Source organism: Cimex lectularius, unplaced genomic scaffold, assembly GCF_000648675.2.
Source record: "Cimex lectularius strain Harlan isolate CLEC.00 unplaced genomic scaffold, Clec_2.1 scaffold120, whole genome shotgun sequence".
NCBI lineage: Eukaryota > Metazoa > Arthropoda > Insecta > Hemiptera > Cimicidae > Cimex > Cimex lectularius.
Genome location: NW_019392719.1, coordinates 596,255 through 718,150, shown reverse-complemented (window position 1 = coordinate 718,150; position 121,896 = coordinate 596,255). Strand labels below are relative to the sequence as shown.

The 121,896-nt window shown below is 35.3% G+C and overlaps 8 protein-coding genes across 14 annotated transcripts; 5 read left to right on the top strand and 3 right to left on the bottom strand.

Moving 5' to 3' along the window:
- The first annotated feature begins 1,805 nt into the window (after window positions 1-1,805).
- LOC106672713 (GDP-fucose protein O-fucosyltransferase 1) lies at window positions 1,806-5,937 on the top strand. The gene is made up of 6 exons (XM_014404351.2): window positions 1,806-1,976; window positions 4,565-4,680; window positions 4,742-4,865; window positions 4,924-5,121; window positions 5,198-5,370; window positions 5,425-5,937. The coding sequence occupies exons 1-6, from the start codon at window positions 1,874-1,876 to the stop codon at window positions 5,860-5,862; spliced, it is 1,152 nt and encodes a 383-aa protein (XP_014259837.1). The 5' UTR covers window positions 1,806-1,873; the 3' UTR covers window positions 5,863-5,937.
- A 1,616-nt stretch (window positions 5,938-7,553) lies between these two features.
- On the bottom strand, window positions 7,554-17,231 carry LOC106672715 (endophilin-B2). 4 transcript variants are annotated; one of them, XM_014404354.2, is made up of 9 exons: window positions 16,982-17,230; window positions 16,754-16,895; window positions 12,297-12,425; window positions 12,076-12,238; window positions 11,855-11,918; window positions 11,690-11,731; window positions 11,204-11,394; window positions 8,293-8,368; window positions 7,554-8,234 (listed from the first exon to the last, which is right to left on the bottom strand). In XM_014404354.2, the coding sequence occupies exons 1-9, from the start codon at window positions 17,048-17,050 to the stop codon at window positions 8,112-8,114; spliced, it is 999 nt and encodes a 332-aa protein (XP_014259840.1). In that variant the 5' UTR covers window positions 17,051-17,230; the 3' UTR covers window positions 7,554-8,111. The 4 variants fall into 4 exon arrangements, with proteins under 4 accessions (XP_014259840.1, XP_014259841.1, XP_014259842.1 ...); XM_014404355.2 differs by lacking the exon at window positions 11,690-11,731 and having other exon boundaries at window positions 7,844-8,234; window positions 16,982-17,229; XM_014404356.2 differs by lacking the exons at window positions 7,554-8,234; window positions 8,293-8,368 and adding an exon at window positions 10,144-11,099 and having other exon boundaries at window positions 16,982-17,231.
- Window positions 17,232-19,605: 2,374 nt separating this feature from the next.
- On the bottom strand, window positions 19,606-21,020 carry LOC106672714. Its single transcript, XM_014404352.2, has 5 exons — window positions 20,835-21,020; window positions 20,443-20,652; window positions 20,217-20,376; window positions 19,919-20,152; window positions 19,606-19,857 (listed from the first exon to the last, which is right to left on the bottom strand). The coding sequence occupies exons 2-5, from the start codon at window positions 20,598-20,600 to the stop codon at window positions 19,672-19,674; spliced, it is 738 nt and encodes a 245-aa protein (XP_014259838.1). The 5' UTR covers window positions 20,601-20,652; window positions 20,835-21,020; the 3' UTR covers window positions 19,606-19,671.
- A 2,706-nt stretch (window positions 21,021-23,726) lies between these two features.
- LOC106672719 (39S ribosomal protein L37, mitochondrial) lies at window positions 23,727-27,636 on the top strand. Of its 2 annotated transcripts, XM_014404366.2 has the most exons (6): window positions 23,727-24,132; window positions 26,336-26,542; window positions 26,618-26,737; window positions 26,806-27,113; window positions 27,170-27,360; window positions 27,418-27,636. In XM_014404366.2, exons 1-6 carry the CDS (start codon window positions 23,960-23,962, stop codon window positions 27,583-27,585), a joined length of 1,167 nt encoding a protein of 388 aa, XP_014259852.1. In that variant the 5' UTR covers window positions 23,727-23,959; the 3' UTR covers window positions 27,586-27,636. The 2 variants fall into 2 exon arrangements, with proteins under 2 accessions (XP_014259852.1, XP_014259851.1); XM_014404365.2 differs by having other exon boundaries at window positions 23,728-24,132; window positions 27,170-27,636.
- Window positions 27,637-28,745: 1,109 nt separating this feature from the next.
- LOC106672716 lies at window positions 28,746-85,132 on the bottom strand. The gene is made up of 7 exons (XM_014404358.2): window positions 84,928-85,132; window positions 60,342-60,414; window positions 30,447-30,589; window positions 29,988-30,177; window positions 29,624-29,933; window positions 29,426-29,556; window positions 28,746-29,308 (listed from the first exon to the last, which is right to left on the bottom strand). The coding sequence occupies exons 2-7, from the start codon at window positions 60,409-60,411 to the stop codon at window positions 29,013-29,015; spliced, it is 1,140 nt and encodes a 379-aa protein (XP_014259844.1). The 5' UTR covers window positions 60,412-60,414; window positions 84,928-85,132; the 3' UTR covers window positions 28,746-29,012.
- On the top strand, window positions 31,897-34,952 carry LOC106672717 (vacuolar-sorting protein SNF8). Its single transcript, XM_014404360.2, has 3 exons — window positions 31,897-32,332; window positions 34,402-34,686; window positions 34,751-34,952. Exons 1-3 carry the CDS (start codon window positions 31,981-31,983, stop codon window positions 34,846-34,848), a joined length of 735 nt encoding a protein of 244 aa, XP_014259846.1. The 5' UTR covers window positions 31,897-31,980; the 3' UTR covers window positions 34,849-34,952.
- A 6,684-nt stretch (window positions 85,133-91,816) lies between the features above and the next one.
- On the top strand, window positions 91,817-97,336 carry LOC106672718 (seipin). Of its 3 annotated transcripts, none has more exons than XM_014404362.2 (6): window positions 91,817-92,181; window positions 92,239-92,399; window positions 95,132-95,334; window positions 95,391-95,610; window positions 96,073-96,120; window positions 96,564-97,336. In XM_014404362.2, the coding sequence occupies exons 1-6, from the start codon at window positions 91,967-91,969 to the stop codon at window positions 96,683-96,685; spliced, it is 969 nt and encodes a 322-aa protein (XP_014259848.1). In that variant the 5' UTR covers window positions 91,817-91,966; the 3' UTR covers window positions 96,686-97,336. The 3 variants fall into 3 exon arrangements, with proteins under 3 accessions (XP_014259848.1, XP_014259847.1, XP_014259850.1); XM_014404361.2 differs by having other exon boundaries at window positions 91,818-92,181; window positions 96,073-96,150; XM_014404364.2 differs by lacking the exon at window positions 96,073-96,120 and having other exon boundaries at window positions 91,818-92,181.
- A 19,604-nt stretch (window positions 97,337-116,940) lies between these two features.
- Window positions 116,941-119,844, top strand: LOC106672712. The gene is made up of 2 exons (XM_014404350.1): window positions 116,941-118,314; window positions 119,719-119,844. The coding sequence occupies exons 1-2, from the start codon at window positions 116,941-116,943 to the stop codon at window positions 119,842-119,844; spliced, it is 1,500 nt and encodes a 499-aa protein (XP_014259836.1).
- Window positions 119,845-121,896: the final 2,052 nt, after the last annotated feature.

The window sequence follows — 121,896 nt, the reverse complement described above, 5'->3', positions numbered from 1 at the left end:
AGTGTTAAAAAGTACCAAATATCAATGTTAAAGTATTGATGTAGATTGTTAAGACTGTATCAAATTTTAGTGTTAAAATGAATCAAATTTTAGTGTTAAGTTGGATCAAATTTCAGTTTTAAAATTAATGAATCTGGAGATTAAAAATTATCAAATTGCAGCGTTAAAATGTGTGACTTTGTAGTGTTAAAAGTATCAAATAACAGCATTGAAGTGTGTGAATTTATAGCTTTTAAAAAAATTTAAATTTTTGTTAAAATGTGTGAATTTGTAGTGTTAAAATGTATCAAATTTCGTGTGTTAAAATCTACCAAATATCATTGTTAAAGTAGTGAATTTGTAGTTTTTTACACTATATCAAATTTTAGTGTTAAAATGTGTCACTTCGTAGTGTTCAATTATGTGACTGTAGTGTTAAAATGTGTACCTTTTTCGTGTTTTGCATTTCAAGTGTGTACTGTAAAAGCACAATTTAAATTTATAAACTTGCAGAGCCAAAATGTATAAATTTACAGTGTTAAAACGAATCAAATTTGTGTGTTAATATGTATTGAATTTCAGTGTTAAATTGTATACATTTTCTGTCTAAAATGTATAGTGTTAAATAAGGAAATCTGTGTGGTTAAAATGTATCAATTTTCACTGTTAACATGTAAATTTACATTGTTAAGTAAGTGAATTCTTTTGGAAAAATTGTAAGAAATTTCAGTGTTAAAATGTACCAAATTTCATGTCAAAATGTATAATTTTGCATTGTTAAATAAGTGAACTTGTCGTAAATCTATCAAATTTCGGTGTTAAAATGTGTGATTTTTTAGTGATAAAATGTCAGAAATTTCAGTGTCAAAATGAATAGTTTTTCATTGTTAAATAAGGAAATTTGTTGTCGTAAATGTCTCAAATTTCGGTGTTAAAAAAGTGTACCTTTGTAGTTTTAACTGAGTGTATTTGTAGTGTTAAATGTATCAAATTTCCGTGTCAAAATGTATAAATTTGCATTACTAAATGAGTTCATTTGTCGTGATGAAATGTATTTTGATATTTCCGTGTCATGTATTATCAAATTTCCGTGCCAAATTTATAATTTTGCATTGCTGAATAAGTGAATTTGTCGTGGTAAAATGTATCCAATTTCAGCACCAAATGAAACTGCAGTGTTAAATAAGTGAGTATGTTGTGGTCAAATGTTTCAAATTTCAGTGTATACATTTTCAGCCTTAAAATGTGTAACTTTGTAGTTTTATTATGTATCAATTACAGATTATTAATATATCAATTTTGACTGATACAGACAAATTTTATTTTCAAATTCGTATTAATATTAAAATGTTCGAAATTTCAAATAGTTTTAATAATAATTTCAGTTCAAAAGAACAAAATTCTTTTTGGTCAATGGGGTAGGTCAGTTGAACCATGGCATTTTGTCGTCTTCGAGACCATTTATGTAAATTGAAAGTAGTGTAAAGGCGTTGTGTAAAATCCCAAATCCAATCCCTTTGTTCTTTTATCTATATAACAGCGGGTAAAAATTTAAATTTTTCCAACATTCATCAACGAATTATTTCCATAATGGTTCAACATCATTCCCAGTAATATGAAAATTAAGCCTGCCATAATATCAATTAAACTATTGTGATTAAATATTCCTTTCACTCAAAATTCTATAAAAATCGAATGGACAATTAAAAACAAAAGAGACGTAGCAGTTTGTTATGATGAAGTAATTGATCAAGTGTGAAAAGGTCGATGAATCGCGTTGGGTGGTCATCATCATTCATCAGCGCCTTATTGCCATAGTAACCGATAGGAGCCATGGATAACCTCCGGTAAACAACCCGACTCCCATCAAAATTCCCTTGCACCAGTTTTATAAATGATTGCCCATTATTTTCCGTTTCTCTCGATTGTTTTCAGCCTTTTCGATTCGTATCATTTTTTCGATCCAAATGGATACATTGCCTACTGCCCTTGCATGGGTAAGACATTAAATGTACAAATAATTTTCATTCTCTGCATGCTTTTTTGTTTTCCTTGTTCTCAAACGTTGCCATGAAACATCTCATGGACAAATTCTAAAATTAACACAAACTAATTTGCACATTTATAAAGTGTGAAAACTTAGTTATAGCAGGTAAACTTATTGCTCGCAAAGAATCTAGTAACCAAGTTGAAACTGGGTGTTGGTCTGCGAGTCGGTGAACTTATGCTGAACCGGCATTATGTCAGTTACTGACTCGCGGATGACGTTGGCCCAATGCCGGTTCAACATGAATCTAGAATATAGTGGATATGGATAAAAGAGGCGGCCACAAAGCCTACTGCACCTCGACCTGATTAGATCAATTGTATTCCCCTGTTTTTTTATAACTCACTGGCTAGCTTCAGGTTGTTAATCAGCCTCCATAGCTTTGACAGCGGCTCCTTAGTGTAGAAACTGCACCTACATAGACCTTCACAAAAACATAGAATGTGTTCTGCTATCTCCTCTTCCTGGCAGTATCTGCACAGTGTTTCTTCTGTCTGGACTACTATCCGGTACATGTGCTTTCTTAAGTTGCGATATCTTGTCAGGAGTTCAACCAGAATCTTGGTTCGGTTGTGGTTGCCTTCCAGTAATTCTTTTGTAAGATTTGCGGATTGTCCTTTTATGAATCTCTTCGCGTGGCTCATACTGTGGTATTGTTCCACTAGATTTTGCGCTCATTAAGGATCCATTTTAAGATGTATCCTCTTTTGTGGCAGGATGCTACGCCGCAGTAGGGTTCAGGACCCAGAGTCCATGTTGGCCCCCAACAACCTTTCCGTTGCCTCTATGCCCCCAAGCGCCCAGGGTCAGGTAATTAGAGTAACTGACTTCTTCCAGGGCCCCCATGCAGTTCCAAAACACTCTTTGCCTTCGCCTCGCATGAAACTAAGGCCCGTAGTGCTGCCTGATGGTCAGAGAAAATCACCTGAACATTTTCGACACCTCACCAGTGTTTTTTTGCCTGCAATTGCTGGTTTTTAAAGTGTGAAGTCGTTAACAAATATATGCATTTTAATTGATCGTTCAAATCCAATGCCAGTTTATCCCAACTGATATTTTTGGTTTTAGCTTGAATTATTTTCTGCATTTATTGCTAAATTTTATAAAACTACTTTGCATTTAAAAGAATTCTGCACATTGTGAAAACACAACTTTTCAGGATTGTAATTTTCAAGTTTTGACCCTTGGTTCAAGTAGAATAATCAAAATGTATTGAGGTGTCTAAACAAAAGCACATTGTGCTTGAAAGGAAGTGGTTTCAACTTCAATAATTGTAGACTCTGTCAGGCCTAAAGACTTAATGGAATATGCACATATCATTTGGCCAAAATTTAAATTATCTATTTTTGCCCAGAAGGTACACAAGAGTTTGTGCGATTTTTCATTTATTACTGTTTTAATAGCATCAATCAAAATTTCTGTTCGTATAGGATGTAAGATCATTAAGAAAAAGTGTCTTGAATTGTTAATTGTAAATTATAAAAAACAAATTGTATATTTTTTCTTTATCACGGCTTCAAAACCTATAATTTGTACGATTGTAAGAATTTTACCTCGGTTGTAGGGCAGCAGAGGTAGCTCATAAAATTTACACTGTGTTTGGTGATGAAACAATAAGTGAGTGCACTGCCTCAAAACTGGTTCAAAAGTTTGCTTCTGGGGATGAAAGAATGAGGGTGAACCACAGTCTTGAATGAAGATAAATTGAGGGAAGCCATAAAACTTGATTTGACTCAAACATGTTAGGAACTTGTCAAAGTTTTCAATGTAAGTTAAGAAACCATTCGCTCTAGCTTATATCGACTTGGAAGACATGGAAGCTGAGCAAAAGATAGTAAGCTTCAGCATCTAAACTGTCTTTCATTGCTTTCATGGCACAAAGTACAGAAGTTTTTTAACCGGATTGTCACATGCGACGGCCATACAGGAGGCCATACCATTGGCTGTCACCGAGTCACACTGTTTCATTGATGTGAAAACAAAATATTCACTAACAAAAGGATATGCTTTGTGTTTGATGGAATACGACATGCATTGTCCACTACAAACTCCCAGCCATCACCGCAGAAATATACACAAGCCAACTGCAACGATCTTGTAAACAACCTGCTCTCATGAACAGCAAAGGTGTACTTTTTTACCAGGACAACTCGAGACCTTTATGAACTGACGATGTGTCCTCTTGGTATTGCGTGATGTAAATTTAATTACCATAACTGTTGATTAACGGTATTAAAACAATAACAAATAAAAAACCGCAAAAACTTGTCTAGTTATTTGGTAGAAGAATTTTATATATCTTATTAAGGCATTTACTTTGGTCTACTACTCTATGAAATTACTCTGTACCAGAATTTAAAAAAAAATTAAATGGGGGCGTTGGTGGCACCCAAGAGTTCATATAACCTCATAGTTCAAATACCCTCTAAAAAATTTTAATTATTCAAATTGTTTTCCTTCACAACTCTTCTTCTTTAAAGAGTGTGATTTGAAGTTTTTCCTTTGAGAAGTTATTGATTTTTTGTTTAACATTCATAGGAAGGTTTGGAAACCAAGCGGATCACTTTCTCGGAGCTTTGGGATTTGCGAAAGGGCTGAACAGGACACTCATTCTACCTCCTTGGGTCGAATATCGATTTGGAGAGCCAAAATCTGTAAAATTTTCAATCAGTCTTGTTATTTCTTCCTTTATATTTATCATGTTCCTTTTTTAAGGTCCAAGTGCCGTTCAATACTTATTTCAGAGTTGAGCCGCTAGAGAAATTCCATAAGGTGATTTTGATGGAAGAATTTATGAAAAATGTCGCCCCTGTAATCTGGCCGGAGGAGAAAAGATACGGTCAGTCCGTTGTCTTTAATCTTTATTCTTTTTTACTGATTTTTTTATTCCCTTTTAGCTTTCTGTTACATGTCAAGGGGTACGTCAAATTCTTGCAATCCCAAGGAAGGAAACCCTTTCGGCCCTTTTTGGGACACTTTCAACATTGATTTTGTCGATTCCATTTTTTATGGACCTCTTCATTATGACGTCCATCATTCTCACTCGGAAATGGCTTTAAAATGGAGGCAAACATACCCTAGTGATAAATACCCTGGTATTTTTACTCACTCAATAAAAAATAATTTTATAAAATTTCACGATTTTTTTATTTAAATAAAAATGGAGTTCAGTTTTAGCATTTGTGGGTGCACCGGCTAGTTTTCCAGTACAAGAAGAGAATAAAGTTTTACAAAAATACCTCGTTTGGAATGACAAAGTTGCAAATGAAGCCTCCAATTTTATAGCGGCAAACCTTCCCAAAGGGTCTTTCATAGCGATTCATTTAAGAAACGGATTAGATTGGGTATGTAAATGCAATATTCATTCATTCGTTTAACCCATTAAAAAAAAATTTCAGGTACGGGCTTGTGAGCATATTAAAACATCACCGAGCCTTTTTGCAGCGCCTCAGTGCTTAGGCTACCGAGGCGAAGGAGGAAAGGCTACTCGTGAAATGTGCTTCCCGGACATCAAACTGATAACCAAGCAAGTCAAGAGGATCGCAAGAGGCATGGAACATCTAGTCGGTCTCATCGTGGCGTCCGACACAAACCACATGGTACCTGAATTGAGCAAAGTACTCACGAAGATGGGTGTTAAAGTTGTAAAAGCTGAAGGGAGCACACCGCACGTCGAACTTGCCATCATGGCGAAGGCCAACCAATTTATCGCGAATTGTATCTCATCCTTCTCGGCATTTGCAGTCCGGGAGAGAACATCGAAAGGGCTTCCTTCACATTTTTGGGGCTACCCTCCTTCAATAAAATCCATACAGTCTAATCACGATGAACTCTAACTTAGATATTTAACTACTTTGTACAATTTATTTTGTCTATAAACAATTTTTTTTTACATTAAACGATAAAACAATTTTATGTTCGCTGTTATCCCCAGATTCTTTCTTTTTTATATTGCTGATTCAAATAATCTCAATTCAGGGGGACCGCGGTAGCCGAGTGGTTAGCATGAGACCATAAATTACCGACAAGTCAAAAGAATTCACCCACCTGGGGTTTTAACAGTTCAAGGTCAGTCTCGGTCTTGTCTGTCACCTGCCACCAGGTCAGTTTCCAAGGGTTGTCAACATCTAGGTCATTTCAGCCACTTACACATTTATTTTAAATCTAAGCATTCTCACTCATTCTTAAATACATTCTTTCCTATTTACACACCATTCATTCAGGGTAGTGGAGTACTTCATATTCATCCATCATACTCTACACAACATAACTAATCTAATTGAGGGTCTATGATTAACAATTGATGATGATGATTGGGATCAGGAATGCAAAGAGAAGTAATCGTACATTTTTTTTACCAAGCTTTCAGCTTTTGTTAAGCCTTCCTCAGGGCTCTGCCGAGAGATAAACGTAATTATTTCAATGGCATAGGCTCAAAATAAAACAAGAACCAACAAGTATTTTTTGTTTTGTTTTACCACCATCTTCAGTGGCTGGTCAGCTTTCCAAGAGTCTATCAAGTTGAATTTAATGAATTAAAATGAAGTATACTTCACTAAAGCTCTCCGTGGCCATTTCATTTGTCGCCAAGAATCAAATAGTTTACACGACATTTGAAAAATGGCAAAAAGTTGGGAAAATTCAAAAAGGTGCAGTTGAGATGGGAAGTTAGTGCCCGAGGGGATCGAAGTCACGATAGCTCAAGTGGTAGAGTAGCGGCGTATCAAGCCGAAGGTCGTGGGTTCGAATCCCGCTCGTGACACTGACATTTTTATCTCAACTAAAAACCTTGATCAATTGAATGTTATTAATTGGTCAAGCAGACCACGAAAAATAGTGAATTTAATGAATTAAAATGAAGTATACTTCACTAAAGCTCTCTGTTCAGGCGTCTTTTTTTTTTTTAGATAATGCTGCCATCTTGCTTATCAGTAGGGAAACTGTAGCAAGAGAAGAAAATTATTACCCTAAAATAAAATGTAATGTAAAAAGACGCAAAGTGTGATTTCTCTTTTCAACCCTAAATATTTATTGTTTATAAATACTTCTAAAATAACATAAGCGTACACTCTCCGTTGCCATTTAATTTGTCGCCGAGAATCAAATAGATAACACATTTGAAAAATGGCAAAAAAGGAGGGAAAATTCAAAAAGGTGGGGTTGAGATGGAAAGTTAGTGCCTGAGTGGATTGAAGTCACGATAGCTCAAGTGGTATCAAGCCGAAGGTCGTGAGTTCGAATCCCGCTCGTGACACTGACTTTTTTATCTCAACTAAAAACCTTAATTAATTGAATATTGTTAATGCAATAAGACATCTTAAAATAACACATTTAAACAAAATAAAAATTATAATGAATGTACAATTAATTATAAATCAATAAATTATAATTCAACTTTCACAACATATAAATAAATTTGGTAATGATTGAAAAGAGCAAAACATCGTTTAAACATATATATTTTTCTTATAATCTAAACACTAACAGTATAACAATTTTTTTTCTTTAAGTATATGTATAAATATACATTTACGTGTTTGACTAATTGAACATTTTATTGCTGTCTTTATGCTTTATATTATTTTATTTTTATTTTATTTTTTTTAATCGTGCCATATTATAAGACATCGCAGACAAATGGAATGCATGAGTAACATAGAGCGTTGAGAAAAATGTGAGACAATGTTGAAAAAAACATATTTTTGCTTTATTAACAATGATGGCACATTTTACGTATATAAGATTCTAATGTTTACAACTACAAAGCTTATTTTTTGTTGTGATGAGAGAAAATTGACGTATACAAGCTTAATTGTAAATACATTTAGAAAGACAAGCGAATTTTCAACTTGAAATGATTTACACTTTTTTTTCATAATAATTGTCTCAAATGTTACAACAAAGTTGATTTTTTTTTTATAATCACTATGTTATTAAATAATACTTTATAGATTTTTAAATAATTTAAAAAGAAAAAGTACTTAAGCCTAGTAGGATAAATAAAATGTAAACGTAACTAAAATTCGAGATTCCTTAGATATTTAAATATAAACAAAAAGAAGTTAATGATGGATCAAAGACCAGATTAAGTTTGCGAGTCAGTTTGTATTATCTCAAGGTACGCAAGTGGGACTTTGCCCTTTTTATTTCCTTTTTTCCCTATCACGTACTGTTTTTCCGATTCTGATATCGTTTCAACCATTATAACCTGGAAAATTTAAAAAAAAATTATTTTTACTCATAAATTTTGTTAAATATTCACCAACCTCATCGACGCTCAAAGAGAGTTCTTCTTCATTCCTCGCGTCATATCCAACAATGACCTTTGCCATCATAATTTTCCTGATTTGGGACAAATAAAAAAATAAATAACTAAAAAAAAAGTTTGGGGATTTCTAAAACTATTTCTTCGGCAAGGAAAACAAAAAAAAAGGTGGAGAAGTGGCTGAATATGGAAGTGTATGATTTTTAACCTAGGTTATAACACATATTGAACATGAAGCAAACGACTCACACAAAATATTTTAACAATTATTTGAAAGAGACATTTCTATACTTACTACATAAATAGATTTATCAATAAATAAATCACGTGCCATACATTTAAAACAAAAAATAAATAACTTCCTTCTGAAATGAAAATATAACAGGAAAAATTAATAGGAATTTTGTTTAAAATAAAAATGTAACATTATTTTTAAAATTAAGAGATTTAATAGAAATGTTAAAAAAAAAATTAAAAAAACCGGTTCCTTAAGGACCTAACCTAAACATCTATGTACACAAGAGTTTGTACTTCATCACAAATGAAATTCAGAAATGCTTTGGATTTACGCTACTCCGTAATTCTGGGAATTACTAAAATTCTAATACAGCCATAAACAGGAAATAATACAATTCCTCACACAATCAAGACATGATTGTTTCAATTCGCCGCAAAAAGAGAAAACCCTAAACTGACGACATAAAAATAATATAATAGTCTAGATGATTCTTGAAAATTTATATTAATACAATAAAATTCTAAGGGCAAAAACTTATTATTGCTAATTAATCTCTGATTTTCAAACTGTTCCGTTAAAAATAAATAATTACAAAAAAATCGCATATTATAATTTATTACAGCCACTGAGAAAATCAAGATGAACACAAAAACTGTAATAAATATTTAGAGCATTTTGCTAACATTCGCACCACTGTTGTGAGTCTTTCAAGATCCAGAGAATTTTTTTTCAATCTCTTTTTTTTAATCTACCTTCTAATATACTCTATTAGGTCTTTCCTGAACTTTCTTTGAAAATTTTGAATAAAAATTTAATTGTTGCTCATTTTGTAGAAAAAATGTTTATTCCTGTACAAAATTTTTGGGTTGCTTTCAAGTACAATTGTTAATATAAGTCAGTTTAATCAGTCAGGTAGGTAAAAGGGCTAGCCCTTCTAATTGCGCCCCAATCTCTTATCCTTAGTCTACTGTCCTGAGTTTTTCCGTTTGCTCTAGAGCTTTCAATTTTCTCTTTGTAATCAATCTCTCGTGAAAATGAGCAAAATAGCTAACTTTGTTTTTACTCGCAGGGATGATATTTTGAATGAATTTCGAAGATAGGAACAACAAAATGTTTTTCTTGTTGGCCGATATTGTCTTTGCTCTGACAACGACAATAAATATTTTACCACAAGTGATAAATGCAAGCAATTCGTATGTTGCAAATATTCATCGGTAACCAAAAAATGGGAATGTACAAGTTGTGTAGGAAATTCATAGCACAATAGCTAGGTAATAAATAAATTTAAAAAAAGTTAATTTTTCTGTGTGGTTTTGTTATATATATTTTGTTTTATATTTAGATGCTGATGATAGGTGTAAACTCCTTAATGTCCTCAAAATTTAATGTAAAAATAAAACAAAAAATTATTTTAAAAAAACCCATGGAAACATCTTTAAAAAAAATCATTACATAATATAAAAAAGAAAAAATAATATTAATTACTACACATTAATTTTTTTATAAAATGTAAAAAGAAAGTTTAGCATACACAGAAAAAAATTATTTTTAAGTTTCTTATGTACACACTACATAAATAAACATTATTCAACAAAAAAGTATTATTGTAGTTTTTAAGTTAAAAAAAAATATTGGGTCTAAAAAGATTCGCCACAGCTATCCATGTTAATTTATTGCAGACGGTGGTGCAAGTTCTAATAATAAAAGTAAAAAAGATACAACTAAAGATTTTTTTTTTCAAGTAGAAAAGCAGTACCATAATGGAACTTTTGCTTGGTTCTTTGAATAAATCATGTTTTTTTTTTTTAATATATTTTCAGAATATTTGGAAAATGCTTAGAGCAGATTTTAAAGACAAGTGAAAATTCTTTCCATTGGTAATTGTGAGAAAAAGTCTACCGGTTTCTATTTTAGAGCTAATAATGGGGAAAGATATGTTTTTTGTTGGTGTTAACATGATTTCTAAAGAGACATTTAAATCAAAAACAGCAAAAAATTATAGCATTTTATAATTTACACTTTTCAACCAGATCTTTAATATTTGTTTTCCTTTAATTTTGTTGAAAATTCATGCATACTCAATAATCCACAATAATAGCCACATCGAAGCCCCGATAAGCCGGATTAGCAAGATTCTACCGTAGTGGCAAATACTTTGGATTGTGGAAGCCCGATAAAAACTACCCTTCCATATGACATCAAATCTACGACGCGCTACAAAAACACCTTCGCCCTAAAATGACTATAGAACATCCGTCAAATTTAAAAATATTGTCACCACTTAAAAAAAAAAGACAAAATGTATTTATAAAATAAAATTTAAAAAATCGACCATTTCAAATTGTCTGATATGCTTTTTTACTTCCCTTTCTTCTGGTTTAAAAAAAATCTAATATGTCTACTAAGTGCAGTGTATATTGGGTTAGATCAAAATAAAATGTTTAGTGAGACTAAATCGGGATGTAGGGAGCTACATAAATGACATAGATTCAGAAGTGACTTGTAATGAAGCCGGGCCAGACAAGTTGATATCCTCGCTGTTTAACCTCACTACGGGACTTCTTCTGTCGCTGCAAACATTTATCTTACCTCAGTGTACAACCTTACTTAAAAGCTATTTTAACATTTTTTCCAACTTTATATATTTTAAATAATTCGGACTTTTCGGACTCACTTGGACATTTCATTTTTGAGGTCTTGTACAGCAGAGGCACACTGCTGGAAGTAGAGCAACTGCGCGTCGACAAAATCGTTAAGGCACCTCAGGTGTGAGGAATGAGAACTGCTAACACTCTCGAGTAATAGTTTTGTTATTTCGACCTGTCGGTCGAACTCTGACTGGGCCACTCTCAAGTCCCTCTCAGCCTAAAAATAAAACAAAAAATTCGATACAAGATGCAAACTTTAATTAAAATGTTATTAAAATATAAATAGGCTGTTGATTTATCGCCAAGCTTATACAACACAATGTAGTGTTTTAGAAAATTGTACATAACCAGAAGAAAAGAAGAAAGAAAATTAAGACATATAAAAAAAATACAGCATTTTTGCAATCTAAAGCCCAAGAAAAACATTTGTACAGATTTATTACGCATTATTATTAGATTAAATGGATAATGACGACAATAAAAATAGGAACAGTGTCATTTCTAAATTTTACCTGCTGTAGAAGTAATTCAGGGCTTAGGCCTTCCTGTGCCGCATGCACAAAGAAAAAAAAAATCAATGATAACATTGTTTGTTTTTTAAAATTGCTTTTTTTTGTATTAAACACAAATGTTCAAATAACGAAAGAACTGATAGATTAAAATTAAAAAATACTTACTGTCGGCTGGCCGATCATGCTCCTCGCTTTCCGCACTCTGTTCTTACAGGCGTCCAAATCCAATCTGCAGAAAAATTTGAAACCCTTATAATGAATATATATCTTCTTTTTTTTTTCAACTTTATATTGCAGGTTTCAACTACATAATTTAAACTTTCAAAAGGGGTAGCTGACAAAGGTTGGTGAGAGAAAATATTAGAAAGAAAAGGCGATTGACATACCGCCTGCTCTCCAAAACACCCCTTTCGGTCACAATCGTCTTCATTTCGCCTTCGAGGTACTTTCTCAATGGGGTGAGGAAGCAAGTGTTTGTGTTCGAGATGAATTCGCGCTCTATCCTGCCGAGTTTCTGTTCACATTGGCCGACTTTTAGAAGCGCCCCACCTTAAATAGGAAACTTACGTTTAAGATTAAATCCAATAGGGAAACGACTTTGGCTTACCATAAGGCGTTCCTGGGCCGAATTCATTCCCGGCTTCGACCATATCTAGCCCAAGGTACTCAAGATTGCTAAGCCTATTGTTTCTCTTCTTATCAATTTTGTCGAACAGAAAATCTTCTACTCTATATCCTAGAAAACGCAATGATAAAAGAATTAAATAAAGACACGGATTTCTTTAATTTTATTTTTTTGTGACTTTGTAATGAGACAATAAAACAGAGAAGAATTTTTTTTTCCACGACAGGTATAAAAGGAGATTCCTTAAAACATAAGAGCACACAGAAAGTTGGGCGAGGACGGTGAAGGTCAAAAACAATCATGGTGTAAGATGCAGAGGACAGGACAGCGAGATGAGTGACTCAAGCCTCATTGAGGTGATAGAGAGAAGGACGGGCTGGCGTGGAGAAGCAAGGAACAGCAGGACAGGCCCCCCTGACTAATTTCCTGTACTTTGGCAAATTTCTCCTGGTTATAAAGAATGAGGGAGTGTACCCCGCAGGAGGGGTAAAGAGGAAGATGCTGAGGGACTCAAAGAACACATAGAGGAAACTCGTCAGAACAACCAGGCATGATTATTTTTTTCTTTTTATTTTAGTTCCTTAAGAACAGCATTTTGCATTCTCTGAACCACCGTCAAAGCTTCACTTGAGGTTATTAAGGGTAAAATATCCTGGTTCAAAACCTGGAATTCTCTTGCAGAGAGGTATAATGTGGCTCAGTTCTATTTGGATAATTCTGAAGCGTGATCTGAAATGTTTTCTTATCTTCTTCATATTGTGGGGGTTTGACATCGGGAGAGTTGTATTTCTCATGCCGTGGATTGAAATAGATTTCAACTCTACAAGGAGTTGAATCATTCCCTAACTCCTTGCAATGTTTTTTCTGCTCCAGCAAATGATGCTCCGTTCTCTTTTTTTTGCTGGTGGTTTCGAGGGGAGTTGTTCCTGAATTTCAGGCCTTGGGTTGGGTACTCCTGCCACTGCAGTGTGCTCTCTATGCAACTCAGGTGATCGTGAGGAGGCATTTCATTTTCTCGCTAGATGCTCGGTCCTTAACGAATTGAGGTATCTATATGTGGGTAAGGGTTTTCTGAAGAGGGAAGAGCTTACAGCCCTTCTGAATGGCTTGGATTGCCAGCGTCTTGTTGATTTTGCTCGTAAAACCTGGTTTTACAGATATGAATATATTGGAATGTAGGGAATTAATTTTCTGTTCGTCTTATTTTGTTTCCGTTTTTGCTCTCGCAGGTAATACATATAATTTCTACTTTGTGGGCTTCTAAATGCAAATTTAGATTGCCAGCGGGGGACCTTTTGTGAGTTGGAATCCTTGCTTTGGTTCTTTGAAGTGTCATTTTTATTATTTTAAAAGTTTATCGCATTTCAATCTTGTAATTTGAAAATCCTGTAAATAATTGTAACCTCTGAAGTTGATATTGTTAATTCTCCTTTTCTTATAATTACATAATTATGTATATTCTTGGTATAATAATGCACTCCGAACTCTGGCTGACGGTCTTAATACTATGACATAATAATACTGTTTTTTATTTTTAACTCTAAATTCTTTCATTTTGTAAATAAAGTATGTATATCTATCTATCTATCTATTGTCAAAGTTCCTTTATATTTATCGATAATAATCTTACCCTTCAAAACATAACGTTAAAGGAAATTTCAGAAATAATTATCCTGTCGGAAATATTTCATCCCACACCATTCCAAGTAACCATCTCTGATGACTGAATCGTCACTGGCTTCATGATCACCTAAATGACAGTGAGAGTGATTAACACCAATTCAGTGCCTACCACTGAGGAGTTCCTCTTTTTTATTTACGTGTACATAGAAACTATATCAAAATTAGTGCACATGTAATTTAAAAAAGTAAACGAACTTTTGTTCAATCAATCGAAGTGTTTAACAAAGAGCAGCAAAAAAAAAAAACTTTAAATTTTGACAAATGCAGGTCAAGAAGAAATATGAATAGGTTTTATTATTAAGAATAGAGCAAAACATAAATATAACTTTAAAAAGCTCCAAAATTAGAGAAATTTGGGGTTTTAGAAGATGCATTGGCCTTTGTTATGAAGTACTAAAAAAAAATTTTTTTTGACATAAAAGAGACAATCAAAGTCAACAAGGATGGGAAATCGGACAAGGCCACCATGAAATACAGCCTGGACATCACTGGAAAATAAAAATAAAAATTTTGATCCATTTATTAACAGTCAATTTACATAATTGTATTTAATATTTTGTACTGTTTGTACTATCGTGTTTATGAATTCATTCCCATTTGTTCTATTGACATGGATATTAAATTACACAACAGCCGACCAAATCCGGGTTTTCGTTTCATAATCAGAACCAATACATTTGCTTATTCAAACAAATAAAAATGGGCGTACGATAACAGCGAAGCTTGGATTTGGTTTGTAACAAATCAGCATATAGTTTATGAAAATACAATTACTTATTAAAAGGACACTGACTGACGAGGAGTTTTGAAAAATATGAGAATAGACTATCCAATCAACAGCCAGAATTAAAATTACTACTACTACTAATAATAATAATAAATTTTATTAATATTCATAATACAAAACATCTTTTTGTTACAAAGCATTAAAACCAAACTACATGGACCATGTCGGTCTGTAGGAGTGTTGACTCAATCGTGTTTATAAAACAAAATTTAAAAATAAAAATAGAAAAATAAAGTTCTTAACTAAAAGTTGAATTCTTCAATTAAAATTTTTCTAAAACTATATGATTGCAGCTAACTAACTTTTTTCTTTTTTTAATAAATTGCACAACATCATCCAATTCTCGTACAAAGATTGTGTTGTGTTTCTAACAATAATAAATTGAAAACACATTTGCACCCTCATCGGTGAGAGATTCTTGTTACAATTGGTCCTTTAGAGGGTGGTTTGGGGGAGAATTGTACAACTAGCACAATGTCCAGATCAAAATCCAACTTAAGTGTAGTGTATTATAGCAGAACCAGAGTTGACTACTACCTTGGAGAATTGAAAATTGAAGGGAAAATAGGATTAAACTTTTTTCCAATCCTGCCAATCCTAGCCTAGCTGGTATGGTCAGTCAAACATGTTTTTGCATATCACCATCGATGCCGACAATGATAACCCCAAACACCCAACCTACGGGATCATCACCCAGCAGACCTTAAAAATAAATTGCACGACATAATTCAATGTTCGAAGAAACATCGCTGTCGTGTGTTTCTACTATCAGGGATACTACCAAGGGATAATAAATTGAAAACACATTTGTGCCCTACATCGGTGAGAGATTCTTGCCCCAATTAGTCCTTGTGTGTTATAGCAGAACCAGAGTTGACTACCTCTGAGATTAAAAATGAGAAAGAAAAATAGGATTAAACTTTTTTTCAATCCTCCTGCCAATCCTAGCCTAGCTGGTTTCATCAGACAAACATGTTTTTGCATATCCCCATCGATGCTGACAATGATAACCCCAAACACCCAACCTATGAATCATCACCCAGCAGACTTTAAAAATAAATTGCACGACGTCATTCAATGCTCGAAGAATGATCGTTGTCGTGTGTTTCTACTATCAGAGTTACTAACAGGAGATAATAAATTGAAAACACATTTGTGCCCTACATCGGTGAGAGATTCTTGCCCCAAATAGTCCTTGTGTATTATAGCAGAACCAGAGTTGACTACTTCTGATAATTAAAAATGAGAAAAAAGTAGGATTAAACTTTTTTTTCAATACTCCTGACAATCCTAGCCTAGCTGGTTTCGTCAGTCAAAAATGTTTTTGCATATCCCCATCGATGCCGACAATGATAACACCAAACACCCAACCTACGGGATCATCACCCAGCAAACCTTAAAAATAAATTGCACGACATAATTCAATGTTTGAAGAAACATCGTTGTCGTGTGTTTCTACTATCAGGGATACTACTAGGGATAATAAATTGAATTTTTTTCAATCCTCCTGCCAATCCTACTTCGGTGAGAGATTCTTGCTACAACTGGTCCTTTAGAGAGCGGTTTGGGGTAGAATTGTGCAAATGGCAAAATGTTCGGATCAAATTCGAATTGTGCAACTGGCACAACGTCCAAATCAAAATCCAACTTAAATTATGTGCACGATGAGAGAATCCATGGTCCACCACCGTCATATCTTTTTCAAATGTATTATTTACTTCGACCGTAATTATTTTAAAAATGTCTGAAAAACGTAAATTACACTAATAAGACTTGTAAAAAAATGTTAAGGGTGAAAACGGAGTAAGAATTTAATTCATTTACTTAGTAATTGAAATTATTGATCACAAATGTCAATAAGTTGTGTGGTTTTTGAAAGTGATTCACGTCGATACGTCACTCTCACGGCTTCCGCTCCACGACCGCCACTCCTCACAAACTGTAAAAAAAATAAACAAAACTTTCTCACCTGGATTTGGCGTCAAGACGGATTCCGTGTCTTTGAGGATTTTTTCTGTCCACGTCTTGGTCGTGTCGGACCTCTCGGCCAAGTTTTCGAAGTGGGCGTCCAGCTCCGTTTTCTCCGAGGTGCCCAACTTCTCGCCCGTCAACTGGAAGCACAATCAAATATCATCAGGTGCCCGTGATTTCTGTGCCTCTTTTGATCCCAGAGAAGGGCGGACGTCGTCAAACCCACCTGAACCATCCTGTTCATGACGTTCCCGGCGTCCCGGACCATTTTCTTCAGGTCGACGTTGAAGTTCATCGTTGTCCGTGGGCGAATCCTGTGCAGAACTCTTCCCGATTCGATCAGCCTTCTTTGGAGAGTTATCGAGCCAGGTTTATCCAACGCAGACGGACCATCAGCTGAAGTTCGAACAGGCCAGGCTCGAACTCGAACTCGAAGCGACTCGCAACTCACTGACTCGAATCTCGATCTCTCGATTTTTATCAATGCGCAGTATTGACACAAATCCCTTATCATTTAAAGTGGGGACCATTTCGCGTATTTTGAAATTAAAACTATCCAATTCTTTTCCAACGCATTTAAAATTAAAAAAATATTTAGCCTTTATTTTTTATTCAAAACCGATTTCATTTATTATCTCGTCCCTAGAGAGTTGATGATGATTGCCGACTCCATGTTCCCACCAATTTTCACCATGAAATTTTCCTTCATCACTTCTTTAATTATTTATTTATTTTAATTTTACAAATAGGGCTTTAAGCCCCCTTCCATGTATTTATATTATTAATAAATTAAGTTTTATAAACATAATAAAATAATAACAGCACTAATAATAAAACATATAATAAAATACACAAAAATATAATGACAATAATATATTGTAAAAATATTAATTATTTATAATTGAATGATAAAACCTCATTTTGAAAGAAAAGCAGAAAGAGAAACAAAGGAAAAGGAAGAGGGAAGAAAGGAAGATGATTCAAGTCGTTTTTAAAAACTCAGCTCCCATGGACTTGAGACAAACCCTGCGTGGAAGCCAGAATGTACTTTCCAAGGTTCAGGGAAGCAAATTCTTGAAAGTCTTGACCCTGCAATTCTGAAGGATAAGTCTAAAAGTTTAGAAGAGTGTTGAAGGCTCAGGATATGATTGGTGCGTTTGGATAAGGAATGAGGGAAATTAGTTGATACTGAGGACATTTATTTGATTTAGTTTTAAATATATATATTAAAACTCCAAGTTTATAAGTGTTCAGAATCTTAAGGTTGATGAAGGCATTAATATAGGATGAAATATGATCCCTTGGTTTAAGATCATAACAGTATCTAAGGAAGGATAAGCATTTTGAAGGCGATCAGCAGATTGAGTCTAATAAAAGTGAAAAAAAAAATAGCACTACAGTAAGGGAATGAAGAATTATTAGGGATTTAATAAGAAGAATTCTCGTTTTCTGTGAAATGAAAAAGCTGAGGCATCAAAGAGAATACAGGCTTGAATAGATCATTTTAGTAATAGAACTCTCACGGTCATGCCATGTAAGCTTGGAATTAAAACTAACACCAAAATTTTTAACTTTAAGACAAATTATTCAGAAATCGTGAGATGCAGTCTGGTGTGATGTAGGTTTCAGAAAAACATTTTCTTTATCGTGCCAACGTTTCGATCTTTATTGAGATCATCTTCAGGGCCTGGAATTTACAAACATTGTTTACATTTAACAAATACATTTAGGATGTGGAAAAGTGAATTTATACAATGCAAAATATATTTTTTATATTCAATCAAACTATTTCTACTCACTCAAAGTGTTTGTCTTCTGTGTAATTGTGCCATTCTTGCATGTCGTGTTGAGAGTGCCAGTGAGATTTTGCTGTTTTATGTTTATATACGTTGGATTTTGAAGGGGTGGGGGAGGAAGTTGGTATAGAATGTATATAAACACAAAATAGCAAAATCTCACTGGCACTCTCAACACGACACACAAGAATGGCACAATTACACAGAAGACAAACACTTTGAGTGAGTAGAAATAGTTTGATTGGATATAAAAAATATATTTTGCATTGTATAAATTCACTTTTCCACATCCTAAATGTATTTGTTAAATGTAAACAATGTTTGTAAATCCAGGCCCTGAAGATGATCTCAATAAAGATCGAAACGTTGGCACAATAAAGAAAATGTTTTTCTGAAACCTACATCACACCACACCACATCTCACGATTTCTGAATAATTATCGATTAACGGTCACTAATCACCACACATTTAAGACAAAAATTAATAGGGGAGCTGTTGATATGACGAGGGGATAGGCAATCTGTACAGATGGGTTTATTGGAAATTAATAAGGACTGGGATTTGTTAGGGCTTAAAAGAATGCCGTTATTAGTTGACCATTGGTTGAGAGAATGAAGACCACAGTTGAGCAGAGAGTTAGCTTCAGAGATGTTGCTTGTGGGACATTGAATGTAAAGCTGAGTGCCATCGGCATAAAGTTGAAATTGGGAGAAATTAAGAACTAATTGATGATCATCTAGAAACATGGAAAAGAGTAAAGGCCCAAGAATAGAGCCTTGGGGAGTACACCAGCTGACATTGAGAGAGAAGAGGGGATAGCTTTAACTCTCTTAACAGAGTTCTGTCAGACAGATTGGAGGAAATGAGGTTAGTAGCAGTAGAAGAAAAAAACAAAAAGATGCATCAATTTCCAAATAAACAAATTATGATTTACATTGGAATTGGAAAAATCTAGTAGATTATATTATATTATACAGGCAGATGCCCAAATGGCAATGTACATTTTGCAATAAACATCGCTATAATAACTATAGCTAAAGGTGAATATAATTCTTTGAGACAGCAACAAAATTTTAATAAATAAATCCAAAGGTTCTATACATTTGAGTAATATTTGCTTTATTCCACAACACTGACGTCTTCTGATTTTATAAGGCAAGTTCGTAAATAAAGCGCCCTTTGTGTTTCTTGAAGGAGTTCCGGTTCCAGGTGAGAAACAAGCCTTGTTTTCATCCAGTGGTTTAGGGCGTTTACTGTATTCGACAAGTGGATGGACGGTATTTCAACAATCAGATATAAATGAACCTAGTTGATGAATTTGTTTAGTTAATAACCCTAAGATTTTTGTTTAAATGTATGAAAATACCTCTTTTTCAGGAAAGAAAAGCTCTTTTGACATAAAAATAAGAAGAGCAGCTGAATGAGGGTGAATCATTTCAAACTCAGTTATAATCAGATGACTGTTGGTGGCAATCTTCTCCTTGATCACTTCGTAAAATCTCCAAGGTGAAGTTATGTTTGCAAAAGCCGAACCCTTCATAAGGAGTCTGTCTGTGGCCGACCATGGCAATGACATTTTGTTTTTTGAAGTCAGCGTGATCTTTAAAAAACCTCTAATGCTTAAAAAAAAAAAGATCAAAATTATTCAGCAGAGCAAAACTAACCTGAACAAGCCTTTTTGCCAGTGTTATAGCGGTTGATTTTGCCTCTGAGGGTGCCAGAAAGACGAGAAGAAGAGGTTCAGGTGGTTTTTTACACAATGATTTTATTGTTTGCTCTTTTATTTTTGTTAACGTAGCTAAACTCTGATTTGTGAAGACTTCACTGAAAAATTGTGATTTTTTTAAATTGAAAATTCATAACATTGTGGATTTTTCCTCAGATGCTTACGATATATGGTTTTCAAAGAGTGTCTCAAACAATTTAGTCGGTTTGAGTGAAGCCCTCTTTGATTTTGCTCTGTACCACCATTTTGATATAAAACATGTTATAGCATAGGCGGAGTAAAAAGCAGGCAGTAAAAGTACATAAAGCGAGAGGGATTTCATGTTGAATTCAAATAAATACACTCTTCAATTATAAACTTGTTTTTTTATTCATCTAAACAAAAGTTATATTAACGACAGTCGTAATGCAGTCTGAAATAAAGCTTTTTTATATAACTTTAATACAAGGTTTATAAAAACCTGCTATATTTGTACAAAATATAAACATCATTTTTGGCATTATTTGTCAAACACAAAAAAACAAAAACAACTGATTTTGTTGTTTAAAAATCTTACCTGGTCTCTTCTTGAAATTCTTCGTTAAATAGCTTACATGTATCAGCGGGAAAGTTTATTCGGTAAACTTAAATTTGGATGTGCAACATTACATGTTGTGTGATATTATAAAATACAAAAAATAGTCATAATCAAAATTCATTTAAAAAAAACTACAGATGTAAAGTTTCATATTTGTATGTTTTTTGTTTTCTGAATTTCCTTTTTATAGTGAACGCTCGTACAATTTTTTTTTCTTTTTTTTATAAAAGAAACTCCAAACAATATAAACTTTTGTAAATGTACAAATGAAAATTTATAAAAAATTGAGCTTGAGGCGAACTAGCATTGTTCGTTATCAGTACATTTCAATTTGATTATAAAAAATGTAGAATGTAGCAATGGCAGAAAATAAATAAGAAATGCTTTAAACATAACAGAGTAGTCCAATCTTTGTTAGCAATTTGAGCATTTTATTAAGCATATAGAACTCAAAAAGTTACAATGCTAAATCCAACTAGTTGATTCACCAAAACAAGATATTTGCTACTGTCAGCTAGTCACAAAGGTTTACCAGTTGTTATATTCTAGGTAGTATTTTAATGGGCAAACACCTGTGACTTTTTATTTGTGATATTTAACCATTATAATTTTTGAACTACTGAACCAATAAATAATAATAATAATAATATAATCTCATCCATTTCAACCTAGAATGATTGGATAGCTTTAAAATTGTGAGATACTCTCAAGAGCTTAGGCCATTTCTGATCATTATCGTTGATGTTCGTTATCTAGTTCTGTCACACTTGCCTTTACTCTATAATATTCTTTTGGATTAGGGTCGTGGCCATTGACTGATTAGTTATTTATTTACAGATCGAAATCCACTATAAAAAAGACATTTTACAATAACAAAAAATATAAATAATATATGTAAAAATACAAATAATATATATAAAAAGAATAAGGTTTTTAGATAATTAGGTTACCACACCCTTAATCCATAGGACGATGATATTCATATAACTTTCCACAGATGTATAAAAGACACACTGACAGAATAACAAAGACCCACCACTGATGATAGTCAGAAACCTCTCAATAATATTACAAAATCACTAAATTTTATAGTGCATGGCCGCGCGTAGGAATGCCACTCAATTTAAAAATTGTCCTTGAGCATGACAATCAGTATCTGGGTTCCCTGTTCCAATTTTTGGGGGAATCGGGGTTGTTTCATTGTATATATAGTACTGACATATGTATTGAATTCCTAGAGTGTGTTGAGAATGAATGTATTTATTGGCGTAAATGTGTAGTGTGACTAGGCTGGTGGAATATTGAATACCCCATCAACCCTCAATTATGTTAGTTATATATTATACTATGGTATATAACTATGGGGATAAACAGGAAAAGATAAGCTAAATTGTTGAAAAATTATCCCCTTCTATATAATCCTGAAAGGATAATCTGGCCGAACCATAACCAACGTTTTTCCCTTCGTCGGCTCTTTTCACCTCAAAAAAGCCGACCTTATACAAAAATGTCTTTCTATATCAACTTCCTTCCCCATCCATTCAAAATCCAACGTATATAAACATAAAACAGCAATATCTCACTGGCACTCTCAACACGACACGCAAGAATGGCACAATTACACAGAAAACAAACAATTTGAGTGAGTTCAATTACTTTGAATGAATCTAAAATTTCTAGCATTGTATAAATTCATTTTTTCTTTTTGTTTTCCACATCCTACATGTATTTTTTAAATGTAAACAATGTTTGTAAATCCCAGGCCCTGAAGATGATCTCAATCGTGAGATGCGGTCTGGTGTGATGTAGGTTTCAGAAAAACATTCTCTTTATCGTGTCAACGTTTCGATCTTTATTGAGATCATCTTCAGGGCCTGGGATTTACACACATTGTTTAAATTTAACAAATTCATGTAGGATGTGGAAAAAAGCGAATTTATACAATGCAAAAATATTTTTTATATTATCAAAGTATTTCTACTCACTCAAAGTGTTTGTTTTCTGTGTAATTGTGCCATTCTTGCGTGTCGTGTTGAGAATGCCAGTGAGATATTGCTGTTTTATGTTTATATACGTTGGATTTTGAAGGAGTGAGGAAGGAAGTCTGTATAGAAAGACATTTTTGTGTAAGGATTCGGCTTCTTTGAAGAGCCGACGAAGGGAAAAAAACATTAGTAATGGTTCGGCCAGATTATCCTTTCAGGATTATATAGAAGGGGTTAAATAGGAAAAGGAAAGCTAAATTGTTGAAAAATTAGACTATGTGAAAAATGTTTGATGTGTGGAATGTGATGAATGTTTTATATGTTATAATATGTGTTTTGTGTGATGTAATGATATATGTATGTTATCGATAACACACAATTACACAGAAATCAAACACTTTGAGTATGATGTATGTTATCTATATTGAATTTGATTAATGATATTGGAGTAGCTGCGACTGAGTTTACATGTTTCTGTTCTGTAATTGATGCTGTGTTTATCTCTGTTGATGTAAACCATTTCTAAGAAATTACGTTTATGTTTGTTTTGTTCTGTATGTAATATTTTTGGATTTTTGAAGTCTAAACATTTCTAAGAAATTACGTTTATGTTTGTTTTGTTCTGTATGTAATATTTTTGGATTTTTGAAGTCAAAATTGTATTGGTGTTCAAAATGGTGGGTAACGAGTGCTGTAGGATTTTGCTTGGGTTTTTTGCAATCGTAGATATGTTGCTTTACTCCCTTGTCCAGATATTGGGATGTAAGATCTATGTAAGTTGCCGGCAGTTTAAACAGTTGATCTCGTAGATTACGTCAGATTTATTTGTTATTAGTGTGGGATCTTTAATTTTGGAAAAAAATGCTTGAATTGTTAAAAATTGTAGTTTGAATAATGAGAATAATAAAAAGTGTTTAAATCTTTAATCTAACACAGCTCTTTCATCACAAAACAGCACAGATATCGGTTAACTTCAAAAAGATCATTGTTGATCAGGCTGAATCGATCCAACGGCCGATACATCGCACGCATGTGTATCTTTTGAGAGAGGTTTCTTCAGCTTTTTTTTTTTAAACATCTTATTTACCTCGTCTTTGAAATTTTGAAGAACGCGATAAAATGCGGCGCGGTACCGTTCTTCTCCAGCAGCACGCAGGGTGGATGTTCCGGGAACACTGGAGAGTCCAGAAGAAACGAACGGTCGCGCCGACCGGAGCTCTCAAAGTTCTGCGAGAGAAGGGCATCGAGTACGAAGACCCTCTCGACGTCGTCAGTGAACCAAAGGAAAACAAGTAGGTATATTCTTTGTGTCAAAGGCATTGCAACACTTCGACATCAAGTAATAAAATTTCCAACAGTATTCCACAGTCAACACCTTGAATTCAGCACTGTAACCATATGACAACTATTTCTGCATCCTCAGTTCAAATTGGATTGATGGCATTATGACTGTCAGGTTTTGACTGTTAAATATTCCTGCACCTTTTTGTATCATCTCCGCTGTACCAACGGAAGATCCTTGACGGAAGGCCCATTCCTTTTAGATCAAACTTGTTGTGTATTCAACCTAAGCATTAATCATTCTTCTATAACATTATATGTTCATAAACTACTGACATTTGTGTGGTGGTTAGTGATCGTTTGTCAATGATTATTCAGAAATCGTGAGATGCGATCTGGTGTGATCTTTATTGAGATCATCTTCAAGGCCTGGGAACATTGTTTAAATTTAACAAAAACAAGTAGGATGTGGAAAAAGGTGAATTTATAGAATGCAAATAATATTTCTTTATATTCAATCAAAGTACTACTGACATTATTAATTTTTAAATAGCAACATTGCTGACAGGATCTGAATCCTTTTGCAAGATTCACATTACCATATGACAGGAAATTTAGATCAAAATGTTTTTTTTTCTATACATTCAAAGATGAAAAACCAAAAACTTGTATTTATTTGTTTATTTTCCATAATATATGTTAGAAGTATTAATCGGGGGTATTATACTGTGCCTTTTAAAAGCTGTTGTAAAAGACGAAAGATTTATTCGTTATGAAGGTAGACCAGAATAAAGAAGAGGCTCTAGCCACTTAGATGGTTCCAAATCCGACAACGGTGTGGACGCAGCTTTTCATATCCCAGCTAGTTCCTTCTCTTCAAACTTCATTGTCTCCATTTTCACCGCTGAAGCTCTAGCAATCTTAGAATCCCTAAAATATGCCCAATCAATTAATCCTCATAATCTAATTATCTTTTCTGACAGTCAAAGTGTCCTATCCGCCATTTCAACCACCCCTTAATATCCCATTTATTACGCCACCAATAGAGGCACCGTAGTGCACATAATTTGGGCTAAAGGTCACAGTAACAACAAATTTAATGATGAAACAGACAGGCTGGCCACGGCTGCGGCCTCCACTGGCATTCCCTGTCTCTTATCTCCCATAGATATTTAGAGCTCACATAAACAGTTACTGCAGGCTCCGTTGGCAAAATGAATACTTCGCCAGCACAAAAGAGAAATTTTATAAATTCATCCAACCTTTCCTACCTTCTCTTGGTTCCGATCTTACAATAGTCCTCGCCATTCCCTCACCTCTATAATTCGGCTTCGCCTAAACCACAATTGTCTTCCCTCCCACCTATATAAAATAAATATCCTAGACACACCACACTTTTCCTGCGACCCCTCATGCATAGCTGATTCCAACCATATTCTACTAGCCTGTCCCAATACCTCCATCAACCGAGAGACCCTCTACAACTCTCTAATTTCAAACAATATTCCTACCTCCATATCCGTTATACTCTCTTTTACCCGCAATCCCAAAATAATTTCCTCTCTCTCTCTAAGCTTCTATCCCAAAATAATATAGTAATATAATACAACAAAAGTAAACATTTCAAACTTGAAGTTTAGAGATTTGGCCAATATGCTAGACCATAAGGCAAAAAAAAAAAAAAGCTGTTGTATCCCTCGTTCTGTGCTTATAGCATACCGGTGAGACCTAGTCAAGGAACTTGATTAGTAGGCCCGATTTCAGTGGTTGAATTTCTTTTACGGATACATTGTATATCCTAAAACACTTCCTCCTGCGGGCAAGTGTAGTACCACGGTTTGTTAGAAGGTGTGTTGGTTTCCTCTGCTTCTTTGCAGAATCTGCATTTGCTGTTTCGGGTTATACCATTCTTCTTCAGATGTCTATTTAGTTTTCTATATTATGGTTAAGCCCATTGTCACCGGCCCAGGAGCTAATTGAGTTTTAAGTTCTCCTGAATTCTCACAATTGCTGTTTCTAAGTCAGTAAGGAAAGGTAAATTTGGGAGTCGTCTGCACAAAGATTATGGGAGTAATATTTTATGCAAGACATTGATGTAATTTACTAATCATTTGGAATTTTTGGTGGTATTGAGAAGGTCATCGTGGAGCAGATGATCGAAGTCTCAAGAAGTAACCCATTGATTGGACCCTTTTTTTTTTTTTTTTTTTTTAGATTTGTTCTACCAAAAGGATACAGGATAGAGTTTCCTTCAGACGAGATAGAGCCTTACTTGTCATATAGCGACAAAAATCTACTCATCGGGGGATTGCAGCAAGCTCAAGTATTCTGCAATGCAGTCAAGCTGCCCCATGAATCACTGTCCGTATTCAAGACGCAGCCGACTGATCTCCTTCTAACACAAGACAAACTTGTTAAAAGGTAAATTAAAATCTATTTTATAATAATTTTTTATTAGTTTAAAATTATTATTCTAAATTGACTTGATTATTTTAGGTGTATAAGATCATCATTGCTGTTTGATGCTTATCAAGAAAAGCTACCAAAAAGGAAAGACCCTGAGAGGCCAGCTTGGAATTTTCCGAGAGATTATGGAATCACTGATTGCAGAAAAAAGTGAGTATTTATTTATTTATTTATTTTTTTAATTTCAAGGTAATTTATTTTTTTATTTTTTTTTTAAGCCTTCTCTTGGGAAATAGGCTTTTACAGCTGTGTGTTTCATTAAGCCCTCAGCTTTTGGACCACAGAAGGATTTTAAGCACATCAGAGTTTTCAGTGCCGTTTACCCGTGAGGGCGACAAAGTCGTGCTTAATCTCAGAGCAGATGCTTTGATCCTCAGCAAAACACCTTTGGAGCCGCCATCAGGTTCAGTTGATAGAGATGTTTTAGATGAAGCTTTAAAAGCAGGACTTCCTGATATTTATCCTTGTGTACAAACTGTATCATTAGTGAAGAGTAAACAATTATCAGCGTCAGAAAGTTTCTTTCGTAAGTATTACAAATAATTTTACTTGCCTTGTTTAATTTGTTTGTTTTGCATTTAGCCCTTAATGCAGGACAGGAGTTGAACATTCATACGGCTTTAGTTCATTACAATCCGACTGAAGTTAGCAATGTTTATGACATTGATCCCACCGAAGATCAGATAAATTCGAGGGTGCTTATGAAAGCGTATGCCTTCGCTGTAGCACAAGCTAGATACAAATATGGAGATGTTGAGGACCTTCCAGAGCCTGTGACAGTCCAGTGCATACAGACGGATTCGAAAGATTTTAATTTTCTTGTCTTTCAGCTCAACACGATTTCTTGCTATTCAAAGACAGAGAAGAGGAATTTTTTCTGGATCCATCCCAAAATGTCTTTATTTGAAACGTGCGATGTCATAAATGGAATTTATGTCCTCCAAGAGTACAACCCTTCAGTTTTTAAAATGTTATTTGCTTTTTATTATAATTCGTAAATAATGTTTCTTCATTATTAGTTGTTTTTTTTGTAAATAAAACTGTAACTTGTATATTTTAGTGCAATTACATTTGATTTGTTCTTCCCTATTATTATTTTTTTTAAAAAATCAACATCAGCAGTGTATATTTGTATGTGAAATTGTAACTTTGTGGGGGGGGGGTGACAAGGGATGAGCGGTTTTGGCAGCTGACTCATATTTGGCACACTAGCATTTGCAGAAGGGTGAATGATTTGTAAAAGGATAAAATTAATTTTCAAAACTGAATTAATTTGCAAAAAGGTGAATTAATTTTCAAAAGGTTGAAATCGATTTGCAAAGGTGTGAATTATTTTCCAAAGGTTGAAATCGATTTGCAAAGGTGTGAATTAATTTGCAAAAAGGTGAATTATTTTTCCAAAGATTAAAACCAAATTGCAAAAGTGTGAATTAATTTGCATGAAAAATTAATTAATTTGCAAAAAGGTGTATTAATTTGCAAAAGTGTGAATAAGTTTGTAAAAAGATTAATCAATTTTCCAAAGGTTGACATCGAATTGCAAAAGTGGGAATTAATTTGCACAAAAGATTAATTAATTTTCAAAACGGTGTATTAATTTGCAAAAGTGTGAATAAATTTGCATAAAGGTGAATTAATTTTCCAAAGGTTGACATCGAATTACGAAAGTGTGAATTAATTTTCACAAAAGATTAATTAATTTTCAAAAAGGTGTATTAATTTGCAAAAGTGTGAATAAATTTGTAAAAAGATTAATTAATTTTCAAAAGGTTGAAATCGATTTGCAAAAGTGTGAATAAATTTGCAAAAATGTGAATTAATTTTTCAAAGCTTGACATCGAATTGCAAAAGTGTAAATTAATATGCAAAAAGGTGGATTAATTAGCTAAAGGTGAAGAAATTTGCAAACAGATTAATTAATTTTCAAAAGGTTAAAACTGATTTGAAAATGTGAATTTAATTTTTAAAAAGCTGAAATTGAGTTGCAAAACCATGAATTTAATTTCCAAAAGGGGTAAATTTATTTGCGAAAAGGTGAATTTAATTTCCAAAAAGATGAATTTGAATGAATTAAATGAAATTTGAACACTTTATGTACATTCATATATAATAAATAAAAGTCAATTAAAAACAAATGTATTAATAAATTATTTACAAGATATAAATAGTAAATGGAAAATTAAAAACTAATACCAGGAGTAAAAATTGAGAGATCAGTCTTCTCTCCTGTGAAATTGTTTCCATAGGCATAAAATAAAGTACTATAAAGGATATCACATTTCCCAATATTGATAATAAAAGAAAAACGATGCCCTGACAAATTCTTTGAAGGAAGACGCCAAATTTTTGAGAGTAATTGTTTCTAATCACAGTAGATGAGTAAGTGGAGTCAGTCGAATTTTGGCTAGGGCGACAGTTGTCTCGCTTATGCCTCTGAAGCCGCTTGGCTGTCGAGCGTAATGCACATTTCACCTGAGGCCAATCTATCCCTCATGACGGTGTTGTACGCACCTCCCATCGCTCTTTCAGATTCGGTAATTTCACCATCCCTCACAGTATTTTCAAAGTTGTCGAGGTCTGAAGGGCTGCATTCTCTACTCAGTATGGACTCACTGTCAGAATTTCTTTGCAGAGGGACAAACCACCATATGACAAGGCCTGATCCGACGAGTCCTGCTATTATGGCAACCGTTGTTATCACCACTTGCGCTTCATCTTCTTCTGTAACAAATAACAACAGATTAATTCTATTTTGTTTGAACTAAAACTTTAGTATTTAAACTTGGTTCAAAATTCATGAATTTTGTTAAATAAAAATAAAACATAATAAACTAAGACCTTTGAATTCTCTTGATTCGACTTGTTGAAGAGGAGAAGCGATGACTTCATTACTAGATACTTCAGAAATGTGGTTTTCTCCTTCTGTCTGCGGTTCGACAGATCCATGACTGGTATGAGGCAAGTTCAACCTGTAGATTTTATAAATAAAAAGACCATTAAATTAATTCAATAAATAAGGAGAAAACAAGACCTTACCCGGCTCTGACTGTTAGTGTTTCTGGATGAAATGTGCAAACAACGAGGAATCTCCTTGTACTGTGCGTCAGTATCGGAAGATTCTCCTGTACGAGGATGAATGTAGCGACAGCAGTTGAGTTTGTCTCTGACCCACATTCTGAATGGCTGATCCTCATGAGGTAAGATTCTTTAGGTGAAGACGGAATCCCTTCTAGACTGCACTCTTCTCCAAGTGCGCCTTCAACTGCGATCCGACCTGAAAAATGCGGCCCTGTCGACACCTCGACTTCACTTCTGTCTGGAAGGCACAAGACCGCACGTGCTGAAACTAATAGTACACGTTAGTTTTTAAAAAATCACAAAATTTTATAAAACCACTTACAGCCTTTTGTAGCGAGGAATATCGTTGAGTGAGAAAATTTATCAACAAGATATCTTGTCTTTCTTGTCTCAAGAGGTCGAACGCTAAACGAGTAATTTGTAGCCATGCGCAGTCCGTGAATGACCACTGCATACGACTTGAAACTGGTCGGTACACCCATTTCTTCTATAACGCCTGAGCTCTCGACAAGCTAAGGAAATATAGAATTTTTTAAAATTATTATTAGAGTCTCTAAAGCAAATCAAGGTACACAATAACTGAAATTTGACCTGGTTGTTACTAATCATTTTGGTCTGCATATCCTCACTGGGTTCACATTCAACAGACACACTGTAGATGGCCAAAAAATGTCTGACAGACCAATCCAGCAAGGATAGACTGACCAAAATGGTTGACAACTGCCATATTTTAGTCCAAAGAGAACAACACGGAGAAACATCCAAAGTTAACATTAACTACCTTTGTCTTGCAGCGGTTCGGTCCCCATGCTTGCAGTTCGCAGTAATGGACCTGGAAACCATAAACAGGAATTCCGTACCTTGGATACTCCCATCTGAGAGAGACATGTTTGTAGTCAGGAGAGCCACGCAAGCCAACAACTTCTGGAAAAAAAATCATGAGTGAATTCACAAAATTTCAAATCAAAATATTTTATGCTAATTTATTTGTAAGGATGTACAGATCGACCAGCAGTTCTCAAGTTTAGATCTACACCCAAACTAGTTCATTTGAGTAAATAGACAAAAATATAATTAAATTTCAAAGAGTGAATACATTGATTGACAAAATGCAGGCATAAAAAAGCTGTTAATGTCAATCTTAAATCATTTAAAAAATGTATTGGAAAGTAACTTATCAAACAACAATACTACAGATTTTTTAATTGCACAAATTTTTGGTAAGCTTAATTTAATAATTTTTTATAGTAAACTGCATTTTAAGCTGAATTTGAGCAAGACCGAGTAATGAAACCGAAACCAAATGACCAAGTTCTAAATATTTCACTTTTGTGCAATCATAAAGTTAGTTTAAAAAATAGCCATTAACCAATTTTACAATTTTTGGTGACAAATTGTACTTATTCACGAGGCTTGTGTTTTTCAGCTCAGAAATACATTCATTTACTGATGTGTTCATTTTGATGTTATTCTTTTACACACTAATGCTTAAATAGCTGCTTGGCTATCCGATCTAATGATAATTTTTTTGCCGCTTTAACCTATTTTAAGATTTTCTAGGCCAAAAGCATTGATGGCATGTATTGCTGCGTGAAAGACGGAAAGTGTGCTTTCCTAATGAATTTGATTGCTCATGTTTTGAGCTTGTACAAAAATTGTCTGATCCGGTTTTTTCGTTTGTTTTGGAGCTGTCTGTATACCATTGTTTCTGATGCTGATCTGAGTTCTTCCTCTCCTTTATAATCTGTTGAGACTTTATAGGATGTTGTAAAGAATGTTTTTGAGATATTTATAAGAATGGGGTCTGATTTTATTAATTATGGTTGTGTGCCTGAATTGTTTAGTTCCCATTTTTTTCCAGCTTTTCTTAGCTTCTCCTTGTTTAAATGTTTTCAATGGTTATCAGTTTTTAGTGCACTTGTGCAGTGAAGAGTAATCCAAGTATGGTCTGTTAAATAAAAATATCATGCTTCAGTATATGATCAACAACCTACAATTCAAATTTTTATTTACTTTATTTCATGTTTTTGAAATTTTTATAGGACCTTTTATGTGTAAAATGGTTAATTTTGGACGTCGTTTTTCTAGAAAATTGAGTAATTAATTTTTTATTGTATTTGTTTATTATGTTTAACTTTTTAAGTATGAAAATTCAATTTTGATTACTAGTAGTTTGATAGTAATTCAAACGGCACATTTTGGGGGAAAGGGGAAAAATTGTTTGTAATTCTGGGATTTTATAACAGTCGACGAGGTTCGGCCGTCGTTGACGTTTCCAGTCGGTGGCCGTCGAGTGTCGACCCGTAATCATCAGGATGAGGCGACGGGCCGGCGTCGGTGCCATCCACAAGCAGAAACTCGAACAGGAACGTTACAAGGACAAAGGGACGGAGCTGCAGGAACGCGAGCTCGACCAGATGACGAAACAGCTCGAAGTGTTCCGCGTCAACCTCGAAGAGTTCGCAGCAAATCACAAGAACGAAATCAAGAAGAACGCCACGTTCAGGCGTCAGTTCCAGGAGATGTGCGCCGCCATCGGTGTCGACCCGCTCGCCTCCAACAAAGGCTTCTGGTCAGTACTCAACATCGGTGACTTCTACTATGAGCTCAGCGTGCAGATCGTTGAAGTCTGCCTGGCCACATCGTCCAAGAATGGAGGACTCATTGGTAACCATTTATTCTGAAGGTTTAATTATCCTAGTGTTTCATGTATGCCTTGGTTTAGTGGTTCTACTGTGTCATGCCTCTAAAGGTGGGTTTCCACTCCTTGAAATCACTCGCGAAACTTTTCTCACCAATTCTGGGCTGGTCTGTCAGACAGGATTCAGCATTTTCAGTGCCTTAATTCTCGAAGACGCCTCCACATACTTTCTACCAGTCTGGAAATGTCTCTTTGTTGGAGGTTAGCCCATTCTTCACGAAGAGTCCTTTTGAGAGCGTGGAGTGTATCAGAAAGTTATGGACATGCTCTTATTCGTTTTTTGAGGTTATCCCATAAATGTTCGATGTGGTTCGAGTCTCGAGAACGGACTGGCCAGGCTAAGACTCTGATGTTAAGCTGTGGAAGGTATGTTTGTGCCATGGGAGCGACATGTGGATGGGCATTATTGTGCATTAGAATAGGATTATCACTGATTTCATTGAGGATAGGCAACGCATGATGTTCCAAAATTTCACCCACATGACGAGTGGCCGTCAAATACTCTCCATGAACAGCAATCAAATCTGTGCGACTTTTTATTGAAATTCCTGCCCACACCATCACTGAGCATTGTCGAAAAGGTCGGCTCTGGGAAAAATTACAGACGTCGTACCTTTCATTTCGCCTTCCCTACACTCTTTCTCGCCCATCTGGAGATTGTAGAGCAAATCTACATTCTACACTCAACTGTAAAAAGTATAGCAGACCAATAGTCCAAAGACCAATGAACAAATCGTGTTCTTGAACAAATGCGAGATGTGCAACTCTGTGTGTTCTGGACAATTCTCATCCTCTTTCGGGGTGAAAAGCCATCAATCCATACTGCTTTAATCTTCTTTGAGCAGTGTGTTCAGAAATTTGGACACCTTGAACTTCAAGCTGATCAATCGCTTGAAAAACAGTAAAGTGCCAGTTTCGCAAAATTCTCAAAAAACGTCAAAATCCTGTGGTTGTTACCATAGGGCATCCAGAACCGGGCCTTCTATGGTAGGACCCAGTTTTTCAAAAACGTCTAACGGCGCCTTATAGTGCTTCATAGGGAACTCCGATGGCAATAGCCGCATACCTGATGGAATCCAACATCAATAAGTGCCACACCACGCACAACATCCTCAGCACTAAGTGGCACTTTTAAGTTTAAAAATTAAATTAATAAAACAAAGATGAAAACTAAACAGTTTATTGCTTCAGAATTCAAATGAGACTAAATAAACATTTTCAATTCCATAAAAATTAAACATTGAAAAATCCTTTATCCTTGTTTTGGATTAAGGATTAAGTGTATTTACGTTTAATTGATATTCCCAATTAAAAATATAGAATAAACAAATATTTATTGATAAAAACTATGAGATAAATTAAGGGCAGAATTTTCTTTTATCGAGAAAATGAAAAAAAAAAATCAGTTGGGTGGAAGTTTTTGTCTGCCAGGGTATGACAATTTTTATAAACAGGAATAATATTATAGCATGAATTTGGCAAAAATATATGTCTAAATGTTACTAAAAAATAGTACTTTTTGACCAAAAACCTACTCACTACCAAATCACATTTATATTAATGGTCATGTCCAAAATATATTTATGTGGAATGAGTATATGAATATGTGTGAGTGTGTTTATGTGTGGTGTGGTAATAAAATTTTCAAAACAATAAAATTTGAAACCGTGCTCTGCATGTTCTCTTAATAATCCCACTTTAATATCCAATTTTATATTTTTCTTTGGTTAACATAAAACAAATGGTAAAATTTACGGTTGAGTTCAGAGGTGATGGACCTGTATTTTGATAACTTATTTTATGACACACTGAAGATGGTGGAATGCCAAAATAAGCCTGACAGACAACAATCCACTGACGGATAAGCGTATATATCAAATTTTAGATTCATCACCCCACAGACATCAGGTGGAAAATGCAATCAATATTGATCTGTTCAACAAATTGTATGAATTCCAAATGATTAGGACACGCCATTGCGGACCTCATGAAGAAGAAATGTCTTAAACTTTGTCAGTGTTTGAAATTTTTACAGGGTTGGATGAACTGCGCGAGAAGCTTCTCATTTCACGTGGAAGGGCGCAAGAAGTGACGAATGAGGACATCCTTTGCGCTGCCAAGAAGCTTAACATGTTTGGCAATGGTTTCAAGATCCTGCCCGTTGGTGGGGGGCGGTACGTCGTACAGTCTGTTCCCGGGGAGATGAGCATGGACCAGACGAGTGTTCTGTCCTCAGTGTCGAACAACGCAAACGTTTCGCTGTCATACCTTATCTCACAGCTCAACTGGACCAAGCCTAGAGCGGAAAAAGCTCTACAAGGTACAAATGCATAATTAACATTGATAAATTTTTATTGTTTACTTATTTTATTTTATAATTTTAGGCTTAGTGACAGAAGGCTTAGCATGGGTGGACACCCAAGACTCAAAAGAAACACTTTACTGGTTCCCAAGTTTCTTCACGGGATGCATCAACTCTTAAATTTTCTTAATAATTACACAACTAATTGTACATAGTTTATAATACCTATTTTTGTATATATTGTATATTTAAAAAGCGAAAAAAGTAAAATAGTTGCTTGAGTATTTTGAACCTATTTAGTCTACCATCTCTGCCCTACCACCACCCTTTTTCATGAATGATGTTGACATGACTCAAAATCGTCAATGATCCATTTGCGCTTGTAAAAGTATCCTAATGGAAACGACAATATATTGTGGTGCTATTGGAAAAATTAATGGAAATAAATACAATTTTTTGGGTACTATTTTATATTCCAAGTGATGGACATATATTAGTTTGATCACCTCATCCTGGTAAGCTTATTTTTATTGATTTTTTCTGTCAGATGCTAAAAACCTTCACTTTTAAAAATGTATAAAAGGAACATAACTGACAAAATAACACATGGACAAATCACTGGAAGTCTGACATACAAAACTAGCTAGACCAGAGTACTGCACCAGAGAAAATAGGCTAGAACACATTCCAGGAAGATAACCATTTTCTCTGAAGTCAGGTGGCACAGAAGACCTTGGCAAGCTTATGGAATTGTGTGGAAGCCCTGGCAAAAGTCAGTGACGTCATGACCTGACCCTGGCATGGGTCTCTGGGCATTTGGGACATAGATGCAATGAGAAAGTGAAGATGGCCAAAAAAGGAGCCAATATGAATTCTCTAGGCTAAGAACCATATATGGCCTAGCATCTTGCCACAAAAAGATTAATCCAAAAATGGATCATTAATCCTGGTGGAACAATAGACCAGGCATGAGCCATGCAAAGAGATTCATAGAAGGGCCATCTGCAAGACTTACAAAGGGAGGTTAGGTTTAGGGTTTTAGGTTAGGGGATGGTTTTCAAAATTATGAATTTTTTATTTTGACGGTATGGAATTTAAATAGATAAACGTGTCTCAGCATAGAAATACAATAAATTTATGGTAGAATGTAATACGAGGACGGGATAGTCAAAATTAAGATAAAGAAACATACTTTCTCTTTTTAGTAATAAGCAACCCAGAAAAGAACGAATACATGACAGAAAGGACAAAAAACACAGAAGAATGGAATAAAGAGCATTCGTGCAAATGAAAGAAGAAGAAAGGAAAGTCAGAAGCCTCGTTCTGTTTTTTTCCCCGCGTCATCTTTGAAAAACGTAGGAGTCGCTGAGCTTATTAGACGGACTCGGTTTAAATGTCGTCGGCGTGATAAACATACTGGAAAGTGTGAAAAAAAGGTGAAATCTGTTCTCAATAGTTGAACCACACTCTGTTCATGAGTGTAATTGGAAATGCGATGACCGTGAACTCTTCCTTCGCTCTACTTTTTCACGGTTTACACACAACTTCGTCCATTAACGTTGGACATACGACGCAGTTGCAACTTTTTTATTCATTTGTTAAAAAATGGATAAATAAGTAAAAAATTTAATTACTTGATAAAAAAGTTTGTGTAAGTACATATTTCTATGTGTCTCTGGAGCATGTAACTTAAAGTACTGTTCAAATTGCCTAATGTCAATATTAGTACTTTTTCCTAATAAAATATTTATTACCTTCTGTATAAAATAATGCATTTTGTAATTTTATGGATTTTATCGTACATATTTACAATACACTGCGTCTTGTGAGGAGTTAGCTAGTCACTGTTGTCTTCCCATCGGACGGGATTATAGAGATGATTATTAGACAAGGATTGGGGTGAGTGTAGAGTTTATCGTGAAACTTAGACAATTTGATGGGTATTAATTTACTTACAAAGAGTATTTCGAGGTCATTTTGTAGGGTGGTATTGGAGATTCTGAGGACTTTGGATTGTAAGGAGTAATGCTTGGATATTGGTAGGTTAAACGGTGCCTCATAGTTCAAAATGTTCAAATCGGTTTGACTAATATTTTGCAGACCGTTAGTTTGATGTTCGTCGTCATGTTTGATTTTCGTCCAATCGTTTATAAAGAAGTCCGAAGCGTTTGTTCAGTTTCTTTCTTATTTGTGTGTGTCGGTTCAGGTTTAGCGTAGGTTAACAGAGAGGCCAAGGTAGCGTACGGAGTCGGTTTTATGGATAGGAATGTTGTTGAGTACCCACCGTGTGAGGGGTTTTGGTACGGAGGGTAAATATAACATGGGAGCATTTGTTTTCTCCATTGGGTTATTCTATGGCCTGTGCCTGGAGCTTCTACAAGGCAATTGCTGGATCAGGATCGGAGGTAAGCACGGCTGTGTCGGCTGCAAAGGATGGAAAGAGAATAGAGGGTTGGGATGTCTGTGGTGAAGAGGAGGTTCAAATTGGTCCGAGCACACTACCCTATGAAACAGACCTATACGCGAAAGAAGCGGTAGCAGATAAATCCCTACCTATGGAATTCCGGGACGTACCTAGGTCCTTAATCATATCGGAAGCGAAAAAGAAGAGCCATGAATTATGGGATCAGCATGAACAGGAAGCAATACTAAAATTTTTTTTGGGAACATCAAAGCTCGCCAGGATTTAGTCTTCACCTACTCCTACAAACTTACCCCTGGTCTTAAGTGGGCAAGGGGAATGACACCTGTTGACACCACAATGCTGCGATGCTTGACTGCGATCTACAGGAGCAAATGAAGGCAAAGCTAATACGAAAGTTATTCAGAAATCGTGAGATGCGGTCTGGTGTGATGTAGGTTTCAGAAAAACATTTTCTTTATTGTGCCAACGTTTCGATCTTTATTGAGATCATCTTTACGGCCTGGGATTTACAAACATTGTTTACATTTAACAAATACATTTAGGATGTGGAAAAGTGAATTTATACAATACAAAACATATTTTTTATATTCAATCAAAGTAATTCTACTCACTCAAAGTGTTTGTCTTCTGTGTAATTGTGCCATTCTTGCGTGTCGTGTTGAGAGTGCTAGTGAGATTTTGCTGTTTTATGTTTATATAGGTTGACTTTGAAGGGGTGGGGAAGGAAGTCGGTATCCGATTTTATACCCAAGGATTCTAAGAAATTTAAATTGTACAGATTGAAGTTTGTGAATAGCAGAGGAAGGATTACAAATAGAACAGTACTCAACCACTGACCTTTATAGTGGTGTAAAGAGAGGTCAAGACGTAAGGGTTGAAATCAGGAATGATATAAGATGCTGAGCATGTATACGTTGGAGGGTTTAATATGGTCCATGTGACCTATAAATTTCAATTTGCGATTGAAAATAACGCCAAAATCATAATTAACGCATTTAGAGTAATACTGCTCTCATAAGAGGTACATAGGTAATTAATAGAGCAAGTGAAACTATGATCAATCCTAGTCCGATGAAAGCTCACGGAATAACATTTGTTTATAGATATAGAATGTTGTCTAGGAACCAGTGGTAGAGATCATCCAAATCGGACTGAAGTAAACAGTTGTCTATACAGGGTTGCTGTTCTCACCATAATTTTTGTATTGTGGCATTTTTGGGAAAAACCTCTATCCTCTCATCCGGAGTCAAAACTCTCTCTAAAAAATAGTTACGAACATTGCTTTTGGGAAAAACAGAATCTTAGAAATGGTGAATGGTGGAGTGAGTGCGGTGTTCAATCCTTTTTTAAAAAATATAGTTCCTACTCACAGTAAGTTGTTTTCCAGCGATCCGGATTTCGAGCCCTTAGCTCATTGTCAGGTTGTAGAAATCCTTCAATCCTTACTGTGAGGAGGAACTATCTTTTTAAAAAAAGGATTAAACAGAATCTTGTCCTATTTCTTCAACCAATGTATTTATTTATCATTGTTGTGCTGTTTACGCTTGATGTTGTTTCTCGATAGCAGTAAAAATGGGCACGAATTATCGGGCTTAATAATCGTACTGAAATTGCCAAAGTAAAACAAGCTCAAAAAAGAGAAGAATGGGGAATAGCAAAAAGTAGCTGCATTCGTTTGAATTCTCTTTTTAAAATCGTGCCATTTTTTTTCGATGTTCGTTTGTTCTCTTCGAGAAATTCGAAAACATCAAAGGATTGGACTGACATTTTTAACGCAACTACCTGCCAGTACTAACGAGCTAGTATCAAGTATCAACGTGTTTTGGTAACTTTGCAATCACGAAATTGCGATAGTGATGTTTATACGCGATAGGAACTAGAGAGTAGCGGCACTATCACGATAGCTACTCTCAGCTATCGTACTATCAGGCCGAGTTAAATAATGTGAGCGTCCTCTCATGACCGTACGATAGTAACTAACTCAAGATGGTTGGTTATACGGTGATAGTGCTAGCAATAGTCACACTTACGACAACAACTATCGTCTTGTAAACGGGGCTTAATTCATACAAAATTGATTGAAAAGAGAAGAGGGGTTGAATAATTTACAATAGAAGGACGGTCGTTGACAAAAATAAGGGTAGAGAAAGAAGAGCACATTGTGGCACGCCAGAGGAAACTTTTATAACTTGAGATTGATAACTGCCTAATATAAAATCACCTTTGCAATTTTCTGTTCGAAAAATTACCTCTATCTTAAATCAAATTGAATCAAGATTCTCTTAAAAACCAGGAAAAACGCTAAGTTCAAAAAATGAAATAAAAAAGGCGATGATCTTTGGGTCTGAAGGCTGATGATCTCTGTAGTTTTTTCGTTTAACTCTAAATCTTACTCCAGATAAAAACACCGTGAAAAGGTTTTAAAACTTTCACAAGCATAATCGAAACAAAGAAGATATATCATAAATATTAAGAGAAATATTAAACTAAGGGTAATTAGACATTGAGTATTTCAACGCTATTTTTATGACTCCTCGCTTCTTGAGCGCATAAAATAAAATTTATCTCACAAGTTTAATTTATTTCCTTCAAGGCTCATAAGCTTTTAATTAACACTTCATGCATTATAAACTTGTACGATTTAGCGTGTAGATTTTCTCTTTTTTTATAGCGATCGTGTCTACCCTCACTGGTTTTGCATAAAACTCTCTTTTCTTAATAATAATTCGGTGAACAATAAACATTGTTTATACAATGGAAATTCTGAAATATTTTTTACATTTCGACTGAGATATTCCAAAAATGCAATTCTTCCTTTTTTTAATTGACTTTAAGGTTGTAAAGTTTAAATTATTTTCATTTGGACGCAGCAACCACGAAAATTAGGTGGTATTGGCAATGGCAGTAGTACATGGTAGTAGGTGATAGAAGGCAGAATAAATTCCGGAATTTGTACGCCATTAATCGTCTCTAGACAAAAGAAAGACAGAGATTCAACACCGAAACATGAAACCGTGCTTTGTCATAGTGTTCAACGATGTTTGAGATCGGTAATTAACAATGCAGAACGTTTCTCTTCCACAAACGAATTCAGTTTGTCAGTATTTACAATCGGACACTAACTTCCCATCTCAACACCACCTTTTGAATTGTGGGTTGAGATGGGAAGTTAGTGTCCGAGTGGATCGAAGTGACGATAGCTCAAGTGGTAGAGTAGCGGCGAATCTAGCCTAAGGTCGTGGGTTCGAATCCCGCTCGTGACACTGACTTTTTTATCTCAACTAAAAACCTTAATTAATTGAAAGATATTAATTGGTCAAGCGGACCACGAAAACTAGTGAATTTAAAATAAGCATTTACAATTTTTCTTCAAATTGACCGTTTCGTTCCCATGGTCAAGGTTCTACCCTGCATCATCAAATGCACGTTATTGTCTTCATTGAATCATCTTTCTTAGACAGTTAATAGAGGGCAATTTGGCTTTCATGGTTTGCACTAAATTCCTACCGGACTGGATAATACAGCACTCACTTTCCACCTTGCGTGAAATCATCAAAGAAATGGACGTTTTATCTTCAGCGTTTTGAAATCCCTTCTTGTCCACAAAGGGTCGGATTAAACAAATTTTTTGTTAAAGGAAAACCATACTTGTTTCGACAATGGGAATGTTTTTAATGTAAACAAAGAAGTTCGTAAAATTCGTCATCCGTACCCTATGTATTTAACAGCGTTCTCTCAAAAATAAGAAACTACGAAATTAGAATGGAAAAAAGGGAATGAAGATAGTTGGAAGACGCTTAAATAACCTGCGATTCACTGAGGAAATTGATATTTTAGCCTCTTCAGAAAAAAAAAATGCTACAAAGTATGATAATAGAATTTTGGGAAAAAGCTTTGAAAATAGAACTAATAAGGAGATAAAAAGGAGAATGAATAAAGTATGGAAGTACGCTAAAAATAATAATTAAAAAAAATAATAAGTGCAAAAAATAATAGAAAAGTACTTGAAAGATGCGTGGTTTTATTATAGATGAACTTGGACCACAATAAAGTACTTCTGAAAAGAGATCACAAGCGCAGAGGTTGGGGCCACAAAGTCTGCTAAGTATCACGAGAAAATTTAAAAGTTCTACAACCCTCAGACTGGAAACTGGTGTAATGGATGTTACCGAGATAGCAAGAAAGATGAAATGGACCAGTGCATGATGATGATGAAAAAGGACTGGGATGTGAGGGTTTATGGCCCCAAAGTGCTTCAATCCTCTGGCTTATTCTACTTTCTATGTGCCTAAGTCCAGCCTCGTTGCTATAATTCCTACCTCCTGGTTTTCTTTGTATCCGGGCTATGTCTACCTTGAGCGGCTGCTGCTCATTGCATTGTCTACAAAGGGGATCCTCATTAAATATAATCTGTTGTGTAGATGGTTAGGGAGGGTTGAGGGAACACAAAACAATAATTAGAAATGAAAATAATGCGGGCAGTTACACGCTGGGGGAGTGATGTCCATCAGTTAAACATAGCGTTACTCCGGAGAAGACTGTAATGATGTTAGGAATGCTTAACATGCGGTCCCTCCCCGGTGATACGAATGAGTGGAGAAACCATCAAAGCCCCACGAGAGGCAAAGTACTTGGGGGTCTTCCTTATTAAATTTTAGCCCAAATGTGAGGAGTGAACCTTCAAGAAGCGGCAATAAAAACGATCAGCGGCGCCACGTAGGGGGTGTCATATAGATCACGAGTGATCTGCTATAAGGCATTGTGCGAGACTCTCCTACTGTACGCGGCTCCACCATGGGTGAGGAGTTTGAAGATGTCGGACTAGAGACATCTGGAGCGCGCTCAACGTGTTGCTCTCCTTGCTGTCACGAGGGCAAATAAAACCACTTTATGTCGCAACTGATTACGGACCATGGTTTTGGATTAAAAGACTCGCCTCTTTGTGAGTGCGGCAGCCATGAGGGCGTTGAACACGTGTTCTTAGGCTTTGGCAATTATGAGGATGTGCGAGTGACCTGGCTGTACGAAATTGAAGCACCAACTGCCAACTGGAGATTTATGAGAGGGTTGGGTGGAGTTTAGCCTTCTAACTGTAGAAGTGAATTTGTCAGTCTTGTGAGGGTTGTTTTCGCATTAGTTTACTGTGTCTAGCGTCCATAATCGTCCATAGAGATTACCCGTATCTCCTTTAGTTAAATATTATTCTTAAGTTAAATATTAAATTAATTGCAAACTTTTTTATGTTTTTTTTTGTATTTTCAAATGAATTAATAAAGGCTTTTCGTAGATTTGTATATTGAATGCTTCTCTAACACTCAATTTTAAACCGTGGTTTAGTTGGATTTCCTGAATAGTTCAAGGATATTACAAACACTTACTGCCACTGTCAAACCCCACGTAACTGCGGCTATCTATGCCGGAAATCCATCACCTATGATTTAGATACTTCTATAAAGTCACTTCAGAACATCTACCAAGAAAGTCCTAAAAAGAAAAACTCAAATCAAGTTAAGATCCACAGACCAGAAAGGTGTATTGTTGAATGGCCAACTTGTACATTCAAATTTTCCCCAGATAGCTTAGTTTTTAGTGTAACCAAACACGGTTATGTGTGGCAATTAATCAATTTAGGAAAAATCCTAAATTTTGAATTTTTAGTTCAGAATGAAATTGCCAAGGCATCGGTTACGCCCCGTTTTCTGTCCCGTTATTACTTCTGCCTCGAAATAATTCCCGATGATTGGAAAACACTGATTACCCAATTACCATTTCTTTTTGATTTCGGATGAGACGGAATTTTTTCGGCCTGCCTAGCCGGTAATGCAGGACCGATGTGGATTTCACACCGTCGCCTAGCCTACATCTCATAACTGTCTTAACCATGACAGCAACGGTCTTCCTCCGAATGAGAAACTGCGTTCAATCCCTCACGTACGATACGTCATTCATCGGACGCCCGTTTCCAGCACGTCGTTTCGTTATTTCCGAGTCAATTTCCCACTTGATTTGTCTCCTTGCTGTTCAGCAACCGTCACAACTTGACGTTAGACACGGTTAAGTTGTTGTTTCTTTCTTTTTTTGATTGTATCACTTTTTTATATTTATGTTAAGGATTGATCCATGAGCACAGACAACCGATAACAGAATGACGATAGTTCACGTGATGCCAGGGGTTTTTGTACTTTACAGCTAAGCCGTAACGGATGGCCCTTTCTTATCCATTACTCTTGGTATAGTCTTAACGATCATCGCTTTTTTTCCTATATTCATTAATCATAAATAATATTTTCACAATATTATATAAAAAATTGAAAGTTTGAACGTATTGTAACAGATCTCTAACCATTAATTTTATAATTGATGGAAAGTTTATCAAAAAAATTCAGACGAATTTTATTTATGAGGTAAACATTTAATTAATTTGGTCCTTTTGAAAAAGTTAACCAGCTCTTTCAGCCACATTTTTCTGATTTACGTTCATCGGTTTCAAGTAATAAAGGGGTTATAATTTTCTAAGGCAGTACAATTAAGGCGACAACTTTTTAAAATTATTTATTTATTATCATTTTTACAACTGCGATTTTGAGCCGCAACACGCAAATGAGGTAACAGACAGTGACAATCTAGCATGTTACATTTGGCAGGAGAAGACACCCAGCAGTGACATGCCCTCGCAATGAGTCAATCAATCTCTCAAGAGATCTCACGGCCACAACGTGAGGAGTTTTCAGGAATTTTGGGACAACAAAGCTGTTGGAAAAATTGATTTGGGTGAAGGTTCAGATTTTGGTAGATCTATTTGCATCGGGATTTAATAATGTCAATTTGGAGGTCATTGTGGATTGTTACCTTATTAACCATCAGGAGGATTAACCATTATTGTGATTGTTTGAATCGAAGAAGGTAAAGTTTAATGTTTTTTGTTGTATCGATTGGATTTTGTAAAAAAAATGAATTTTTTCTTTGATACTAAAACGTCAATTCCGTATGTGCATATGAGTTTGTTAGTAAGGAGTAATTGGTAAAGTTGGTTATTTCTGTCTTTTCAGTCGTGTATGTTGATTGCAGCATTAGTCTTGTCAATTTGTAGTCCTACGTAGCGCACAGTATCTGAGGTTGGAATGAGTTTTCCATTGTAACGGACAGTAGTACAAGTGGATTTTCGAAGTGTAAACGTGATGTGGATTTAATTTCGTTAATTTTTATTTTCTATTTGCGATATCATGACTGGATACAGTTTAAATGGAGTTGTAGTCATGACTAGCTACGGAAAGATCAGGATTAGATGACAGAATGACTGTATCGTCAGCAATAAAGCATATAGTATTGTTAGGAAAAACAGGAATGTCGGATGTGCATTGTGAATAGGAAGGGCCCTAGGATGTTGCCCTGGGGGGGCACCTGATTAATTGGGAATACAAGAAGAAAAGGCAACGCCGTGAGCGATGCGGCAGTACCGTTATTTCAGATAGGATTTTAATATGAAGTAAAAAAAGCAAAAGGTACGTATTTAGGCTACACTTAGCAGACCGACGTGAAACCCAAATCTCAAGCGATCAGAACTAATTTGGTCTGGACAACTACGAAGACTTTGAGGACCGAAAGCAGACAAAGCGGTAAAGAACAAACTAACTCTGTATAAAACATTACTTAGCCCAATTTGAACATAGGGAGCTGAACTGTGGGGTACATAGTTACAAGATTCTCATCTTAATCAAATTGCCAAGAACGAAAGAAAAGCTTCAAAATTTAAAAAAAAAGTTTTCTCTAACAAGTTTTTATGTAAAAATAATTATGATAAAATAGCAGCATTGTGTTGATTATATGCAGAATCTCCCATAGTCTTGTTTGCCAGGACAAGAAATGAATTACTTTTAGCTTTGAATCAATGAGTTTTTACGCATAATTTGACTAACGGAAATCTAACTTTTTTTAAACGAAGAATTCCACAAGTGCCATAATAAAGTATGCATTTTTTTCGAATAATTATGTTACAGAAAACATATCAAATTATGTATATTCATCTCTTCTGCGATGGTTGCCTTCGGTAGAACCGTAATAATACAGTGATTCGAATTTTATTTGTCCTCACAATGACTGGTAGATTTGAAACATTTTTTTAATTAATTTATTTTTTGCTACTGAGAGGAAAATAAATTGAAGTTTATAGGACTTCGTCGTAGGGATTAGCAACCTGCTTAAATACTGAAAAGTTCAATGTAAAAAAAAGGACACATCAGGATGTTGCTAATCGGTGCTAATTTAAAAAGGAACTTATGGAAAAGCGGTTTTCAAGGTGCGAAAAGCTTATTTTGTTGAAAATAACTTCTAGGAGTCTGTGTTCATCAGTAAGGATCTGGGGTGGTGCAAGCCTAACTTTTTCTTTGAAGAATTTTCTAATATCTGGAGATAAGTCATTATTCACCAATTATCGTAAGTGTTTAAAAATATATTTAAAAAAATCCAATTACATAAACGAATTGATTTTTTAAATACTCAATTAATTATACAAAATTTTTTCGAAATGAAAATTTGTGACAAAGACGGGATTGGAACCCACGACTTTCGGCTACCACTTGGCTAGCTCTACCACTTGAACTACCGTGCGCTTCGATCGCCCATGCCACAAACTTTTCATTTCGACTACGGTTGATAAAATAATTAAAAAGTTAGTATTAACCTAGAGTCACACCTGTGAATGTAGTCCAATCGTTAATAAAAAGTGTTTCTACATGAAGCCGCGATTTGCTTACAATTGGAATAAAACGGTGGTAGAGCAGCGGCGTATTTAGCCGAAAGCCATGGGTTCAAATCCCGTCTATGACAAAGATTTTTCATTTCGAAAAAATTGTGTATAATTAATTGAGTATTTATATTATTAAGCATAAGCTGATAAAATAAATAAAAAGTTAGAATTGATTTTTGTTTTAAGTTGTCCGACAAAAATTGCTACTGTAATATTATTCATAATGAACAGTTGTAATACAAATATTATTAATTATTATTACAAAATTTTCATTACTACTTTTACTCTCCTTGTTTTCTGATGCTTATTTGCTGATTTATCCTGCTGGTTTTCAAGAACACGCATAATCAGTCCATTTTGTACAAAAAAAAAAAAAACAAAAAAAAAACAACAACAACAGTACAACTTAACAGTGAAGTACACAGAAATAACTACGGTTATGACAGGCACAATAAATTTTGTACACAATAAAGTTTGCTTCATAAACCACATTACCCCCTTCATATAATCGATTAAATTAAGAAAGTAACTCGCAATCTGTATGAACCTTTAAAAAAAATGATATTACAAAGTTTATGAACAAATTGTATAAATATTATTTATTTGTTGCTTAAACACACAAATGTTGACGTTTTTTATTTTCAGTGAAGTCAAAAACTTTCGTAAGTCTGTTGTTTGGTCGATATCGATCATTTTGGTCTACCCTTGCTGCTCTGACTTTTTTTCAGAACAGGCAGATGAAATGATCGGAAACGATCAACTACAGGTTCCTCACCCCACAGACCCTAGAGTTCAATCCCACAGTTTATCTTTTTGAAACCTTGTTGTAATTTTATTTGTAGTGAAAAAAATTAAACCATTTTAATAGAAGAGATTTATAAAGGTTTGTAAATAATCGAATGTAATGTTACAAAAACTTTCCAAAGAATGATCAACCAGGTTTCTCCTTCATACGGTTCATGAGAAACCGCCATGAGAAAAAAAAGGAGGTGCACTCACATTTCTTCTGCTCTAATAACTGTAAGAGAGCTCCTTTTTAAAATTGAAACGTGCACCGATTGAAATGGAATAAACTTTGTATTTGAGGCTGAGCGTTCCGCATTTAATGCTCATCTGCAACAGTTTAAAATTTTTCCGTTAAAAACATATTGGGTTGGTGCAAGATTAGTGCAGGTTTTGAAAATTTGTTTTATTTTTGCAGGTGCTTGTCATGTAAACAAAGCTAAGTCCTAAAATTTAATTTATGGATTATAATAAATACTTTTAACTGTTACTTTTTATACATAAAATTTTAATTTATATTGAATTTGAAGAGTGAGGACCTGCGAAATTAAATATGTCCAAACTAGATTTTCAAGTTTATTTGTACGAATTTAAACTTGGGCGAAGTGCGGCCCAGATCGCGCGTAACCTCAATAAAGTTTGGAGGGAGGGAAGCATGCAAGCGAATGCACGGTGCAGCGATGGTTGCAGATATTTCGTCTTGGAGATTTCGATCTCGAAGACAGGGTAGGTCGCGGTAGGCCTTCCGTTGGGGACGACAACCAACTCAAAACGTCGATTGAGGAAAGTTTAGGTAAGACAACACGGGAAATTGCGGAAGAGCTTAGTGTTGACCATTCGACCGTTGTTCGCCATCTGGAGCAAATTGTTAAAGTAAAGAGCTCGACAAGTAGATACCGTACGAACTAACTGAAGCCCAAAGATATAGACGCATTGAAATTTACACGTCTCTTCTGTTGCGCCACCAAAATGATCCATTTTTCCAAGGAATCATCACGAGCGATGAGAAATGGATTCTGTACGATAACAAGAGGAGTACAGGTCAGTGCATTAGAAACTCCACTGGAAATAAATATTTATATCTATTATATATATATTACACAAGGAGAGGCTAAGAAAAGAGGATAGGAACTAAACAATTCGGGCATACAACCATAATCAACAAAATCAGATACCCATTCTTAGAAATGGAGACTGACTATATGATCCCGAAAACATTCTTTACAACATCCTATAAAGTCTCAACGGACTATAAAGGAGAGGAAGAACACAAGAGAGCATCAGATACAATGATATGGTATACAGATGGCTCCAAAACAAATGAAGGAACCGGATCAGGCGTTTTCTCTAGAAGCCCAAAACATGAACAATCAAACTCATTAGGTTCCCTAACTCTTCGGTCTTTCAAGCAGAAATATATCCCGTCAATGCTTGTGCCCTGGAAAATCTTAAAAGAGGTTACACTGGCAAAAAATCCTCATAAGATCTGATAGCCAAGCAACCATTAAAGCATTAGCATGTAAAAGAATAACATCAAAATTAATCAGTGAATGCATCCAAAATCTCCAAAACCTGGGGAAACACAACAACCTGATGATATCTTGGGTGCCAGGGCACAGTAGAATTTTGAAAGTTTGGCCAGAGGAGGATCTGCAAGACCATACATAGGCCCCGAATCCATACTTGGGATAACAAAAACAAATATAGAATCCTCCATCGCAGAATGGATCCAAACAAAACGAAAGGAGAAGTGGATAAACTCTAGCGGCGCTAGATACAGCAAACTCATGATGAAACCACCTTCACCAAGACTGGCAAAGTCATTACTGCAATTGGAGAAGGCCAAACTCAGAGGAGTGGTAGGACTACTAACCGGTCACTGGCATCTGAGGAAACATCTACACAACATGAGCATATACAACGATGATCCCATTTGCAGATTACGTAATGAGGAGGAGGAAACAGGCACCTATATCATCTTTGAATGCGAAGCAACACCTCAATGGAGATTTAACCTTACGTACGGAAAAAACTTAGGGAATCAAATTGCTGCAGAGGTAGTCAATGACCTGATACTTGTAAGGAGAAGGATTGCGTTTATTGCACTGAACTAAGGAATTTGAAAGGTACAATAAGCCATAAGGATCCAATGCCAATCCCGCTTCGTAGTATCCTTTTTTACCATACAGGTCAGTGGTTGGACATGGATGAAGCGCCAAAACATTCCCGAAACCAAATCTGCACCCAAAAAGGGGTGATTGTTTGGTGTTGCACTGCTGGGATTGCTCATTATAATTTCCTGATTTATGGTAAAACTATCACAGCAGAGAAATATTGTCAAGAAATCGACGAAATGAACGGAAAACTGCAACGTCTTTGTCCAACATTGCTAAACCGTAAGGGGCAGATTCTTCTTTACGATAACGCCAGGCCACATGTCGCCATGCCAACCCTGCGGAAATTTAAGGACTTAAGATATAAAACCTTACCTCAATATTCACCCGACTTCTCGCCTGCAGAGTTCCTCTTTTTTAAGCATTTTGTTCAGTTCTTGAGGGATAAAACTTTTAGAGAACTCTTCCAAGACTTTATTGTGAATCGAAATATAGATTTTTTTGTCATCAGAATAAAAGCGCTTATTACACGTTGGCAAAGATGTATAGTCTGTGATGGAAAATATTTTGAATAAATTTTCTTTTTATTATAAAAACATAATTTTGACTGGCTTTTAAAAACCTGCATTATTTTTGTACCTACCAAATAAATTTTGAAATATTTGATTGTTATAATGTTATAAACTTAAAATTTTGGTAAGATTGGGCAAGGAAAGATGCTGCAAACTGGGCTATTTTCAACCACCAAATACATTGCTGTGTAGAGACGTGTACAATATAACTGTTTAAAAAAACCTAAACAAACTTATTATTTTTGCCAAAAAGTGAGTTTTGAAGTTGTAGATAAGGCATTTCGTGCGGTTGAACAGGAAACTTTTACTGTAAACTGTTTTTTTGAGAATTTGTTATCAATTTTTCATTTTTTTCCGTTTCTTCTTATAGGTGTAAATCTGAAGACATTCAAGGAATAAATTGCATTTGCAGAACGAAGTAGTTTTCCAGTCTCTGGTCCTAAAACCTCGCCTTAAGGAAATCCCACGATTCCAATTCCTCAAGAGCAATAATTCACAGGAAATGAATTCAAATTGCAGACTGGATTGTCTCTTTTAATTGCTTCATTAAGAACGATCATACGTGAAAGCTTGTTGTTCCGACTCGAGCTTTCATACGATTGTATTAATTTTCCATTACGTTCCTTACCAAATAAAGCTAAGGTGAAAATAACATTTCCCTCTTACTTCTTACTGCACTTTATAAACGAACTGGATGTACCAACTATATTTTAAATTTGAAACTGTTGCAATATTTTTTGTGCCGTAATGTTACTACAGATTTATTGGATTCACTTGTAAGGGCAGATTCTTAGATGCTTTTAACATGGAATAAATCTTTAACTTTTATGTTCTGCCTGAGCGCAAATTGAAAACAAAAATACTCTTTCCAACCCGACCTCAGGACGGCGATGGAAAGCGGCCTGTATAAAGGAATAAAAGGGCAATTTGTCAAGTTTATAAAAGAAGGACTTTCTATAGAAGACAAAGACGGTCAGGAAGACCCACGATGACCCACAAACCATTGTTCGAAAATAATCATTTCCTTTTGTTAATAAATTATAATAACAATCTAAGGCAATCACATAAAAAATGATATAGTATCGCAGGAAAGTGCTGTGCTTTTAAGTACTGTGCATTGTGAAATATTGTAGTCGAGTATATTCTCGCAGGTTCTGCCAGAAAAACAATAAACATCTCAAAAAGAAAACGAACAGACGAACACAATAACCGCTCAGACATCGAAAGGCTCAATCCATCAAAGACATCGGCAGGTAGCAAATATGTACAAGCCTATTTAATCACATGACTGACAAGATGACACACTGTCAGATCAGTAAAGACGTTGGAGAAATAATGAACCTTACAGACAGAACACAGGGGCTGGTCAGGATGATCAGGGATAATCAAGCTACACCCTCACTACATGCCAACAAATGAGTTTACAGAAACATGACAATATTGACTATAAGTGCCACAACGAATTTAAATGATTAGTTTACTTTTTAATTAACTTACACAAGGTAACACTCCAATGACTACGCGGTCAATAAAAATTCTTTTGAAGTTAATTGTTTAACTATGTAGGAGAAAAGAGAGTTACTTTCGATTTTTACGTGGCTAAACATCTGCAGTACTCGTGTCACATAACTTTACACCCATATATCTGATAGAGACTTTTTGCAGTAATATCTTTTCATTTATTAGCTACATTTACTGTTTCTAGGAAAGAGTGTTTTGGTACAATGTAGATAAAAATAAAATTTGGCGAGATTGCTTAAAGAGGTTGGATTTTGACTATCATGTAGAGCTTGACACCCATATTTTTCCTTCTTAATTCATTGATGAACCTAGCCTCCCTTTCATCCATTACTTCTTCATCACTTTTTCTTTTTTTCAACTTAAAGTTAGTTGAGCACTTTCCGGAGTTTCACTTCACTCATTTTCTTATGTGTTAATGCTAAAATATTTTCCGATTTTTTTTCAGCATGTTTCTTTTTTAATTTTCCCATTTTTACAATAGAAATTAAATGGGCAGTGGCCTGTCAATATAGAGGCTTACTACTTTCTTCAATTTTTGCCACCTGAGAGAGGTAGATTTTTGTTTTCCTGTTTGTGATATTTAGAAATATTTGTGATTGTTTTCCATCTAGTGTGTAGTCATTTCTTTCCCCATCAATTTGTTCAATTCCGCTTCACCCACCAATCAATCTTCAGAAAAAAGCCTTTAGATATAAATTCAATGCAGTCGTTATCAAAATCCAAGTAATTTATATTAACAGTCAATAGAATAAATAAAATATTCAGTATTTTCTTTATTTTACGACTATTAGAGGTTCTGAGTTGCAAGAGTATGAAATGTGGATTTTGCCTGATAAAATCTGATGACGTTCTGGCGGAAGAAAAATTATTCTTTTTGTTAGCTTAAATTGACCGCTTTTAAAGCGCATTCAATTAAGATCAGAATCGGACGTTTACAGAAATATTTGAATGTTTTCTGAGAAGGGAATGGTGATTTTATCAGTTAAATCTCTACCAACAGAATGCGTCTATCAAGGAGAAACGACCTGCATCGGTGATGACCTAACAAGGGATTTTTGATTGTGCGTCCGGTCAAAACCTTGACACACGACTTGGACCATCAAACAACCCAGAACCTTTAGTTGCTCTATCATTCAGAATTCAGATTTCACATACATGCCATTTTTTCTCTAAATCACAGGTTGAAACCATTATTTAACTATGATTCTCAATTTGATGATTATTTCTTGCTAGGCTTCAACCAAAAGTGGATTCTGCGTAAGTATGCACTTCGTTATGTTGAACGTCGCATTTTTCCATTTGGTACTTCATTAATGGCTTCAAATAAAGAAGCCTATGAAGTCGAAGAAGGCTGGATGAAAAAAAGGGTTCTAATTCATCACTTATATTCATTATCCCATCTTTCCACACCACAGTAAAACATTATTCTACACTTCTCGCTCTCACATTTACGGGATGATAAATCTGGGCAATATACTATCCAACAGTATAGATATACTTCTAAAGCTAGTTTGAAGCTGAATTTGAGGGGAACTTGTACAACAACGGTCAATTAATAAGTCTGATATATGTGTATATTTGCATGTATGCTCGTTGATTGTTGTGTATATACAGCGTCCATTATAGATGGCCCGGCTGAATTTCTCTTGAACCAATTACGCTAACAAAAAACAAAAAATATGTGTTTAATATTTTTTAGTCTAGTTTCAAATTTTTCCCTTATTTTGGAGAAAAATTTTACTGGGTACCTCAGGCCCCCAATTGGTCAAAGAATGATAAAGTTATCATTGATATTAAATATTTTGTTATTAAATATTTGATAAATATCTTACTACATGTTTCGCGAAAATCAAAATTCCTCTTTCGAAATGTTGGAAGGGTTTTAAGTTTTTCAAAAAATAAAATTAGGGGAGATGGAATGGACTATCATCAACTAATCAAACCCTCACAAATATTCGATAGTATTTCACATTCACAGGTAAGAAGCATTAACCATCTTGGCCATTTTTACAAAACACTGTTGCAAATCACGCTTTTCTGTGTTGTAGACTGGTGAAGAATGAAGATTCAGCGTTACTATAAAGACACATAGTGATGGGTACTTTATTATTTAAATAATTATTTATTGAGCACTTGTTAAACAATTTTTAAGAAAGAAGTTAATCGAAACACGACAAACATAGAATTTAGTGTGATTCGAAGAGAAAATATTCTTCCAACGGTCTATACCTCTAACCTATCTCTAACTTTCTCTACCTATACCTCTAACTATCCTAAGCTTTTTGCATTTAGCCTCCTTGTCTGCTAGAGATTAGCTCAAATTTCTTCATTTGGTATTTCATTCTTCTAAATAAGCAGTTCATTAAATTATGATGAAAATAGAATTTGGTGAGACGGACGAGAAAATATACTTCAAATATCTTAAACCACCAAATGCATCACAGCATACACTATTTTTCTATAATTTACAAGTAACCCCAAACCAATTTTGTCTTTTGTGCAATAAGGCGGTTTTTCCCTGTAGGGGAAAGGGAATGTAAAATGGTTTCTGCGTAAGTATAAAGTCAGGTGTAGATTTACTAAAAGTCAAATTTTCAAGCAGAGAATTTGTTGAGATTGGATGGGAAAGTATGCTGCAGGTGATCTTAAGTTTTTCTATAATTCAAAGGTAAAAAACCATCCTCGTTATTTTTGAAAAAGTCTTCTTTTCACGATTGTTCATTGGTGAAGAGGGATGAATTTCAGATTCTTAATTATACAGTCCTGTGGAGATTTTCGATCAAATTTTCGATTTGACAATTCAAACAACCATCCTCGTCATTTTTGAAAAAGTCTTGCTTTTCAATGTTGTATATTGGTGAAGAATGATGTCAATTGGGTCAACATAACTATACAATCAAGAGAGAAAAACACTAAACTTATTAGCATTTAATGAATGAAGTTGTTAAAATTTCATAAAATTAAAAGCTTCCCTGTTATTTTCTGACGACTGAAGGTACAAGTCTTTACAGTAATTTAAATAAACTAAGTGGAGTACCACGTCGATTTTAGTTTTGATACTACTTTCAAAAAAATTATAATAATTTATTTTTAGTAAAAATAAGTGGGTATTTTTCTAATGACAATTTGAAAACGTGTTATGGTGTAATATGTTTTGTATATTGTACAGAATCACACAATTACACAGAAATCAAACACTTTGAGTGCTTTGATTGAATATAAAAAATATTTTTGCATTGTATTGTATAAATTCACTTTTTTCCATATCCTACATGTGTTTGTTAAATGTAAACAATGTTTGTAAATCCCAGGCCCTGAAGATGATCTCAATAAAGAGCGAAACGTTGGCACGGTAAAGAAAATGTTTTTCTGGAACCTACATCATACCAGACCTCATCTCACGATTTCTGAATAATCGTTCTCGTCATTTTTGAACAGGCTCGCTTTTCAGTGTAGTATATTGGTGAAGAAGGGTGAAAGGGGTTGTTAGATTTAGCTTAACTACACAGATAGATTACCAACTTCCAAAAAAATCATCTAATTAAGATAAACGTAGAAATTGGGTGAGGATGGACAAGATAATAGCTTCGAAATGGCGAAAAAAGTTTTTTAAATAGCGCCTTACCATCCTTGTTTTTTTTGCTGTTGTATAGTGGTGAAAGAAGATGAAGTGGACTTTCATAACTGAACACTTTGGTCAAAATCTACTGAAAGTCAAATTTCTCCATTCAGATTCGTCAACCACTTTTAGGAAAGAACTTCGTCCAGTTAAGATAAGCATTTGTTGATACTACAGTGCATTTGCATTTATTGTGATCTGCTTCTTGAGTTCTTTTTAAAGTCTGTTCAGTTAGTCACTATCGACTACTTTCGCTCTAACATGTCACTACATTTCTCGGGTGTTTATCTCTCCAGTCCTTTGTTCAAAATTCATTTAAAAATCAGATAGCCAACCGACAAGGGTAATTGGTGAAACGCCGCGTTGCGAAATTAATTGGGTAAGTTTCATTCCAGAGAAATAGAGACAAGATCTTTTACCGTTTCCTGAACGTGAGGATTTATAAACGGTCTTACTCTGCTTTACAATGTGTATTAAACAAAAATCTCGTTAACTAATTTAACAAAAACTCGACTGCCAATAACACCAACAGACTTTTGTCTACGTTTGTTAAATTATTCGCACAAAATCTTGTGTATTTTTATCAGGAGAATCACTTTTCTCTTTCGGATGAACAATGTGCTAATAGCTTGCAAAAGAGGGCAAAAAGCGTCCGATGCAGGACGGTTAATAAGACCCTGGAACTAACTGGATAACGGTGTGAATTTCTTACTGTTCCTTTCAACGATGAACACACTGGGCCACTTCTCGGTACAATTAACCGGATCATCTTACCTCGTTTAAACACACCAGAGTCACTCGACTGTAACAATTGTCGCTTTAATGTAATTTAAAGTGTACATTGTTCACAGGAAATTAACGTTAAAAAAGTTAAACGATCAACAAGGCTTTACCAGTTTTGTTTAGATCAATTACAATACATTCTCAACCTTGCAGCTTTCGGAATGTTCAAGAATGAAGAAAGAAAGAAAATAAATTTTATATTGGGGCTTTGGGCTCGCGTTAATAACAAAAAAGCACAAAATTTGGCACTGTTCCTATCTAAATAAATGTATAAATAAAGATTTAAATGTACTAGCATAAAAATAAATTAAACGTTCCAACTTAAATAAGAAAAATTTTAACAGAAAATTAACCGTCCTCAGAGTTTAATTATAGGGATAGTCAAAAAGACAGGACTTAAAAACGGAAAGGTTTGGGCCACAGCTAATAAAGAGAGGTATGGAACTTTAGAGGCTGTGGAACGGATAAGGAAAGAGCGATGGATTTTTATGAGCTGGGTAGAGATCAGAAGGGCGGGAACGAGTGTAGCGAGTGTGTATAGAAGGCTTAAATGTTAATGGAGCAAATAAGTTAAATTACTGTTCAAATTGTCTAATGTCAATGTTAGTACTTTTTCCTAATAAAATATTTATTACCATCTGTATAAAATAATACATTTTGTAACTTTATCGTTCATATTACAATACACTGCGTCTTGAGAGGAGTTAGCAATCACTGTTGTTCTACCATCGGTTATTTCTTGGCGAAGATGTCCCGAGGCCATCTCAGCTTTAGTCGTCCGACGGGATAAAGGGATGGATGACATGGATTGGGCTAGTGGATTGGGGTGAATGTAGTTTTTCGTGAAACTTAGACAATTTGATGGGTATTAATTACGAAGAGTAGAGACAGTGATTCTAAGGACTTTGGGTTGTAAGGATTGATTGCGTTGATATTAGTAGGTTAAGCGGTGCCTCATAGTTCTTGTCCAAATGTTCAAGACGGTTTGAGTAGTATTTTGCAGACTGTCAGTTTGATTTTCGTCGTCATGTTAGAGTTTTGCGCAAGTCGTTTACAAAAGAAGTCTGAAGCGTATGTTCAGTTTCTTTCTTATTTGTATCTCGGTTTCAGGTTTAGCGTGGGTCAACGCCAAGAAGCCAAGGTAGCGTACGCAGTTGGTTTTAGGGATAGGAATATTCGAGCACCCACTGTGTGAGGGGTTTTGCTACGGAGGGTAAATATAACATAGGAGCATTTGTTTTCTCCATTGAGTTATTCTTTAGCCTGTGCCTAGAGCTTCTACAAGGCAATTGCAGGATCGGGATCGGAGGTAAACACGGCTGTGTCGTTTGCAAAGGATGGAAAGAGAGTAGGGTGTTGGGATGTGTGTGGTATGGAGGAGGTTCAAATTGGTCCGAGCACACTACCCTATGGCAATCCCGCTCCCACAGGACAGTAGTTGGGGTAGTCTGCACTGGGAAGAATCGTCTTGTGAGGTAGGGGCGAAGATTGAGTATAAGGTATTTTGAAAGGACGCGCTTTGTTTGTTTAGGAAACCCTCGTGCCACACGCGGTCGAACTAGTAACAATAACTCCGATTTATAAACAAGGATTCTAAGAGTAAGTGTAGAGTAAGTGAAACTATGATCAATCTTAGTCCGATGAAAGCTCACGGAATAATATTTGTTTATAGATGATATAGATTGTTCTCTAGGAATCAGTGGTAGAGATCATCTAAGTCGGACTGAAATAAGCAGTTGCCTATACAGGGTTGTTCTCACCATAATTTCATTGGAGCATTTTTGGGAAAAACCTCTCATGAGCCAATACATTTTAACTCGTTATTCGCTAAAAAACTAGTTACGGACATTGTTGTTCGGAAAAACGGAATCTTATCCTATTTCTGCAACCAACAACCAATGTAATTATTTATCGTTGTTGTGCTGTTTTGTGGTGAAAAAAGTGAATATTGGTTCATAGGAAGGGTACAGCCATTTCAAACCACGATATATACTAATGTACTAGATACACGAGATCTCTTTGGGGGCCGAAATATAAACTGAAGAAATCAATTCATCATTCTCTTGAGTCTGTTAACAGATGGTGAGTCCTCCGTTGAACAACAGCCATAATCAAGGAGCCTTCCACGACGGAAGGTGGAGAAGCAGCGATGGAAGATTTTGGAAATGGTGGGTTTCTAAGATAGCGTTTGATCAAACACATCCCTAGGTTTTTGATAAATGGATAATAGGATATCGGTTGGTTGTTAATGCAGAGCGGTAAAGCTTTGCTCCCACGGCGTGTGGCTTGAAGCTTGATCTGAAGTTCGTCATATCGCACGCCGCGCCGTGAGAACGTAGACTCCTTATTGCTTGAGGTGCTTCGGCCTTTCGATGGATGGCATGCCTCAGTACGGCTGGAGCCTGGAGCATCCGTTCACACTATCTGTAGTGGTTTTTTTTCAGTTGTACCGATTTATTCTGAACTGAATTACTTTTTCCACATCTATAAATCATAATAGAACACTAACGTTGATGTGTGGTGTTTACTGACCGTTAGTTAATGATTATTTGGAGATCGTGAGATGCGGTCGGTGTAACGTAGGTTTTAGAAAAACATTTTGTTTATCGTGCCAACATAAGGATCTTTCCGTCTTTTTAAATCCATTAGATTTCGTGGTCCGATAGACCAAATAACATCTTTCAATCAATTAATCTTTATGTAAGGTATTGGTTGAGACAAAAAAAGTTAGTGCCACGAGGGGATTCGAACCCACGACCTTCGGCTAAATACGCCGCTACTCTGCCACCAGAGCCTCGCGACCCAGATCCACTCGGACACCAACTTCCCATCTCAACCCAACCTTTCGAATCTCACACCTTTCTGCCATTTTTTTGTCTCAACCAATACCTTACATAAAGATTGATTGATTGAAAGATATTATTTGGTCAATCGGACCACGAAATCTAATGGATTTAATAAGTTAAATAAAGTATATCTTCACTAAAGCTCTCCGAGGCCATTTCATTCGTCGCCGAGAATCAAATAGATTACAAGACATTTGAAAAATGGCAGAAAGGAGGGAAAATTCGAAAGGTTGGGTTGAGATGGGAAGTTGGTGCCCGAGTGGATCGAGGTCGCGATGGCTCATGTGGTAGAGCAGCGGCGTATTTAGCCGAAGGTCGTGGGTTCGAATCCCCTCGTGGCACTGACTTTTTTATCTCAACCAATACCTTACATAAAGATTAATTGGTTTCTATCTTTATTGAGATCATCTTCTGGACTGTCATCCGGGCATTCTCAACACGACAGACCAGAATGACACATCTATACAGAAAAAAAAAACACTTTGAGCCCTGAAGATGATCGACTCGTTGTCACGATAAAAAAAATATTTTTCTAAAATCAACGACACCTGGTATTGCATCTCACGATCTCCAAATAATCACAAGCGTTATGTTTAAATCAAGCTGACTTCATTAAAAAAAATATTATGGAATGAATGAAGCCGGTCGAGATTCGCCAACCCACACGTCTTGGGAACAAGACTTAAGGATCGGATAAGGAGATGGGATCCAAACACTGGGATTTATTGATATTTCGAGGCTCCATTTTCATCGGCCCAGAAGCTAATGGCATTTAGGTCCTTTTGGATTCGTGTAATTGGGATTGTCATGCACACCTTACCGGGTCTAATTTCTTTCTAATAAATTGGTGATACTGACGACATTAACGTTAGTGGAAAATTTGGTTATTGCCATGCTTTTATAATTTAATATTAAAAAATCTTTCATTTTCACCTGGTTTGGCAGGGTTAAGATGAGACCCGTTAAGAAAAAAACCGACACAATGTTTACTAATCCGAAACAATCGTGACGTCTGAAAAAAGTATTAATTTTTTCTAGGGATGTGTGCTGAATGGCAAAGGTGAGAGGTATTGAAGGTGGACGACCTTAGAGACCGCTTACTTCAACTCCGACGACGCCGCTTTTAAAGGGCTTTCAGTTTTACTTTGCAAAACAAACCGAAGAAGGAATTCTACGAGGATTGGAATGTGTCGTCGAAGCGGGGGCGCGCACCAAGGCAATAAACAACACTGTCTTCAAAAGGCGGCGTTTTGCAAAAAAAAACTAATAATTTTCTCGGAAGGTTGTTGACGTTTTCTCGGTTATCCTACCGTTTATCTCCCTTGGATGAAGAACTACGCCCTGCGGGGTGCCGGGACACGAGTGCAGTCGTCGGCTGGTTAAAATCAAAACGGTAAACCGTGGAAACAGCATGGAACTGTCGGAAAATTGGAACGGTTCCGTTGCTGACTTGCAGAAATTGCCGACACATTTACAAATCTACCTACTCAACACGAAAAATTCAATTTAGGAAGAACTTCGTGACGTGCTACTGGACTGTGTTATGAGGGTAATAGAAAATGGTCAAGTTGGTATAATGAATTATTACAATTCAGTGGCCAGTATCAATTACATCGAGTTGTACGATAATAATCGCTACGACGTGCCTTGGATCCAGCAAACGTGCCAACGGTCATTTCCCTTTAGTTTTTATGTTCAGATAATGTCTTTGATCTTGATAAAAGATAAGATAAAACTGCTTTAAGCTTGAAAAGAATTTTAAGTATGTAATTGTTGCTAAATAGAATTTTGTTACTTTCTTCATCCGACCTTTTTAACGAGAAATTCGAGCCATACTGCAAAAAGGTCCAAAATTTTCTATCTATTAGCGTTTTTCACAGACCAAAAGGAGATTTTCGGGACGAAAATTAATTAAAACAAATTGAAAAAAATGAGGTTTCCGTCTGTGACCCGCTGGCACATTTCGGCCCACTTTCTTCCTACACCTCTCTCGACGAGGATTTCCTTTTTCCCGAATACAACGCCCACGGCTTTGACGATTTTACAGAAAAAAGGGAAAAATCACTTCAATTGCTTTCTGTTCGGTACCAGCGTGAAATTGTTTTCCGTTACAGGCAAACTTTTCATGCCCCCACCAGTCGATTTCAACAGGTTAGGAAAGGAAATAAAAGAAAACTGAAGGAACGATCAACCCCCCTTCCAAGCCGGTTTAGAACAATTATAGATAATTCGTTGAAAGTTTCAATCGAGATATATCCGCTTACCGGAAACCTGGTCCAAACAGGCTGCTAACGACGAAACGACTAGGGCAATTTGAAACAGCCTGCAGTACATGATCTGAAAAAACAAACAAAAACGTATAATAAGCTAAATTATCAACACAAATAGTATAACGGTGATCTGATCATGCTCATTATTATATGCAATCATTGAACAAAAGGATAGGCTTTCGTAAATATACTGAAAAAAATTTGATCATTTTCGTTTCATTGTGATCTGCAAGGTGTGTTTGGACTTTCGACCATCATCATTAAAACCGGGCTTAATCTATTAAAGATAGGTAATACGGATACAATTATTTCATCTTTCACAAATATGAAAACTAGACTAAACTGAAATCCCACAACCACGCCACATATGTGGGTATAACTGTTAGAGTAGGACAACCAGGATGAGAAACGACGAAACGTCTCTCTCACTCTCTCTCCATTTCTCTCTCTTTCCCTTCTAGTCTTTCTACCTATTTCTACCTCCTCTCACTCTTTCTCTTCGCGCAGTCTTTCTCTCCTTCTCTCTCTCACTCTCTCTCTCTCACTTTCTCTCTCCCTCTCTCTCTCTCTCTCTCTCACTCTATTCATCTCTCTCTCTCCTTTCTAGTCTTTCTATCTGTTTCTACCTCCTCTCACTCACTTTTTCTCTTCGCGCAGTCTCTCTCTCTCTCTCTCTCTCTCTCTATCTCTCTCTCTCTCTCTCTCTCTCTCTCTCTCTCTCTCTTTCTCTTTTTATTTATCTATATATCTATCTATCTATCCACCTTGGGCTTAATTAATTAAAAATGCCGTTCTAGTCAGATTGTTTTCGTGTTGGCTTTGGATTTAAACAGTAAAATAAGCAAACATAAAACAACCTGAATATATAGAAATTATATATGTAAATGTATTACAAAATTGTATCGTCATTTTGAGCTGGAATAATAAAAACAATTAAAACGACTTTAAGGCTCAGCTCAAATACCTTTAACGTTCTAATTGTCAGTGTAAGGCCGAATCAACTAAAACAAATGTGGGATAAACATCAAAGAAGTATCGACCAAAGGAACGTTTTTGGACGGACCGCGTGATTGAATTTTTTTAAATGATAAAATGATGAACAAAAAATATTGTCTTCTTAAACGTTTTGACAAAGAGATTCACGAATCGTCAAGCCAGATGAGAAAGTCCGTGCTGGGGACTGTCCATTTGCCCCCATCCGATGGTCAATTATAAAACGATCTGCATAGCGGTTTATCTAACTGTAGGCCTGGAAAGTCCATTACGCTTCATCCACGCATTAAATGATTGACCAGAAAACTGTGAACGTGAATTTATGAACCGCTTCTTAGACCGACGATGATTTTTCAAAGTTACGAATCCACCGTTAATTCCTTCGTAACGCCGTTAAGACAATGCCCTCTGGAAGGATGTTTTAATGACGGGCCTTAAATTGCCACTCGAGCCACATTGTTTAACGGTGCAATAAATCCTAATGTTTGAACATAATGTCCAACTGCCTAGTCAACACTGATCTTTCCTTTTGTACCGCAAATCGCGCCGACAAATCCAATTGGATTGTTATTTCTCTCATGGAGTCCCAGCCTTGTTAATTATTATTGCTTTTGTTTCAAAAGTGGATATTTTATTGATAGTTGCTCACAGAATTTTCATAAGACTATGGAAAGAATTAATTTTAATGGTACAAAGCAGTAATATCATTATGTGTTATAGCAGTTTAGTGCCACGTTATTAGCATTATTATGAATGAATAGTCAACGTGTTGGACAGAATATAAAAAAATCGTCTTAATTCAAAACTTAATTAATAAAAGAAAAAAAAATCAGCAATGTTTGTTGAAAAAGTATGTTTAACTGTTCTGTGATAAAGCCGTGAGGTACCGTACCGTAAGACACGCTCCCTTTGTTGCACTTGGCACGGCACCGTCGTAATTATGGTGCATTAAAGTTGAGATGATTCTCAAAAAATATAGCCCTCTGATCACAGACTATAATGGAAAATATGGCGCTATAAAAAAAGATAACACGTCGGAAAAAAAAATCGGCGAGACTAACCGGACAAGAATCGAGGGGACGATCGAGCAGCAAATAAATCGATTCAGAACAACAATTTTTCAACTAAGAACAAAGGCTTACTTTTTTAAATGAAAATCTGAAATGACTTAAATTTATATGTCAGAAGTTCACTCGCTGATATAGAAATAATCATTAATTATCTGTTATTTTACTGATTTTCTACGATTGCTCATTACTACTTAATAATATATTTTTTTAAAACGATTTCAACTAGGAGGTTATATTAAGCCTCCGGGTGCCTGTGCAATTGAAAAAACATATCCTATACAGAAAGAAACAAAATGCAAATATCTGTAGCAGAATATAAACAGAAGTAGACAAAATACTTTCACGAAAAACCTCTGTGCAGATAAAAAAAAGCAAACTTCTTAAGCAGACTAGAAACAGAGCTGGACAAAAAAAATTGTACACTCGCACATCGCAATAAAACTTAAATCCTAACATGCAAAATACAAAGAAGGAAAAAATCACGAAAAACCTCTGTGCAGATAAAAAAAAAGCAAACTTCTTTAGCAGACTAGAGACGGAAATAGACAAAAAAGTTGTACACTCGCACATCGCAATAAAACTTAGATCCTAACATACAAAATACTAAGAACGAAAAAATCACGAAAAACCTCTGTGCAGATAAAAAAAAGCAAACTTCTTTAGCAGACGAGAGACAGAACTAGACAAAAAAGTTGTACACTCGCACATCGCAATAAAACTTAAATCCTAACATACAAAATAAACAAAGAAGACGAACAATTCCTATACAGATAGAAACAAAAGCAAACTACATACTAGTCAAAAAGCATGTAAACTGGCACAAAAAAATAAAATCTTAACGTACAATATAAGCAAATAAAGCACAAAATACACATTAAAAACTCAGAGGCAGATAGAAACAAAAAGCAAAGAGCTTCAGCTGACTACAAACAGAACTAGACAAAATTGTAAGAATTCCGGGTTCGATCTCAGGGCCGCTGGAGTCGAACCCGGAATCACAATGATGAGTCGCCGTGTGAACATCTTAACCGTTGTCATCGACGCCCTCTCATTACCTTTAAACCTCGATTATTTTCCCTTTAAATCATATTATTTATGGAAAATTGATGTAAGTAATGATGCGGAATGCAAACAAAAAACTTTTATTCATGGATATTCACTTTGAAAATCGTGTTTTACATTGATTTTACCTAAAAATGTTTTATTTAACTTTCTAATTAATATCCTTATCTATCTTTGACATCAAATTGTGGATTAGTCTTATTCTTTAATGTTCTATCCTTGAAAAGGTTTCTAAACAAAATATTATATTTCATTTTATTATTTTTTAATTTTTTTTTTGGCACTCTCAACACGACACGCAAGGATGGCACAATTACACAGAAGACAAACACTTTGAGCCCTGAAGATGATCTCAATAAAAGATCGAAACGTTGGCACGATAAAGAAAATGTTTTTCTGAAACCTACATCACACCCGACCGCATCTCACGATATCTGAATAACTATCGATTAACGGTCACTAATCTCTACACACTTTTTAAAAAAATTGGTTTACAATATTTTTCACTCGATCGTATTTTTTGTTACCAAAGATTACAGCTGATAGTCCAATCCTTCGTTTCTAGTATATGATATCTCATCCTAAAATCCTGTCTTTTTGATCTTCACCCAACCGAACCCTCAACCTCGCCCATTGTTGTTTCCTGTCTGGTATTCATCAAGGGAGCATCCTAGGTACATTACTTTTCAGTGTATAAACGACAAATTTCACTCAACACTATAACACTCTCATCCTTACTAAATGGACAATAATCGGTAAGCGTACGGTACTTGTTTTACTTGATTTTCTTGTCTGTTAGCTTTCGTCTTCTTATTCTTTTTTTCTCTATTTTCCCTTTTTTACTTGAAAATAATATTCCCGTTGAACCATCCTTATTTTTAGCCATGTCAATTATTACCCAAATGTTTTGGTCTGCCTTTGTTATATATTTTCTTATTTTGTTTGGAATATTTTTTATTTTGAATATTTTATATATGATGTTATTACACCGTTCCTGCTGATCAATATTGCTATCAACAATCTGCTATTTTATGGGACGTTGGGCCATATTATAATAATAGTATTTTTTATTTTTTGTTATTTATGAATCTTCACCTTAGCTTTAAAATTTAAAAAAATAAACATATTTTACTTAGCTTTCTAACCGAAACATTATGTTTTACACGCGTTCCTAAACAAATCTTGAACTTTTTAAATTCTTGACATCTCTTTTTCTTATTTTATCAAGCTCTGGGTTCCAGTGTTTTTGAAAGAAAAAAAGCCGATTTGGAAGTACTCTGGGATCTTTATAGTGATAAGTCTCCTTGTCAATGCTCTACCAATCAATTGATATTGCTTCAAATTACCTTACAAAGCACATTTAAGCGTAGTAATATTAAATTACATCCTTTTCTTGTAAAGTAGTACAATATACAGGAAATGGAGCACCGCAGACTAGAAATCCACTAGGCACATTCATCCGGCGGTACAATATTTTCTAACTTTCCCACCAATTACGTCCACGTATTGTACATTTCAGTTTTTAACTATGGAAAGATTCCCATGGTCGGATTCCCCAAACGAAGGTTTGGAAGAATTCTTTCATTAACCCACATCTTCATCAGGAGTTAATTGTTAATTATTACTGTTAATTGAGGCACTTGGTGTTATATCCGGACGTTAAAAGGGGAAATATCTGCTCAAAGAAAGCCTGTTTTACACTCAATTCTTTAAAATTTTAATTAGTTTAAATTCGTATATTATTAATTATTCAGAAATCGTGCACTCTCCACACGACACGCAAGAATGGCACAATTACACAGAAGACAAACACTTTGAGCTCTGATGATGATCTCAATAAAGATCGAAACGTTGGCACGATAAAGAAAATGTTTTTCTGAAACTACATCACGCATTTCACGATTTCTGATTAATTATCGATTAACGGTCACTAATCACCACACATTCGTATATTATTTTTCCCACAAAAGTACATGAATTATGACCGGAGGAAACATGAAAAACCTTTTACACTAGGAAGTTGTATGACATGACGGTCGAGTTGTAAATTAAGAAAAACTGTATTAAAAAAAATTAAAAGTGTGATAGTGCTGTACCGTTCCAGTCTGATCCGTTAGAACAGGTAAAGGCACATTTCGGACAAGTCATCGTGAGCGCGTGTACTTCTTTTCAGCAAAGCACAACAGAGGGAAAAAAAAACTTTTTATCACATAAATGCAAAAGCATTGTGGAAAAGATATAAACAAAATGTGCTAAGTGTATAAAAATGATTCCGGGGAAGCCGTGAGTTCAAAAGCCGGCGAAACCATCGCAATTGTGAGGTATGTCAACCGTGGAAACAGTTTGATTTTGTAGAATCCGAGCATTCAAGCAAGATAACTCGTCCGTTCGCATTCCTTTCGATAAAAAAATGTCCTGGTAATAGTTTTAAAAGTCAAACATCTTTGAAATCTTAATTTATAAAAAAGGACTTTGGACTGCAGAACGTGCAGAGGGAATTTTAATCATTCAGGTTATTTATTTTCCAACCTACAAATAACACTGAATTGTATGTTGACCTTTAATCTTCCTTACAATATTCTATGTTTTCATCATTTTTTAAAGCGTCAGCCATCCAAATAAATATAATTATTTAATAACAACACAAATGGTTAAAAAACAACAACATTAAATTCACATTATCCAAACGAAGTCCTATACATAAACTTGAACTGTAGTCAGCATGACTTTAGTCCTGAGGTCCGCCAAGCTCACTATACATAGTTACTTATTTATTATAGCTAGATTCGGAAGATGTAGGAAAATAAAAATTTAGAAATATTTACAACCGGCAGACCAGACCCAAAAAGTATTACATATATAACATAGAAAAAAAATGTCTAGTAAATTAGAGTAAAAAAAACACAATAAATTTACAATATTTTAAAACTTTTATAAAGGCTCAGTGGCCTAGGCAGCTTTGAGGAATATACTAAATTATAGGCTCCAATCAATTCTTACATATATGATAATAAATGTGTTTATTGAAAAATAAACAGAAAATACAACTTCAAAAATTAATTAACTGAGAAAATGATAAATTTAGTCGTTTCGCTTTGCGAAAAACGTCAGTACGGCAAGCTAAAATCTAAATTCCTGGAATCAGTGTTGCCCACAGTGTTGCCCAAACATGCTACAACGAGAAAAACAGTGTAATTACTCCTTACAAGGACAAAGACCGGAAAGTAACGCAGAGTTACAGAGTGACCCGTATTTTGTTGTTTATTTCAAACTATATGCATTTTTATCGTTATATTAACTACAGCATACTTATTTTGATGTAAACCAAATGAAACGAGATCAGAAATTCATGAGGTTTAATAAATATATATTAAGCTAGGTTGAAAGCATATTCACCAAAGCACCGGAAAATCATTTAGTGGTTAGAGTGTATTTAACTAACAATTCATTACTTAATTTTGCTCGTAAAAACGTCTATTGGCTACTCTGATCTCTCGGAGGGCCTTAAGTCTCATGGGCATCGAGTAAAAAAGCGAACCTGTCTGTTCATCATATCCCATAAGTGTTGTATAGTATTATGTCATGAGAACGTCATAGCCAATTCATTGTGGTAATCCCAAGTAATGGGTGACATTCGAGTTACATGCGGTCAAGCATTATCGTGCATTAGAGCGAGGTTGTCCCGAATCGGAGCAAACGGAATCATAGAGCTTCCAGAACTTCCTCAATGTACTTTAGTAGATCCATTCCATACGATAATCAGTTCAGTATGGGAACGAACTTCATTCCACTCCATAGCACAACTGACTGTCTTTGAAAAAGGCGTGACTCGCGTGTGGTACATTAAGCAAACCGTTCTCCATGTCTTCTCCACACACGGTCTCGGTCATCTCGCTTCCACAAACCAAACCGGCGCTCACCTAAGAGAACAGTTTCTCCCCCATTTTTCAAGTATCCAGGCGAGATGCTAATTTGCGAATAGTCTCCTTTCTAATTGATGCTTATCCAGTAGTAGAGAATCTGATGCGGGAAGTCTAAAGACATTTCCTTATATTACGGAACATTTGGAGTTGACTACCTATCAAGGAATCCGTTAAATGACGGTTCAATGAGCAATAAATCAATCGTCTCATCGTTCGAGACTTCCCGCGGCCTTAAACCGCTGTAGACCACATTTGTGGATAATGCCCATTTGATAGGCTAATCAGGACGATCAGGAAGGACTTGAAAACCCGGTGAAAAAGTTTTCAACAACATTCAGACGAACGCTAACAGAACCTTTTGTTAAATCGTATATTTTAATATTCTGTAATGCAAATTAATACTTCGTTTACAAACTATGCTTTAATAAAGCCTTTTTGCTTAAAAAATGTTTTATTCAGATTTTTTATTTATAAATTGATTAATGTTTTATTATTTGGTTTACTGATAATTTATTCAACTTATTAATACAGTTTAAAACGTATAAACAAATGGGCCAATTTTTTAAAGTGATTGGTTGCCCTAATTATTTTCCATTGGATGAAATAGTCGGTGGTTTATTTGCTGTTCCATCTGATTAACGAGGTGGACAGTTAGCCGGGTTGGGAAAAAGCGGCGACCAAACAGCGATTAAGGTGTCAATCTTGACTTTTGAACGGTCGATCAATGGTCTGGGACACAGCGGCTTCTCTTTCTCTTGTAACAGGCTCATTTTACACTGGATAAAAGAATGACTGGCGATAGAATTGACAAATCACGTCCGACGTTTGTTTTTCCGGCGGACGGAGAGAGAAAAAAAATCTATTTTGAAAAATCATGAACACTCCTGTAGACGAGTTATTTGTATTGAGGCCGGTTTCCATTGCAATTTAAATTAATTTTAGCCTGTTTTAACATTCTCGAGTTCTATGAAAATTTTAGTTATATCGCATTCATTATAAATTATATAGAACAGCATTGGGTGTACATTGTTAATCATTTCTTTTCAATTAATTAATCTTTAATTAAGATTATTAGGAAATCGTAAGATGCAGTCCGGTGTGACGTAGGTTTCAGAAAAACATTTTCTTATCGTGCCAACGTTTCGATCTTTATTGAGATCATCTTCAGGGCCTGGGATTTACAAACATTGTTTACATTTAACAAATACATGCAGGATGTGAAAAAAAGTGAATTTATACAAAAAAAAATTTTATATTCAATCAAAGTATTTCTACTCACTCAAAATGTTTGTTTTCTTTGATACAGAAATACTTTGATTGAATATAAAAAATATTTTTTTGCATTGTACAAATTCACTTTTTTCCACATCCTACATGTATTTGTAAAAATTTAAACAATATTTGTAAATCCCAGGCCCTGAAGATGATCTCAATAAATATCGAAACGTTTGCACGATAAAGTAAATATTTTCCTGAAACCTACATCACACCAGACCGCATCTCACGATTTCTAAATAAATATCGATTAACGGTCACTTATCACTAAACACTTCTTTAATTAAGGTTTTGGTTGAGATAAAAAAGTCAGTGTCACAAGCGGGATTCGAACCCTTGACCTTCGGCTAAATACGCCGCTCTCTACCACTTGAACTATCCGACTTCGATCCATTCGGACAAAAAGGCAGGCAAAAATGAGGGAAAAATTCAAAAAGGTGGGGTTGAGGTGGGAAGTTGGTGTCCGCGTGGATCGAAGTCGCGATAGCTCAAATGGTAGAGCAGCGGCATTTAGCCGAACGTCGTGGGTTCAAATCCCGCTCGTGACACTGACTTTTTTATCTCAACCAATACCTTACTTAAAGATTAATTAATTGAACAGCATTTATTTGGCCAATCGGACCACGAAAGCTAATCGATTGTTAATAATGAGGAATCGAATATTTACTAAGTTAGTAGGAAATATAATAAATGGTTTATAATGAACTAAGCTACTAATTAATTACTTATCAGCCTCAAATTAAATCTCTCTCTCGCCCTCCCACCCCCCCTCTCTCTCTCTCTCTCACTCTCTCTCTCTTTCGGTCTGTCTGTCTCTCTCTCTCTCTCTCTCTCTCTCTCTCTCTCTCTCTCTCTCTCTCTCTCTCACTCTCTCTCTCTTTCGGTCTGTCTGTCTGTCTCTCTCTCTCTCTCTCTCTCTCTCTCTCTATCGCTCAGTTCGCTCTGTCTGTCTGTCTCTCTCTCTCTCTCTCTCTCTCTCTCTCTTTCGGTCTGTCTGTCTGTCTGTCTGTCTCTCTCTCTCTCTCTCTCTCTCTCTCTCTCTCTCTCTCTCTCTCTCCCTCTCCCAGACTCATATTTCAGTCACTCTCTCTCTATCGCTCAGTTCGCTCTGTCTGTATATCTATGTATTTATCTATATAACTTTTTTCACCCTTTGTCACTTCCTTTCGCATTCTCTCTCACCATTGAGGGGATAAAATTGGTCGATAGCTAGCATACTTTTTTCAAGCATATTTTTGAAGCATTGCACAACCACCTTGGAAACATCACAACAGGAAATATTATCCTCGTTGTCATCTATGTTGAAAATCTTTCGATGTGTCAATCGTAAAAAAGCATTAATACGAAAAATATAGAAAAACTAGGGTGAAGCCGTTGTGTATGGGACAGATGCCCTTGGTGATGTCAAACAAGCGGAAAATCCTCTAGGTCACTGACAACGTACGATTCGTTTTCGTCGAGTTTTTAACGTTACGACACGCTCCTCACTTTATACTTTTCCATCAAATTATATAAATATGTAAACAATTATAAATATGCATCCAACATATCATAACGTCCTAAGTTCGCGGGACACCTTGGATAGTTTATCTGTATTTACACAAGATTCAAAAAGAAGACCATGCACCTTCCGATTTCCTTTTAGACAATAATCAGTTTTTCGTGTTCTTTCGATTATAATACCCTTGGAAATCATACTTTTATAAGAGCATAAAGACAGACATCGACGACGAAACATTGCATGTTAAAACTGTTCATAAACAAAAAACACAAACACGCAAAAAGATTCAGTTTCAGCCGTTGTGTTTTGTTGTCTAGATCGAAAGAACAGGAGAAATCGTAGTTCGGGAATGTTTAAAAACAATGGGGACTCCTATGGGGAGAAGACCGACGGAAATCGACAATGCACCGTTTTGGCTGCGGTCAGACCCGCCTCGTCCACTTCTGACCGCTGCAATTGCTTGGCGAATCCTACCGCAGAAAATGATTTTCACTGTTCCTCAAACCCCTAGGATTTTTTTGTTGATCTAATGAGAAAGTCGTGTTACATCGACTGTATGTTAAATATGTAATAAAATCTTTTCTGCATAATCAGCCAAAGTGTGGTCAAATACAATAATTGAATTTCTCCTGACGTCCATGAAATATATTTAGTTGTGAATTCGAAATGGTAAAGTTGAAAACCAAACATTACCACTAATATTGTTAAATGGTTGGTGTCTGAGCGGATCGAAGTCACGATAGCTCAAGTGGTAGAGCAGCGGCGTTTTTAGTTCAAATTTATTTCAACCAAAACCATAATAAGTAAGTCCCCGTGGCCACTTGCGTCGCCGAGAATCGAATCCTGATTACACGACATTTGGAAAATGGCCAAAAAGGAGGGAAAATTTAAAAGGTCGTGGGTTGAGATGGGGAGTGTCCGAGTGAATGAAAGTCACGATACCTCATGGGATAGAGCAGCGGCGTATTTAGCCGAAGGTCGTGGGTTCGAATTCCTCTCATGGCACTAGCTTTTTCATTTCAACCAAAACCTTACATAAAAAGATTAATTAATTGAAAGAAGTAATTTGGTCAATAGACCACTACATATAATGGATTGTTAAATATGTCGAATTATCCTTGCTTCAGAGTACCCAACAATAAATCGCAATTTCTGCTCTTATAATTTAAAAAAATATCAAATCTTTCATTAATATTTTATATTTTGCATGACATTAATATTTTAAATTGTATACATAATAAATTCAATCACTTCTCGTAACCTAGTCCTTCATAATTTCGCTGAATGTGTGTACACAGTAAAAAATCGAACAATCTGTAGGCCAACCGACAAGGTTCGTACTCATGTTCTGTCCTATAATTTAAAAAAATTAACTTGACGTGTTTCAATTGTATACTTAATTAAGTTCATCGCTTCTGGTCAAGCTGGTTCGCTTGATCTCGTGAAATTTCTCAACTGAGGCTCAACAACTGAACAAGGCCAACTGACAAGACTTCATAATTATATTCAAAGTCTAAAATTTAACTTGATGTTTATACTTTAAATGATGTAAGAACTTATTTGAACAGTCTCAGGTCAACTTGAACTTCCGTATCGCAAAATGTATTGCTTGATCAACAAAAGCTGAACCATTGCAGACAAATCAGACCTTACAATAATTGAACAAATACTTAAATTTATATTGACGTTTATTATTTTCATTTTGTAATTACTTAGGCTGAGGGACCGCGTGATCGATCCTGGGCACGTAGACCCCGCGGACGTGTGTTCGATTCCCACCGTCGCCCCTGGCCTTTTTTCTCACGCAACCCTTCTCCCCAACCAAACATTATGAAATAATCAACGGAATAACGGAATCGTACTCTGGCTAATATACAAGCTCATAAGGACATTAAAAAATAATTAGTTTGAAAATCTCCAGGATAACTTTGATCACCTAATCGTGTTTAATGTATTGACTTTCGACAATTACGCAATCTGCAGGCCAACCGACAAGGTTTGTACTCTGTTCTGGTACTATAATTTAAAAAATTATAAAATTTATCTTGATATTTTTCTTTAAATTGTCTAATTAATTTGTTTGATCGATTCAGGTCCACTTGTCCGCCTAGTTTCGCTTAATTCGTCCTCAACCGACAAGAATGATGTTCTTACCTAAATTAAAAGAAAAATCTAAAATGTGAAAGAATGCAATCACTAATATTTGATCAATTTCATTCAATTTGATTTCGTCATTGTCCATAAATGCTCTTTTTAGCTGCCTTTTTTCTCCCTTACCGTTTGCAATATTTTGCCTCAGTAGTTTTCTATTGTTTGTAGTGGTTTATAAATAAATTGTTAAATACGATGGTCAGTTTGTACGCTTATTTTTCTAAGTATTGTCCATTTAGTGTTTGTTTTATTTTTGTTTATACGTTTTATTATCATTTCTTTTTTTTAATTGTAGCATTCGATAAAATCCTCCTTGCTTTTCTCAGCTTCATTTTTTAATTAAACGTTACCATTTCAGTATTAATAAAAGTCCAATTAATTGATTTTTTTCTGGGAATCTGTGAGAACGTCAAAATAATATTTAACGGTGAAAATAATTATTCCCAGACGCCTAACGGTTCCATAGATAATAATTTATAAGTAATAATAATATCTTTTAATAGACATCAAACAAAAATAAATATTTAATTTTTTGTTTTTGGAGTTTTTTAAGAAAATAAATAAGAAGTGTATTGAACGAAGGTGATTAATTAAGTCCCATTAGTACGCAATATAAATGTTTAGTGTGTAGAGAGATTAGTGACCGTTAATCGACAGTAATTCAGATATCGTGAGATGCGGTTGGGTGTGATGTAGGTTTCAGAAAAACATTTTCTTTATCGTGCCAACGTTTCGATCTTTTATTGAGATCATCTTCAGGGCTCAAAGTGTTTGTCTTCTGNGCCCTGAAGATGATCTCAATAAAAGATCGAAACGTTGGCACGATAAAGAAAATGTTTTTCTGAAACCTACATCACACCCGACCGCATCTCACGATATCTGAATTACTATAAATGTTTAGTTTAAAACAGCTTATTCCTGACATAATTATGTCAGATTATTACCTGGCAATAATTCTTTGTCTACATTGATTGACACAACATCTGGTGCCCCAGGTCTCTCTTTTATATCTTTATTATTCCTGATCTTTATTAATGATGTTGCTGAATTTCTCTCCCAAAATATAAACTTCCTGCTCTTTGCTGCTGACGATGTCAAGCTGTACCATGTAATTAATAATGATAATGGTACAAAAATGCTTCAAACCGTTTTTTCTAATTTTGTTGATCGGTGGTGAAAAAATGGACTTAAACATAATTTTGATAAATAGTTGCGATTTTTTAGACGCAGGAAAGTTCATTCATCCTATTTTGGTAACAAATTGCTACTGCAAACTGGGATTATATTTTAACTTTATAACGTTAGCATTTCTACAACGTTATTGTTTCTGTATCTTTGTAAATGGGCTTCATGCCCGTCTATATTAATAAATAGAAGAATTTCGACATTATATTCATTAAAAGAAGAAGAATACTAGGCTGTTACATAAATCATCAATACTGTGTTTGAAAAAAATTTTTGTATTTAGTTGTGTACCGTAGACATAAGCTCTATGTTTATACATACATAGGACGAGATATGCCTGACAGCAGCTTGAACAAGACTCTTAAGCCGAGAACACACTTACCCGATGCAACGCTATGCGACGCTATCCGATGCTACCCGACGCCTTGTCACGTTTTGGTAGGGTGTGCACATCTATGCGATGTCAAGCGCACGCCACGTACAGTCCCCCAGCATGTATCACAAATCAGTATCACAATCGCAACGCTTCTTTTGTTCTTAATGCATTATTTCCACCAACCATGTAATAAATTGTTAGTTAAATTCATTATATCAAAAAATGGTATTCCGGTGTTTTTATCAATTTTCTACCAGACCATTGAAATTAATTTTTTAAATAAAAACTAATGAATGTTTGATCTCAGTTAATTTGGTTTATATTAAAATAAGTATGTTGTAATTAATATAACGACATTGATATATGTTTGAATAAAAATATGTGTCCGGTTCTTTTGTCTTCAACTGTACTCGATGCTACCCGACGAAGATCTGGACAGTGGGGATCGCAGACCGTAGAGTAGGGAGTGTTGCATAGCATCGGGAAGATATGCACGGGGGTGATACAATCTTATGGAAAATTGAGTAGCCATAGGGTAGCGTCGCAGAGCGTTGCATCGGGTGTGTTCCCGGCTTAGACAGCCAGCCAGACCCTCAGTCAAAAGTGCATTCCCGATTTTTGAATAAATGTTCTGTTTAAGTATTTGTAAACTTCTTAACCCCTAGAGCTGAAAATGGTATCGAGATTTAAAGGATAGGAAATTTGCGGAAAAGCTGATCTGAAGTTTCTTTTCTCAGTTTTACAAATTAATTAATTCGTTAGGGCAAATGATGATAATATGTTCCAAGTTTTCCGCAGTTCTGAATCTCTATTATAATGGTAAATCTTTTAGCACCAAAACGGCATAAATAGATGTTGCAGATATCATGGGTCGTGCTCAGTCGACAAATTGAGTGACAAAAAACCGTTCCCAACTCTTGTATCAAAAAGTATGAAAACATTAAATACACCAAATATTCATTTTGACTTTTTTGATTATATCATGGCATATCTATTCAACTATGAATCATATTTGTCTTGGTGTTTCACACGATAATTGTAATAACAACTAATATGACAGGGTGACAAATTCGTAGACTTCTCAGCCGCAAGGCATGAAGGTGAAAAATACGTCCAGTAGAAGAGGAATTCTTTTAACGTTTAAACTTTCCTAAAAGATAAGAACACCAGCCTTCAAAAATGGTCTAAATCAAGATCGTTGATGTACTAGCAACCATTATTTCGTATCGATCTTGATTGGATCTTCAACTGTCTCAGTAATCCACCAGTAAACTTTATGACATGACAGGGCTAAGACAAGATATAAAAATAAAGTTTGACATAAGCTGATTTTGACCATTACAATTGATGCAAATGTGGGTATAATTGAAAAATCCACTAGCAAGAAAGTAGTTGACAGTGTTGAGTGTTTTACAAACTAGTTTCATACGATAGAGATGTTTAATCAACAGTTCGAGAGAAATTGTACTCATTTAAAAAAAAAAAATTGAAATTCGATCACTCTGGATAAAGCAAAGCTGCGGAAAAAACGCACCTCCACATCCAATTTGACGCAGAATTACAGAAATTTACAGACAAGTCATGCAGTCATCACCCAGCTTATAACCCTGACGTCGCTTTCTCTTTTTTGTTAGTTAATGGCCAAGTTGATGGAAAGACTACTTTTGAAAACTATAGTCGTGAATGTAGTTGAAAACAATGACTTGTTTAACGTTTAAATTTGTTAATTATGCTTTCTAACGTTTTGGTAGAGATAAAAAATTCAGTGTCACGAGCGGGATTCGAACCCAAGACTTTCGACTAAATACGCCGCTGCTCTACTACTTGAGCTATAGAGAGCGGCGTATTAAGTCGAAGGTCTTGGGTTCGAATCCCGCTCGTGACAGCTCATCTAAACCTTAGAAAGAATAATTAATTGATTGAAAGAAGTAACTTAGTCAATTGTCTACGAAAACATAAATGGTTTAAATGTATATTCGAATAAAACTGTCTTTATTAAAACATTAAGAAAAGTTTGATTTTTCAACTTAAAGTAGACAAAATTATTATTTTAAATTCTTGTAGAAAATCATGATATTTTAGCTTATCAAGTCTAAAAACTTTCTGTAGTAAAATTGGGTCAATTATAAAAAAAATCAATTCAACGTAGAACATCACAGACTAAATGCCTGCTTGTTGTCTCTTATTATCTGAGAGGACCGCTCGCATGCCATCATCATTAAGTCCACGACAAGTACCGGTACGCCGAGCCGCTTTCCTATTAAACTGAAGATAACACTGGTGTATCAAGATTTTGATGAATAACAACGATAGGTCGTGTAAGACCGATAAATTTATAACCAACATGATTTTAGGCTTGACTTTTTCGGAAGGGTTTATATTTTAAAATCATCATCATCCTCGGTCGGATCTTGCGTGAGCGCTCCATCACGAGCTTGCAATGGCCGAAAGGGTTAGTGCTGCATGGGAGGGAGGCTGATTGAAGGGGAACGGTACACGGCTAATGACAGCACGGACGACCTGGCAAGTCAATATCTCTTCCAGTCTTTAAGAGAACGTGAGAATCCTCCGGAAACGACCGCGAAGAGGCTGGTTATAAATCGGCCCGTTTAGCAGTTTTAGCATGCCAGCCGACGTTTTCCAATCGGACGAGACAGATTTGTTTAAAAATTGAGACACAGCAATGTGTCTATGGTATTTTTTACTCTCGGGTTGTTTTTTCTAGGCCGGTAATGAAGATACTGCAAGACAATGCGTGATTTGAAACGCTTCTGGCCAGAGACAAGAGGAAATTTGCCCACCCGGAAACGATTGAACTGATGATAACAGTACATCGACTCGAAAAACCAGACAAATATTTGTAAGAATTTCTTAAAGCCTACGGCTAAATAAAGTCTCATTGTATTCAATTGAAAAAATTAACTAGCCGATAATCTGCAGTTTTTTCTGAATTGAATATTTGATAATTTAAAATTTACAGATGGACTGTAAACATGGTTATATCGGACTGTATAAAGTTCATTAAAGACTCATAGATTTTTATTCATCGTTTTTGTTGTATCAGTTCCTTTTTAGTTCTACAGAGTAACTTTGATCCTTTCCGATCGTTTTGGCCTGCATGAGTTTCATTTTTTCACCACCTTCGATTCAAGCCCAAGCTTGGGTCCTTTTATTTTTCTAGACTGTATAAAACATACAATACTGCACTATAATTACAAACCCAGGACTGAAGATGATGAAAAGCCGAAACACGTTTGACTCACAGCAACATCGAGGATAAGCAGAACAAAACGAACAGAACTAAAAATTCATTTACGTTTTAGTGGTCAATTGACCAAGTTACATCTTTCAATTAATTATTCTTTCCATGTAAGATCTTGATTGAGATAAGTAAAATCAATTGAAAGATGTAACTTGATCAATTGACCACTAAAACGTAAATGGATTAATATTTAATAAGTGCAAGAAGTATCACTTCACTAAACAGCTCCCCGTGGTAGTTCATGAGTCGCTGAGAATCCAATCCACACGACATTTAAAAATGGCAAAAAGAGGTAAGGTTCGAAGGTTGTAGGTTGAGATGAAGAGTTGGTGTCCAAGTCACGATAGCTCAAGTCAAGAACAGCGGCTATTTAGCCGAAGGACGTGGGTTCGAATCCCGTTCGTGACATTGACTTTTTTATCTCAACCAAGACTCTACATGGAAAGAATTATTAATTGAATGAACTAATGTTTTTATATAAAACTGTAAAGGAAGAACATAAAATTAAGAAATATATACAAAAAAATTCAATGAATTGATTAAATAGCACGTGATTCTTAAGTGATGGTTTAATCTTTTAACTCAACTTCCACGAGAAGGAAATATTGGGACCATGGTAGCCGAGTGGTTAGTATGAAAAAGAAACCTTGAAGCAATTTTTCCTCGATTTTAGTAAAGTTAGAGTTAGTAGTTTATAGTGGATGTTCGTCTGAGTGTTGGTGAATACTTGTTGAACCGTTAGTTGGGTACTTATTGGGTCCGTCCGAACTCGCGGCTTTTTGAGGTTACTCCCTTTAGTCCTACTAAAAAACAAACAAATAATTTATCCCGCTATTTCTAAAAGAAACCTCTCCCTGAATTTGGCAATGTCACACTACTCGTGTATGTAAAAAATTTCAAACTCTGGAAAAAACCAACAAAATTTGTAATTATATAACATTGCGCTATTTTTGCACATAATAGCTTTAATTTATGTCTATTAAGTCAATGAGACAAATAAATAAAAAATCAAACAAGTGCTCTTGCTTTTAAGGCGGAAAGTCTCGAAATGCAAAAAATAAACCGTTGGAAAAGTTGAAAAAGTTTTTAAAATCCAGATCAAAAATGTCCAACAAAAAGAGAAAGACAAAAAAGATGCTTTTGACTTTAAATTTTAAACTAATACCAAAAAAAGGTTGCATCTTTTGGCAACTTATTTTTTTATCATTAAAAATATTGTTTATTTCAAACCATGATGAATTTCCTATCCTCATGGGAAAAAATTGGACTTCATTTAGACGGTTTCACTGAGTATTACACAAGGATAAACAAAACGAAAGAACCTAAAAATTACTTTTTCACTCTACTCCTTTTTTCTTACAATCGATTCACACTCGGATATCCGTGAGGTTTTATTTATTCTTCACATTCCCCTTATTTAAATATTTTATTTAAAAAAAAAGTAAAAATACATAGGTTGGAGTACGAATGGGAAAATGCAATCAAATTAATTTTCTCCAAAAATTTAGTTCACAACCCAGTTTGTATTTTACTCTGGGAGAACTAAGGGGGCTTATGTTTAATAGCCAGAGGAACTTGAGTTCAGTAGCATTGACTCACTGAAGATGGCGCAAAGCCGAACATCAAAAACCCGCGAGTCTATACGGACCGAATAAGTAACCCAGTGTCGGTGAAATTTAAAAATGCCCACGAGGAAAAATACAAAAATAATCTACCCTTAACAAACTAGAAATTTCACATCAATCACAAATCGATTGAGACTAGTTGTTAGATTCTCATCCGAGAACAAAATGTTTTTTAAAAATTAAAAAAATGACTGTACCTACAAATAAACATAAAAATCACTCAATTTCTATGCTATTAAAAAAATTCATGTATCCATGAAAGCTTATTTTCTCGTGGACATTATTATCTTTTCAGCCTCTGTAATTAGTCGATTATTGATAATCAATATACCTGTTAAGAGTGAAGTGTATTTAAAATATATTGTACTTTCTTAGCTATATGTCAGAAGGTACAGGTCAGTCGAAACACCTGTACTCTCACTTAACATTTTTTTAAAATACTTAACATTTTGCTAATTGCCCACTATAAAAGTTCATTGTAATGTATTAACGAATGACAAAATTTTACTCAAATCATTTTGTACGGCTCAGCAGTATTTGAAAACGGTACAAACTTCGTCATCCTGCCATAATCTTCTTTTCAAATAACAATAAATGTACTATTTCTCTCTCTCGCCCCCTTTCCTCTAACTCCTCTCACTCACTCACTCAATCTCTCTCTTTCCTCCCATTACTACCTTTCTCTCACTCGTCGTTGGATGCGAGAGTTGTCAAATTAGTCCAAATTCTGCGACTAAAAATAAAATGTTATTCATTCCTTCTCTCTCTCTCTCTATCTCTCTCTTTCCTCTAACTCCTCTCACTCACTCAATCTCTCTCTTTCCTCCCATTACTACCTTCCTCTTACTCGTCGTTGGATGTGAGAGTGGTCAAATTAGTCCAAATTCTGCGACTAAAAATAAAATGTTATTCATTCCTTCTCTCTCTCTTTCTCTATCTATCTCTCTTATGGATTAAATACATTTATATTGAGAAATTTCATCACCTGTATCTCAGTTACTCAATGAAAACGCTGCAAAATTGTGACTATGAAAACGTTAAAGCGAATAAAAATATTTCATCTATTGGTAGTAGTACTGAGAGAAAGAAAATTTCCACTTGCCATTATAGTGTTTCCACTCCACGTAATCAAAACGAAAAATATAAGATTTTTTTTAGTTGCCTTTAGGACCAAGGTCTGTTTGGCTTTCTTGTGGTCTGTTTTCGTTTTTTTTATTTTATGTAGAGTATGTTAAATGCATAATGTATGCCGTCGATTTGTGTGATTCGTAGGATGCTTTGTGTTGGATGTGTCGTGTTTGTATCATTTTCAGGTTCTCGAATATGACCATTTTTATCCCTTTTGTCATGGAACAATTTAAACTTGCCTTTTGTGTGAGGTGAGGTTGAATAGTTGGATTGCCCGTCATTATCTTTAAATGGTGTATGTTCATTTTATCTGTCTTATTTTTCGTTCCGACTGTCCGATGCATTTATCCTCGCATTGGCAATTCATTGTACATAATATATGTACCGTTTTATCTTATATGAGTTTTATCTCAGAAATTTTCTTATGATGTTTATTGCTATTAGTACAGTTTTTATGCTCGATTTAATTGCTAGGTTGGTTAGTTTGTACTCCTTGCGTAAGTATGTGAACGTATTCATTTGTTGACTGTTTCTTAAGTTTCGTTTATGCAAATGTATTTTCTTTATTGGTTTATAATTAGTGCCTATATCGCAGACGGTGTTTAGGAGGGTATTTCAACTACACAATTATATTAACGCTCGGAGTGCCGGTGTTTTTGAAAAAGCAACAGTTTGTTTATAGTGTTTAAAGGTTAGGTTATGATTGTTTAATGGTGCTGTTTTTAGTCAGCACATCACGTAATATCAGGTCTCTACATATATCTAATTATTGTTTGTTGCTTGTTTTTGTAATAGTTAGTCCAAAAAAGTGTATGTTTTTTCGGCATTGAGTCCAATTTGTTAGATTTTGGTGCCTACTAAAACCATTATGCCATCAGTGTATTTATTGTATATGTTTTGTAATAATTTAGTGTGAGTACTTATTTTATAAAAATATATTGAATGAAGTGGGCTTTAGACTTTGCTGAGTTTTCTTTAACACGAAGTTAACATGTTTTGCCAGCATGAGTCGTGTATCGTGTAATAGTAGTCGTGTAATCTTTGTATAGACAAGCAAAAATTCCGAGTGTAAATAAGTTGAACGATGATAAAATAGTCACTCGTCGTCCGCACGGCGGTTTTACGTATCAAACAGGTTGATCACCCATAGTATTGAATTTATTCAAATGTTGTTGCGGGTAGGAAGTACTTCCTGTCTCTTGGAACTTGGAACAACTCCTACTCAAATCGATGAAAACGGGTCGGCTCAACGGATGATCGAATATATTAAACTAGTGCTGTGATTTATATGCAATAAAAACAGACAAATATGCACACATATATGTAAATATATTTGGTAAAAAATGCAATTTAAAACTGAAAATATGTGTGGTGATTAGTCACCATTAATCGATAATTATTCAGAAATCGTGAGACGCGGTCTGTGTGATGTAGGTTTCAGAAAAACATTTTCTTTATCGTGCCAACGTTTCGATCTTTATTGAGATCATCTTCAGGGCCTGGGATTTACAAACATTGTTTAAATTTAAAAATACATGTAGGATGTGGAAAAAAGTGAATTTATACAATGCAAAATATATATTTTATATTCAATCAAACTATTTCTACTCACTCAAAGTGTTTGTCTTCTGTGTAATTGTGCCTTCTTGCGTGTCGTGTGCCAGTGAGATATTGCTGTTTTATGTTTATATATGTTGGATTTTGAAGGGGTGGGGAAGGAAGTTACATACAATTGTGCTCTAACTAAAGAACGACATAAATAGGTATCAAAACCGGACTTTCCAGACCCAGCTCCTGTGGCAGCTTGTGTCACAAAGGTTTGTTGAAACTTAGACTTCCTGCCTTTCCTTATGTTTTGCTGTCTTTATGTTTGTTACCAAAAAACGTGTAGCTGATGATACAGGTTTATCACAACCAACAAAGTATAAAACGTCTGTATTGCCCTTAAAAGTCCCACACTCACGCACATACTTTTGAACAAGATCTTTCGTCTTTGCGGTGACTTTCGGCATTTTAGGAGTAGTCAGTTCACAACAGACAAATAATGTTTCACGATGGCAAACGCATGAGAGGCTGGGTAAAACTGAGAAGTATGATGGTAGCGAAAGAAAACTTAGGTCGTGATATTTCCATGAATCCAATTAAACTACTCCAAGAGAACATTTACAGCGGTACAAACACTATTCCTTTCTACTGTGTATTGAGAGGGAATGTATTTATTACCGTGAATAATGTGAGGGTCTATGGCGGAATACTGAGTACCCCGTTAACCCTCAAATCGGTTAATTATATAATTTCTTTATATGTACATAAAGATCATATATAATCGCCCCGGGTCAGATCTTAGTCTCCGAGGTTGGGCTCCAGGGACTTACAACAACTAGGTCATCTCATCCCCCGAATGAAATCAGTTCCTAAATCCAAACCGATTCACATTCTCACTCACTCTTAAAAAAATCTTTTCTATTTACATACCATTCACTCAGTGAGGGTGGAGGAATACTCGATATTCCTCCATCACCCTCCACATCTATTATATAACTAATGTAATTAAGGGTCGATAGGGTGCTCAATATTCCGCCTTAAGACCTCTCATGCTACACATTCATGCCAATAAATACATTCACCTTCAACACACACTCAGGCCTATATACAATAAAATAGCCCTGTTTCACCCAAAACACAGATACTCTGCCGTCCTCAAGGACAATTCTCATCTCAACACGCTCTTTAATGGAGCCCGGGAGCTCTTCGAATAGGTGGGACACATCATGCAACTTTTCCCTACATGCCCTACATCTTTGGTGTAAAAGTGGGTGTCCGTGTGTCAACCTCGTACGGCCTATCCTTAATCGGGTAATGGCCTTTCTTCTACGAGTCAGATCCTCCGAGGGCCGCCAACGACAGTGCTCTTGATACGCGAGACCTTCTTAGCCGATCCGGCACACCGACACTCCCACTTTCTTTTAATCGTGTTTTTTATATCATTTTTACAGTCAGAGGGCCGGATCAGAGTGGTTATATGTTTTTATGTTCATATTTTGTCTTCTAAAATATATTATTATTTTATTACAGATATTGTTTTATTGAAAAGATGATATAAAAATGTATCATGACATGTAAGTAAATTAATGTTTTGTAGATTTATCGACCAGCTTATGCAGATAATGTTCACTTGGACATCAGGGAAGTGGTCAAATAAAATATAGCATTCGGAACTTTATTGTACCTTCTTCAAGGCTCTACAAAAGGATATACTATACATTTTTAATTTTGGCCACGATAAAGTTCCGAAAGCTAGGCGAAGATTTAAAATTAAAAACATTTTATTTGACCACATCCTTGATAACCAAGTGAACAGTAAGTAAATTAGGTTCGGACATTATTGCGGGCCACACGGTTTTATTGAAATTTGCTATATCGCTTTTTGTCTGGATTTGGTTATTCAATCCATATATAATTTTTCATGCACAACTAGTTTTCTATTCCATTTGATTTGACAATAGTAAAACATGGTTTTGGGAACCGTTGGTTGGAGTTGAGCCCTCCTGTACTTTCTTTCATGGAAAACCTCTGATGCTCTAATTTTATTGTCAAAGTGTTAGAAGGTAATAAATTGAAAACAATGGTGTAACCAACTTTTGAAAATTATTTTGTTATAAATATTGTTGTGATAAATTAAATAAATTAAAAAAACTATAAAAATAAAAAACCCGTAACTAATTGTATTTCCAATTCAATATACTTTATACAATATTGTTTAATAAAAACTAGTACATTCAAGGATATTCGAAATTCATTCTTAGTTCCTTAAAGATTTGATATTTGGGTAAAACTGCAAAATTTCAGATTGAAAACCTTTATGAAAAACGATTGGAAAAATGTTTTACATTGAACCAGAACGTTATCGAAAGCCACCAATTTTCGCCTATCGACCAGGTTTTTTTGAAGGAAGAATCAAGATTTTTGCCATAACTTAATTTCCCAAAGCAGGGAATTTAGAATCAAGACAAGTCGAATATTTCCTTCAACTTTATCCGAGTTTGTCGGACCGTACACTGAAGTCCCTAGCCGGACTGTTTTAAAAGCTAGGAAATCGTGACAAAAATTTTCATTTCATATACATTTTTCCTATTCTCGGATAGAAAAACAACAAAATTACTTTTTTCTAATCTAGTTTTAAGTATTATTTTGAATATTAGGTTTGATAAAATGAAACTTTGTTTGATGGGATATACTACACATATTTTTTTTTGTTGTCAAATGTCTTTATATCGCAGTTACTTCTCAAACGATTGATATGTTACTAAGAAAAATTGTCAAAATGCTTTAAAATAGAAAATTTCATTACATGACATCATCAAAATACTATGAATGATACTAGACCAGATAACAAAAACGTAGCTATTTATCTACAAATCATACACGTTTTGCCTATCGAACGGGTCAGTTTTATCAAGAAGGCTCAAGACCTAAAATCCCAAACAGTTGGAATTGAGTCGAAGTTAAATATTTTCATCAACTTCATCCAAGATTGCCGGACAGAGCGGGTTCTTTATGGGAACTGCAGTTCAGCAGCCAGTCTACCACGACCGTAAAACCGGTAAAACCTGATAGTTTATCTTTAAAAAAATTGCCTTAAGACAAAAACAGATAACAAAACACACACACACACACATTCTTAATAAAGCAGTGTTGATATTAATAATTGTTATGGCATTGTGGTGAGAGGAATTGAGAAAGTATATCCAAATTAGTACAAATTCGTATAATTAGTGGATCTTTAAATCGGATGACAATTGTACCAAGACCTTGTATCAGTGCTTATTTTATGGTATGATTTTTAATCTTATAGATTATCTTTACCCTGAGCGGATTCAGAAACAATGACAATTTCTTAAAAACAAGCATACAACCGTTTTCACAAACAATACAAATACGATTTTAATTATGTAGTGATTGCACCGTGCATTCATATTATACATATTGACTTATATTTGGAGGGATAAGAAGTAAAAAAGGATCTCACCGGTGTAATATTGAATTGTCGAAGGTTTGTTCGTGCAGGATCTTCGTGCGTCTCGCTGTAAAAGTGAAACGAAAGGAAAAAAACCGGCCGTGTGTTAGATCGCGTGTTATCCTTCGAAAGACGTAGGACCTGGTGTAGAACGGCGTCTAGTGTCTCCTGGCCAAGTCCTGCGGGACTCTGAAAGGCTGAACACTTCTTCGCAACCCCTTCCATCCCGTCCGGGCCCCTCCATCGCGGCCGGCTTCCGGACAGCTCTTCGCCCAGCTTCCCATAACGTCTTACTTTACCCCAGGCCCCGAACACGGATACTCTTTCTACGGTTCGAATGAATTTTCCGAGTTTTTTTTTCTCCCGTTGTTGGTAGATTCACGTTGGTGCTTTATGCCGGCCAGGCGGCCCGGCCCACTTTTCCTATTCGACACGGAGTTAAAACGCTTATCCCGGCGTGGCAAAAGTTCTCACATAAATGGAAACAATTGGGTTTATCACAAAGAAAACCAATTGAATAAGACAAATTTAATATAATGAAATAAACGAATATGTTTGGCCTGGCCCATACTCGTCATGTGTAAGTATGACGATAGCAATAATTTAGTATTCAATAAACGGCTCTATCGAATGAGTGAAACGATCAATAATCTCTTTTCTTGATGAAAGCATAACAAAATATGTATAAAACATGGGGATAGAGAGACAAGAGAACAGCGTCCAACAAGTAGGGCTTAAGTGCTTCTCCACATATCTCATACCCGCAATAAAAGTGTCACAACTCAACAAACGAAAATTTTATAGGGGAGGCAGATGGAAGTTTACTTTATTTGAGTATTAAATACACGCCATTATGGCTGTTGGTAATAAAAACTGTCATGAACAATACTGTCTTTCTTTTCTCCAAGACTTCAACGAAAACACAAAATTTTAAAAATCCAGCTGTACTACCAATAAAAAACTATCCCGTTTTGAGTTCTTACACTTTTCTTGCATATATTGGCTCTAATTAACCTTTAATTTAAGTTAGTTTGTTTGCTCTACAATAACAGTGGTCAATGAATGACTGAAAGGGTATTAATTTCTTTGTGTTAGTAACATACAACATACAAAACTAACAAACGGGGCGTCGGTGGCCGCAACGGTTTAGTTTAGTCGACACGGCGCTCATCACTGGAAGGTAAAGGTCTCGGGTTCGAATCCAGCGGCCCTGCCTTCGAACCCGACATACTTGCAAATGGGCTTTTTTTCAAAAACACCGGCACCCCCTATGACCTCTGATGTTGCGAACCCTCGTAACAAAATAAATAAATAAACAAAAAAAAATTAATTAATTAAAATAAAAATAAAAAGCAGTTCTGGGTTTGAATCCCGGCATAGCCCTTGTAATTTTTAATGGATTAAATCCCTCATCCATGAATTCAATAAATTTTTCTATATTACCCTCATATATTATTGTTTTGTTTAAAGGCAATTTTAAGTGCTGTTATTAAAGTCTGCTATCATCCTAATTCATTGTTGAATTTAAATAAAAGTAAAATATTGTTTGATATTTGGTTGTAGCTGTATCATATTTTAATTGTTAGGCATGTTCCTCGTTTGCGGAGAGCTTTACAGTCAAAAAGGCCTAACAGTGGCTCATTCTTGTCGGTCAACAATGCTTCGATATAGAATAAAATATAAAATACCTAACAAACAAGCATAAATAACCACTGCGAAAAACATACTTGTACAATTGATGTAGCAATTGTTTTTCATAATGTAAAATTAATGTAGGTCCTGATGATGACCTTTAAATAGGTCGAAAGCTATAACAACTGAATTTGCTTTTCTCTTCAAGGCGATACCTTGATCCAGTATGTGAAGTGTATTGGTCGATACTTTTACCATTGCAAACTAAAATAATTCTAAAATTAGTACTTCTTTGTTCTTACAGTGAAGAGAAAAAGGCAGCGAAAGAACTATGAATGCTGTCAGATTCAGTTAAAGACATGCAATAATCTTTTTTCACATAAAATATAATTGCGGTAGTTCAGTATTTACAATATTTCGATTTTCTGTAACGTTTTTGCTCTGCAACATTGAAACTGAGCATTCATGCTTCCCAGATTTGTTATTGAAATCTGAAGTGCCAGAACTGTCAGCATTATAGGTCACACGTTTCTTCTCATTGCATATTATCAATATGCAACGAAAAGATCCAATATCCATAACACTTTGCCCTAAAGTAGTTGCCAAAGAGGTGAAATTTGAAAACTGACAGACTTCATTACTATTCCTGACGGCAGTTTCCTTCTTGTTGGTTGTCAACGAATTTAGAATCAGTTTGTCCACATGTAAAAATCATTTTTACAAATATTTAAAACATATATATGCATATATATTATATATAACATGCAAATAAACTCTAAATCATGAATGTATTACTGCTGGAAGTTGCGACCCTTGACACGCAGGCGTATTATATTAAGATGTGTCGGTTATTATAACAAGAATAAGTTATTCAGGAGCAGCATAAAATCCTTCACTAAACAAGAAGAAAACTGACCTAACTAGAAATGTGCCTTTTTCCTGATAAATACTTACAGCGATGCTAAAAAGCTGGACACTGAACGCCACTTTTCGCGAATAGAGACAGTGCGTTCCCGTCAATTCAAAAGTGACACATGGTGTTGCCTAAGAAGCTAATCCATTTACTGTTATCTCATTTATCCTGTAGTATGACTCGCTAATTCTTCAAAAAATTTAAATAATCCGGTTTTTGAATTTTTCGGCCACTTTTCTTGTGGGTGTGCGATTTGGGTTACATCTCATTATCTAGCTTCAGGATGGTAAATCTTTTGCCACTTATAAATTCTATGGCATTTTCTTCGCTGAACTTGTGCTATAATTTTATTAAAACGAAAGTTAATGTTGATATATGAATCTTTGAAGGAAGAAGCCATAAAAGGCCTGATATTGTACCAAGTGCTATGAAGCACAACGAGGTTCATATATGTGATTTTTGAGTTGTCTAACATGACATCTGAATACTTCAAAAAATTTAAATAATCCGGTTTTTGAATTTTTCGGCCACTTTTCTTGAGGGTGTGCTATTTGGGTTACATCTCATTATCTAGCTTCACGATGGTAAATCTTTTGCCTCATATAAATTCTATGGCATTTTTTTGCTGAACTTGTGCTATAATTTTAATCGTCTTTATTTCTATTTATTTATTTGTTACATGCATGCTTAAGATTATGGGTCTATACTTAAATGAGTAGTTTACAAATATAAATACACTTGGAGACAAAAGTCAAAAGATCAACGAAGCCGTTAAATGACGGTATGAGCCATAAAACGATCGACTCTGCCGTCGTACAATCGCGGTCGACCACTAGCTTCTCTTCGATCGAGACTTCCGGTGGCCCTAAACCGCTGTAAACCATCGTGGTTTCTTTACTCAAATCCATTGTTTCATAAAAGAAAACAATTTAAAAACCAATTACTTCACTCAGCAAGTTGGCTCTGGAAAAGATGAATTGAACCGATTTTCTTTATTTTAATCTAAAACAATCGGAGGAGAAAAAGAGACGGACCAGACGTACATTCTTTACCTTTATCACTGGATCCTAACTTACAAGGAAAACTAAAGTCGTGGAGTCACCGATTGTAATGATCCCCAGGTTTTGGAGACTTATGCATTCACTGACTGGTTTTGATGTGATTGTTTTAAACAAGCTAATGTTTTAATAGCTGCTTTGATATCCGATCTTATGAGGATGTTTTAGCCAGTGTAAACTTTTTTAAGATTTTCTAGGCCAAAAGCATTGATGACTTGTATTGCTGTTTGAAAGGCCTAGTGTGCCGATAAGTGTACTTCCCTAATGAGGATTTTATGGCTATTACAATCATAATATAATAATCGAATGATATATTGATTCATTCGATTAAAAAAAACCTGCTGACTATTAAATGAGAATAAATATATAAAAAGTTACAAAAACGCTTTCAGAAAAGTAAGACAAAACTCATTTAAAAAAATCAATCGTTTTAAGCACACTTTAAGTACACATGCAGTTAGTTTATAAGGAAAACCCCTGTAATATTTCATGTAGATTGGAGGACTCGTTTCAAGTTATCATAATTTTTGTGCTTTACGGAAAAAATTGGAGGCAAGATTTTAGAGGAAATGTTTTTTTAATTTACATAAAAATTTTTATTCACGGTTTTTTTGGAAGGCAATGAACGAATGTTAACTTTGTTTCTTGCTAAAAACATATTCACTCTCTATGGTCACTGCGTCAAAATTGTATAGTAGATATTGAAGTATATAATTTGTGACCAAGCTACTTAGCAAAGCAGGTTAAAATATTTTTATAGGAAGAAACAGTGACAGAAACTGCATCTACAACTTATGCTTTCACTGCATGCAGTTCCAATAAATGCTTCACTCCTCGACAGGCTCCGTAGCTGGACTTGCTCCTGGCATAATAGTCCAATGTTGTAAATTTAAAAATGATCGTGAACAGCATGCATCTATACAATTTAAAACTGCATTTTTGGCAATCTTAAATTTAAAAGTTCTTAACTCACAATTATTTTACAATTGATTTGTGGTTTGATTTTTGGAAAAAAATATTTGAATTATATAGAGGGTTAAGATTATGAATATTAACTTTATATTCACTCAACATAGATAAAAAGCTTTTATGAATTGTAAAAAATAAAGAAAACCAATAGGAAAGAGGTTGGACTTACCTGACACGTAAGTAAAGAGTTAATTTAATTTAATACTTAATTTAAAAATGCAAACTTAATATTGAAAATTTGCTAACTTACAATGTTTATAATGTTAATATGGCCGATTGAGGGGTGGAATTTCAATTTTTAACTTCCCAGATGGTAAAATTTAAAAAATGTTTTTTTATGCATTATACATTTATCCTACTCATTGGAATACTTTGGCTCCTGTAAACATCAGCCACACAGAATGGATTAGCATAAAAATATTAAATTGTGAAGCATCATGGTAGGTTCTGAAAGGTGCTGTAGATGACTTTCAGCTGTTTCTCTCTTCTGTGTCTTTGAAAAACGTAAATGCCAAAACACACCTTAAAGATAAAACCAGCAAGAAGGGGAGATTATCACAGATGACCAAACAACATAAAAGTATTAACCACATACTCTCAACAGAGTCACCAACTATTCAAATGACAAAGACTGCTTAAAATTATGCACATTTTGAAAAAGTAATGAATCTGTAATATATTTTATAGTTACTTTATTAGTACATATTTGATACACCTTATTTAACCTATACATGCATTTTTCCATTTATAACACAGCCACTCTGGCCACGTTATGCAGAAATGCTATAAACTCAGTATGGTCTGATTTTTTTAAATCATAAATCATTGGATAACAGTTGTAATAATTTTATATTTTAGTTTTATCAAGTGTTATAGTTGTTGCAATAAGTGATGCCAAATTTGCATGAATACAAACAACATGCAAAAATCCAAGGTTAGCGGTAGTGGATAGGGTGCAGCAAAATGAATATATCATATTAGAATGACGTCACCATCATCTTGCAGCAACATCTAAGTTTAATTTCGCTTGCATCTCAACATACTACATACTCTATTCTTGTACAAACTATTTAACAAGATGCACTCCCCTGAGTTACTTCAGCTAATAAATTGCCCTATCCCAACTCACCAAATCATTCCTGCTCACTCTTCTCCACTCCTTCAACCCACAAATTTCCCATATCAATATCCTATCAACAAACTACACAGATTTGGAAACAAAATTAATAACAATATTGACTCTTTTAAAGATTCTCCTAACCAGCTCAGAAATTCCTAAAAACCTATCCTTCAATATCTTTCATCCATTTTCTTAGTTGTATTCAGGATTTTTTAAAAATTAATCTGATATTGATTTATTTATTATTGTTTGAGGTTAGATTTGTGTAGGCTCAAATACATACAAACAAACATATGCCGAGTTGAGCCTATTGGTTTCTCGTGGTTCACTAGCAATTCCAAATTCCAGGCCAAATCACACCCACTCATTCTTAAATACAGTTTTTCTCATTTACATGACATTCACTCCGTTACGGTAGTAGAGTATTTCATATTCCTCCATCACACTTTACAACTAACCTAATTGAGGGTCGATGGGGAACTGGATATTCCGCCATCAGCACTCCTATACTAAACACTCACGCCAGTACATACATTCACCCAACACACACTAGGTACACAAAACTATCAGCACTGTATACAGTAAAACAACCCTGTTTCCTCGAAAAATCGGAACAGGGGAACCATATATTGCTTCCGTGCTCAAGCATGTTTTTCATATATGGCATTCCAACAAGCTATCTATATAGAGCCAATTCCATCCTTCAATTAGATGGAACACATCGAACAACCTTCTCTACATGCCAGACACATATGCAGGTTTTTGGCCCAAAAGTGTCTGTGTGTTCTTCTTCTACGAGTTGCATAGTTGTAAACTGTTACTTTTTTACACAAAAAAAAAGTATGCGGCTGCATGTTAAATAAAATAAATCTTAAAGCAGATAAGTTGAAAAGGCCCTACGTTCTATCAGATTGTGAAGCTACTCTCCTCTGCAGAAAAAAAGAAGAAAATTTTTTTTAGTAACTAAAGAACATAAAAACAATGTGTTGTTAGTATAACCGTGGAAAGCAACAAATTTCATAAGTGAATTAAGATTCACTAGTGTATTTTAAGTGCAGAACAAAGGATACTATAGTAAATATCAGATGAATTTATACATTCATAGTCTAATATGATGAACATCTTATCACAGTTTAAATTAGAATTACATTTTATAAAGAATGTAGATAGGAAACATGGACTTTGGCAATGAGTTTCACCAACACAGAGGGCGACTCATACATGTTGACATCTGTATCACACGTGTTGATTCTATGTGAGAAAAAACAGGCGATAACAGAATCACATGGAGTAGCATCTTTCCCACTGAGTACGAAATACGAATAAATCTGAAATTCATCTTTTCAATAGAAACCGGATATGTTGGGCTTTTCGTTTTTGATCAGGAGGTACGAGGCCTTGAAGAAGAGGACTGTGGACACGACGAACAACACTCTAGAGACAGCGTTGAGGTTCAGCCTTCTACTTTTGTCCGTCTTCACTGTCGTTTGGCTGTCGGTCTTCCTTTATGTCGCTTTTTATTACACCTACGTCCCTAACATCGAGCACATCAAGCCGGTCAACTTGGCGTTCCAGTAAGTAAACAATGTCCCATGTTGTGGTTGGTGCGGTGAAAGGTCTGTCGGTTGCAGGGCGTGCGAGGCTGAGAAGAAGGAAGTCAACAGTGCAGTGTGCAGTTTTCCAAAAGCGCACGTTCTACTCACCAAGTCCAACTCGTTGCTTATGGTAGGCCAACCATACAAGATTACTGTCTTCTTAGAGGTGCCTGAGTCAGATGAAAACAGATCTGTCGGTAAGCCATCGTCATAAACAATTATAATCATACCTTGTATTTCATAATCAGACAAAACAAAGGATTTCTTGTTAGGGTCTTCATAGTGAAAAAAGAAAATTTCAACATTCTAACCATCAATATACAAACGGGCTCAGCATACGGAGCAAATCCTTCTTTTAACTCTCTTGCGTAGCAGACAAGCATATCACAAGCTGAAGCCTTATTCTCGAGTCCTGTAGTTCGAATTCCAAAATTCTGCTTTTCACCTAGGGAAATAAACTGCCACTCTTCACTATTTGACACCTCGCCCATATCTTCATTGTCCATGACAGCTACCCCTAGTTTCAGAGAGGCTGCTCTCATCACTGGCCCGATTACCAGGGGGAGATACTGCTCAAACTGTTTGCCAAGTATTTTACACATTCTTGCCCATGCTGTGATGATAAGAGGTCTGTGGATCGTCATCGGGTAACTCTTGACCTTTGGTGTAAGTTTTAAGAAACAAGTCCATGATTTCTGAAACTTCTATTCATCGCGAATAAACTTCTCTCTTCCAACTGCTAATCCGATTAAACTAACGCACTCTTGTCTTGTCTCGTAGCAATTTGAGTTCTGGCTTGTTTGCAACCTGTTGTTAGGCCATTTCTGCTCTTGTAATCTGCTTATACTTTGTCCATTGGTCAGTCATGCACTTTTTAGTATGAGTTGTGACACAAACACACTGAACATAGTGAAATGCCGAAATGCAAAGGGTAGACCAATGACAAAAAAGACAAAGAACAAAAATTAATTTATTTGCTGTACATTGAATATACTGTTCTAAAAAAAATTAAATGATAATGTAGAACATAATGATGTAAAACAAACAGCCTCCTCTCGACTCACACTAGGTACACAAAACTATCAGTAGTGTGTACAGTAAAACACCCCTGTTTCCTTCAAAAATCAGAATAGGGAAACCATATATTGCTCCAGTGCTCAAGCATGATCCTCATATGACATTCCTACTAGCTCTCTATATAGAGCCAAGGAGTTCCATCCTCCAATTAGGTGGGACGCATCGAACAACCTTCTCTACATGCCAGACACATATGCACGTTTTGGCCCAAAAGTAAGTTTTCTGCTCTTGTAATCTGCTTATCCATTCTGCATTGGTCAGTCAGTGCATACTTTTTGTACATTTTTGACAGGTAACAAAATGTCACAAGTGTTCAGTTCACCCTTCATTTTGGCCTTCAGTTCCACTCCATTGTTCAGCTTGTATGCTGGCACCGACGCTCTATTTGCTTATTGCTAAACAATATGAGAAATTCATCATATGCGCTTAACTTGGTTCTTCTGTAGGGGAAGTTAGGGTTCTAAAAATACACTAAACCAGAAAGAATATTTTTAAGCATTTATTGTAACTCTGGCCTTCCTTAAGAAAAATAAAACAACCAAAATTGTCAAAAATCAAGGCAAGGCAGTCACAACTCTAACTCTAGGATGAGCTTATTGACAAGAGGAGTTACCGCAAATGATGCTTGCCAATTCCAGCTTCCACATCATTCACTGTCTTCCAGATTTCTTTCTACAGCTCCCTGGGTCCTCGACAGTCATCTATTCAACCTGGTACAATGGGGCTAGATGAGTCTTCTCTTCAAAAATTTCATAAAACCCTGCCAACCACCATAAATCATCACATCCAAAAACCTACATTCCAACAAATTCCTTCAAATGCTCCTCTCTAACTGAGGAGACAATGACCACGAGATCCTACGAAGGTGTGAAGTGAAATTGATATTGACAGTATTAATTAAACAGGCAATATTTTAGCGTCATTGGAGTAATACCAATGGGTGTTATCTTCACTCTTGCACATTTCCTATCTCATTGTTTGTTGCACTAGGATCTGAATGAAAATTGGGAAATGAATGAATGTGCGAATGATTAAGTTTTGTTTGAAGGTATTTATTAGCGTGAATGATGGTTGTATCATTCACACAAATAAATACTTTCATACAAAACTTAATTTTCAAACATTCATTGATTTAAAATTTTGTTGAGTCACTGGGTATTTGATATTATGCAGGGGTCTTACTCACAAACTCTACACACTTACTAGTGCGCTGCACAGGGAGCATCTCTGTGACCATAAATGGATAAAACCATCAAGAATCTAGCTTGCATGACTCAAAACAATATTTAACATATTTAAATGCAGTAAACTAGAAGTCTTTTAACAGTATCTTGATAACAGATTAATCTTGGTCATTTTGCCTGTCTTAAATCATTCTTCTAGTTCCTCAGGGAAGATACAAAATTAATTGGAATGAACCAATATTTGTGGTTCTTAGCAATACCATTAAATTAATCAATCTTGTCATGAAGTTTGTTATGGAATTTACATTTATTGTTCTGGTCAAACAATGCAGAAAAATAAATTAAACTTACAGGGTCTGCGGGTGACCTAATCATTAGGGTGTCCAACTCGTATCTACTATAGCAGTTCTGGGTTTGAATCCCGCCTTCTTACTTTTATTTTATTTGAGATTTATGCAAAAAAAAAAAAAAATTGTAAAATGGTTTAAATCCCTCACCCACACTCAAAATTTTTCTATGATGCCCTCATATATTATTGTTTTTTTAAAGGTAATTTTAATAGCTTTTAATAGCAAAGTCTGCTATCATCCTAATTCATGAAGTTAAATAAATACATAATTCTAAAGTTAAAGTATTGTTTGATGTAGAAATAATGTTTTAATTGTTAGGCATGTTCCTCGTTTGTGGAGAGCTTTACAGTCAAAAAGGTGTAACAGTGGCTCATTCATGTCGGTCGACAATGCTTCGGTACAGAAGTCCCCTTCTCAAAGCGCTGAGGATGTTGGCCCTAAGCGGCTTTTACATATTCAACATCCTCGAGGAAAAGCAGACCCTTGAAGTCGAGTTGTTTTCGAACTTTGAAGAAGATCAGGTATTAAAGACTGCCATTTCATCTCATTATCACTTAACCCATTCATGAAATTTCAGAATTATCCCATTACGGATATGCACGTCGAGATCAGGACTGAAAGGATTCAAGTGTACTCTTCAAAAGTGAGAATCGACGCTCATCTGACGGGCTTGCGATACCTTATGTTTCACTGGCCTATGACTAGTACTATTCTAGGCGTTGTTTTCAACATGATTGTAATACTATTCATTATAATGCTGTCATGGTGGCACCTCTACGGGCCTTACAACATAACAGGTCTGTACTTTGATTATACAATACGAATATATTTGGTAATAAACAGAAAAGTTTATTTTCTGTTGCACAATTAATTTAAAGTTAAGTTTATAATAATGAAATTTAAAAAAGGCAACTACTCAACAAAAAAAGTGGTGCACTTTGAAATTTTGATATTTTTTATGTACTGACCTTTTCAGTAATATTAACACTTATATTTTTATTGAACCAACATCACCTATATTTAAATTGAAGTTTCAAAAATTTAGTTATAAAAATAACAAATATACATAAAACTAAAGTATTATTGTTAAGTTAAACTATCTCAACTAGCTATAGATTACAAATATCGTAAGTTTCTTCTTTATTTGGGTACAAATCCTTTTATTATGATTGATAATGATTACTCTGACCAGCTCAATTATAAAATTGGTCTAACATATTTTTGTTCGCATATTGATTGTTTGAAATTATTTTTTGTAGGGGATGATTTTTCATTGGTAAAGTTGAAAGAGAAATTGATTGAGAAAAGTAAGCTCACACTTTACAAATACACGATAGGTAATTGCGAGTTAAAAAAACAACAACTAAATGTGTTTGTCTTAATTGTATGTTAATAATTAATATGAAACCCCTTGCTTCAGCACTGTTTTGTGCTATTTGGGAAAAATCAGTGCATGAAAGAAAATAAAAAAGGAAAATCCACTTTGTACTCATAAAAGTTTTAATAAACATCTATATTTTGTTTTTAACACATTCAGATCAACCGTAACCAAGTTCTCTGTCATAAAATGTGCAATTAATATTACTAATTTCAAATTTGTATAATGTAATATTTACATCAAATCAAACTCGTTGCTAATAATTACATAGCAATAATTGGTGATTTTGCATTAACATCTGTATAATGTGAGCATGGAAAAAATTCCTCTCTTAAAAATATAACATAAATGTAAATTATTCTGATTTTCTAGAGGAAGAAACTGAAGGCTTGTGTAAACCCAGATTTTTGAACTTACAAGAGGAATTTGAGGAAGAAGAAGGCGAGGAAAGAAAGTACTTTCTGGAAAGGAAAGCGTCAAGCAGTGAAGCTTAGCATTCTGGTATTGTCTAGTTTAGTTTACAATCTAGGTCAAACCTGTATGGTGGGACCCATTTAGATAATCTCCCTAAGACTGAAGCAGATAAACCATTTAATTTTTCACTAGTACTTATGTTAAAGAATGTGCTATGATACTTGTGTCAATATAAATTTCGATAAATTGAATATCAAAGTGCCATAAATGAAAAAGTCTTAGGATATTTTATTTTTTTCTAATACTACAATAAAAGTAATGTTTTTAAAATGATGTTTAATTAGGATAATATTAATTTTAACGTTGTTTCCCTCTAGATAGAAACAAATTGAGGTGTACATATATATATTTCATTGTTCACTAAAGTTATTATTTTTTTAATCTCATTAGAAGTAATTTTAATAATACAAGAAAGATTAAAATAATTTACAAAAATCACCAATTTATTAAAAACCTGTTGCACTTCGCTAGTCAAAACATGAACAAACTTTAGTTACCTAATTATTAATTGTTAATTAATTGTATTTTATTATTTTGTTTTGGATAATTTTTTTAATGTTTGTTACCAATATTATTTTTTATAAAGACTATATGGTTAATGTTTATGCTTTAATTTCACAACGAAAAAAAAAAAAAAAAATATCCACGAAATAAATTGCTCACTTATAATGCAGAATATTTTTGTAAATCTTCATAAATACAACTTAAACATATTGTTATGAGTTACAAAATAAAGGATATTTATTAACATCATTGCAGTACAAGTATAAATAGATAAATTTAATGATAATATGAGATTGACTGTAAAAATAAAATTTTTTAGTATGTTGTTTTCTTCTTTTTACTAAATCTTTATATGCCAAAGTAAGGTTTGAACTGTATGCAAAGCAACTCATGAATAGCACCATAACACAGGAATTCGCTGAGCCCCCCCCCCAAAAAAAAAAAAAGAGTGAAGAAATTTGCTCTGGACCTTTTAGACAATGAAACTGAACGAATTGCAACATGAAATTTTCAGATGAAACATGAAATTTAAAATTCATCCAATTAAACTCTTCTATATCTAACTGAAAATAGTCACTGAACATGGCGCAAAGCAGAAACAAAGTTTATAACTGAAAATAATTAAATTTACCAGCAACATACAGAAATGTTCTCTTAAATAATATTGAAAGCATTTATATGACAAAATTATATATATTAATATGTAAAATTATGTAAATTATATGACAAGTTATAATTAGACAAATTAAACTGTCAAATAATTAAAAAATTTTTATATAAAGCATTAATTAATAATAAAGCAATTATATAAAGATTAATTAATTGAAAAAAACATTATTCAGTCAATCGGACCACGAACTATAATGAATATAATTAAAAAAATTTTATGAAACGCCTATATGACAGAAAATAAGATGTCATATTCCCTTTAAATTCTAGAGGCTCTGCTGATTAAAAAATTGCCCATCTGTTGCAACTGAATATTCTGGAATGTACTTTTTAAGAAACTTCAATTGTGAGAATTCAGGAGGACTTAAAATTCAATTAGCTCCTGGGCCAGTGAAAATGGGCTTAAACCATACATAGACAACTAAATGGACATCTGAAGAAGATTGGTATAATCCAACATGGCACGTGCAGATTCTGCAAAGAGCAGACACCAACACACCTACTAACAAACTGGTTCTACACTTGTTAAAAAGTTAAGTTACAATGTTAAAAATCAAAGATTTTAGAGACAATCTATTTAACATTTTGAGGAGGGAAAAATTCTTTCTTCCCAAGTCCCCGTGTTTTTTTTTTCTTACGAGGGTTCGCAACAGTAGAGGTTATATCAACCCTCGGGGTACAGGTGTTTTTGAAAAAAAAAAAAAAAAAAAATTTGTAAGTATGCCGGGCTCGAATGCAGGGCCGCTGGATTCGAACCCGGGACCTTACAATTTTTTTTTTTCCAAAAACACCTGTACCTTACAGTGATGAGCGCTGTGTCAACGTCTAAACAGTTGCGGCCACCGACGTTCACAATCGTCTAATTGTGAGACATTATTTAGTTTACTGTGGAAACATAAAAATAGCCAAATAATTACAGCTATATATTTTTTGGGGTTAAAATAAATTATAAGGTACAAGGTAGGTCAATAATTATTATGTTTTGTCAAAATTTATCTCGCTCGCTGTTGACGATAATCTGGTCCGTCTCGCTGTACCAACAGGCTTCAATCGGAGGCCTGGTAATTTTTGATCAACCACCGTCTAAATTAGACAATTCTCATGTGCCCAGTGGTTTTTTTTCTCGTCTCTAAACCGACGATTTAAACTAATAAAAAAACTCGATTTTCTTCACGCGTCATACAATTTACAATTTTTTGTCCACATTTAATATGCATTGAAAAAGTTCGTTGGGAGGCTGAGTTGACGTGCAGAACAGCATGTTGCATATTGCATGCGGGACCCTGTGTAAACGGCTTTTGAAGAAAATTGAGTGGCAATATTAGACAGGTAAACACTTCCGCCGGCACTGATTAACTCCACTCCTTTAGCGGTGTCGCAAAAAACACTTGTCCTCGTTAATCATAGGTCCATCCATCAAATGGAAAAAAAAAATCACCAGAGAATTTTAATATTTATTTCATATTTTGATGGTGTTCTTTTATATTTTTAGGTTAATGTTCAAGTTAAAATGTACAAGTAGAGAATGAAATCATTATTTTGTTATGTTCATCCCCTCGCATGATGGGTGAAGCAGTGGTTCCCAAAGTGGTCCCTACGGACCTCCAGGGGTTCCCGGTATCATTCAGGGGGTCAGTGGAAAATTAAAATTGATTTGGGGGTCTCTAAACAACGTCAGGGCGTCCGAGCAAGGTTTAATATAAAATAATATAATATAAATAATAATATAAAATAATTCTAAAATGTTTAAATCGTTTTTATGCGCTCTTTGATTCAGTGTTGGCATTCCTGGAAACCAAAGACAATGATTTGCGACAAATTTAATTAACTAAAAAAATGACATAGCCTATACGTCTGATTTATTTGCCAAATTTAACGAAACAAATTTGAAACTACAAGGTGACCAATTAAATTTAATCAAAACTAAAAGTGTAATAGCTGCGTTTGTTGAAAAACTTTTTCTTTACAAACAAAGCCTGGGAAGAGGAGGATGCTCTCAGTTTCCAAATCTTTCGAAATTGCAAATTAGAGATGAAGATTTGCTTGCTTACTGTCAACACTTAACGGCTCTTCATACAGACCGGACCCAAAGATTTGAAGATAATCATCACTTGGATATTCCCTACTGGGTGTTGAACCCTTTTGCACGTGGACAAACCCAGGTCCCAAACACAGATGAATCCATGCTAATACAGGAGCAGCTTATTGAAATATCCACAAATGAGTAAGTTAAACCAATGTTGGAACGAGGATACCAAAAATTCTGGCTACAAAAACAGATCCCAATTTTATATCCTGCATTAAGGGTTGTTGTACAAGTTGTTGACTGGTTTCCCGTCTTTCTATTTGGTAAAACGTGGATTCAGTGCCGTTATGAACCTCATGATGAAAGAAACAAACCGATTAGAAATTATATACTCATAACATCTCATCACGTTCATCCAAGTCATTAATTTTTTTATATTTTATTTTCAACAAAAGTAATTAATATTATAATTTATAATTTCAAAAATACTTCTTCAACAAAACTTTTTTTTTTTAATTTCAATTTGTAATTTGTATATTATGCATTTAATTCACTAGTTTTCGTGGTCCGCTTGACCAATTAATATCTTTCAATTAATTAAGGTTTTTAGTTGAGATAAAAAAGTCAGTGTCACGAGCGGGATTCGAACCCACGACCTTCAGCTAGATACGCCGCTGCTCTACCACTTGAGCTATCGTGACCTCGATCCACTCGGACACTAACTTACCATCTCAACCCCACCTTTTGAATTTTCCCTCCTTTTTGCCACAACTAAAAATCTTAATTAATTGAAATTATGCATTTATGTGGCTTTTTCACTTGGGGTCCGTGGGCAATTTTTGACTATAAAAAGGGGTCCATGGGTCAAAAAAGTTTGGGAACCATTGGTAGAGATGGACAGTTTACTAGGGGGGGGGGTTGTGATGTAGCCGATTCTTTTGCCAAGACTTTTGAAAATAATTTTTCATCTCCTTTGAGCCGTTTGATCACTTCTTTTTTCTCCGATCGTTTGTCCTTAGGTTGTCATCTACAGAATGAAACACAATACATATACAGGATGTCCATTTTAGATGGCCTAGCTGAATTTCTCTTGAACCAGTGACGCTAACAGAAAAACAGAAAATGCAGGATTAATAATTTTAGTGTAGTTTCAAATTTTTACCTTTTTTTGGAAAAAAATTATACATGGTATCTCAGGCCCAGTACAACTTCAAAATTTCAAATACGACTCGATACATCCTGACATCATTTTAAAATACTTTTTCGCTGAAAACAATGGTGCACTAATGGTGTAATCGTATTTTAAGTTCGTCAAAAGATATGGTTAAAAGTTATGGCAAAAAGTAAAAAAAAATGAACTGCCTGCCTTGCGTAAAGATGCAAAGATTTGCTCTTTTTAACCACTGTTCACCGGTGCTCAGAGCGATAGAGTCAGGGGAGATGGATTGACAAGCATTTTCCATCCTTTGCCGCAATTATTGAACTTAGGTTGCTTGGTTATAATTGGCTTAGACATTGTTTTTTAAATGCCCCCACAGAAAATAGTCAAGTGGAGTTAAATCGGGAAATCGAGAAGGCCGACAGATCGGGCCAAGAGGTCCTATCCACCTATGCCAGAAGTGACGATTCCAATAACGTCTCACCTGCAAAGAATTGTGTGCGCGGCATCCATCAAGCTGGAGAATCATTCTTTTTGTTCATTGTTGCAGAGGAACATCATCTGATAGTGTTGGTAAAACCTCCTTCAAAAAATTGAGGAACTGAGCACCATTTAAATTATATACATCACCTGTATATGCATGACCACGAACATGGAAGTCCGGTCACTTTCATTCCACCAGAGTACTCTATATTCCTCGGGGTGGGGTTGAACCAATTCAATTCTCGCTAATAACTTACTCTCCAGATATCACACACTCACCCCAGAGTAGTCAATATTTCTCGGGCGGTTTCCTTTCACGCTAATAAATTACATTCACTCCGATAGATTTAGATAAACACAACCCAGACTCAAGTACTATATTCATTTAAAAATCCCTATAATCTTGAGGTATCAGAACAGCGGATCTATGCTGCGCCTGAACGCGCAGGTCCGACGATGTATCAAAATATTGCCTACAAACGTCAAGCCTTCAATATCTTTATTGCATTTTATCATAGTTATTATTGTTATTGAGTAATATTGAGCCGAAAGTCGTGGGTTCGAATCCCGCTCGTGACACTAATTTTTCATCTCAACCAAAATCTTTGATAAAAAGAATAATTAATTGGAAGAATTAATATGGTAAATTGTGACCACTAAGCAAATACGGGTTATCATTATTTTTTAACTGTATTTTTGTTTGTATGACGTATTAGTTGGGCATTATTCGCAATTGTAATTTTACATAAATAAATAAATGTTCATTTTTTCTATCCTTCATACAATCATTCAAATTGTTTTGAATCCAAAAAAGGGTTTGCGGGTGGTGTTTTTTCTATTAATTAAATCCCATTTTTTTCAGAAAACTGTCTGTTAACGAAATATTTTTTTTATACATTTGAAACTAAATCACGAATAGAAATTCTAGAAGTCTTTTGAACACCAGTCGATAAACGAGTGCACGTGGGAAACATATCTGTGATACGACGGTTCCTTTCCTTCTATAATATACCGTCGTTTATTTTCGATTAAAGCTTTATGTTACTCGTCGCCCTTCCAGGATGTTATTTATCTTCCAGACTATTGGCAACTGGTTTGTGGTACACGTGATCTTTTTTTATAGCATTTTCATCACGTATTCCTGCTTTAAGTCACATATTATTCTTTCAGAAAACAATATGGGTGAAATGCAATATTTAACTCATAAGTAGTTTTCTGAATGTTTGTCATTTTTTTAACTTTTTACTTGTTTTTTATAACTGCATTCTTCGACGCAACAAGTAAAACAGATAAAATTTACATATAAACATATTAACGGTAGCATGAAAGCTGGAACAGCTACCATCCAGCGATGGTAGCCGTTAGTAAATCAATACGATGAGCGAGATGTACTTCATGCTAGGAGACCGATGTCAACTGTTAAGCCAGGAACACACTTACCCGATGCTACGCCATGCGACGCTACCCGATGCTACCCGACGCCTTGCCACGTTTTGGTGGGGTGTGCACATCTATCCGACGCAAGCACACGTCGCGTACAGTCCACAGCGTTTATCACAATAATCACTATCACAATCGCAACGCATCTTTTGTTCTTAATGCACTATTTTGAGCAAAACCTTGTAATAAATTGTTAGTTAAATTTTATGAGCACAACCATCTAATAAATTGTTTGTTAAACTTAATTGTTTTAAATAAAGTTACTCCTAACCATCATAATTAAACAATGTTTATAAAAACTTATGCATTTTTGATCTCGTTTAATTTGGTTTACATTAAAATAACATGTTGTAATTAATATAACGACAAAATTACATGTACTTAGTTTGAAATAAACTACAAAAAATATGAGTGTCCTGTTCTGATGCTACCCGACATTACAAAATGGTGTAATTTTACGAGCAAAACTATGAAATAAATTGTTAATTAAATTTTATGAGCAAAACCGTGTAATAAATTGTTCCAATTTTAGTATATGTACCGCCGAAGCGAGTACAATAAATTGTTAGTTAAATTCATTATATCAAAAAATCGTATTCCGGTGTTTTGATTAATTTTCTACCAAACCATTAAAATTAATTTTTTAAATAAAAACTAATTAATTTTTAATCACAGTTAATTTGGTTTATATTAAAATAAGTATGTTGTAATTAATATAACGACAATAATACATGTAGTTTGAATAAAAATATGAGTGTCCGGTTCTTTTGTCTTCGACTGTACTCGATGCGACCCGACGAAAATCTGGACCGTGGGGATCACAGAGCGTCGGGTAGGTTAGCGTGGCATAGCATCGGGTAGATGTGCACGGGGGTAATACAACCTTAAATGGAAAATCGTAGTTTGGATTTGCGTCGGGTAGCATCGGGTAGCGTCGCATGGCGTAGCATCGGGTAAGTGCGTTTCTGTCTTTAAGCTTGTCGCTTCTGTTGTGATTATTAGGTAATGTAGTGGATGACAGGTTTCTGGCGAAAGGGTTCGGATGATGGGGTAGTTTGGAATGGTCGTTTTGTAGCGGGATTGGGCTAGCTCGTTAACAAGAGGAACATTTAGGTCGGTACGGATGATGTGATTGGATAGAAAGGGGCGTTGACTATTGTTCTGAGGATTTTAGATTGAAGGGATTGGATTCGATTGAGGTTGGAACGCTTGGCAGAACCGTAAAGTTCAAATCCGTATGTCCAAATGGGGGTCAGGAGGGTAATGTACAGTTTTCTTTTATTTGTTAGTGAGAGTTTTGGTCGTCTGTCGAGTAGTCGTTTAAGAATGAAAAATCTTATGTTACAGTCTGTGCGCTTAAGTCGTGTATGGGGGTTCCACGTCAGTCGGTCAGTCGTTTGTCCAGAAAGAGTCTGAGGTATCGTACCTGGTTCGCAATTGGGATGAGAACGTTGTTGAGGAGGTGGGAGCGTTTTCTTGTTTAGCGTAAATATTATGTTGATTTGGTTTCGTTGATCTTGATTCTCCATTGACGGAGCCAGCATTCTTAGGTGATTTTGAAGAATACGGGAAGCTGTGACAGGATCTTTATCAGGGGAAAGGATTGCGGTGTCATCGGCAAAAGTGAAGGTTGCGTAGGTAGGTCGGAGGTGTAAATTGAGTAAAGGAAAGGAACGAGCACGCAGCCCTGAGGGACACCTGGTAGAATAGGATGGATGGGAGACAATGAATTTTTGTGGGATACTTGGAAGTAACGATCGTTAAGATAGGATTTTAGGTTAAGGTAATAGGTTGCTGGTAGGATGTTCTTGAGCTTCCACAGCAGCCCAGTTTTTTTTATCATTAAAAAAAATAATTTGGACGACAATTTTTCCGCAAATAGAATTTTTTGTATTCGTAAAGCAGTTTCTACTGTTAACCGTTATTTTTTAAAATTCGTTTTGCTCTAAAAATCTCGAATAATAACATTTGTCCTTTGAAATTCATCAAGCGTGTTAACTCTGCCTTCGATCCCATCGAATCGGTGGAGTATGTAGGTCATGAAATGCGAACAGTCCACACTTCCGAACAAACTTTCTTCCTCCCTTTCTCATCTTTCTCGTAAATTATAATCTTCAATTTGTGGCCTTATTGTGGGGCAATGGGGCCTGCCATAACCACGTGACTACATATTCTCAGCAGAAATTGAATTCGGCCCGAAACGGTTTATCGCTGGCATTTATACGGTCTGACGTTATTACAGGCGTAACATCCGATAAACGATGACAAGTTAAATTATTAATATTCAACGGACAGTGCGCACCGAGGATAAGTGAATTAGTATTTCTAACGAGGACGAAGGGGGCAGAAGTAATTGTTCGTCCGTGATTGAGTTTATCGCCCAGAATAAAGGGTTTATCGTATGTTCATTGAGTTTGAGCTGTCGGTTGTGATTTATGAAGAAAGTTGAATAACATCCTGAGTGCACATAACAATTCAAGGGTCAAACGCCACCGTGATCAATAAGAGCGATGCACTCGATCAAACATCGATTATACCCAAGCATGATTTTAACAAATTTCTCTCATGGTTCTGGTTATGAGACATACATTACAAAATATGAGAGACAGACCGTATCTGGCAGTCTTTACTTCATCGCCTTCGACTATTCTGATCTGATTTTTCTCTTTGAAATAAGTTATCCCTTATGTTCTTGTGCATAAAAACAGCATATAAAATGCACAACTCGTGTCTGAACTGTTGCTACATGGCATTAATTTATAATTTCAATTTTCACAAATCAAAATTTTGACTAGATATTCTTATTCTGTAACATAATAAAACAGTAATTAACAATTCACAGTCCTGATAATGAGGATCTTTTCCTCGAAAGCTCGACTAAGGAACCAAGTGTTTTCTGTCTAATTGAAAGAAGAAGTAATGAAACTGGTTTATGCTTTGGGAGAAATTCTGCTTAAGAGAAACGTCATAATTTTGTCAATATTTGTTACAATACGGTTTTTCATTTAAAACTATGCCCGACATTGAAAAATGAATCATGAAAAAAATTTATGTACTAATCAAATAAATTCTTTTCAATTAATTAATCTTTCTAAGGAAGATATTGGTTGAGAAAAAAAAGCCAGTGTCACGAGCGGGATTCGAACCCACGACCTTCGGCTAAATACGCCGCTGCCCTAACCACTTGAGCTATCGTGAATCGAATCCTGATTACACGACAGTTGAAAAATGGCAAAAAGGAGGGAAAATTCAAAAAGTGGGGTTGAAATGGGAAGTTGGTGTCTGAGTCGATCGAAGTCACGATATCTCAAATGGTAGAGCAGAGGCGTATTTAGCCGAAGGTCGTGGGTTCGAATCCCGCTCGTGACACTGACTTGTTATCTCAACCAATACCTTACTTAAAATAAACTACTAATGAACTAATACGAATAGACTAAAAATAAACATGTTCTTTATTTTACAACTACAATACATGCAAAATGCAACGAAGAAAAATTATGGTATTTACAATGATATACACATACACACAAGGGATGCGAACACTGCCCAAGTTCGTGCTCCCTTCAGTGCAGTTTGGAGGAGGGCTGAGCTGGGATTTACACTGGAGGACGAACTGGACTCAATACTGCTGAAGGAAACCTCACCGCAGTTTGTTATGTCCAAGAAATTATCGAAGAATACACTCTCAAACCAGGGATCTCATTGGCAGGGATTTCCGATTCTTTGATGCCTCATAGAGGCAGACTTATTCGTCAGTGTTAAGAAAACCTGGGAATTTTCCATCTGCCCCATCCACCATTGTCTCCAGACCACAATCGAACACATGTGGGATGCTTTGCCGAGAATGCTTTTCGATCAACATCCGCAGTCAGTTGACCTGCAACAACTGAGTGCAGGATTGCAACATCTATGGAATGAAATTCCTTATGGAATTAGTAACCACCTTATTGACAGTGTGCCAAACAGGTGCCCAGAGGTTTTAGCTAACAGAGGACGGTATTAATTGCTTAAAAAATATGTCCAAATTATGGGATTAAAACCTTTTATTTTGGTATTTTTTAAAATCCTTGATTAAATTTTCCTTCAGTAAAAAACATATTTTCTAATAAATTTTAATGCAATAAAAAAATGCTAGGGAAAGTAAATACTACAAAATCTCTATTCATTTCTGAATAGTTTAAATCGTATATTTTTTGAAGAAGTAGTGAACTGTTTAAAAAATAATTTTAAAATAATAATAATAATTTTAACATGAAATTGTAGAGTGATGTGATAATGCATAAGATTTACCTTTTTCCACCAAAATGTCATAATAAAAACTATTTTCCACTCTCTCTCCTCTTTTTTCTCACTCATTCTACTCTTTTTCTTTCCCTCTCTTTTCATTCTTTCACTTTCTTTGCTCTCACTTTCAAGCTCAATCTCTTTCACATTATCTACTCTCTTGTTCTTGTTTTTCTTTCTCTCCTTTGGCCTTTCGCTTCGTCATCCATTGTGCTCTCTTCTTTCTCTCCCTCTCTCTCTATTACGCGCTCTTATCACATTCTTTTACCTCTCACTTTCTATCTCACTCTTTTCTTTTTCTCTTTATCCTCTGTCATGCGTTCTTCTCTCCCTTCGATCTCTATCTCTTTCTTTTTTTAAGGCGTAATCTCACTTTGTCATCTCTATCTCTCCCATTGAAACCTCTGTTCTACGTCAATGATTCTCATTTCTTTTTCTTTCTCTTCTTCGCTCACTTTTTATGTCTCTTTTTCATTCATTATTCACTTACTCTACACACACAAACACACTCTCTTTCTACCACTCTTTTTTTCTCGCTCACATTTTCTCTTTTTTGCTCATATTTTCTTTCTTCTGTTTCTCTATTTTCCTCTCTCTTTTTCGCTCTGACTAATTCGTTTAAATTATGTTTTTTCTCCAAATGGCATTTTAATTAGATACAAATCTCTAAAAAATATTTATAACTATGATGAATACTTTTTTCTCAAATTTTGACTCTTTTATTTTTTCCGTTGAAATGATGAAGATTGGGTCAGTATGTAGATTCACTTTTTGTAAATGATGGTTCCTCCCACATTTTATTTTTTCTTTCTCTAAGTTTTTGTTCTCGTCTTCTTCTCTTTCTTTCGTCCTTTTGTCTTCTTCTTCGTCATCGACTTTGTTCATTTCTGTCTCTTTCTATTCCTCAATCTTATTTTTTCTTTTACTTTTCCCTCTATTTTTCGCTCTTTCTCCTCTTTCATGCATTTTTCACTCACTCTTTCTCTCCTGTTTCTTTTTCTTATTTTATATCACTTTGTCACCTCTTTTTTTTCTTTCAGGCTTAATATACATAGCTCTCTAATCGAAAGCCCAGTCCATTTTTTCCTTGCTCTCCTCTTTCTCTTTGTCTTTCTGCATTCATTATTTACTTACATCACTCGCCCCCACACACATTCTACCGACACTCTCTTCTTTTAGATCATATTTTCTTTCTTTCGCTTGTTTTCTTTCTTTTCTCCACCTCTCTCTTTCTTTTCCTCCCTCATATTTTTAAATGATATTTTCGCTTCAAATGGCATTTTAATAAGATGCAAACCCATATTTTGTCTAATTTAACTATGTATTTTTTCTTTCTCTATCTTCTCGTTCGTTCCTCTTTTTTAAAATGATACTTTGCTTCGAATGTACACGTATTGGAATTATATAATAACCTTTATTTTATCATAAAAGGGGTTTCAATTCTAATTCCGATTTGAGGTGAAATAATGGATTAACAACATTAAACACCAGCTGGTGATGATCCAATCCACGGCCAGATCATATTACCGACAAAGGATTTGTGTCTAATTAGAATTTCCAATAGGCCGAATAGCTACACATTAATCAAGTTGGTTTAACCCGGGCTTCACTCTCAAAAGGCAAGTCGACTGTTTCTTTGACAACCAACACTACCATTTAAATGAATCCTTTATAACAAAGTTTTTCAACATTTCGGACAAAATTTGACAGGAGCTGTAGAGGTTAATTTCAAGGAAATTGCACTTTTAATCGACATAAATTACTTTTATCAATGCTAATGTTTTTTTATGAATAGTACTGGCATTCATTTTTTCACTTCAACGGGTGAGATTTTGTTTAAAAATAGTTCCTTTCTGAAAAATAATCATTTGTCGATATTTTATTAACAAAAAAAAAAAGAAAAAAGAAAAGAAATCTGATACTACGATATTTTGTATAAAAAGTAATAATTTAAATAAGAGGAAAAACGGTTTAGCCAATTTTAATATTGAGAAAATAAAATTCACACATAATAAATAACAGTGGACATGAATGTTTGAAGGCACTTTGTCTGGTGGGTACGATTAGATTGAAAAGAAAATATCTTTTAAGTACGAATAATGGTATGAAAAATATAATAATTAATGGGTTAAACGAAAATTTTAAATTAATTAAGGTTTTTTCCCATTGTCCTTTCACCTCAAAGAAACCGTCTACTAATATAAAAATATTTTTTTATCCCGACTCCCTTCCCAACCCCTTCAAAATCCAACGTATATAAACGTAAAATAGCAATATCTCACTGGCAATATAAACAGACACACAAAATGGACACATCTATCCAGAAAACAAAGACTTAGAGTGAGTACAAATACATTGATTGAATATATTAATTTTTATTGCATTGTATAAATTCATTTTTCCCCAGATCCTACATGTATTTGTAAAATTTAAACAGTGTTTATAAATCCCAGGCCCTGAAGATGATCTCAATAAAGATAGAAAAATCTCTGAAAAATGGCAAAAAGAAGGGAAAACTCAAAAGGTGGGGTTGAGATAGCAAGTTGGTGTCCGAGTGGATCGAGGTCAGGATAGCTCAAGTGGTAGAGCAGCGGCGTATCAAGCCGAATATCGTGGGTTCGAGTCCCGCTCGTGCCATTGACTTTTTTATCTCAACTAAAAACCTTAATTAATTGTAACAGATCGAAACGTTGGCTTTTGGAGAAAATTGCTTTTCTAAAACCTCCGTCACACCAGACCGCACCTCACGATCTCCAATTAATCAGGTATTAACAATAATTTTTATTAAATTATATAGATTTTTCCTCTCGGATTTACTACTACATGTGCGTAATTCTCTAAGAGGGTTGGACTAAGCCTCTATGGATGACATTCATAGTACAATTCATTAAAATATATAATCGAAATTTACATTTCTTACAATTTGTCTTAATTGTTAAATTTAATAGCAAAATTAACGAAAAATAAATAAACTTAATTGTTTTCGTACCATAGAATTTTGAATAGTGACTATGATTTGAACGAAAGGAAGAAGTGATGGTCAAAAAACCTGAACATATTGAGAAAAAATATTTTTCCGATGATTATTAATTTTTAAAATTTTTGTTATTATGTCGATGTCAAACCGTACGTTTATTAAGAAAACTACTCATAAATTTAATGATTTATTTATAACACTGTATTATCACAGGAAGTACATTCGATAAATGTGACAATTAAACTGCTATTATTGTTTAATACAAAATCTTGTCAACTTGTCGCATTTATGGATTTTCTTTCAAATCTTCAATATCGATTTATTCAAAAGAACAATAATAGATGCCTGGTGAAATTTCTCCAGAATCTGTTACATAATTTTCCTTCAAAAGAACTGGTAAATGACTTGTACCTGGCATGTGTATTTAATTTGAATTTGGTTTGTATAGAAGATGTAAATTCTCAAAAATCGCGGACTTTGTAAAAAAAATAAAAATTGAACAGAATGGTGGGAGTTGAAGATCAGACTCAGTCTGGTTATTATCCGTATTTATTGCAACTTAAACTCTACATGTGTTAATGTATGAAGAGTGAAATAAACGTGAACGAGGCGAAAATGTTGACGTTCATGTGACAAATGCATGCGGGATTTACGCCGCCGGGGAAGCGGCGGCTCCATTGTCAGGTCTGGGAGTGGATACGCAGACTGACTGGGCAATGGGCTCGACAAACGGGCCAGGGCTGGGGCGAGAGGGAAAAAAATGAATCCGAGAACTGTGACAAACAGGGTTTTTGCAGATTGCCACCAGTCCGGGCCCGGGTGGTCGTGGGAAACATCGCCTCTCGGCTAATTTATCCGCCGACAGAGCGATCGAGCCGTGGATCTCCCTCTGAATTTAAGGGATTACTCGTGATGCCGGCTTTGTGATTGAAATAGAGCCCGTTCAGAGGTGGAAAGAGGGACGACAATATGCCGCATTCAAATTCATCGACGCCACGAATCAGAACCCGAACGTGACAGGATCCCCAATGACATGCGGACGTTTCTCTTTCCATCTTCTAACAAACTCCATCTGCTCATATAATTAGGAGGGGCTTAGAGGCCTTTTCACACGACCCTCCCTTGAAAAAGATGTTATAAGTTACAAATTTAATTGTCATGGCAAGGGAAATAATTGGTTTTGTTATTCACTTCTTCCCTTTTCTGGAGGGGTAATTTATAAGCGCTAACAAGGGATTTTGGATTTCCCAATCAAAAACCTGTCCTGCACGAAAAACAGACTAGGATTTTATTACATTTTTATTATATTCAATATCTACTTGAAATTTCCTTTAACGACTGCATTTAAATAAGGAAACACAAAGTAACTAGTTTTTAAAAAAAGTAGTATATACTTTATTGTAACAAAATTACATTCTAGTTTTGCCGAATAGTAAGTAGGGTGCTTTTATTAAGGTCCTATTTCATTTGTGACATGATGTGGGATTATTTCCGGTGATAGTCCGACATATTTTATACAGTATAGTTGCATGTACATATTAATATCCAAATAATAAGTATAATGGAGAAACGAATCTTTACAGTTTAATGAATAGTAGGGACAGTTTTTAAATTTTTGCGTAATAGTCACTTGTGTTAGGGGTAGATAAGCAGCAATTTCTTGTAGCAAAGTGTTAAGGTGGGTACTCATACTTCTTTTCAACGTGTTTAGGAGTTGTTGACAACGTCGATTTTCATTGGTATTTGTAGGTAAGTATGAAATGTGTTCCTCACATACCATGGGGCACCTGTTATTAGCCTCAGAACCCAATTTTGAACTGCCTCAACCTGCTTCACTTGAGATTTGCTTGCTGAAGTCCATTGGACAAATATATACGTCTTATGTCGAGAGGTAGATTAGACTCTTTGTTGAGAAGATAGTAAACTGCCAGATTCGGTATATTTAAATTTTTGTGCACTTTAAGTGCACTCCGAGGTATTTAACGGAGGTTTGCTGTTGGATGGCTTCCCCTTAGAGATTTATCGATAACGTTTCTATGCTTTTTTGTAAGTGAAACATACCAGTTGCGATTTTTTCGGGTTAAGCTTCACCCTCCAATTTTCACATCAATCAATGCCGAAGCCGCAAGGTCATCAGCAAAATGCGCCAATTTTAACACAGGAGAGTGGGGGTAATCTGCAGTGTTCAGAATGTAGAGTAATGTGTTAGACTTTTAGGGTCTTTTTTATACAATTACATAAACAAAACATACATACATATACAAAAATACAATTTTAAAAATTACAATAATAATTGCAATTTTTTTACTATTACCATTATTTTAATAAAAGGAAAAATTTAAAAATAAAAGGCACTGTAAGGGAAAAACAGAATTTATTCAATCCAATTATTTCTTTTCTAAAATTCTATTTACACTCTTCTTTCATTTAAATTGAATCTACAAACTTAAATTTTTACAAAAAATTAAAATCATTTCTTCTTGAAACAATATAAAAAAAACTTAAAATATAATTAAGAAGTATTTAACCTATTGTTAAAAATAAATGAATTCATATTTACGTATGCGCAATCCCCAAGGAATAAAATTAAGGAAATATGGAATAGGAAAAAACTCACACGACGAATGCCGTTTTCCTGATGTTTTCTCATAAGATGATTCTTCACAAGCCAAGTTGAAGCAGCTACGTTCGAGGTGGTTTGTTCGCAGTCTCCCCATGGAATGCCTCCTGTCCACCGCCTTTTGCCTTTCTGCAATTTTGTCTCCCACGAGTTCCAAAGTCCATCACCTCCTTCACGTTCATATCAATTTGTTTGTTATAAATGGACCCCATCCGCTTCCTCGTGGAACTCCAGCATTAAGGACTTTGGAGAGATCGTGTCTTTGTATTTGACAAAAAACGAACGATTGGTAAAGTATGAGAGTCGATAATACCTATCCAGGATATGGTTTTTTTTAATTTTTGAGAGCAAGCCGTGGTGCCAAACTTTGTCGAAAGCCTTTTCAACATCCAGGAACAGTCCGTGACATACTGAGACTTCCTCATAAGTGTTCAGGATGGTGCGACTATCTGATGTTGCTGAACGCAGGAATGGTTCCCTGGAAAACGAAATTAGATGTTAGGAATGCTGTCTTCTAATTTGGAGAGCAGTTTAGGCAACAATAATCGTTCCAGCACTTTAGAAAATAACTTAAATAAAAAAACTTACTTGGCGATAACTGTTAGGATTGTTCCTTAGTCTACCAAATTAGTCTTTTACAATAATTTTCAATTGTTTTGTCGTATCCTATAATATTCTCGATATCAGCCTCTCTGCTTTGTTCTGTTTGATGCGTTATGAATTCGCTGCTTCGATGGTTGGCTTTTCTATAAGAAATCTTACAATGTTCTTTGTACAGGATATAATCTAAATTAGGCTACTGTTGTGCCTTGGGTGAGTCACCAATAACGTCAAATTATCCACAGTTGATCGATCTTATTACTGGAGACATCCAGGAGGGAGGAATGGGACCGAAATTGGCAGTCGTCGAATAAAGCTATATTGACCAGAGAATTTCTACCATCCATTCACGAACAAACTTAAAGAATCAAGAACGTCCTTTATACTGCCACAAGTTCTAAGCGGGCGGAAAGTTTGTTGTTACATGTTCTTGCGATGGTCGTACACTATAAACAGTCTATCACTTACTATTTGACCGGAACAGATAATGCCTGCCAGGCGTGTACTGATCAAGAATATAATAACAAAAGGTTTTTTTTGACCAAGTAACAACTTCTGAATCCAGAGGGGAAGAAAAAGTTTGAACTGTTAATAGATTCAATCTTCAAATGACTGAACGAAGAAGAAGAACGTCTGATTCATGATAGATATAACTAAATATAGTTTTATTTAAGTAATATTTGTATAACAACTTATATGTATGCAGATAACATGTAATATTTTAAATGTAGCATGTTGAATAAAAAAATATTCTCTCATTTTCTTTATCTTTTTTATCTCACTCTAACTCCTGTCCCTAAAACATTCTGTTGTAAAAATAGGAAAATAGGCTAAACCCGCACGATTTGTGAGTGTTGCGTAAGTGTTGGTCTTAGACGCCTCGCCCTCGTTTTCTTTAACCTCCCCAGACCACCACCACCTTTTTCCTGAGACGCTCCAGTGCATGCCTTCACCAAAAGAGTACGACATGTTCTTTTGTACGGATCTCAGTTGGGAAAGTTTAAAGTATGGGCCTAGAGGTTTTGGGGACGGGCCTTTGATTCCTACCCAAGTACATGTTATACAGGGTGTCCCAGTTCCTTCTGACGAAACTCGGGGAATCGATTCTACTCTTCGTTTGGAGCAAAAAATGCTCAGGAGAAAATATTCGGAAAGTTCTCTATTTTGAAGATATTCGTCAATTTAGGTTTTTTCAACTTTTCACTACTTTACCACATAAAAACGCTTACAACTTCCAAAATGTTGAGACTATAATAAATCAACTTACACCATTTGAAAGAATGCTAAATTTGCTGTAAGATACTTCTATTTGCAATAATCTGAATTATATAAAGTGTTAGCCAATATCAGTTGGAACATGTCAAAATTACAAAATTTAAAATTTTGGTCATGATTGCACGTTCTACTGAGATTACAAAAAAATACCTAAAACTTGTCAAATTTCACAAAAACTTCTTCATCTAATATGCTTTACGTTGATATATCCAGGTTTTTAAATAACGTTCTAGTAAAGTTGAAAAATAAACGTTAAAAATAAATTTAGCGTTCTTTCAAATGGTGTAATTGGATTTGTTGTAGTCTCAACATTTTGGAAGTTATAAGCGTTTTTATGTGGTAAGGTAGTGAAAAGTTGAACCTAAATTGACGAATATCTTCAAAATAGAGAACTTTCCGAAAATTTTCTCCTGAGGATTTTTTGCTCCAAACAAAGAGTAGAAACGATTCCCTGATCCCTGAGATTCAGAAGTATTTTATATCAATTTACATAGCATAATACGGCCCTATATTAGTTCAAGAGTTTTTATTCTTCCAAACATTTCTTATTTTTAATTTTAGTTAGAGGGTCTATAAAAATTTTCTTTTAAATTAACTTTTTTTTAGAATTTTTTATAGCCATCTTATTTATTTTTATGTATTTTAAAATTTTATGATGACTGTTTGGTCAGGGTTTTAACGTTAATCATTAAAAGGTTCTTTACTCAGTCTCAATAGACTTTATTGGTGATGAAATATAGGCAAAATAACGGAGCGGTAAAAACAATAAGTTTGTAATAATAGAATAAGCGGTACGAAATCACTATTGTCGCTTTCCCTCACGACTTATGTACTTAGTTCTGACCAAGTCTGTTTATACTTTTAATACCAGGTTGTTTTCTGTCCGAGTGGATATCCCATCCTATATCTTTCCTGACCCACGCTCGGTCAAGTTGCCACAAAGTTGGACCGGTAAACCGCCTCGCCCTACGACCCTTGTACGCACGGGACGAGAAAGGGGGCTTAGGGATTAGTGCTAGTTAGGGATAAAGGGGTTAGATAGGTTAAGAGGATAAGGAGTGCCGAGGGGAGTAGACATTCGGACGCAGTTTAACCTTGGACGTATCTGGTGGGTATTTGATATGCTGGCCCATATGCGCTCATGCTTTGTAATCTAGATTTGTTGATCTTTTAAAATTACGGATGAATCGTTCGTTATAAACAATGCGGCTTTGTAAAAATGGAAGACATTTATATTCAGATTTGATGCTCAGACCAAAAGCATAATGAAGAATATTTATTATGACTGGATTTGACTTTTATTTTACGTGAACATTATTTAAGTTTAAAAATTATGGATATGGAACAAGTTATGTGTCGCATTCTTAGCTCACAGCGAGAAGGACCGGAACATTAACTTTTATATAAAATTGACCGAGCCTGTTTATAGCCCAGTATAGTTTCAAGTCTTCTAGACTTGATATCTCAGGGAAACATTTGCTGTAGGTCAAAATCGTTTTAACAGAAGCTTTAATGCCGTGAGATCAACTGTTCATCGATTGGCTGACACCCAGCGAAATTTTGCATTTATAAACGTTCGGGCTTTTTTCCTCTTCCATTTTCCCACATAACAGCCATCCATCACTGGCCGGATCAATTGAATCCCTTTCAAACGTTGTTTCAAAACGTACATGTACAAATTTTAAAATGTTCGATTCAGGCGCTCTTATATTATAATGAAATATAATGTTTTCGTTAGCAATTCGAAGACACGGAATTTCTGTCCCTTGTATTGTTGATAAAATAGAAAAACAGAAAAATAATAGTCATTAGAAGGTAACAAATCAGAGAAAATTTGCAGCATTTGTTGATCAATGTGTTTCAACCTGTTACCTGGTGACGCTTTTGCAACCGTTTATTCTCGCTAATGCTTGGATGTACAACATAATTGTAGCCACTCATAAATTCATGCTGCACTAATCTACATTGATTATTCTTTCAGGTATATCTATTTCCGCTGGGGTTTTACCTTGCTCATATACCAGCTTCATGACATCTCAATGAGGAATTGTGTGACAATGGACAATGGACCTTGGATTAGCAGTGTCAGAGCAAAAGAGCGCTGCAATGATAATATCCCGAAGAAGGAAACTAGTTCAACCCAAGGAATTAAAGTTAGGCCCATATAAGATCAAGACCTATCCCACCTTCAAATTCCTGGGAGTAACTCTTGACCGCAAAATCCTATGGAAACCATACATGGAGTATGTCGAGAAGAACGTTGAAAAAGCAATGAATATTTTAAGATGTACTTCTAAAGTTAAGTATGGATCCCACCCAAGCATTGGGTTAATGATGTACCGGGCCCTTATTCTCGCACGCATTGATTATGGGTCGATAGTCTACGGCAGTGCAGCCAAATCCCACCTAAAAAAACTTGAAACGGTCCAACACAGGGCAATAAGGCTTTGCCTTGGGGCATTAGGATCTTCCCCTACTAATTCCCTCAAGGTAGAGGCCAATACGGAACCGCTGCATCTAAGAAGGAATCGACTAACAACAAAATTCCTAGCTACTCGAATGCACGATCCCAACCATCCTGTAGTTACGGGACTGGATGCTTTGGCGGTCACTGCCCTTAGTGATCCTCACAAATCCCCTAGAGTCACGCCACCTTTACTTGAAACTCATATGAAAATGAAAAGCATCTCTCTGGGAAAAATCATCCGCTCGTCAAACACGAAACTCCACTGGCTTATTCCACTCTTCGCACCTAAGGTTATAACGTGCCTACAGGAATTGAAAGGTGAACAGGACTACATTAAGGTCTGTTTTGAGACTGGTAAAAGCCCGCTGGCTACGGTAGTCTATACAGATGGCTCAAAATCCCAGTGTGGGGTGGGGGCCGCAATACTTAATATAAATAATGACTATTCCAGACAGTTTAAACTCCCACCTCTGTGTACGATCTTCTCCGCTGAAGCTATAGCCATAAGGGAAGCTATCAAATACATTAAACAAACAAAACCAGCCAAGACCATAATTTGTTCGGACAGCCTTAGTGTTCTGACCGCCCTGAAGAAAACAGATACTCCTGAAGATCCCATTATTCTAGAGATCAAAAACATTTTGTTAGCCGGCGGAAGCGGTATAACTACTCATCTTCTCTGGGTCAAAGGCCATAACAACAACCGATTTAACCAGCGGGTTGATGCATTGGCAAAAGCGGCTGCTCTATCGGGAAACGACATCAAAGAGATCTCAGCCGGGGACATTGTATCGCATAATAGGGTCTTATTACGCAAGAAATGGCAAAGCGAGTACGAACAATCATCCAAAAGCAAAGGCATCTGGTACTCTGCCGCCCAACCAAACATCCAGTCTAAACCGTGGTTTTCAAATGTTAAAAGAAATAGGAAATTCTTTACCACTATATGTAGACTGAGGTTCAACCACAATAAACTCCCATCACACCTGCATAAGATAGGAATTACGCAAACAAGCAAATGCTCGTGCGACGGTACCACAACGGCGGATGCAAACCACATCATACTGGGATGCCCACTGAAGACTACCGGAAGAGAACATATTTTTATGGCGCTAAAGAAATATAAAATCCCACTCCCCACTACGGTAAACTTAATTCTAAACTATACGAACTTTATTGAAATATTAGATACCATATATAAATTCATCACCGATAACGACATCGATGTTTAAAGATATATAACCATCCTTGAGGCATGTTGGCATCCGGGAGGGGGACCGCGCGGGGACGGTCGGCTGGGGACCGTTGGGAGGGCATCTGCGCTCTCGGGGCACGTTACGCTCCGGACTGGGTGATGGTGTTGGGCTTTCCGTTGCAAATGGAGAGCCCAGGTGTCCTTCCTGGCCGGTCTCGGGGGCCGTGCTGGCTCGGCGGGGGCCGCCTTACGGGGGCAGGTAGCACCAAGCAATGAATATAGATGGCTAGATGAACACTAGTTCAAAGGGACTCGTTCCGTAAGTCCAGTTTTAAGCTGAAATCCACAGTACCAGTTGTGCGATAGAAATTTTAAAAGGGTTTAAAATGACAAANAAAAAAAAAAAAAAAAAAAAAAAAAAAAAAAAAAAAAAAAAAAATGTGTGACAGCTGATATTATTTTGATATATCAAGGATAACTCTAAACTCTAATGGAAGAAAAGGGAGATATGCCCAAAACCGAGAGCGGAAAGGTCTATTAGTTTTGGTCCGTGAATAATGAACATTTTCTTTTGGTTTTGGTTTTCGGACGGTGTGTTTTCGAGAGATCTTGAGACCAATCAGGCAGATCCAATTCCGCTGCACCTAGCCCCCAGAAAAATAGTAATGGTTTTGCTTTTTCGTTCTTCCCCTTCGGGATTTCCCAATATAAATAATAATACCACAATAATAATAATAAACATGATAAGCTCTTGTGTCTTGGCTTTTACCAAAATTCAAAATTCCTTGGACTCACAATTTGCTTTCCGATACTTGGAATGAATATCACAGGAAATAAGCGAAGGGAAAATGTCTTGGGCTATTGCCAAGCATAAAAAATAAACACACAATCTAACATTTACGTGATTAATATATGCATTAAACGTTTGGAAAATTCTATTTTGAATTTGAAAGATGTATTCAAAATGGTATCACTTTAAATTAACATGATTATAATAATTGAGAGACAATTGGAAACGAAACAACACAGAAATAACATGTAATTTTTATTTTTTCGCATTTATTTGCGAAATTGCAACAGCACTAGATTAACAATTAAAACCCGCATATTGAGTGGATTCGAGAGAAAATCAATGGGTTAAAAAAACATTATTATTACTTGCACGTATGTATTTCTGAATATGTATAAAGGGCCTCTCTTAGGATACTCCTCAACAGTTTATTTATTGAAACATCACTTTTATCGGCATATTAAGTCTCAATATTGACCTATTTCGACTATGTTTTGAACTATATCCTTCCTAGTTTGTAAATTCTACTTTTAGAACAATTTTCATTTTTTCGTTTTATCTAAGGTACTCATTGATAGTATGAATTCCTATGCCTCAGAAGAGCTCAGGACGTATCAGCGGTTTAGCAAACTCCTTGCAATGGCATCCGTGTTGCCCTCTACTCCCAGGTGTCCACAGGACCCAGAATAGGGTGGAATTGCTTTGCATACCTAACCTGTTTAGTTTATTTTTGCAATTCACTACCATCTTTGAGTTAATGATGTTTGAACTTAGTGCGTTGATGACTGCTTGGCTATCTGACATGAGTTTTTGTACCTTGTTTTTGTACCGGCTGTCCAGATTGAACTGGCTACATACTCAATTGCATGGATTTCAGTCTGGAATATACTGGTGTATTTTCTCATGGATTCTGAGCATTTGGTTCCAAGTGTGAATACCTCCCGTACTTTCTCGGGTTCTAGGTTCGCCAGTGTACCAGCAGTTGGTGCCATTCTTAACGGAGGGGTTTCTCCCAGTTGCCCATTATTTTTTGGTTGTGTAGTTAGTCTGGAAATTTTGTTTGAGCTCGAACATCAGGTTCATGTCGTCTCTTAGAGCCATGGGTATCGGATATTCTTTCCCATCCTTCCGTATTAGTTTTAGTCCTGGTGGTGGTTTTTCTTTGATCATGCTTATTATTGTTTTCGGTTTTTGGTGGAGGGGGTTTAATCCCAATATTTTCTCAATACCAGCTGTGGAGCATGTTCTCATCGCTTCCGTTATACAAACGCATGCGAGTCTGAATTTTCGTGGCTCTCTCTATTTTGTCGTCGGTTCTACTTATATGGTCTATGGAACCATATGTGAAGATAGGTCTTCTCATAGTCATGGTGTAGAGTACTTCTGAAACATACAGCAAGAATAAATGGATGTGGCGAGGACGAGGGCGAGAAAAAAAAAGAAAAAAGCTGACTACTCAAAAGTATGCTTGTTGAAATGAAGTTGTTTATTAGCGTGTAATGTACGACTTTCCCCCTCATTTGCAGTTGTATGGATTTCCCCCTTAGCAATCAAAATTTCTTCTAATGGGTCCGAGGTATACGCTGCTAATGGTTTTGTCAAATTTTGACTATTTATCTCAAATCTCGAGTTCAAATTGAATTTTTTAAATCTCAAATCTCGTCTTCAAAAGTCGGGTTGCTCAGGAGGTCACAACGTCACGGTACTGTTCCGAGGTCTGTAGGTCCAATCCCATTCGTAAATCAGTAATTATTATTTTCAGCAACGTATGTTAACAAGATTGATATCACAGGTGTACAGCAGTGAGATTATATGCCAATAGATACACATATTTATATCACACAATTTGTGAGTAAAGTTTGTATATATTTTTTTACTCCCATATACATAAATATGTCGGAAAGTCAGAAAAAACGCTAAAAACAACATTTACAACATTTAATTACTTCTTTACACGTGGTAAGTCATAAAAACGAAATCGTTTTTCACATAATCTACAAGTACTTAGAAAATGAAATCCTGGATGTAGAGGCGAATCGGGAAAACCTTCCCTCATAATTATGCAGCAGGCGTACCTACCGAGAATAGGTCACTCGGTTACAAATTGGAAGACGTCATCCATGACTCTCGAATTGTACGTGGCTCACAAGAAGTTTTCCTTTTCAACTTGAAATACGGTTTATCACAGTCTATACATTTGATAAATGTGACAGGATTGAACTTCTATTTTTTTATTCTTCTTTTTGACTTTTAAACTTCTATTACTGTCAAATATAAAATATTCTGATCTGTCGCATTAATGTTTTTTTGGTTGAAAGCGAGTATACACGTACGCATACATACACATATATGATAATAAAAATCTAATGGCGTTAAAGCTGAAAATGACCTAATGTCTATTAATTATCAAGTCCCTTGGCGACTGTCGACTTGACCCAACGAGATTTCGAGGGAGCAAATTTTATGGACAGTGTGTGTTTTTATTGATCTATGGATTTTAGTGGAACGGGAAAGGATGAGTGTGGTTTCCATTGTTCGCTTTTGATTGTTGTTCAACAAAGTCATACTGAACTCCCGGCCATAGACACCACTTTTCCGGAGGGCAACATACATTTTTCAGTCAAGTATGACCTACTGAACAAAATTCCAAATAGAAACTGCGATGTACTATGTTTGCAATACAGTCTTGATCGTTTGTCAAGTATATGTGATGGAAGTAAGTTATCCCTTATTGAGAATACA

Coding starts and splice junctions, on each gene's coding strand:
- LOC106672713 (XM_014404351.2), top strand. CDS start 1,874: ATGATTGCCCATTATTTTCCGTTTCTCTCGATTGTTTTCAGCCTTTTC. Junction 1,977..4,564: donor TGCCTACTGCCCTTGCATGG/GTAAGACATTAA, acceptor TAACATTCATAG/GAAGGTTTGGAAACCAAGCG. Junction 4,866..4,923: donor GCCGGAGGAGAAAAGATACG/GTCAGTCCGTTG, acceptor ATTCCCTTTTAG/CTTTCTGTTACATGTCAAGG.
- LOC106672715 (XM_014404354.2), bottom strand. CDS start 17,050: ATGAACTTCAACGTCGACCTGAAGAAAATGGTCCGGGACGCCGGGAAC. Junction 11,395..11,689: donor CTGAATTACTTCTACAGCAG/GTAAAATTTAGA, acceptor TTTTATTTTTAG/GCTGAGAGGGACTTGAGAGT. Junction 8,235..8,292: donor TCTCTTTGAGCGTCGATGAG/GTTGGTGAATAT, acceptor TAAATTTTCCAG/GTTATAATGGTTGAAACGAT.
- LOC106672714 (XM_014404352.2), bottom strand. CDS start 20,600: ATGAAATCCCTCTCGCTTTATGTACTTTTACTGCCTGCTTTTTACTCC. Junction 20,153..20,216: donor TGGCAAAAAGGCTTGTTCAG/GTTAGTTTTGCT, acceptor GGTTTTTTAAAG/ATCACGCTGACTTCAAAAAA. Junction 19,858..19,918: donor TTTTCTTTCCTGAAAAAGAG/GTATTTTCATAC, acceptor TTCATCAACTAG/GTTCATTTATATCTGATTGT.
- LOC106672719 (XM_014404365.2), top strand. CDS start 23,960: ATGCGGCGCGGTACCGTTCTTCTCCAGCAGCACGCAGGGTGGATGTTC. Junction 24,133..26,335: donor AGTGAACCAAAGGAAAACAA/GTAGGTATATTC, acceptor TTTTTTTTTTAG/ATTTGTTCTACCAAAAGGAT. Junction 26,738..26,805: donor ATCACTGATTGCAGAAAAAA/GTGAGTATTTAT, acceptor TTTTTTTTTAAG/CCTTCTCTTGGGAAATAGGC.
- LOC106672717 (XM_014404360.2), top strand. CDS start 31,981: ATGAGGCGACGGGCCGGCGTCGGTGCCATCCACAAGCAGAAACTCGAA. Junction 32,333..34,401: donor CAAGAATGGAGGACTCATTG/GTAACCATTTAT, acceptor AAATTTTTACAG/GGTTGGATGAACTGCGCGAG. Junction 34,687..34,750: donor AGCGGAAAAAGCTCTACAAG/GTACAAATGCAT, acceptor TTATAATTTTAG/GCTTAGTGACAGAAGGCTTA.
- LOC106672716 (XM_014404358.2), bottom strand. CDS start 60,411: ATGTACTGCAGGCTGTTTCAAATTGCCCTAGTCGTTTCGTCGTTAGCA. Junction 30,178..30,446: donor CGAACCGCTGCAAGACAAAG/GTAGTTAATGTT, acceptor ATATTTCCTTAG/CTTGTCGAGAGCTCAGGCGT. Junction 29,934..29,987: donor ATTCCTCGCTACAAAAGGCT/GTAAGTGGTTTT, acceptor GTGTACTATTAG/TTTCAGCACGTGCGGTCTTG.
- LOC106672718 (XM_014404361.2), top strand. CDS start 91,967: ATGTTGGGCTTTTCGTTTTTGATCAGGAGGTACGAGGCCTTGAAGAAG. Junction 95,335..95,390: donor CGAACTTTGAAGAAGATCAG/GTATTAAAGACT, acceptor ATGAAATTTCAG/AATTATCCCATTACGGATAT. Junction 95,611..96,072: donor CGGGCCTTACAACATAACAG/GTCTGTACTTTG, acceptor TATTTTTTGTAG/GGGATGATTTTTCATTGGTA.
- LOC106672712 (XM_014404350.1), top strand. CDS start 116,941: ATGGAGTATGTCGAGAAGAACGTTGAAAAAGCAATGAATATTTTAAGA. Junction 118,315..119,718: donor AAATCCCACTCCCCACTACG/GTAAACTTAATT, acceptor GTTTTATCTAAG/GTACTCATTGATAGTATGAA.